This window comes from Bubalus kerabau, chromosome 18, assembly GCF_029407905.1.
Source record: "Bubalus kerabau isolate K-KA32 ecotype Philippines breed swamp buffalo chromosome 18, PCC_UOA_SB_1v2, whole genome shotgun sequence".
In the NCBI taxonomy this organism is placed as follows: Eukaryota; Metazoa; Chordata; class Mammalia; order Artiodactyla; family Bovidae; genus Bubalus; species Bubalus kerabau.
In genome coordinates this window covers 33,298,646-33,442,824 of record NC_073641.1, presented here as the reverse complement: position 1 = coordinate 33,442,824, position 144,179 = coordinate 33,298,646, and the positions used below count along the sequence as shown (strand labels likewise).

At 42.6% G+C, this 144,179-nt stretch overlaps 2 protein-coding genes and 1 long non-coding RNA gene across 11 annotated transcripts; 2 read left to right on the top strand and 1 right to left on the bottom strand.

Moving 5' to 3' along the window:
* Positions 1 to 5,702: 5,702 nt before the first annotated feature.
* On the bottom strand, positions 5,703 to 14,114 carry LOC129633317 (uncharacterized). The gene is made up of 3 exons (XR_008705017.1): positions 13,676 to 14,114; positions 7,221 to 7,322; positions 5,703 to 6,359 (listed from the first exon to the last, which is right to left on the bottom strand). It is a non-coding gene; the product is annotated as an uncharacterized LOC129633317 (long non-coding RNA).
* Positions 12,188 to 40,082, top strand: ZNF131 (zinc finger protein 131). 9 transcript variants are annotated; one of them, XM_055555243.1, is made up of 8 exons: positions 12,717 to 12,976; positions 13,458 to 13,596; positions 14,566 to 14,667; positions 21,660 to 21,804; positions 32,329 to 32,689; positions 32,792 to 33,014; positions 37,438 to 37,568; positions 38,220 to 40,082. In XM_055555243.1, the coding sequence occupies exons 2-8, from the start codon at positions 13,473 to 13,475 to the stop codon at positions 38,904 to 38,906; spliced, it is 1,773 nt and encodes a 590-aa protein (XP_055411218.1). In that variant the 5' UTR covers positions 12,717 to 12,976; positions 13,458 to 13,472; the 3' UTR covers positions 38,907 to 40,082. The 9 variants fall into 9 exon arrangements, with proteins under 9 accessions (XP_055411217.1, XP_055411216.1, XP_055411219.1 ...); XM_055555242.1 differs by lacking the exon at positions 12,717 to 12,976 and adding an exon at positions 12,188 to 12,448 and having other exon boundaries at positions 32,329 to 33,014; XM_055555241.1 differs by lacking the exon at positions 12,717 to 12,976 and adding an exon at positions 12,188 to 12,545 and having other exon boundaries at positions 32,329 to 33,014.
* A 9,792-nt stretch (positions 40,083 to 49,874) lies between these two features.
* On the top strand, positions 49,875 to 139,603 carry NIM1K (NIM1 serine/threonine protein kinase). Its single transcript, XM_055554656.1, has 4 exons — positions 49,875 to 50,023; positions 112,697 to 113,694; positions 135,407 to 135,675; positions 138,744 to 139,603. Exons 2-4 carry the CDS (start codon positions 113,403 to 113,405, stop codon positions 139,491 to 139,493), a joined length of 1,311 nt encoding a protein of 436 aa, XP_055410631.1. The 5' UTR covers positions 49,875 to 50,023; positions 112,697 to 113,402; the 3' UTR covers positions 139,494 to 139,603.
* The last annotated feature ends 4,576 nt before the right edge of the window (positions 139,604 to 144,179 follow it).

The window sequence follows — 144,179 nt, the reverse complement described above, 5'->3', positions numbered from 1 at the left end:
TACCTTGAAGCATAGGGACCCTAGCTCCCCAGCCAGGGATTGAACCCATACCCCCTGCATTGTAAGGCAAACTGTTATCCACTGGACCACACGAATCCAGCGTGGTCAATCCCCTTCACTGTAGTTTTGATTTGCATGCTGCGATTCATGGGGTCTCAAAGAGTCAGACACGACTGAGCGACTGAACTGAATTGAATGATTAGTAATGTTGAGCATCTTTTCATGTGATTGTTTGCTATTTTTATGTCTTCTTTGGAGAAACATCTACTTAGATCTTGGGCCTATTTTTTTTATTGAATTTTTTTTTTTTGAGCTGTTTAAGCTGTATATTTTTGGAGATTAATCCTTTGTTGTTTGCTTCTTTTGCAAATATTTTCTCCTATTCTGAGGGTTCTCTTTTTGTTTTGTTTATGGTTTCCTTTGCTGTGCAAAATCTTTTAAGTTGGTTCTGTATTTTTTTTCATTACTCTAAAGAGGTGGATTGAAAAAGGTCTTGCTGTGATTTACGTCAAAGACAGTTTTACCTATGTTTTCCTCTAAGAGTTTCATAGTATCCAGCCTTACATTTAGGTCTGTAATCCATTTTGAGTTTATTTTTGTCTGTGGTATTCGGGAGTGTTCTAACCTTATTCATTTATGCAGCTGTCCAATTTTCCCAGCGCTACCTATTTAACAGACTATCTTTTCTCCATTGTATATTCTTGCCTCCTTTGTCATAGATTAGGTGACCATAGGTGCATGGGTTTATCTCTGGTCTCTATCCTGTTCCATTAATCTACATTTCTGTGTGTGTGTGTGTGTGTGTGTGCCAGTACCATACTGTTTTGATTACTGTAACTTTTTAGTTTAGTCTGAAGTCAGGGAGTCTGATTCCTCCAGATCCATTTTTCTTTCTCAAGATTAGTTTGCCTATTCATGGTCTTTCACATTTCCATACACATTGCTGCTGCTGCTGCTAAGTCGCTTCAGTCATGTCCGACTCTGTGCGACCTCATAGACAGCAGCCCACCAGGCTCCCCTGTCCCTGGGATTCTCCAGGCAAGAACACTGGAGTGGGTTGCCATTTCCTTCTCCAATGCATGAAAGTGAAAAGTGAAAGTGAAGTTGCTCAGTCGTGTCCGACTCTAGTGACCTCATGGACTGCAGCCTACTAGGCTCCTCTGTCCATGGGATTTTCTAGGCAAAAGTACTGGAGTAGGGTGCCATTGACTTCTCTGTCCATACACGTTAGGTTACTCAGACATAAAAAAAGAACAAAATAATGCTATTTGCAGCAACATGGATGCACCTAGCAATTGTCATACTAAGTGAAGTCAGACAGAGAAAGAGAAATATAACATGATATTGCTTATATGTGGACTCTTAAAAAAGGGTACAAATGAACTTATCTACAAAACAGAAATAGAGTTGCAGATATAGAAAACAAACTTACGGTTACCAGGGAGTGAGTGGGGAGCAACAAAGTGGGGGAGTGGGGTTGACATATACACGCTGCTATATATGAAATGGCTACCCCAGCAGCTCGATGGCAAAGAATCCACCTGCAGTTCAGGAGCCACAGGAGATGCAGGTTCGGTCTCTGTGTTGGAAAGATTCCCTGGAGGAGGGCATGGCAACCCACTCTGGAGAATCCTACAGACAGAGGATCCTGGCAGGCTAGAGTCCATAGGTTCACAAAGAGTGCTAGGCTCCTGGTATGAAGATGAATATGACCAAGGCCAATGCAAGAGTTGGAGTCAGAGGAAGCAGGAGGTCCATCTGAATTGAGACTTCATATACTTGAAAGGCCTCAGAGACAGAGCTACAGTGACAAGAATGCAAGATGGTGATTCTACAACTTTAACTTTTTGTCCCTGTTTGGCACTATCAATTATCTTCTTTCTCCTGCCATTTTGGGGGGGAAAGTGTAACTATATTACATTATACTTTAATTTACAAAAATCAGAAATTTGTTAAATCAACACTTTAAAATAGGCTACCATTTTTGGAAACCTGTTTCAGGATTTCTTGATGCTCTAATATGCCAGAAACCTCCAAAAATGAGAGAGGCTGTGTCCTGTTGATACCTGAAAGCCCACAGAGAAGACATAGTCTCAATCCTCAAAAAATTTCCAACCTAAGGGGAGACAGAGACACGTTAACAGGCTATTTCAGTATTAGGTGAACCTGAAGCTTTCTTAAGCACAGCGTGTGCATCTTTCAAAAAAAAAAAAAAAAAAACCAATGGCCACAACAACAATGGTTTGGCCAGTAACAGATACTAAATGAAATACTTTAGTTCTCAGGGGAAAAATGCTAAAATTTTTCCCTCCATTTACTGTTCAGTTTTCAATTAATTCCCATGTCCCATTCTGCTACTCCTATCATTTTATTTCAATAAAAGTTCAAAATGTATTGAAAAAGTTACTTTACCACTTTTCTTCTAGTTGATGTCATCTTATGAAGTGCAATTATCAGTCATGAGTGTTTTGGGGAAAGACAAATTATGTGGGTGGAAGTACCTCCAAATTAAGAGTCTCTATGACCATCCCAGGTCTCCTCCCTACTACAGGTTATAAACAGACTGGCCACACAACACAATCCTCAATGTCTTTCTTTATACCCACTATAATGTTATATATATGTATATGTATATTTTTTGACTGACATCAACTGCTGGACTCTGTTTGCCTGATCCTCAGAGGGAAAAAACCAAAACAGGTGTTTAAAAGATTCAGAAGAAATCAGTGAATATATAAGAAAGTGCTGTCTTTATCAATAAAATAAAGCTCTGGGCTCTAAAGCTTACAAAAGGAAGTACCACATGGTGGCAACTGAGGGAGTCTCACAGTAAACCCATGTGCCCTTACTCTAACTCAGAGGTTTTTCACTTAGACCTAAAAAAAACCTCTCATTTATCACAATCACCATCAGGGTAGCCTGGACATAGGCATTACTTCCCCTTTAACTCTGTCTGGCTCAAGGAAGTACAAAATATTACCAGCATAGAGTGTTATGGAATATTTAAAGAAGTCTTTGGTGATAACTTCCTGATGTTCAAGCTGGTTTTAGAAAAGGCAGAGGAACCAGAGATCAAATTGCCAACATCTGCTGGACCACGGAAAAGCAAGAGAGTTCCAGAAAGGCATCTGTTTCTGCTTTATTGACTATGCCAAAGCCTTTGACTGTGTGGATCACAATAAACTGTGGAAAATTCTGAAAGAGATGGGAATACCAGACCACTTGACCTGCCTCTTGAGAAATCTGTATGCAGGTCAGGAAGCAACAGTTAGAACTGGACATGGAACAACAGACTGGTTCCAAATAGGAAAAGGAGTACGTCAAGGCTGTATATTGTCCCCCTGCTTATTTAACTTCTATGCAGAGTACATCCTGAGAAACGCTGGACTGGAAGAAAGACAAGCTGGAATCAAGATTGCCGGGAGAAATATCAATAACCTCAGATATGCAGATGACACCACCCTTATGGCAGAAAGTGAAGAGGAACTCAAAAGCCTCTTGATGAAAGTGAAAGTGGAGAGTGAAAAAGTTGGCTTAAAGCTCAACATTCAGAAAACGAAGATCATGGCATCCGGTCCCATCACTTCATGGCAAATAGATGGGGAAACAGTGGAAACAGTGTCAGACTTTATTTTTCTGGGCTCCAAAATCACTGTAGATGGTGACTGCAGCCATGAAATTAAAAGACGCTTACTCCTTGGAAGGAAAGTTACGACCAACCTAGATAGCATATTCAAAAGCAGAGACAGTACTTTGCCAACAAAGGTCCATCTAGTCAAGGCTATGGTTTTTCCTGTGGTCATGTATGGATGTGAGAGTTGGACTGTGAAGAAGGCTGAGTGCCAAAGAATTGATGCTTTTGAACTGTGGTGTTGGAGAAGACTCTTGAGAGTCCCTTGGACTGCAAGGAGATCCAACCAGTCCATTCTGAAGGAGATCAGCCCTGGGATTTCTTTGGAAGGAATGATGCTAAAGCTGAAACTCCAGTACTTTGGCCACCTCATGCTAAGAGTTGACTCATTGGAAAAGACTCTGATGCTGGGAGGGATTGGGGGCAAGAGGAGAAGGGGACGACAGAGGATGAGATGGCTGGATGGCATCACTGACTTGATGGACGTGAGTCTCAGTGAACTCCGGGAGTTGGTGATGGACAGGGAGGCCTGGCGTGCTGCGATTCATGGGGTTACAAAGAGTCGGACACGACTGAGTGACTGATCTGATCTGATCTGATACGTGGTTTGTGAAACATTCCAGAAATGAGCAATGAGAACAAATCCGCATACTAACAAAGAAGAGGATTTGATGTGAGTTAAGAACCTATGTTCTTAACTCATGGAATCTCATGGACGGAAGAGCCTGGTGGGCTACAGTCCATGGGGTCGCCAAGAGTCAGACAGGACTGAGCGACTTCACTTCACTTCTTCAAGAACCTATGTTGTGCGTAGTCACTCAGTCGTTTCTGACTCTTTGTGACCCCATGGACTGTAGCCCGTCTGGCTCCTCTGTCCATGGGATTCTCTAGGCAAGGATACCAGTGGGTTGTTTTGCCCTCCTCCAGGGAATCTTCCCAACTCAGGGATCAAACCCAGGTCTCCTGCATTACAGGCGGATTCTTTACAGTCTGAACCACCACAGAAGCCCCAAAGTTTACCAAAGATACATAATCAGACTGTAGCCCACCAGGCTTCTCTGTCCATGGAATTCTCCAGGCAAGAATACTGCAGTGGGCAGCCAGTCCCTTTTCCAGGAGATCTTACTGCCCCGGGATTGAACCCGGGTCTCCCACATTACAACCAGATTCCTTACCATCTGAGCCACCAGAAGAACCTATACCCTAGAAAAAAGAGAACAGGGAGTAGATTATTTCTCAAAGGGCAAGAAGTCAAAGTTTGAATCATCTCTAACACTGGAAACGCTTATCCCAGTTACCAATGTCCCTAGCTGCCTGCCAAATGCACAAGTAAATCACTTCATGGAGGAAGATAAAGTCATTGTATGCCTCAAATTATGTATAAAAATTTTCACACATAATATCAGCATTCAAGAAAAAATAATTAAGAAATAAGGAAATAAAACAACATGATAAAAAAAATCAAAAGAAGCAACAAAGAAATAGAGTTTCCAGACAATGAGATATAGACTGTAAAGTAACCACTCTTAATGTGTACAAGAAAATTAAAGACAAGAGTAAGAAACTTAGAGAATTTGAAATCGTAACAAAAAGGTAAAAATAACTAAAAATAAATAACAACCAAATTAAGAACTCAATAAATTAAAAGATTAGACACACCTGAGCAATCAGTGCGCTGCAAGATGAGAAGAAAATGTCCATGTGAAAGCAAGGAGAAAAGGCAAGAGATGGAAAATACAGAAGAGGTTAAAAAAAGAAAAAAGAAAAAAACATCGAGAATGCAAATAGAAAGTCTAATATACATGTATTTGGCAACTTGAAAGGAGCCAGCAAATAGAACAGAAGGAATATGAAAAATATTATGCCTCATCCCTCTAACATTCTGATGCCTGATGAGAAATCTATGGTCATCTGAATTGTTTTTCTCTTATAAGTTTTTACTTATTTTCTGGATGCTTTTAAGAATTTGTCTTTAGGCTTCATAAGTTTAATTATGATGTATCTTGATTTTGATTTCTTTGGACTTACCTGATTGGAGTTTGCTCATCATTTTGAATCCGTATGTTTATACCTCTTATCCAGTTTGAGAAGTTTTCAGCCATTAGTTCTTCAAGTATTGATACTTTTTTAGTCTCACTCTTCTTTCCTTTTGGGTCTCTGCTGACATGAATGTTAAATCTTTTGCTGTAGTCACCATAGATTGCTGAAGCTCTGTTCTCTCTTTCTTTCTTCTTTTTAACTTTTCTTCTCTCTGTTCTTCAAATTGGGTTATTTTTTGATTCTTCCATCTTCCAATTCACTGATTCTTTCCTCTATACTCTTAGTTCTGCTGAACCCATCCATAGAGCTTTCTATTTCAGTTACTGAATTTTTAGTTCTCAAATTTCCATTTGGTTTTTCTTTATATCTTCTATTACTTTGCTGAGGCTTTGTAATTTTCTTCATTTATTTCACCCATGTTCATAATTGCTTCTTGAAACATTTTCATCATGGATAAAATGGTCTACTCATTATTAAATCTCTGTCATCTTTTTGTTGGCACCTATTGATTGAAAACAGTTTGAAATCTATTGGTTCTTGCTTAGTAGAATAAGTGATTTTTTTCCCCCTTAGGATGAATAACTTTCTAAATTGAAACTTGGATATTTTACAAGTTATAAGACTCTGCATTTTATTTAAAACTTCTGTTTTGACTGTTTGTTTGTTTGTTTTTTTAATGACACAGCTCCTGCAAAGGAAAAGGGCACCTTATTACTGCTCAATGGAGGTAGAAGTCCAGGTTCCTCACTTGGCCTCCACAACACCCAAGGAGGAGGTTGATCCTTGTCATTGCTGGGCAGGAACAGATATTCTGGCTCTCTCCATGGTCTTTACTGACAAGGCCATGAGGGTGGCCTCTTACTGCTGAATAATGGTGAGAGTCCTGATGCCCCACAAGGCCTCCTGTAACATCAGCCCAGGGAAAGAGCTAGGGGGACTTTGTTACTGCTGGGTGTGAATAAAAATCTGGGCTCCTGTTTGGCCTTCTCTGACACCACCACATCAGAGAAGAGGAATAGGGGTTCCTCATTATGGCCCTGAGATGGCAAACGTTTAGGCTCCTCACTCAGCTTTGCTGCTGTGGGTACGGATGGGACCATATTCTTTCCTGTGATGTTTTGGCTTCAATAGAGCAGTTTTGGTTTTTTTTTTCCTAAAAGTTTTATGTCTTGTGAAGCTGCCCCTTTCTTGGTGCTTCAACTAGAGACAGCAGGGTTTTGTTGAGCAGGCTTTTTTTCCTTTAGGCTCACTGGCACCTCTGATTTGCTGGGTTCTTTGCCTACAAATCTGGGATATAGAGGCCAAAAGAAAATTCCAGAAACTTACCAGTGTGTTGTTTCTCATATTCTGAGATCCCGACTCAGCCTTCTTTTTTCTGTTTTTCTTTCAGAGTCTTGGTATGTTTGTTTTTTACATAAGGTATAGGGTTTGTTTTGTTGTTGTTGTTGTGCTTAATAAGAGAAATAGTGAAAGGCACATCTACTCTATGGCAGTGGAAGTCTCTCATTCATTATGCTTTCTAAAAACAATGTGTAAGAAAATTATTTACCTTGATTTCTGAGTTTTGATCCCCTCTTAAATTTGGAAATTTAGGCAATCACCTCCCTCACCTCACCCTACTTCCAGTCCTGTTTGGAAGTCATCATAGAGGCTGGAATAAATGAGAAAAACATTAATCCAAAATAATGTAAGAAATGAGACAGAAGTAACACAGAAGAGTAAGACAAATAGAAAACAAATGTTACCATAATAGATTTAATTCCAAATATATTGAAAGGACTAAGTAATACACAGGGGTTCTCCAACATTAAGAAGTTAAGGAAAAGAGGAAGATCCACAGTGAGACCAGGGAGGGTTCAGTCAGTTCCTTGTTTGCAAGAAAAATTTAAAAATGAGAGCAGCAACACTTGGATCCTAAAGGACCCTTTGACAATATAAACATTTGGGAGTTTCTCCAACTTCCAGGAGAATAGTAACCACTTCCACATCTGCATGCTAATACATTTCATATTGTTGTTATTCCAAGACAGGACCAGAGTTAAACTTGAACACTCAAGATTTAGTAGCCACTTGGGACAATAATGCTGAAAAGAAATTTCTAGACCTGGTGTGTGATCCCCTGCTTAGCCCGCTATCTTCTGGGATTTTTGCCACCTGAGGCTGTTCTGTCTTCCTTCTCAGCTCCACAGGAATGACTGAGTACGCTCCTAGTTTAAAGTTTCCAAGCCAACATTAGAGTTTACTGCAAGAATCAAGGCCATCATCTACAAGCTGAGAAGCAACTAAGTAACTGTTCTCAAGTACATATTATCATCCTGGTTCCAACACATTGCCTGAAGGAAGAAAAGGAGGAAATAACTCTAGTTATCTGTAGTATATGTAAAGTATTAAAGGCCCCTCTGAAAAATCTGGACTTGTCAGGATCCCTTTTTCAGCTTGCTGTATCTGTGGGCTCATTGGGGATATCCCAGAGTTTTAGTTCATTTCAGTAACCATAAAACAATTTCTCTTTTTTTGGCTGCACCATGCAACTTGTGGGATCTTAGTTCCCAGATCAGATATTGAATCCCAGGGCCAAGCAATGAAAGTGCCAAGACCTAATCACAGGATCACCTGGGAATTTCCAAAGATTTCATTTTTTGACCCATAAGTAATTTAAAAAAAATTTTAGCAGCTAGCAAATAGAATATAAACTTTATACTAGGGCATAATAATGAAGATCATGTAATTAAAGGTTGCTGTGTACAGGTACTAAAGTTAATATAAGTGCTTCCCATGTATTTTCTCATTTGCTTTTCACAACAACACTATTCTAAAGGTGAGGAAATGGAATATTGATGAAGTTAAACAATTTGCCCAAAGTCACCCTGGTTTGATCCCTGGTTGGGAAGATCCCCTGGAGAAGGGAAAGGCTACCCACTCCAGTATTCTGGCTTGGAGAATTCCATTGACTGTATAATCTGTGGGGTCGCAGAGTCGGACATGACTGAGCTACTTTCACCCCACTATTAAGTTGAACTAAGACTTCAGCCCAGGCTATCTTCAAACCAAAGTCTTAAACACAAGACTATCTCCTTCCCAATGTTGGCTTAAAACAGACACAGGGATATGGTAGCCAGAACTACCTTGATTTTGCCAACTCTCCTTAAGTTTGAACAATCCATTTTCACTCCAGAGAACACCTGATAATTATTAACTGACACAAAGCCGGCACCACAGAGAACTGTGTTTTAACACTAACTTCATTCTTAGGTCTTCAATCTTATTATCCTTGTAGGTGCCTGATTACTAAACACTTCTGGAAGAAATCTCAATGTCTGAGAAACTGCCATCATATAAATTCAAGGTCACAAACTTCTACCAGATCCCATGGATGCTACTGTGATATTATGTTCTAGATCCATTTCGAATCTTTCCATTCTGTTCTGTAGTAGGCAGCTTCTAAGATTGCTACCAATGATCACGCCTCCCAGGACAGGCATACCTCATTTTATTGCATTTCAGATAATTAAAAAATAATAATAATAAGCTTAAGATTTGTGATAAACCTGAGATGTCAGATGATGATTGGTATTTTTAAAGCAACAAAGTTATTTTTAATTAAGGTGCCTGTGTGCTAAGTCACTTCAGTCATGTCCACCTCTTTGAAACTCCATGGACTGTAGCCCACCAGGCTCCTCTGTCCATGGGATTTTCCAGGCAAGAATACTGGAGTGGATTGCCATGCCCTCCTCCAGGGGAATCTTCCCGACCTAGGGATCGAACCTGCGTTTCCTGGGGCTCCTGCATCTCAGGAGGGTTTTTCATATATTTTGTCATCTTCCTCTCGGCTGGATTCTTCTCTATCAGCATTTACGTTAAGATTCTCTCATCCCAAAACACAAAAACTAAAACTGGCTTGACATATCACCCTCTGCAAGTAGTCCTTTCTTTCCTCTCTCATTTTTTAATGACAGTTTGATCATTGCCAAATCAATTTATTTTCCTAACTATTCCTTAACCTGCTTATTTATTCCTATACTCCCCTACCCACCATGGAACGTTCCTAATCTTTACTTAGCTTAAGCACTTTGCAGCATTTGGCACTGCTGATCATACCATCTCTTTGAAACATTGACCTCCTTGATGTTATACTCCTCTGCTTTTCCTTTCTCCAGCTGCCATACTGTCTTTTCAGGTTTTTTCTTTACTGCTAAGCCTATAAACATTGATACTTCTTAGGTATAAAGTCCTTCACCCATGTCCATTCTGACCCTGTAGGCCAAAAGTCCAAATTCAAATGCTTTAAGAAAAAGGCAGGTAAAAAGGAATGACATTCACTGGGTCTAAGACTCTAAAAAGTGGTGGGGGCTGTGGTGAACTGGATAGTCCAAATTCCATGGAGAGATGGTAATCTCTGTTTGGCTTAATCTAGTTGTTGTTTTATAGGAAAGCAGCCATATAGATTGGAATTTCTAAAATGCCTATTTCTAGGTGCAATTTCTTCATCTTAAAAACTCTGTAAATAACAATGATGATAATAATATTAAAACACCAGGAGTTCAAGTTAATCTACAAACCGATCACTAGTCCATCATCCCCACAGATTGTCCTAAAACAATCTCATCATTTCCCATGGCTTCAATAGCCATTTTATGCTAAAATTTTCCAGATCTCTAAGGTTAGCTCTCTCCTCCAAGCTCTATACAGATCCAAATGTAAAATGCCTTCCTTGTTTTTTTTTTTTTTTTGCCTCACCAAGTGGCTCAATTCCCCCACCAGGGATCAGACCCACAGCCCCTTCAGTGAAGAGTGGAGTCCTAACCAATGGATTGAGCGAGTGGAAGTCACTCAGTTGCAATCAACTCTGCGACCCCATGGACTGTAGCCCCATCAGGCTCCTCTGTCCACGGAATCCTCCAGGCAAGAATACTGGAGTGGGTTGCCATTTCCCCTTCCAAGGTATCTTCCCGACCCAGGGATCAAACCCAGATCTCTTATGTCTCCAGCACTGGCAGTCAGGTTATCACTAACGCAAGCCCCTAACCACTGCACCACCAGGCAATTCCCTCTGTCAATTTTCTAATCTCATTTGCCACCATGGTTTCATCTAGATTACTAACAATCCCCCAACTAATCTCTACTTCTATTTCATCCCATTTATTCTCCATAGAATTCTCTTTACAAAGTAAAATTTACCATGTCACTATCTCGCTCAATCTTCAAGACTTCCCTTTGCCATTATGAGAAACTCTATGCCTTTAACACTGTTTACAAGGCCTTTGTGGGTCTGCCCAGCAACATTCCTTCAGTTCCGGAGAGCTTTAGTCTCTCCCATACCTCAGCATGTTACTGACTAAGAACACTCAGATTTCATATATGTCACTAGTTTTCCCTGACCTCCAGATTATCTTGTTCTGTCTCATAACACTCAGCATTCAGCACCAGGAAGTTCACTGTTCAGTAATGTCTATTTACTCTATCACACTAAGATCAGGAAGGCAGAAACCACATTTGCCTTGTTCACCATTGGAATTCCTAGTCCCTTTAATAGTGCCTAGGCTTCCCTGGTGGCTCTAAACCCCGGTTCATTCCCTGGGTCGGGAAGATCCCCTGGAAAAGGAAATGGCAACCCACTCCAGTATTCTTGCCTGGAGAGAAATCCATGGAGCAGAGGAACCTGGTGGGCTACAGCCCGTGGGGTCACAAAGAGTTGGACATGACTGAGTGACCAACACTAAAGAGTGCCTAAGACAACGTCGGCTCTTAATAAATATCTGCTGAAATAATCATTACATTTACCCTTGAAAGTGTTAGTCGCTCAGCCGTGTCTTACTCTTTGTGACCCCATGGACTGTAGCCCATCAGGCTCCTCTGTCAATGGGATTCTCCAGGCAAGAATACTGGAGTGGGTTGTCATTTCCTTCTCCAGGGGATCTTCCCAACCCTGGAATCTAATTTGTGTTTCCTGCATTGGCAGGAGGGTCCTTTACCGTCTGAGCCATCAGGGAAGCCCAGATCCCTGGTAGGTCAGCTGGTAAAGAATCCCTCTGCAGTATAGCAGACCCTGGTTAGAATCCTGAATCAGGAATGATCCCCTGGAGAAGGGATAGGCTACCCACTCCAGTATTCTTGGGCTTCCCTGGTGGCTCAGCTGGTAAAGAATCCGCCTGCAATGTGTGTGACCTGGGTTGGATGCCTGGTTGGGAAGATCCCCTGGAGAAGGGAACGGCTACCCACTCTTCTGGCCTGGAGAATTCCATGGACTACAGTCCATGGAGTTTCGAAGAGTGGGACACGACTGAACGACATTTACTCCTGCAGACAGCTATTTAAACCCTTCCCTAATCCTTAATCCTAATCTCTCTTTTGAGAGAAAACAATGAGTAAATTTTGACTGTCTCATTCTCAAAATGTCATTCCCCTCCCACCCCCCCCACCCCGCCCCGCCCCGCCACAAGCAATGAATGAATGAATGATCCAGTCACGTGGGGGTCACTGGCCTCTTTAAGCGCGGGACCTGGGGAATGGAGAGCTGCAGTTAACAGCACCACGTGTAATAACCCGAGCAGCCACAGGACCTAAGTCTAGCAAACACGCGCTGCCCGCCGAACACAGAGAGGGCGGGCACCCGGGAGGAAGATCCTAGGCGGCCGGAACGTGCTCGCGCCCGTGGCCGCCGCTGCCCGCGCCGTGGCCGACCGGGTGTCGGAGGGAGCGCACGTGCGCCGGCCGGACCCAAGCAGAGAGAGCGCCCGGACACTGGCGAGGAAATGGCTGGAGAGGCGCTGTTCAGGGGTAGGGAGAAGTGCGGGGCGAGTTTCGCCCCGAGAGGGGAGAGCAGAGAAGGAAAGGCTTTTAGGACTGAGAGCAGAGAGGGAGGATCGTGAGCTAGGTAAGGTGGCCAGACTTAGGCCTCGGGAGGAAGGGGACGGGGCGGGGCGTGGAGGGGGGGGCGGGCAGCGGTATAAAACACACCCGGAACCGGTTGCGAGTTTATTCTGAGGTCCGGCTCGGAAGTGTTCACACCTGGAGTGTGGCGCGGGTGGGTAGAAGGTGGAGCCCCACCCCCGACAAAGCCAGGCTGTAAACCGGCGTAACCCCGCCTCAGCTGCACTCCCTCCTCCCTGCCCAAGCGGCCTAAGCTTCGCGAGCGCCAAATCCTCTCGGTTAGCTCCGCCCTGCCATTGGGGGTGGGGGGGCGGGGGCGTGGCCCTCCCGCTCTCTAGTCAGCGCTCAGGCGTCCGCGTCAGCCGGAGTCCGACGCCGTGACGCAGCACGTCGACGTAAGTGACGCGCAGGCCCGGGCCGCTCCTCCTTCCCTGAGTGAGTGCCGGCCCGGTCGGGGCGGGGGAGAAGAGGGAGGGCGGGGGAGGGAGAGGCGACCCGGGAGTCGTTGTGGGCCGCGGGCCGGACCGGGTCCCGGGAAGGCGGGAGCCAGGGACGGGCCGAGGGGCTTGGCAGGCCATTAGCGGGCCGCGGCGGCTGTAGGGTCTCCTCCCCTGCCGGATTTGCGCGCCCCGGCGCTCGGAGCCTCCGGCGCTGTGCCCACCCCGCTCCAGCTCGCGTCTCCCGACTCCAATTAGGTCAGGCTCGGAGTCCCGCGGCCGCGGCTCCGGCCCCCAACGCGCGGCGGCCGTCCGGCTCGCCTTTCTTTCTTCCCTCGCCTTCCTCTCCTCTTGCCTCACCCTCCCCCCTTCTTTCACGTTGCTGGGGTTTTGTTTTTTTTGTTGTTATTTTATGCTTTAGGGGTTTTGTTCCTCAGCCCGAGCTCATGGGTGTACATTATCATGCTCCTCTTTTGTAGAGCAACCGGACGGCCATGGAGGCCGAAGAGACGATGGAATGCCTTCAGGAGTTCCCTGAACATCATAAAATGATCCTGGACCGATTGAATGAACAGCGAGAGCAGGACCGGTTTACTGACATCACCCTGATTGTCGACGGTGAGCAGGGTGGTGGGCTGAGGAGCTAAGTTTGTGCCTTCAGATCTCTTCCCTTCCCCCACCCGCCTTTTTTACTCACCTTCTGTAGACTACCTGTCGAAAGTCTGTGGAGGGTGCGCTCTCGGACCCGAGGACACTTATCAATATCCCTTAACGGAGACCATGCTGCAGAAGGCTGGTCACGCTTTCGACGTAATCATGGCATTTTAACTTCTTGCAGCCTTTTCAAGTGTTCTCATTGCACACTTTAGTGCAGGATGAGGGCGTGGGTTAGGGAGGATGTCTCTGAATGTTTGGTTAGGAGATTTCTGCTGCTAAGCTGCTTTGAGCAGTCACTCACAGGAATCATTTGTGAAGTGTTGATTCTTTATAGTTTCCCAAATGGTCTTGGAGGTAGAATGTGAGAGACTCCTTTGCAGCACTGGTACCCGCTTTGATAACCCCCAAAATAGAATGGGGTATTTACCAGTCTTGAGAGTTGTCATTACAGTGGAGACAGACACAGCTTAGGTGTCTTTTCTATTTAATGAAAACAGACTTAAGGCAAGCTAATCTTTGTTATAGGTCTGCTATAAGTTGAGTTTCCTAATATTAGGCATCCTAAAGTGTTTTTCATAGCAAACACACCCAGCTTGGTGCTTACTCTGTGCCTTTTTCTTCTCTTTTACAATGATATATAACCTTTTGAGTTATGTTTCTATTTAGCAGTTTCAACTGAATAGGATATGCTTTTGACTTAAAGTGGTACCTCCTGAAATGTTGGACGATGTCCTTTATAAAACTAACTTAATAAGTAAGGCTTCTGAAGTAAAGATCTGGCTTCATGTCTAATTGAGATTCAAATTTGTCAAGATAGCTGCCCAGAATATAGTTTTTAAAATTATATTAAGAAAGATTGTAGTTTAATTTTTTAACTTGTTTTATAATACTTGATTTTTGTGAATATGATGATTTCGTTTTTTTCTCTAGGACACCATTTTAAGGCCCACAAGGCTGTTTTGGCTGCTTGCAGCAAGTTCTTCTATAAATTCTTTCAGGAGTTTACTCAGGAACCTTTGGTGGAGATAGAAGGTAAATGCTTGTTTTAAATACATTATTTAGCAAACATTATAATTTGATGAAGTTTTTTAGACAGTAATTTAGTAAAATACCATGGGAAACAGGTACGAATGGTTCCTGTTAGGTGACTGGATAAATTGTTCTTTTGACACCTGAGAATTCTTACTTTTAGTAACGTGCTTGGTAAAAGGATCTTCCAGGAAAAACTTAGGTTAAATGGTATTTGTTGGTCTCTTAAATGAGTCTTTTTCATTGTTAAACCAGTGGTCACTATCTTTTGAAAATGTATTAAAAGTGAATTTCCATCTTATTTAGTGGCCTTATGTTTTAGACTAATCAAGATGTTGCAGGCCTCTGTATTAGCGTGATATGCACAGTGTGAAATGGGCTGCTATAATATGGAAAAGGCTAGGAAAGATGAAGTGACATTTAAAAGAAGTTCAAGTGGATGTAGAAGGTCTAGAATGGAAGGGGTCATCCACTACATAATGTCCTAAAATAGAAATTGTTATACTGGTTTTTTTTTTTAATGATAGATCACCAAGTGCTAGGTATTATGCTGTGTTGTTTATGTGCATTTTCTGAGTTTCACAGCTATCCTTTGAAGTAAGTTGTTTTATTTCCAATTTACATATAAGGGAACAGGCTCTAAAAGGTTACTTACCTAAGGTTTCCTACTTAGCAAGGGATTCAGTTTATGCTGTTCCCATGCTTTTGTTTTCTGCTATTATAATACCTAGCTCTCTACCCCCAATCCAAAATTGTAGGAAATAAATCAGCTTTCTTACATAAATATGGGGTTCTTGAGTTTTGGTTTTATATCTCTTTCACTATGTATATATTCTGTTATGAACGGGTTGCCTAGAAACAGTATTCCCTTGGAAAAATTTGGTGCCTAGGGAAGTAAAGAAGAGTTAAAAGATCCTCTTGCTTTGATAATGCCAGCTTATCTAGCATTCTAACTGGTATCCATAGATAGATTATCCTTTGATATCTGTGAGGGAGAGAGCATAGGCATAACAGAAATCCTCAAAACATACTAAAGTGAGGATCCTATATGGTATTTGTTTCTATTACAAAGCAAAGTTGCATCCAGTTATTCACCTGAGGTACGAGACCCCAGGCAGGTTACTTTACCTCAGTTGCATATTTGCTGCTTCATCTGAGAAGTGTGATTGTTAGTAGGCTTGTACTAATGATTAATTGAATTAACATGTGCAGAGTGCCTGGCGTAGTGTTTGGTGCATTGCCAAAGTTTACTAAATTGGGGCTGTTTATCAAATTTAATACCTGTTAATACTGTGCCAGATCCAGGAAATGAGAAATTGATTAATAAGACAGCCCTTAAGAGAATTTCCAAATTTAATCATGGGTAGGCAACAGGTATAAGAGTGCAAAAAAAAAAAAAAAATGTTGCAGGGAATTTTATTGCAGAATGGTGTAAGAAGGGAAGAAGAAAGATGAGTGATTTAGTAGCTTAGAGAGAGGAAGAATTTCACAGAGGAGGCAACTTCTGGGCAGAATCCTAAGTCAAAAAGTAAGTGGTTAGGGCTAGAATAGGTATTGCTGATGCAGTGTGGAATACTGACCTACCTGAAGAAGTAGGGTCTTTTCTTCTCAAGAGTAATCACTTTGGAATGATTTCTTATATTTCTGGTGTGCTATGTCCATTATAGGTACTTCTCTGATGCTTCAGACGGTAAAGAGTCTGCCTGCAGTGCGGGAGACCTGGGTTTGATCTTTGGGTCAGGATCCATTATAGTATAGGGCACACAATCTTCAGTATTTAAACTATAGAAAGTAAGAAGGAAACATATAAAAACATTCTTTGTTTTTATTTGTCAGATCCAGGTTTGAAGAATCAATTTGGCTCAGTGTCTTCTTAAGCCTTTAACTTTGAAATTGCTTTACTACTATCTGGCTAGGTCACCTGGCTGTAGAGAAAGCCCTGGGCATGCACTTAGAAAACCTGGGTTGTAGTCTTAGTTTTACTGTTTGTTAGTTGTGTAACACTGAACATCTTCCTTTTTTTCTCTTTTAATTTGCAAAATATGTCAAGTAAATTTGGATGGTGTCATGGGCATTTTGAATATTACATTTTAACACTCGGCGATGGCTTAGAATCTCTGGAAAATGCTTTGGTTTTTGTTAGTGTTACTGATTTGATTGTGGTTTATTTTGTTTTGGCAGTCAACCTGATTAGGTTCAAACTGCCTTGTGTGGGCTGTGGATCCAATTCCAATTTAGTTCTTAACACCTTTGTTCTGTTCAGGCCCCAGGTGTGCCGACCTGGGTGGTAGTCCACACACAGTCTAATTCTCAGAGCCTTTGCTGTGCTACCTCCCATTATTGTAGCTAGGCAGTATGCTCAAGACTGCATACACAGGCTTAAAGGACCTTTCACCAGCTCCCCCTCCTGATTTTCTCTGTACTTTAGCTCCCCAGAGCTCTCTTTCCTGGTCCTCTGGCTGGAAAACTGGGAATTTAGCCTCTCTGTGGTCTCCTACATTTTCTGTGATAGGATCCATTTCCTGGGTAAAATGGTGAGAGAGGAAAATAACAAGAATTCTCTCCGTCTCTTCAGATGATTGTCTCTTTCCTAGTTCTCAGCCAGAGGAACTTTGTCATAGAGTTTAGGTGCCTGCTTGGTGGCAGCTAGCCACAGTTATGCAGCATTCTAACTGGGGAAGAGCTGAGAGAGGAATAAAAACCAGTTATTTTCCCCACCCCTACACACACTCCATCTCCTTTCCTGGTTCTGTAGTCTGTCTGCACCTACTACCCAGTTATGGGAGTTTTACTGTCCTCACTCTGTGCTATAGAGGAGGAAAAATATAAAACAGGAAACTCACTGCTCTTCTTTGAGTTCTTTTTCTCTCCCCAGGCTCTGTGCTTCTATTTTTCCTTCAAAGTCCTTTTATATTTGCGTTAGATGTTCTGTCCAGGGTCTTTAGTTGTATCAATGGACAAGATAGGATGGAGTATACTTTCTTCATCGTAGCTAAAACTGGAACTCCTATCTGTAAAATAGTGATAGTTCTCATATTTAGCAGCACATTAGAAACACCAGAGGAGCTTTTGCAAGTACTAATAGCCAGGGTTTTTCTCCAGATCAGTTCACTCTTTGAGGGGTGAAGTCCAAGCATCTGTCTTTCAAAGTTCTCTAGGTCCTTGTCATTCAGGGTGTGGTCTGAGGATGCATGGCATCGCCTGGGAGCTTATGAGAGCTGTAAACTCTCAGGCTCTACCCTAGTCCTACTGAATCAGAACAGAATCCTCAGATGACTCCTTTGAACAGCAAAGTTAGGGCAGTGTTGCCCTAGGGTAAGTCCAGTATGCAGCCAGTGTCGAGAACCACTGCCTTTGGGTTTTGTAAAAGCAAGCATATATAAAGGGGATTTAAATTGTAATATGTTCTATGAGTATGAACTGTCATAGATGCAAGCTGGGCCAGCTCTCTCTCTCTGCTTTTTCTGTCTTTGGTGAAGTGAGTTATCTTTGATTAGCACTACAGGTTCACCTTTGACTTAAAATTGTTTTTTCAACTGAGAAGCATCCCAGCTAAGCTTTGTGACTTAGATTCATACCATATTACATCTTCAACAGACATTGATTTCCTTGTTTGGAACACAACAGCCGTCTCCTAAACCGAGCTTCCAATTTTCCAAATCCATTCTTTACTTCCCCTGAAACCACAGATCCATAAGCACCTAGTTTCTCTCAAACAGCAACTCTGTCCAAAATTTTAGCTCCTAATATCAAGAATGAAACGCCCAAGGACATGTTCATTCATCCTATTTGAGTGGGAGTTTTCCACTAGTTGGGGAATGCCCTCCACCCCTCAATCCTTTGCCTCTTTGTGAATGGGAAAAATGACCCAGGTTAAGGAAGCTGAAACTCCAGTACTTTGGCCACCTCATGCGAAGAGTTGACTCATTGGAAAAGACTCTGATCCTGGGAGGGATTGGGGGCAGGAGGAGAAGGGGACGACAGAGGATGAGATAGCTGGATGCTATCACTGACTCGATGGACGTGAGTCTGAGTGAACTCCGGGAGTTTGTGATGGACAGGGAGGCCTGGCATGCTGCGATTCATGGGGTTGAAAAGAGTTGGACACGACTGATCGACTGAACTTATCTGAACTGAAGGTGTTTGTATTAACATTTTTCTTAGATACCGTGCTTAAAAAATTGTCTTGTCCTGCACTTATATTATGAAAAGAGTAAGGAATTGAAAAAAGTGGGCTGAAATTTGAAAGTTAGCCTACTAGTCCTGATAGAGTATAAAATATTTTTGCAGGGCTGTGCATTACCTACCAACCTTTCACTTACCTGGGCAGGTGTTACAAAAGTGTTGCAAGTTTGGTTCCTGTTAAGTAATTAGTCAGGTCTGTGGTTTATTCCTAGGACCAGTGTTGGACTGGCCACGTAAGAAGCACCTTGGTGCTTATAAAAAACAGTTCACTACCCCAATTGTGATTCTGGAGATGAGGAACCCATGCTTAAGTCACAGGTGACTCTGATTAACCAAGATTGGGAGCTAAAGCCACAAATCCTTGAAGGTCAAATGTTTCTTGAAATTACTAACTTAGAATTTCCTAAGGTAATCCACTATGTGTATTCCGCAATACTCCCAGTGGGGCCTGGGGCAATATCCTGTAACCAAATAATAATAATCCAGTGTATTATTAATAAGCAACATAGCTTATTAAAATTTACTGTAAGTTGGATAAAGATTATAAATGGCCTCATGTTCAGATCAAATTTTGCTGCCACATTTATTGGAAACTTTTGGTTTTAAGAGATGTGGGGGACTTTGTAAGTATGAGTAAGAGATTGCAGTCCCATAGTGAGTGAGACCATGGATATTCAGACTCTTCCAAGCAGGAATATTCCTTAGCATCATCCTGTTCAAAAATCTTTATCATGGACTTCGGAGCCAGACCATCTGGGTTTGATTCTAGTTTTATCACTTAATAGCTATGTGACTTTGGCAAGTTACTTAGCTTTTCTGTGCCTCAATTTCTTTAAAATGGGGATTATAATAGTACTTCATAGGGTTGTTATGCAGATTAAGTTGATAATTTGTAAAGTATTTAGAGGCCTGCCTGATATGTATATATAGTATATATATATGTATATAGTGTGTGTGTTTAATTAAAAACCAAAATTCCATTCCACTTCAGGAAAAATAATACACATTGTTTTTAGGAAAAATTTTTGATTCACTTTTAAATATTTGATCAAAACATCTTAAAAAAAAAAAAGGAAGCAAAATCTAGTTGTCTGTTCCTCAGGCTGCTGTTGAAGAACATGGTCAAAAGACAACCAGGAGAGAGGGACTTCCTGGGTGGTCTAGTCCCTAACATTCTGTGCTCCCAGTGCAGGAAGCCCAGGTTCAACCTCTGGTTTGGGAACTAGATCCCACATACTGCAATTAAGAGCTTGCGTTCATAATGAAGATTGAAGATCCTGTGTGCCACAATTAAATATTTAAAAAGAAAAAAAGACTAGGAGACCCAAATAAAATTAACCTTCAGTGAATCCAGTTTATTTTTAGTTGCTTATTTGGTAGCATGTAACTTGGTGAAGTTACATTGTATTCTGTAGTGCTTTTCAGTACTCCTATTGTTGTGGGCAATTTGAAGATGAGTTTTCTGAGACTCAGAAGTTCTGACCTCCCACATTGCACAAGTCATGAAGAGCCTAGACTAAAACTTGAAAGTTCTGACTTCCTGAGTGGTATTTTTCCTTACACAGATAGAGGATGGTGGATATTCTACCAGCTTTCTTACTGTTGTCTGGAAGGCTACATTCAGGTGTATAAACTGCATTGAAAGAACATAAAAATATTTTTATATTTTTTTGGCTGTGCCAAGTGGCTTTTGGGATCGTAGTTCCTAGACCAGGGATCTAACAACACATGCCCTTGACGGTGAAATCTGGGGAGTCTTAACCATTGGACTGCCGGAGGACATTCTTGTTTTGTAATTGTGCATATTGTGTGTAGTTTGGTCTTAGGCATTTCTTAGCATAAAAAAAGCCTGTAAAAAGTTTTCTCTTTGTTCCTGTCAGTAGCTTTTCATATCTCGCATTAGCAGACTGAAACAATACTACATAGCATTGAAGAGCTCGGGGAAGTATAGTATCATTTTGGGCCAAAATCTAAACATAGAACTTGTAAAGAAAGCTTGGAATTATGGAAGCTTAATTCTAAAAATGGCTTTGGCCTTTATTTATACCAAATTTGTGTGCTTTCATTTTAGGAATCTTTGTGTTAGATACTGTGAGGTGAGTTTAGACAGAAATTCTCCTCAAGTAACTTGTAGTCAAGAGTTGTCTATGAATTTTAACTATCAGACTAGGTTCGGAGTTGAGCCTGAGGGAAGTATTAAAGAAGGTTCATTAAAGACATGGCATTAAAATTGGGCCCTCAAGGGTCATAGAATTTGTCCAGAAATAAAGTGGTTAAGCATTCAGGAAAGGAGGGTGTTAAAGGCAAAGAAGTGCTTAGAAAGTGAAGGGTTTGTTTGAGAATCAATATATAATGTCGGTTTGATACATTTTAAAATTTGGAAGGGAAAAATAGTGGTCAGTAGAAAAGTAATGTAAAGGACCTTGAAATAAAGGCAGAATGGTACTGAACTTTATTTGCTAAGCTGTGGAAAGCTATTGATGATTTTGGAGCTGAATTGACACAGAGCTCGCTGGCAAGAGGGGAACTTCTGATGTAATAGTTAGCCCATTTGTGTATTTAAGTGATAGATTTTACTGTTCTGTAAGAGCCTTTGGAAATCTTTGGGAAAGATCTTAAAGTAGTTTGCTAGTTAGTGTTGAATTTGGCTATAATATTATGCTGTAAATGAGAATTCTACCCAGAAGTTGTCTTCTAAAATGACAAATGCTAATCAGTTTTCAAACACTGAGCTTCTTTTTATTCCCATTACTAAATGCTATAAGATTTGAATCAATGTGAATACATGTTAATGCACATCCTTTTTACAGGTGTTAGTAAAATGGCCTTTCGTCATTTGATTGAGTTCACATATACAGCAAAGTTAATGATACAAGGAGAAGAAGAAGCCAATGATGTATGGAAAGCAGCAGAATTTCTACAGATGCTAGAAGCTATCAAAGCCCTTGAAGTCAGGTAATTATTTTCTTAATGAGGCGCAAATAGTTACTTTCAGTCATGTTCACCCTGACTCTTAGTCAAGAATTTATTGTGTGTGTCATGTCATAAAGAACTGACAGTTTGAAATCAGGAATATATTTAAGGATCTGTAAAGTTCTTGGAGAAGGAAATGCAACCCACTCCAGTATTCTTGCCTGAGGAATACTATGAACAGAGAAGCCTGGCAGGCTACAGTCCATAGGGTTGCAAAGAGTCTTATATAACTAAAGCGATTTAGCACACTTAAAGTTTTACTGGTTACTGATTGTTCTTTCCCTCACACTTGATTGCTTGTCCTCACAGTAAAAACTGTCCTAATATTAACAAAGGCAGCATCTTTTATTTCTAATTAAATAAGGCATGCTCACGCTCAGTCGTGTTTGACTCTTGTGACCCCATGGACTATAGCCCACCAGGCTTCTTTGTCCATGGAATTTTTCAGGCAAGAATATGGAGTAGGTTGCCATTTCCTCCACCAAGGGATCTTCCTGACCCAGGAATTGAACTCATGTCTCTTGCATCTCCTGCATTGGCAGGCAGATTCTTTACCATTGCACCACCTGGGAAGCCCCAATAAAATAGGGAGGGCTAGGCAATTTTTAAGGAGTTCTCTGGGTTCCTGTACACTGTTCTGTGGAGTCAAGTTGTTAATTATTTGTACCAAGACTTATTCTAAAAAATGCTTGGCTTACAAAGATTAACATGGTATTGTTTAAAAATAAGTGAGAAAGTTGGTGAAGATACAAGAAATAGGCCAGGTGACGTGTTAATCAGTGAAGTTAGAAATATGGTGGCAAAAATACATGCCATTTGAGTCTGTACTTGCCAGATAGGCTAAATGTAGCTCTGAGTTCTGAAGCACCTCGTATGAAAGAGGCCTTCCTTGGTGGCCCAGCTGGTAAAGAATCTGCCTGCAATGTGGGAGACCTGGGTTCAATCCCTGAGTTGGGAAGATTCCCTTGGAGAAGGGAATGGCTACTCACTTCCAGTATTCTGGCCTGAAGAATTCCATGGACTTGATAGTCCATGGGGTCACAAAGAGTTGGACATGACTGAATCTCGTTACATTATTTATGGTTATAGGATGAGAACAAATCAATTGCTTAGGAGCCATTCTTGGTATTAAAACACACAATTTCTCATAGGAAATTATTAGGAAGACATTAAGTGGTATTATGAATAAATACTTCAACATCTTACATAATGAATAGTGGCACTGTAATGAGTAAGAACAAGAGCTCTGGAGACAGGCTGCCTCGAAAATGTGCCAGCTCTGCCAGATTGTGTCCTTAATGAGATTACTCCACCTCCTGTCAGCTGCGCAGTTTCCTCATCTGTCAAATGGGGATAATAATAAAGGACCTTTCTACATAGGATTATTTGTGAGGGCTGAATGAATGAATGTAAAGTGCTTAGCCTGGAGTCTGGCATGTAGTACTCTAAATGTGAATTACTATTGGTGGTAGCTCCTGGCTCTGTTTCGTAGGACCCTCGATATAGGTCATTGGTAAAATATGAAGGTGAAATTTGGTAAAAATCAGTTTCACATGGTACAGAATGATTTAGTCTGACTCCCTGATGTGGTTCAGTTAGATGTAATTTAGAATTTAGAAATAATTGAACTGTAATTATCCAAAAATACTTTTTTTCCTAATAAGCTTTTAATTAGTTTGGTGACAGAGTTCAAGATTAGACTTTTCTGATAGGAGCTTGGTGTGTATATATTCTCTGGTGACTAGCATCTGGCACAGTAAACATTTATGAATGATTAAAACCAGGCCAGCATTCTTCTGCAGAGAGAGCTGAGATCTGGATGGCAAAAATAAAGGTGTGTTGTGGATATGTACCTGATTAGATCATACTGTGTTAAAGTGGAGGTAGATTTGGCAGCATCAGATTTCTGGTTAAATCCTGTTTGAGAACTCTCTGAAAACATGTTCTGTGTGTTGTTTGAGAACTCTCTGAAAACATGTTCTGTGTGGTCCCTTTGCTGCTTGGGGTAGTGAGTAGCATCTCACTATAGGGGAAGTCCTGAGTAGCAGAACATTGGAACATATTCTCTGACAATGGACAAGGTTGGATTTGGGAGGCATTTAACTTAGTTTATGTGTCTAGTCAAAGGATAAGAATAGCTGGGTACAGCCATTTAGAAACTTTTAGAAGATTTATTATAAGACTGAGGTCCTTACAGTAATTACAGCCATCAGCGCTTGCCAAGATAAATATGTTGGCATGTTGAATTGTTGATGAACCAGTTACACATGCAGTATAGTCTGAAGAGTTCTTCAGGAAGATAGCAGTATTACATATTGGCTGTTTTTTGTTATGTGTATGTCAATGTTATACAATTTAGGAATAAAAATTGCATAATTTAGTTGTGTTTAAGTCAACTGGTGAAGGCAACTCTGTTGAGAAGCTTATTGTATAACTATTGCTTATTGTATATCTTATTGCAGATAGAGAAGGTGAATAAATGCTCTTCTAGCATTTGCAGTATGCATGTATTTTTGAAATACAGTGGTAAACTTTTTGAATGGCACTGGAAAAGAATCTCAGACCTTATTTTGCTGAAATTGCATCATTATTTTTATTTAAAATTGTATGAGAAGGTTCCTGTTACTTGTTAGGAAACAGCAGTTGCCTTATAGATGTTTTCTTTCTCAGCCATTTGAAATATAATTCACATAATACGGTTCACTCATTTTAATGTAAAGTTTGAAATTTGTTAATTGTACACCACCACAAACATTCCCATCTCCCTATGTTTTCTTATGACTTTGCAGTCAGCCCTGATCCCCAGCCCCAGGCAACCAATGATCTTGATTTTTATCACTGTGGCTTTATCTTATTTAGAATGTCATATAAATGGCTTCCTATATTGTGTAGTCGTTCATGCTTGACTTTTTTCACTTAGCCTCATGCTTTAGAGATTTGTCCATGTTGTTGTGGGTTCCTTTTTATTGCTGACTGTTCCTCCATTGTATGAATATACCATCTGGGCTTTCCTGATAGCTCACATGGTAAAGAATCTTCCTGCAGTGCAGGAGACCTGGGTTTGATCCCTAGGTTGGGAAGATTCCCCCGGAGAAGGGAATGGCAACCTCCAATCAGTATTCTTGCCTGGAGAATTCCATGGACATAGGAGCCTGGCCAGCTACAGTCCATGGGGTTGCAAAGAGTCAGACATGACTAAGCGACTAACATACACCATCTGTTGATAGACATTTAGGTTTTATTTTCATTTTTTGGCTGTTACAAATGAAATGGCTATGAATATTTGTAGGTCTTTGTATATATGGTTTCATTTCTCTTAAGTAAATACCTAGAAGTGGAATAGCTGGGTTGTATGGTGGATGTGTTGAGTTTTTTTTTTTTTTAAGAAACTACCAAACAGTTTTCCAAAGTGATGAGCCATTTTACATTCCAGCTTGTAGTGTATAAGAGTTCCAACTGCTCCACAGCCTTCCTAATACTTGATATGATCAGACTTTTATTTTAGCCAAGTTGGTAAGTATATAGTGGTTTTAATTTGCATTTCCCTAATGACTAATGATGTTGAGCATTTTTTCATGTGCTCTTTTGCCATCTGTTTATCTTCTTTGGGATATCTTTTGCCCATTTTTAAAGTTGGGATATTGTCAAGAACTGTAACAGGTGTGAGATTTTACCCTATTTGCAAGCTAATAAGTTGGCATGCCACAGTTTTATGGATGCTGGCAGAAGACATGAAACTCATGAGTCAGAAAGGACTTTATTTCTTTCACAGCATACAGAACAGCCTGAAGTTCATGTTCATATCAATTTTTCTTGCCTCCATACCCCGAGTCCCATGCGGAATAATGCAGTTACCTTGGTGTGTACTGTGCTCTCGGTGGTTTACATCACACTTGAGAAACTCTGGGCTTTAGGAAACCAGATCTTTTATAACGAGTTGCAAGCAAACCTGCCCAGGTTTTTCCCCAGAGGGGCCATTATCTTTATTATTCTGGACAATAAATAATTGTCCTCTATTCTGGAGGTAGAAAGGTTCTATTTTGTAAGGTAATTTGCTATATAGACAACTCGGAAGACAGAACAAGACTGGCCGTATGTTTGTGTATAAGATATGCAGAAATCTGAGGGATCCATGGAGAATTTTCTTCCACAGTATGGTTTTTCTGCACTCAGCTTCTGGTGAATTTTCTCATGAGTACGCTACTCCATAACCACTTGGATTAATCTGACCAATAGGGGACTTGGACCAAATCCATTCAGTTTTTCTCACATTGGATTTAATTAAGACAGCTGTTTCAGCAGAACTCCAAGTAGCAGGATATGGCCACCCTGCAGTGCTAAGCTTAACTGTGCACCCACTCCTCTAAGGTCCTGCACTAAGCCAACTGAGTAAATCCCTAGAAAGCCAGGTAGCTTTCTCCTTTAGTTTCTGTATTGGCTTTTCCACTTAGCTGTAAGCATTAATCAGAGTATAACAAGATGTTTTAGCAATTGCACAGTCTCATTATTGGTCCACAGGGAGGACATTTAGGGCAAGTGTAGCCTCCGTAATAACCTTGGCTAGTGATTTGAGGCCAAAATGAATACCTTCCAGAGCCCAAGTGGTATCATTGATCACATTGTGTTGAGTCAGGCACAAATTTTGTACCACCTTTTTATTTGAGTAGCCTCATTTTGGAGAGATACATGGTCATCTGAGAACTAAATTGAAACGCCAGTGGTGTTTCCCTAAACATTGGATGGTATCTTCTTCCCACTGAGAGTTGCAAGGCATTTATAGGGAGGGAAGGAAGTTAGTACCTGACTTCATACAAGAAATACAGTCCTTGGAACACATAGGTGCTTTTGGAATAAAGTGTTGTTTATAATTTGTTTGTGCCCCCAAAGTGGGATGACCTTCTTCAGTTGGCTCACAGGTTGATGTTGTCACCAGCATGGCCTCTCCTTTTCCCAGCTCAGCTTCAATGATGGTGTCTAGGCTTTGTTTTTGGAGAGAATGTCTAAGGGCAGCCAGTTTAATCCGTTCTGTTTATCATGAGCACCTGGATGCCTCATGAACTGAGCCTCAGCTTTGGTAATGGTAGTGGGCAAACATCTGGGGTTTTTGCATGAGACATACAAATCTTGGCCATCCCCTGCTCTTTGCAAAATCCTTCCTGGTAAAGTTGAGGTGGTGATTGAGTTGTCAGAGTCCTTGGCGTGAGACGACAGATTGAGGAGTTGCAAGTTGCAGCACTTGAGGAGACCTGAACGAGAGCCTTTTCCTACCTGAGGAAGACTCAGAGCAGTCCTGAAGGACAGAGATCTCTAATGTCCCTTCCTCCCCTGTACCTCCTGGAGTCTACGAGGTTTTCTCTCCAGGTTCCAGGGTGGTGTGGTTTTCCTTCTACCCCCACAAAACCAGTGTGTGCCATTCTAGTAGCTGTAACTTAACCCCATTTCCAGTTCTCTCCTTCTCTTACCCAGACCTGTCATCCGGAATGGTCAGGGGCAAGGACATTTTATAAAACTTAAGATACCTATTATGTCTTCCACTTTGGGTCATGAGGACCAATCTAAGAACACTTGACAAGCAGTATATTCAACCAAGTAGTCATTATGCTTAGGATCTAAGATGATGTCCATTCCATAAGAGAATCCAGATAGCTGAACTGGAACTAAGTTTAAATCTGCTAGGCCCACTTTTGACCAGGCTGACCCCAGGTTGCCATTAGGCAGAAGGAAGAATATCATGTCTAAGAATGGTAACAGCAGACCCTGAATTTCCACTGAGGTTTATATAACTTCCCACTCCATTTGCCTTGATCATTTACCCAGGAGGCAGCCAAAAACAGATGGTTCTGGGGATAGTGGGATTTGATGACTAAACTGCCTTACTGGATTTTTGGACGAGGCAGAAGTGAGGGAAGTAGAGTCAGAAAGTTTTTTGAGTCATTGTTTGAGAAAGTTGCTGCAGTTCTCTACAACACCAGTATCTGGATGGTAGAAAGCTTGAAGGGTTTAACAATACCTTGACTAACAGCCGATTGAGTAGCATTTGGTGCATCAGTATCAGACTGCACATGGTGCAGCAAGCTAAACACATGACACAACTTAGTTTCAAATGCCCTATGGTGTGGCCAGAACCAGCTGCTCAGACCTGAACAGCAACAGCATACCTTGAAAAAGTGTCAATAGTTGAGAGGCATATAGCCCTGAGATGGGTCAAAAGGTCTAGTGTAGTCAGTCTGCCAGGAACAGTTGGAGACAATGCCCTGTATGATTTAGCCTCATTCACCGTAAGACAGGCCAACTTTTGGCCAGTGTCACAAGCCTGACGTGCTGTAGTGACGTCTCCATCAGAAGCATGGGTCCTTGACTTTCCGCTCAGTCTCTGATGGTGGATGTGTCACCATGTGCATAATAATGTGGGACCTAGGCGACGGTGATGGGAGTCGGGGCAGTGTAGGTAGATAAGCAACTTGATTCCAGTTGGTGTCATTAGAGAACAGGCCTTTACCATGAGTATCTAAACTACTTACTCAGATGCTTGGATCAACAGCTGTTTGTCTCCATAGTTTTGACCCTTAAGATGGGTGTCTTTAATCTGCCAAGATTTCCAGGTCTCCCAGGCAGCTTGGCCATTTGCAATAATCCAGGAGTCAGTAAAAATATCTCAAGGTTCATTGTGGAGAGTGTCGTCCAGAGTGACGAATACAGCCTTGAGTTCTGCCTTCTGAGCAGAGCAACCGTGTCCACTTTTGGTTTTGCAGAGTTGGTGCTGAGACTGAGCATCTGGCAGCCCACTGAATACCATCAGCCTTCAGCTTAGCTAGGCCACCAGTGAATGAGAAACCCCATTGATCTAGTGGCTTTCTTTGGGCAGCAGGGGTGCTACCACTTTTTCATGTAAAGCCAAGAGTTCAACTGCTTTCTTGAATGTAACTATTTCTTTGTGACCAGTGAGACTTGTTGGGCAACTTTTACCTTGATAGTCATTAAGTTTTAGTTAACACTCCCAAATGGCAATATCAGGTTGGAGAGCCTCAAAGCTTCCATGGATCAGGCATCACTTTTAACAAGAATCAAATAGCACCTAACCCTTTCTTGTCAGAGTGAATACACCTCATAGCCATGTCAAGGAATTGGCAAGTCCAAAATCCAATGACTGTCTTTAGGGAGACAGCCTGCCATTAGCTGAAGCTGTAATCTGCAAAAAGTGTCAGTCTCAGAGCTCAGAGAGGTCATTAGACTAGGGGGTCCCTGAAGGTAGGGAATGTGCCACAGTTAGATGGAAACTTCCAGTGCAGCCTATTGGTTGGAGGCCCACTTAAAAGGTGCTGCTTTGCAGATTGACTGATGTACAGAAAAAAGTACTGATAGAGTGCCCAGGTGAGGCACATGGTTTCCTTAGTACCTAAAAATCCAGTGAGATACTGGGCCTCATGTTTGGGGGGAAGAGGGAGGAGGTGGAGAAGCTGTTGTTGTTGTTGTTGTTGTTTTTAACTGCTGGAGGGAATTGAATGTTGTGATCTGCCTATCTAGTCCCAAGAAATTTTACTTGGTGAGCAGTCCTCTGAATTTTCTTGGGCTTTATCAGCAGTCTCTGGACTTCCCTGGTGGCTCAGATGGTAAAGAGTCTGCCTGCAATGCAGGAGACCCAGGTTTAATCCCTGGGTCGGGAAGATCCTCTGGAGAAGGAAGTGGCAACCCACTCCAGTATTCTTGAATGGAGAATCCTATGGACAGAGGAGCCTGGTGGTCTGCAGTCCTTGGGGTCACAAAGAGTTGGACACAACTGAGCGAGTTTCACTTAATCACTTATTAGCAGTCTCTGCTGGTAGAAGTGTCATGACACTATAGTCAGGGCTTTTCAGACTGAGACTTCGGGCTTGCCAGTCAATAGGATATCAGCAATATATACATCAAGAGATAGAGACACTCATGCTAAATCCTGACCCAGCTGCTGGTGGCTAATGTTAGGGGAGTTTCTTCCATTATCTCTTCTCTACATGTGGCTCTTCTCGATTGAGATGGTCCATCTCTGGTACTTATGGGAAAGTAGTAAATGCCCATGCCATACCAATCCCTGCTGTGCATTCAGATGTCAAAGCAATGACAGTATATATTGTGTTGGCCACAATGTTTATTCGAGCTTTTCTGTAACATCAGCCCCACCCAAAGGACAGCCTCCCTTTCCTTCTGTGACCTTGCCCAAACCCCAACATTTGAATGCAAGCACCTCCTCTCTCTGAGGATGAGAGATGGGATGGTGAGTTGGACATCTGTGGAATATAACAGAGCTGTGGCAATTTGTGTCTTTACCATCCTTGAGTTTTCCTCAGCATGCTTGGATGTGTATAGTGTCTTCACTGTTTGCCCTTGAGAGCAAGGAAACTTTGGCTTCAACCGTAATTCTCTTTCTCCAAGCAGGTTAAGTCAAGTTAGGGGCAAAGGGAAAAGGTAGAAGGGGAAGTGCTGTGGAGAGAGAAAGTGACTGTGCCAGTGAGCAAGGTACAGTTTAGTTTCCAGCAGCACCTGAGCTGTGAGTGGCTCAGCCAGACAAACCTCCAGTGTTTTCACACCCCTCAAAGCCCTGTGTCAGGCAGAAAGGTCTTTGCAGACACCATCAGTGTCTGTTTGGGGGTTCTCTTGATTCAACAGCCCCATCCACATTGCTTTCCACTTGGGGCCAGGTGGTTTATGCCTCTGAACTGACTCAGACTTGACTTCTGCAGTGACGGCTTTTTCAAGAGTATACCTTTCCTTATTCATAGGTGTTTTCATTTCCTGGGGCTGCCATAACAAAGTACCACACACTGCGTGTCTTAACACAGTTCTGGAGGCTAGAAGTCCTAAGTCAAGCTGTTGGTAGGGCCACATTCCCTCGGAAGCTTCTAGAGGAGAATCCTTCCTTCCGTGACTTGACTTTCTCCTTTCTCGTAGGCTGGTAGCCCCAGGTTTTCCTTGGTTTGTGACAGCATAACTCCAGTTTCTGCCTCCATCTTCACATTGCCATCTTCCCTCAGTGTTTTCATATGACCTTCTCTTCTTTGGTTCCAATGTCCTTCTTTTTAGGAGGACATAGTGTAGGGCCTGCTCTGATGACCTCAACTTGATTACATCTGCGAAGACATTCTAAATAAGGTCACGTTCATAGTTATTGGGTCAGGACTTCATCATATCTTTTGAGGGTGCACAGTTCAACTCAGAGCAGTAGACAAGTAAGTAGAGAACCATTTATTGCCCAGTTGACCATACAATTTGGTAAACATGTTTGATACCAGCTCCAGTAGACTTCCTCAGATTCCATTTGCTCTGTGAGGTCTCATCCTTCCTGTTCCAGAAAGTCTTGTCTTTTTCAGCATCCTGTTCTTGGTTGCCAATATCTGGCAAGATCTGGGAGGGATCAGAGATGTTACCCTACTTGCAAGCCAGCAAATTATCCTGCCACGATTTCACGGATGCTGATAGAAGATAACAGGACTCGTAGGTCAGAAAAAAGGACTTTATTACTCTATTTGTGCCACTTTTCCCTTCCTCAAGTCCCAGAGGTGACATAAAGTGGCCTGCATGTCGTTGGTTTTCATCACAGGTGAAAAAGCCCCAGCTTGGGAAACCAAAGTCTTTTAGAATGGGCTGCAGATAAACCTGCCTGACCTTTGTCCCATAGCAGGGACATTATTATATGGACAGTAAGTAAAGCTGTCTTCTCCAGAGGAGCCACTCTGTATTCCCAGGCTGTTGGCCTTTCTGCAAACACCTTTGAAAAATAGTCCAGAACCAAAGCTGTCTTCACAAGATATGCAGAAACACGAGGGACTCATGGGGAATTATCTCCCAACAGTTGTCTGAAGAGATTGAGTTTATTGAATTATAAGAATTCTTTTTATATTCTCGATATAAAACCTTTGAAAAATATGTTTACAAATATTTTTCTTCCGGTTTGTGGCTTGCCTTCCTGTTAACTATGTATTTCAAAGGACAAAGTTTTTAATTTTAATGAAAACCGTCTTTCCAATTTTTACTCAGAGTTTTTGCTTTCTGCATTTTATTTAAGAAATCTTTCAATGTTGCAAAGATTTTTATCCAGTTTTCTTCTAGAAGTGTATAGTTCTTACATTTACGTCTATGATCCATTTTTAATTTTTTTGTGTATGTTAAGTGAGTAAGGGACAAGGTTTATTCTTCCTATATAGACAGCAGTTGTTCCAACACTACTGTCGTATGTTTTCTCCATTAAATTATCTTGGAACCTTTTCTCAAAAATCAATTGACTATACATGTGTAGTCTATTTCTGGACTTTATTTTGCTCCATTAATCTCCATGTCTGTCCTTTTGCCAGTCAGATTGTCTAAGTTTTGTAGCTTTATAATAAGTCTTGATATCAGCTAGTATAAGTCTTGCAATCTTGTTTTCTGCCTTTCCATACAAGTTTTATTATCAGCTTATCAATTTCTTCCAAAAAGCCCAGTTGGATTGATTGGTCTTAGAGAATTTTTAAACCGCTGTGTTATGTATTTCAGAAACAAAGAAAACTCAGCTCCACTAGAGGAAAATACCACAGGGAAAAGTGAAGCAAAAAAAAGAAAGATTGCAGAAACTTCAAATGTTATCACTGAGTCGTTGCCATCTGCAGAATCTGAACCTGTTGAAATTGAGGTGGAAATTGCTGAAGGCACAATCGAAGTGGAAGATGAAGGCATCGAAACTTTGGAGGAAGTGGCTTCTGCCAAGCAGTCCATAAAGTACATTCAGGGCACAGGTTCCTCTGATGATTCCGCTCTGGCATTGTTGGCAGATATTACCAGCAAGTACCGCCAAGGCGATAGAAAAGGACAGATTAAAGATGAAGACGGCTGTGCATCTGACCCCACAAGCAAACAGGTAGAAGGTATTGAAATTGTGGAACTTCAGCTGTCACATGTGAAGGACTTGTTCCATTGTGAGAAATGTAACCGTTCATTTAAATTGTTTTACCATTTTAAGGAACACATGAAATCACACTCCACTGAGAGTTTCAAGTGTGAAATATGCAATAAAAGGTATCTTCGGGAGAGCGCGTGGAAACAGCACCTCAGTTGTTACCACCTTGAAGAAGGTGGAGTCAGTAAGAAGCAGAGAACTGGGAAAAAAATACACATATGTCAGTACTGTGAGAAGCAGTTTGACCACTTTGGACATTTTAAAGAGCATCTTCGAAAACATACAGGTAAGGAACAAATATTTTATATTAGAAGTTTATTTTTTTCCACACTCATTTCAAGCTGAGTGTCTAAATTCTTTTTTATTAGCGTTATAGAAACCATTTCGTGTGTTTCCTAATGTGTAGGCTGAGCACAGTGTTTTTATAATACTAGTTTATTGATATTGATGCTATCAAAGCAAAATCAGTATTAACTTTGAAGTTAACTGTCATTCTTACACCTTGCCAATTTTTGTATTTTTAAAAGATATACATAAACACTGTGATTATTATATTATTAATTATGAAATTTTAATTGTATGAAACTTCACTGTTAACTGTTTTTACTTTATCTGCCTTATGTTAACACATTACATAGATGAATACATTTACAAACAATCCCAAATACGTTTATACCTTTGCAAACATTTGCTTATCTGTTTTGACCTGGCGGATAGGTAGGCAGTATTTGCCCATCTCCCTCATCTCTCCAAGGCAAACATGTCAGGACTGGTGGACAGCCAAGGAGATGAAAAGAGTAAGGTTTCTGTACTTTAGGTCATGGAGAATTAGAGTACCTGCCTTCAAGGAGTTCAAAGTTTTGTGAAGAAAGGCAGGCAGGCACAGTCAGCTAAGTGCTGATAGAGGTAAGCACAGAGTTTTATAGGAATGCCTGCTTATGCTGTTATGGTGGAAGACAAGGATGGCTTCCTAGAGGGTTTATCCTGTGATGATTCTCAAAGGAAAAGGAGTTAGCCAGGAGACGAGCCCTCCAGGCAAAAGAAGCTAAGTGTACAGACATGAGGAGAGAAAAGTCACTCATATGGAGTACTTGTTAGCAGGTTATTATGGCTGGAGAATTGGGTCCAATTAGAGGAATGCCAGGAGATGCAGCTGAAGAGTTTGGGGGCTGACTGTATGATATGCACTTTGGCATCATGGATCATCTGCCAGTGGTTCAAGGACAGGAGAGAGAGAGTGATGGGAGATGAGGCTAAGATCATGTAGTTACCTTAGATAAATGCTCTAAATGAGTTAGATTTTATCTTGGAAGACTGGGTCACTTTTAAGAAATTTAACCCAGGGAGATTTCTGATTAAATTTATGCTTTAGAGACAGAACTGGCAGGATTGGAGTGGGTGGAGCCTACGGGGTCTAGTTAGGAAGTTGTTTGAGTAATCTAAACAAGGATGAGGGGTTGAATAAAGGCAGTAATATGGTAAAGGCTTGAAGGCGTAACATGAAGTAGGCAGAGTCAACAGGGTTTAGTGATTGGTGAAATGTGGAGGTAAAAGAGGGGCTTCCTTGGTGGCTCAGACAGTAAAGAATCTGCCTGCCAATGCAGGAGACTGGGTTCAATCCCTGGGTCGGGAAGATCCCCTGGAGAAGGGAATGGCAATCCGCTCCAGTATTCTTGCCTGGAGAATCCCTTGGACAGATTGGAACCTGGTGGGCTGCAGTTCATGGGATCACAAAGAGTTGGACATGACTGAGCAAGTAAGGGATAAAAGAGAAGGTGACTCCCAGCTTTCTGATTTGGGTGGCTTAGTGATCAAAAGTTTATTAAGTTAGAAAAATAAAGAAGGGTAAAATTTGGGGATGAGGGGAGAGAGCAAGATATACTGACAGCTGTACCTGTGGGACACCCAGTGTGAAAGACAACCTAAAGATGACCTGTAACCATGTTTTCAGATGATTGTTGCCTAGCTTTCCAAGGAGGTAGTATGGAATTGTAGGAAAAAATGTGGGTTTGGAAACCAGAGTCAGATTCAGGCTCCAGGTTTTTTTTTGTTTGTTTTGGCCTGACTGTGCAGCTTGTGGGATCTTAGTTCCCTGACCAGGGATTGAATCTCAGGTCCCACAATGAGAGCGTGGAGTCCTAAGCACTGGACTGCCAGGGAATTCCCAGGCTCCATTTCTGACATTTGTCAGCCTGATGAACTTGACTGGTCTCTTTATCGTTGGATCTCTCTCCTTATCTGTGTAAATAAGAATAATGACACCTACTTTACAGGGTTGTGACAAATAAGAGGAATTGATAAAAGCACTTTGAAGATTGTACTTTTTACACATCTAAAGTATAATTAATCTGTTACTGTTTCTAGACTAAGAAAAAGACAAACAGGAGCACACAGTACGGTGTTACACCATTTAATTTATTTTCAAATTTTTTTAATATGTGAAACATTCGTGAAGGTACTTTTTTTTTTCACTGTGACTGCATGGGATTTCAGTTACAGGCATGCCCTAATTTACTTCATCACTCATGATGATACAATTTTAGGTTGTTGCTAGTCTTTTGCCATTTATTACAAACGGTGCTGCAGTAAATATACCTGTACGTAATTTTTGTGTACATGTTTAAGTAAGTTAATTTTTGACAGAGTTGCCAAGTCAGAGGATATGTGCATTTTAAATCTTGGCAAATATTATCAAATTGCCCTTTAAAGAAGTTAACAACAATTTTTATTTGTAGGCTTCATTTTATAGTGAAAAATTATACACTATTAAAACCATTCTAGTTAGCAATATTCCACCATTTGTGGAGTTGTAAAAGAGTTTCTGTACCAACAGTAATTCTAGGTGATTAGGTCTTTTCTCTCATTAATTTTTTTCATCTTATGAAAATTATATAAAAAATAAGCTATAGTTGTTTTTTCAGGGAAAAAACACAGCTCAGAGTTATTCCTTGACTGTGTCGGGTCCACGTGAGTATGAGGGTCACGTCTGGGACCTGATCACTGAGGCTCCACCTCTGAAATCTTGGTCCTTGTTCTCTCCAGGCATCATCCTTTCTCGACTTCTCTCCTGCTTTCCTTCCTTTGGCTGTGGGCTCTACCTCATTTAACCTCATTTAGCCTCTTGTCCTTCTGTAGCCCTTAAACCTCATTTATCGCCCCATTTCTGACTTCATCTTATCCTCCTTGTATACTTCCTGAGTCACTTTTTCTTGTACTCTAAGCACATTTCTTGGCTTTTGAACCCTACATCCTGGAATTATTGTAGTCATTTACTTCTGCTCCCTGCCGAGCACTTCTTGCAAAAATTCTCATCAGACCTTAAGTTAAGCCTTTTGGTATCTGCTTTATATCTTTCCTTTCCTAATTGCCATTCTAGACCTTCAGTGCAGTACTTGAGCCCCTGTCCACACCCCAATTTAGCTGTGGAGAAACCTGTGTGGTTCCTTCATTGTCTCCTTCTCTTATGACAGAGAAAGATATTTTCCTGTTTTTGAAGGCTAATTCTGAAGCCCACATCTCAGTGTCTCCTCCAAAGCCACGTTTCACCTGTCATTCCTACTACTCTCTCCTGCTCCACTGGTTCCTTCTCCCTTAGCAAATAAGTAATGATTCTTTTCTGGCTGAAAGAACCTCTTACTGACCTGTCCCCATTGAGCCACTTCTCCTCTTTACTTCCAAGCCTTCTTGAAAGAGTTTCTGTACTGACTGTTTTCATTGACTTGCCTCACTCACTCTCCCTTACCCCCACTGTAGTGTGGCTCCAGATTGCCCCATACCACTCAGTGTTCCTGCTAGCGTACCCCAATCCCCTGTTGTCACCCTACCTGTTATTTCTATTCGCTTCAGCACGCTTTACTACCTCATCTTCCTGAAATTTCTTCCTTAATTTTCCTTAGTGTTCTTCTGTCTACCAGGTGTTGCCACTTTGCTCTGAGTACCTCAAACTTACCAGACTCAAAACTGAATTTATAATCTTCCCCAGCATACCCTACTCCACACCTCCTTAAACATCTCTGTTCTTTATTCTGGTTGGTGTTCTAAACCAGCGATCTGGGAGTCAGTATGATACCTCGCGTCTTACTCCTCACCCGCCATACTGTTTTATACCTCTGTGCCGCCTCCTGGAATAAACTTTCTTTCCTGAACTTCTCTTTGTCCATTTTAGGCAGAATTCATCACTCCTCTGTGCTGCTACAGTCCATTGCTCATTGCCCTCTTCTCTGTACCAGGCTTTCTATGATAATATTGCATTTGTTTATGTCCATGTATTTCCACCTTCCTGAGATACCCTGGCCTATGATATGAAACTTTTAAAAATAAAGACAATTTATCTTCATTACCTAGCACATGGCTTGGCAATACAATAAGTGCTCAAAATTGCTGTGGAATGGAGAGGGCTGCATGTCCCTGAAAAGGAATTTGACTTTGATTTTTATCTAAGGGAAAATAGACAGTTTAAGAAATGCAAAGGCATGGAACAACATTCAGATCCAAATTTTTATTTCTTTGCCAGAGCACAGTTATAAGAATCATTAAAAACTTGTATTTCCACCTCTTAGAATAGTCTTTTAGATGTGGTGGAAACATCCAAGTTGTAAGTTCTGCTCCTCCATTCAAGACAAGTTCTGTCAGAATTACCAAAAAAGAAAAAGACGTTTTGCATTTTCTGTTTTTCTTGATTTGTCAATATTTTTTTTGTATTCTAACAGGTGAAAAACCTTTTGAATGTCCAAATTGTCATGAACGATTTGCTAGAAATAGTACCCTCAAATGTCACTTGACTGCATGCCAGACTGGAGTGGGAGCAAAAAAGGGGAGAAAGAAGCTTTATGAATGTCAGGTACGTGTGGATGTGGTGTACTCCATTCTGAGCAAAGAAGTCTGTGTTTGAAATTGTTAGAAGTGACAAGTAACAAGCCTAGACCAAAAGTATGGCGCTGACAGTTCAGAAAGAGATTAAAGAACATAATTGTCTTGCTTTTATAAGGGAAACTGTTGTTTTTACCCAATCCTAGATGATACCAATGTTATTAACATTACGTCCTAAGTAACAAGTAGTGTCAAACTATGGTTATTCTTAACCATAGGGCAGTCATTGGGATTCTGGAGTGGGGTGAAAGAGGCAGACCAGCTGTAATGGGCTGTTCTTCCTTGGTTAGTGTTTTTATTCCAAATGGTGAGATTGTTCTTAATGTTGATATTATATAAGAAAGTATAATAGTGTTACTTTTATATTCCTAGAATTTATGACATTTAAACAATGAAGGAAATATTAAAATGTGTCCCAAAAAGGATTTAAGTTTTTAGCTACAACAGCTAAAAGGTCAAATAAACAAAAGATTTATGAAATCCCTTAGATTATATTACAGATGTTATATTTATAACATATTCAGAAAAATCTGCAACTTTTTTCCTTACACAGATTAAATGCATCCTGTATTTCTTTCAGTTTGAATGTAAGTGTTAACACTTAACTATTTGGTTGTTTCAGGTCTGTAATAGTGTGTTTAACAGCTGGGACCAGTTCAAAGATCACCTGGTGATACACACTGGAGATAAACCCAACCATTGTACTCTCTGTGACTTGTGGTTTATGCAAGGAAATGAATTAAGGAGGCATCTCAGTGATACTCATAATATTTCAGAGCGCCTAGTAACTGAAGAAGTTCTTTCAGTAGAAACACGTGTGCAAACTGAACCTGTGACGTCAATGACTATTATAGAACAAGTTGGGAAGGTACATGTGTTACCACTGCTCCAGGTTCAGGTGGATTCAGCACAAGTGACTGTGGAACAGGTCCATCCAGATCTGCTCCAAGACAGCCAAGTGCACGAGTCACACATGAGTGAGCTTCCAGAGCAGGTCCAGGTAAGTTATCTAGAAGTGGGGCGAATTCAGACTGAAGAAGGTACTGAAGTCCATGTAGAGGAGCTGCATGTTGAACGGGTAAATCAGATGCCAGTGGAAGTACAAACTGAGCTCCTAGAAGCAGACTTGGATCAAGTGACCCCTGAAATCATGAATCAAGAGGAGAGCGAGCCTACCCAAGCAGATGCTGCCGAGGCTGCTATAGAAGAACACGAAGATGCTGAGGATTTAGAGACCAAATCAACAGTGGATTCCCAAGCTGAAAAGGCAGGAAATGAGAACAGAACACCTATGCCAGTTTTAGAATGAAATAACAAATGCATATATTTTTAAATTTATGTGTTGGGTTTTTGAACTGATGATGGGCAGTGTGACTGTCCTTATGCTAACAGACATGTGGACCAAAGTTAAACTCTTTTCCTGTTGTGCTGAACTGTTTCTATGGAAACAGACTGATTTCCCCCCACTTTGCCACAGAGGAGGGATCTTTCCCATAAGTGAATGGGAAGCTTTGAGAAGTATATTTCTGGAAAACTTAAATGGATTATATTCTTATTATATAGTTGGGTACGAATGTATATTTTCATTGTGGTAAGAGTTCTTACTCTCTTTCCCTGGTCATGTCCTTCCTCAAGTTTTTTTTTCCCCCGCCATGTTGTAAAATCAAACGTAAAATCATTAGAATACAAGTTGATGTATTCTGATGCATGTTAGAAAATTTGAATATATAGGAAACAAGACTGCATGAAGAAAAGTGCATTGTTACTGTGCAGTTAAATTTTGGCTTCTGGCTTCCTTTAGTTCGAACAACATTCTTGTCTGCCCTGATTGATGGTCATAGACATCAGCTCTGCAACAGAAACAGAGTGGTGGTGGCAACTTGCTAGAATGTTTAAAAACACACACACCCATGTGCCTTTTCAAAACCAACTGAACTTCTATAAAGCATCTCTCGTTCTTTTAAAATTTGTGTTGTAGGCAGTGTAGGTGATGCTGTAGTACTTTATATATTTTTTCTTATAATGACAGCTACCAATTCTTTTTCACTTAAGTTGAGAAATTTCATTTAATGGCAGCTGAAGGGCCATTTTCAATTGGGAAAATTCATTTATATCTGTGGTAAACTTTATTTTGATGAAAAGTTGCACTAGTATTTTACCACCAGATGAAAACAAGATGAGCATCATTTAAAAATTAATGTATTTAAAGTACAGAGAAAAACATGTATATAATATATCAGGCTTTGTTTTGAATGAATCTTTTCCCCCAGTCCTTAATGTAAAGATCTTGTGCTATAACTTTTAAAGCCATACAAATAAGAGTGCTAAACTGTGGACTTTAAAGTAGGTGTGTAAATATTTTTAATCAGTATTAATTGGAAAATAAAATATAACAACAACAGAAAATAAACCAATATGCTATTTTCTTTACCTGTTAAATATTGGGAGATATTTACATTTTTAAAGTAAACTTTAAAATTATGTGTTTATGACTCTCTTTTTTTCAATTTAACCAGTGTTTAATTTGGTTTGCGATCAGAGGTGTCTTCTCATCTGTTCTAATATGACTGATACATGAATTGAGATATAACATTCGCAGTATATTATCTCCAGTCCTCAAAAGTCAATTCAAAAGAAAGTAAGAAGAGGTTGATATTTGCTATTTTACATGGTGGGACACAGTAACCAGTGGAATTTTAGTAGAGCCTATTTTAAAAAGCCTTTCTCCACTTACTAGTATGTTAAATTTAAAAGGTCAGTTCCACGTAACATTTTGGTAACCCTGATGTTAAATGGTTATCACATTTATGAAGTATATTGAAGAGAATGGCTTTCCATGACTGGAGAAGTCATGGATTTAGAGATAAGAGGAATTCGGAGACTGTCTTTATTTTAAATTGAAGTGTATGAACATTTCTAAATCTGTTCTCTTTGATAGTTGGGTATATGCTACAAAGCATATACTTATATCTCTTTGCGACCCCCATGGACTGTAGCCTACCAGGCTCCTCGGTCCATGGGATTTTGCAGGCAATAGTCCTGGAGTGGATTGCCATTTCCTTCTCCAGGGGATCTTCCCAACCCAGGGATCGAACCTGGGTCTCCTGCATTGTAGACAGACGCTTTACTGTCTGAGCCACCAGGGAAGTCTTTATATAGACGTAATTTCTTTCTTTGAAGTTGGAAAATACTGATGATAGAATTAACTGAAATTTTTAGTTTGCCTTAAGATGTCCGTGTTCCTGAGTTAGAGTTTTAAAAATGTTTAAATTCCTGACAGTGGTCTCAAGTATATAAATTACTAGTTAGTATCTAGTGAATTTTGAATGCTGAAAATAACTCATGCTGTGCCCTTAAGCCAAGGTATGAAACAAGGTTTATTTTTAAACATAATTTTTCAAGCGCCCTGACTGCAATGTAGAGATCAGGGACAAAGGCACAGCAAAGCATTAAAATTATCATTTGAATTTTCAGATTTGGCAAGGCCTTTCAAAGCAGGTTTGAGGGACAGATATAGTTCATTTACTTTTCCCAAAAGGTTTGAAGGCTATGTGTGCTCCAAATGCCAGTAAATTAGATTATCAGAAAAGACAAGGAAAGGTACCCGCTAGTAGTAAACCTTGCGGTTCCTAAAGCATTTTTCATGTTATTGTTTAGTCACTAACTCATGTTCTTTTTGCATGACTCTTGCAACCTCATGGACTTCTTTGTCCACCAGTCTTCTTTGTCCGTGGGATTTCCCAGGCAAGAATACTGGAGTGGGTTGGCATTTCCTTCTCTAGGGGAATCTTCCTGACCAGGGATTGAACCCAAGTCTCCTGCATTGGCAGATGGATTCTCTACCATTGAGCCACCAGGAAACAAAAATGTATATTAAAGTACTGAACTGGATATTTTGTTCTTGCTTTACTCCTACTGGAGTTTTTAGCTAGGTCTACAGCATGACAGCTGGGTAGTACTGCCAGACGTTGGTCACCCACAGGAATCCCAAAAGCACTGGAAAATGATAGGAGAGCCTCTCCTGTCTACCCCACACTGTTCAACAGCAGTTCTTTGATTCCTAAACAGCAACTGGCTGTCCTTCAATTCTGACAGTACCTGGAATTAACATAGATTCCAGAAAGTGAGAAGGGAGATCAAACTAGTCAATCCTAAAGGAAATCAACCCTGAATATTTATTGGAATGACTGTTGCTGAAGCTGAAGCTCCAATACTTTGGCCACCTGATGAGAAAAGCTGACTCATTGGGAAAGACCTTGATGCTGGGAAAGATTGAAGGCTGAAGGAGAAGGGGATAGCAGAGAATGAGATGGCTAGATAGCATTACCAGCTCAATGAACATGAATTTGAGACTTCAGGAGATAGTGGAGGACAGAGGGGCCTGGCATGCTGCAGTCCATGGGGTCACAGAGTCAGACACAACTTAGCAACTGAACATCCACGATACTGCCCCCACTTCAGACACCAGCCAAAAATAGAGTCCCCAGGGTACCCACACTTCTGCCTGGTTAACTACAAATTAGGTGTTCCCACTCCCTCCCAGGTTAAATAATTCAGTGGAATGATCCGGAACTCAGGAAAGCACTATGGAGTGTAGTTTATTATAAAGGATACAAACCAGGAAGAGACAGATCCATAGGGCAAAGGGGTGAGGTGGGGGGCAGGGGTGCACAGCACATCCCTGTCCTAGCCTGGTGCTCCACCCTCCCAGCATATGGGTGTGTTTACCCAGATGCTCCCTTAACCTTGTTTACTTACTTCCCTTGGGGGTGGGCTGATAGTTCTAGCCCTCTAATCAATATGGTTGAGGACTAGTGACTGGAGCTAAGAGTCACCACATTATATAAACTCAGGTAGAGGCTTGTCAGGAATAACAAAAGATACCACTCAGGAAATTGCAAGGGTTTTAAGAGCTCATTGCCAGGAACCAGATACTTATTTTTTTATTATACCACATGTATCATCTGGGATTCAAAGGGAAACTAACTGCACCCCAATGTCAATAAATTTAAAACCTAGAAATCTTTTGAACTGGTACAAAAACAAGGATCTTAACAGTCCTACCATTAAAAATAGGCTGCAATCCTCTTCCTAATATTGAAAGTAGAAATACTTTGATGGAAAGGTAAGTGCTTCTGATCCTACTACATTAAATTTTGAAGTAATATTTCAATATTTAAAAAGTCTATGAGAATCTTCTAGGCTAATTACCCATTTTGTACTTTGAATAAGCGAACAGCATTGACTGTGGCCTGAATGTGATAAATGTCCACTGGTAAATCAAGTGGATTTTAATGCACATCTTCAACATTTGTTACTGTTTTAAACGATCAGATGGTCATGACAGTATTCACCGGGAAACAGTTTTATAACCATCATGTAAAATTACAAGTAAATGACCTTCAAAGTTTAGCCTGATTTTGTTGGAGATAGCAGCTTTGAATTTAACACTGGACTTTGTTACATCAGGAGAGGGAAACCTAAGCTGAATGTTAACTACTCCATGTTCTATAAACATTACTTCCTTAATTCTGTAGACATGATATGTAGGAAGGTAGCATGTGAATTCATAATTGTTTTCTTAACTTTCCCACCTAATATGACACTAAATATGATGTAATTATACAACTGAAGTGATGCCCACCTTGATACTTGTACCAAAGTACAGCCTAGGAGAGGAACCTTGTAACATGATAGCATCATTTATGAATCACTTATGCCAAGCACTTTAATCATCTGAATGACCTCCTGAAGTAATTACATTATTAGCTGTCATTTTGCAAATAGAGGAAACTAAGGCAAGGAGATGAGAAATAGCTGGTGGAAAGTGAAGCCAGTATTTGAAACCAGAGAGCTTGACTTCACAGACTACAGTCACCTCTGTATGAGATCTTTGTGGCTGACAGTGTTGGCTTACACAGAGCATAAGCAAAACAGCCATTTTCCTTCTGGAATTTACATCAGCCCTTGATGAGTTTGGTGTGGGGGGGAACAGGAGATCAGAAAAGATGGCAAGAGATTAACAGCAAATTGCCTTCTGATAGCTCCTTGCTGTCTCCTTGCCTAGAGACGGCACTGCCTAGGCAATGGTTCAACAACAGCATGCAACAGCATTTTGTTAATAATTCAATTGGTCTGGGTTAGTATTGCTGCTGCTGCTGCGTCCCTTCAGTCATGTCCAACTCTGTGCTATCCCATAGACGGCAGCCCACCAGGCTCTGCTGTCCCTGGGATTCTCCAGGCAAGAACACTGGAGTGGGTTGCCATTTCCTTCTCCAATGCATGAAAGTGAAAAGAGAATGTGAAGTTGCTCAGTCGTGTCCAACTCTTCACGACCCCATGGTCGTGATTTTCCAGGGAAGAGTATGGGATTTTCCAGGCAAGAGTACTGGAGTGGGGTGCCATTGCTTTCTCCCTGGGTTAGTATTAGGACCTGAGCATTTGCATTCCGAACATTCCCAGATAATATATTGATACACCTGGAGAATGGCTGACATAGAGTACTTAAGGGAAGCACAGATGGCTAGCCAGTGGTGTGAACATTTTGAGGGTCTCTCTCTCTTTTTTTTTTTAATAGGTAGTAGGTGCTACTTTCAAAATATCTTGTTATTTATTGTCCATGTTGACTATTCATGTAATGCACTGGACAAAGACAATGGTCTTATTTTTTCATATTAATCAAGAGCATTCTACTTATTCTCAGTAATAAATTGCTTTTATGTTTCTGAAATGAAAATGCCACAAAGACATGATCTGTTAGAGAATAATAAAAACTGGGAATTCCGAATAATTGAATACTTGTGTTTCCACTGGGTAACTCAAATACACTTTAGAGACAAAACGATGGCTAATATCTGCTGAGGAGCAAATGTCAGTGTATGAACTCACCGAAGGGAAGAGCTGATCATTAACTCTGTTGCCTGGTAGACCACTTTATTAGAGGTGTATTAGAGCAGTAACTGTGTCCTGTGAAATAATAGTTATCTGTTAGATACAGCTATGAAACATTATGGAGGGAATAACAGATTCAGAACCCTAGTCCAGTTGAAATGGTGCTTATTAAAAACTAAAGATAAAAATCAAACAAAAGTAACTTATTTGATTCTTAAAACTTTTCATGAGATAATTTTGGCAAAGGATCAATGGGCCCAGAGCCTTCATCTGTTCGCTGTTCAACTGTAGATCATACCCAAGTGCTGATTATTAAGAAAATACCACACTTATTGCTATACTTGGGCTTCCCCGGTGGCTCAGACAGTAAAGAATCCCCCTGCAATGCAGGAGACCTGAGTTTGATTCCTAGGTTGGGAAGATCCCCTGGAGAAGGTCATGGCAACCGACTCCAATATTCTTGCCTGGAGAATGTCAATGGACAGAGGAGCCTGGAAGGCTGCAGTCCATGGGGTTCCAAAGAGTCGGACATGACTGAGTGACTAAGCACAGCACAGCACATTGCTATACTTAGCTACATATTCAAGAAAAGTTTGGAGTACAGTTGCTATTAATATTATAGTGGGAATCTCAGGTAATAACTCAAATTTAATAATGAAAATTACTTTTGTAATGAAAATGTCTCGAGATTACAATTTGGGTTTTTTTCTCTTTTTACCCCCTCTATTCATTGTACTTTACCTTTAGGAAGAAAGCTAAGTATTGAACACTAATGACTAAATGATGAGGCAGGAATGTCTAAAGTGAATTAAAGTACCCAGAATATCAACAGAATTTAAGCTGACTTGGTAGGGGAAGTAGTGGCACTTCACCAAGTCACTGAAATGTACAACCTTTTTTTCTATTTTGTTGTTTTTGTTGTTAAATTATACTTGCTCAACAAAAAGATTCGTGTATTTTAGAAAAATAAGAAAGTTAAAAGCCACTCCAAGACTCATTTGTTGTTCACTCACTCAGTTGTGTCCAACTCTTTTTGACCCCATGGACTGCAGCATTGCCAGGCTTCCCTGTCCTTCACCATATCCTGGAGCTTAATCAAACTCATGTCCATTGAGTCAGTGATGCCATCCAACCATCTCATCCTCTGTCATTCCCTTCTCCTCCTGCTTTCAATCTTCCCCAGCATCAGGGTCTTTTCTAATGAGTCAGCTCTTCGCATCAGGTGGCCAAAGTACTGCAGCTTCAGCTTCAGCATTAGTCCTTCCAATGAATATTCAGGATTTGTTTCCTTTAGGGTTGACTGGTTTGATCTTGTAGTCCAAGGGACTCTCAAGAGTCTTCTCCAACACCACAGTTCAAAGCTCATTAATCAGAAATAATTACGGCTAATATTACATAAATATCTCTCCATACACATACTTATGAGAGAAAACTTTTAAAAACAATTACCATACTAGTCTTAGTTCTTTTGGTTTAACATTGCTTGAAATTAATAGAAATAAGAGGAACAGAATACATGGGTAAATCTCAAATAAATGTTTCTTTCCTACTTGTTCTTTAAAAGTGCCTATAAAATTAAGGAAAAAGATTTTAATAAATCCTAATTGTTGTGATTCAATTTGGAGTTCTAATTATACTTGCATTGTCAAGGCTTGTGAAGTTAGTGTGCCGATTAAACGGCTGATTAATTAGAGTACAAGAGAGAATCTGTGAAAAAGATAGATCTGAAGAAACTAACCAGAATGTGAAAAAACGTAAACAGAAGATAAAAATCTGGAAAATACAAGAAAGACATGAGATAAAATGAGAAGGTCTGACACATAATGTTCAACTGGAATTTCTTAAAGATAAACATGGGACAGGGATCATAGTCAAAGAGATATTGTCTGAGAATGTTTCTGAATTGTCTCGAAGACATGAAGTCTCAGATTGAGGTAGCATTTAGAATCTAAACAGCATAAATAAATTTTCCTGGAACAGGATATGCCTCTTGAGTTATAGATTTAGTTCAGTTCAGTTTAGTTGCTCAGTCGTGTCCGACTCTTCGCGACCCCATGAATCGCAGCACTCCAGGCCTCCCTGTCCATCACCAACTCCCGGAGTTCACTCAGACTCACGTCCATCGAGTCAGTGATGCCATCCAGCCATCTCATCCTCTGTCGTCCCCTTCTCCTCCTGTCCCCAATCCCTCCCAGCATCAGAGTCTTTTCCAATGAGTCAACTCTTAGCATGAGGTGGCCAAAGTACTGGAGTTTCAGCTTTAGCATCATTCCTACCAAAGAAATCCCAGGGCTGACCTCCTTCAGAATGGGCTGGTTGGATCTCCTTGCAGTCCAAGGGACTCTCAAGAGTCTTCTCCAACACCCCAACTCTGCAGCAATACAGTCTTAAAAACTTTTGCTCTGTGTCCTCTCCCTGACATTTGTCAAATATCCCTCCCATATCCCTCCAAATATCCCTCCCAAATATCCCTCCCTTCCACTAGCCAAAAGTCTGAGGAAGAAAAGCAGAGGTAGGAAAACATCATGAATAGCCCAGGTTCACATTCAATAGGGATGTTCTGTATCAGGTAACTTAAAATTAGAGTAGGATGTGCCTATATTCCCTAGAACAGCACTAAAGGTGGGAAGATATGTCAGAACTTGAAATAATAATGCTACCATTTATTAAGCATTTATTCAGGGGGTTCTGACATTTGGGCCCCAACTACTTAGAGACTGTGATGAAAGGAGTAGACAAATACACTGTTGGTGAGGGAGCTTCCTGCCAATCATCCAAGCCCCTGGGACTCCAGGTTAAGAAAACCTAGTTCATTGTCTACCAGAAACTTTGTCTCATTAATTTTCACAACTCCCTGATTACAGATGAGAGAACAGATGAAGGTACATGAAACCAGAGTGTCATGTAATTAGTAAGGAACAGAGCTAAGAGGCAGGGTGTAGCTTTATGAGTCAAAACTCTAAACTTTTAGCCACTGCTGGTACTTCTTAAAGTATAGAACAATGACCTCCTGTTTTAGAGTCAGTTCTAATAATAATAATTAGTTGTTTTTAAGAATGTACTTGGCTACTGCTAACCCAAGGGAGCAGGGTTTAATACACTAAATTTTAATGAGCTCTCCAATAACCTGAAACTATACTGTCTTTATAGTTTTTACAGTTTCATCAATTCTTTTGGAAAATAATATTTTTCTGACATTAAAAATTTTTTCTGACATATACTCCCATTGTAGAAAATGCAAACAACACTGGAAAGTATTAACATTGTTTAGATCACCTGAGGTTCCACAAGAATGTCTGGTATATTTCCTTCCAGTTACACATATCACAAATTTGTATCATTCTGTTTTGTAACTTTTGCTTTCACTTAACATGTTGAAAGTATTTCCCCATATTGTTCAAAACAAAAATGTTAACTTTTCTATATACTGTTACATTGTAATTAGCCTATTGTTGAATGACCCTGTCTAGGAGAAAAACATTTTTTTCAAGTGAAGGAAATTCAGTGTGAGGTCAGTCCTGTATGGCTGAGTATCCCAGGACTCCCAAGGGAAAGGAAGGCATGAAGGAAGAGTTTATATTTTGAAACGGAGCAGGCCCCAGCAGTCTGTCTGCAAGAGGAATGCGGGTGACTCCTGGAAAAAAGTCTGGCTACTGGACTTTAGAAGTGGTTTCTGAAGCTGAGTTTTAAGTTTTCCTTTTCTACGGTAGCCTAAAGTTTTCGGTAACCTCTTAATTCTCTAGAATCCAGGATTGGCTTTGCCAAGCATTGCTCTACAGGGGCACCATGGGATGACCTATGTCAGAGTATGTGTCACCTGGGAAGTTGAGGCTCTTGGTTTCTGGGCTGTTTCTTTATGAATTTTTGTTCTGTGGATTTTCATGTTGTAGAATTCAAGGAGTCTTTTGTATTTAAAATATGCAATGACTTATCCTGTATTTCATTGTTTTAGAAAGACTGATGGCACGTACTATTTTAAGATTACTCCTTTAAAAAAAAAAGTCCTTTTGTCTTTGAGAAGAAGGCCTCCCTTTAAAGACACACTTTTCTCACAGAGAACCTTTATAACTACTCTTATAAAACAAGAAAGCACTTTTCCCAGGTTCTCTTGGTTTTCCTGCCAGTTCCAGTGGTCAGTGGGTGGAGCTGTCCAAGGTTTTATTTCTTGCCCGTCCTGTTCTGGCCCCTTTAATCATCATACAAAGAGGCAGCGCAGGCTACTGAGGACGAGCACCAGACCTGAGTCAGACCCTTGGGTCTGAGTCCGAGCATCAGTACTGGACAGCTGTGTGACCTTGAGCAAATCAAGTAAATTTCTGGGCCTCAGTTCCCTCATCTGTCAAAACAGGGGTGGTAATCAGAGCACCTAACTCTGATTAGCCTCAAGGCTATTGTGAGGATTTAATCAGTCATTCTGTGAAAGTATTTATAACAGTTACTGGCAAGTAGCAAAATAAGGAATCTTTGGATTCCCTAATTTCTACCATAAAAGGGCTTTAAACTCAGTTTATTTTTCCCCTTAGCTCTTTCGCTTTTGTAAATACACCCTAGCAATTATGGAGGATCCAGCCACATGAGGAGGTGGAAAGATTGTTCACAGAGCTGTGACTTAGGGCCCCCAGTCACGGCTTTGCCATTAACCAGCCCTGTGGCCCTTGTTAACTGACTTCTCCGACTTCAATTTCTTCCTCTGTAAAATGATGGACGTGAACTTCAATAAATCATCTTTATTTTTTAGTATTCGGTGAATCGCATTCTCTCCTTGCTTGTAAACTGGAAAAACATTTGGCACCCACCATGAGCCGGAGAGTCATAGCTGGGGAGTACACAGGACATTGGGGATCCACTGCCCAAGGGGCACCCAAGGAACCAGGCCTAATCCGGGCTGAGCGTGGCGTTAGCACTTCTTTCTGCAAACCCTAAACGCTCCCAGACTCACCTGAAGGAGCTGTCACGGTGGTTTGCTAGAAAACCCCGTTCTGTTAGGAAGATTACCGGGTCTCCCAAGGACACGGAAACCCTTTTTATCAAGAGGCTGGAGCGACTCAGCACGCAGCGGGAGTTGATGGGAGCCGTGTCGCCTCTTGCCATCCATGATCCAGGAGCGCTCCTCTTTGCGGCAGGGCCAACCCCCTCTGCTCCAGTGTGTACGTTGGGTGTCCCCGCGCCGCGCGCCCCCCGCCCCCCCGCCCACCTCCTTTCAGCCCCTCCTTCCCGGCTGCCATAGAAACCGGCCTACGAGGTCCAGGCCCTTGTCCGGGTGCCCCTCCGGCCTCCCCTTCCCCGCCTCCCCCGGGCCAGCCCCCCGCTCCGGATTGGTCCTTCGGGAAACGCTGCGGGGCGCCTGAGTCCTTTCTGCGGAGCCCGGGCCGGGCCGGTGGGCGGGGTCTGCCACTGCCGCCCCTGACAGCTCCCGAGCCTTTGGCTCGGCCACTGCGCTCTGACACCCACGCACCGCCCGCGCCCGAGCCCACCACCCAAAGAGCCCGGCCGGGCGCCGCGCAGCCGAGCCCGCGAGCGGAGCTCGCCACCAAGGTAAGCGAGGGCCGCGGGGCTCGCAGCCGGCACCCCACCCGGCCGCCCCTTCCTCCGCCAGGCTGCCGACTTGGGTGCTGAATAGGGACGCCTCTCCTCCCCGGAACCCCAGGGCAAAGAGAGACCCCAGTCCCGGCGACGGTGGGCGAATTGGGGTCAGGAGAGGATTAGCGCTCTTTAGGGGCGCCCCCTCCGAGGCCCATCGCGCCTGGGATGCGAGAGCGTTGGAGGCGGAGGCCGGGGTGCGCCGGCGCGAGCAGCCTGCCGGTGCCCGAGGGCGTGAGCCCGGGGTGTGCTCGCCTGTGTCCCCGGGTCCCAGCTGGGTGCGGACATCAAGGTCTGTGCGCGCACCCCCAGCCTCACCCCGCGCACCCCAGCTGCGCGCCACCGGTGCCCCCGGGCGCGAGCCCGGAGCCGCAGAGTTTGAATCCAGTGCCGGGGACCTGCGTGACCCCGGCGGGCAGTGGGCAGTGAAGGGCACTGACAGGGAACTGCGGTGGTCCAGAGGAGTGGACCCTCCATCCCACCCCACGCCACGACGCTCCCTAAAGAAAGACGCTCCTTTGGAAAGACTGTACAAGTAAAGAAGAGCCTGTCTCTTCTTCCCTGAGGTCCCTTCAGGAATATTAAGAGCCCGAAGATTCGGCGACACGACTTGGAAAGGATCGCAACAGGGCTTTTAAAATGCCGTTTCCGATCAGCTCTGTGTGCCTGACCCAGTATCTGAGCAAATGGAGAGGTCAAGGCACCCGATAAAGGTGCTCTTAGCCCCAGTAAGGGCAGCGGAGATGTAGCCATCTGCACTTTTTTCTTCCCGGCTCTCCCCCTCCTCCTCCGTCCCTTCCCGGCTCTTCTCCCCACCCCCTCCCGATTTTCGTCCTCCCGACTTTATTAGACAAGAGGGCTCTCTGTTAGACCCACCCTCCCCCACCCCCTTCCTCACCCCTTTTCAAACCCAGAGCGAAGGAACCACATTTTAAGCTCTCACCCGTGCAATTCAGACAAGTTTGGAAGTTAAACAAATCGCCTTTGCACTCGAGGCCGCGGGAATCCAGAAGGGAAACAAACAAAACCAGACCGAAGGATCGATTCCAAGGTTAAGTCAAAAGATTGCAAAGGGGACTCTAAAACAAGTATTTGTTTATGGCAATATGATTTTTTTTAATGTTTGTAAATATGTATCACTCAAGCTTGCATCATCAGTATTCAATGTGATTCACAGAAGAGCTTCAAAAGATGGTTTCTGTTAGTGTTGCAAAAGCACTTCTAATTTTGGTTGCCATGGTAACTGGAGAAGTCGCCCGGCACTGTTGAGAGGCTGCCTGGATGGAATCGGGAACCCTTCTTGAGGAGACCTCCCCAAGCCCCCTCATGTTACCATGGTAATAATAATTGAGCCTAGAAGATACTTGTTTCTTTAGGGTACTGAAGGCCCGAGGCATGTTGTTGTTGTTTAATTTTACCTTTGCAGAGTTTGCAGTTTGTGAAACAGATCTTCCCTCGCAGACAACTGAGAGTAAACAGTGCCCTCAGCCAATTGGTCCTGCGGGCCCAGCTTTCTTCCCACAGTTCAGTGCCCTAAGGAAGGGAGACCGAGAACAGTGTTTGATGCGAAGGGAATCCTGGCCTGTGACCAGATCTCTCTCCCCATTTAGCATGAAATTTGGACTCCTAATTAGCTTTCTAATTAGGAGGTGGAGGAATGCGAGAGGAAAGGCCAGAAAGAGGCTAATAGGGAAAAAGTCCAACTCTCCACGGACTAGTGCTTTGTATGCTGTTGAATTTGCCTAATAAAGCCCTCATAGGTTTATTTTTGGCTTGACCACTGTTAAGTGGTAAGCCTGGAAAAACCTTCAGAGAGGTCTCCTTCTGTGCTAGGGGAAAACGTGGATTGATATTTAGTTTGAGGTGTGTGCTCTTTTCTAATAACAACTGCATTTAGAATAAAGGCAGTTTTGTATAAAACCTAAATTTTCCAGTAATAACTACAGATAGGCCATAGAGCCCTTTATGCTGTTGGTTTGGCCTTAGATTTTCAGTTTAAAAGGTTTAATTTGGACAGAGTAATGGTCCCATTCAAATACTTTTATTAGTACATGTTGATGTCTTTAAAGGACCCTAATTCTTTACACATTCACAAGTCCTAAGCATTGAAACCTATAAATTAAATTTACATATTTATAGCATATGATTGAAAATTTTGAAAGCCAGTCCTTAGACTTACAGTTTTTTTAAAAAAAAGAACATGGAGCTTCCCTGGTGGTCCAGTGGCTAAGACTCTGTAAAGTAGGGATCTGGGGTTTGATCCCTGGTCAGGGAACTAGATCCCACATGTCCCAACTAAGAGCCCATGCAGCCAAATAAATATTAAATTTTTTTTTTAATTAAAAAAAAAACTTGTTTTAATAGGTTAATGTTTTCAGCCAAATATCTAGTTCCATTTTGAGAAACTTAAAAATTAAAATATAATGTGAAAATCCAACTGCATTCTTTGAATCTCATTATAGTATTACTCTAAGGACTAAAGACTCTTAATTCATTTGCTAATTTTCTTTCAGTTGTTGAAATGACAACTAAAATTAGTTTATAAAATGAGTCTCATTCTATGTTTTCACTTTCCATGGTCATTGTATAAAAAGTTCTCTAGAATTGAAGTTATAAATTTCAAGAAAAGAGGAAAATAGTCAAAGTTATTAGGATGACAGTGTCTACAACTTGAATTAAGCAGATCACAGTTCTTAAATTACTTTTTCTCAAGAACTTCAAAGATAGCTCAACCATTGTCATATAGCATCCTGAGGAATATTAACCAGTTTTATGGATAGGCAGGTTGTGTTCAAAAGACTCAAGTCATTTCAGGTAACTACTTGGAAAATTAAGAAATGAAACCTAAAACAACCTGGCATGTCTAGGAATATGAGTATCAGGTAGGACTCAGAGAAAATCTAGATGAGAAGAGAGACAAGGTACAGAGGCAGGAAGAATTTGGGATTAAGAGAAAAATAAAACAGTAGGCGAAAAAGAGTCTTAAATGAGAAGAAAACTCACAGATTAAAGGGAAGGGAGTAAAAAGAAAAAAAAAAACATAGTGTAATGGGAGCTATACAGAAAAACAAAAAAACACAAGTTGGGGAACAGGAAGCTAAAACAAACTCTATTCTTTGCCTTTTACGGAGAACAGAGAAACTGATGCTTTTCAAGAAAGCTCTGGCTGTCCTATTGAGCCAAATTCTCCAATTTAGAGGCTGTCTGGTAGGACTGAAAGGGGACCAAAATTCACTTCCAGTGGTATGGACTTTCCATCTTCTGGCTAGACCTGCTTCTTCTCAACCCTTCAGCCACTAAGAAAGCTTTCTACTCTGCGTTGGTTGGATCATTTAGTTGAGTCATTCTTAACTTTAAGTTGCACGCTTCACTTTTAAAAACTGCTCCAGTTGTTATCAGCCGAGTGCATTCATCTATAATTTTAGGGATTAGAGCATGTTAAAAGATTCTAACAAAAAACAGTCCCTCTCTTGGGTTACGATTGCTCTGCTCTTTCTTAGCTGTTTGATCACATCCTTCCCTAATTGGAAATAATTCTCTTATGTGGCTGGTCCTTGAGTTATCAATTTTAGACAGAATCTGTACACTTTCTTTTATTACAGGGCAGGATATAGCTCTCTTACTCCTCCCCTCCAACTTCCCCTTCCTCCATTTTTGCAACACAGTTGGTGGGAAAAAATCAGCCAGAGCACCCTTAGTATAATCCTTTATTTGCAAATGCCAGGCAGGGGAATGCTCCAGAGACGGAAGGAGGACTGGATATTTCCTAGGACTCCAGCCAGAGCAGCCAAAGTTCAGTTAATTTCAGAAATAGTTAGGGAGTTTGGGATCGACATGTACACACTGCTATATTTGAAGTGGGTAACCAACAAGGACCTACTGTATAGCACAGGGAACTCTGCTCAGTGTTATGTGGCAGCCTGGATGGGAGGTGAGTTTAGGGGAGAATGAATAGATGTATGTGTATGGCTGAGTCCCTTTGCTCTTCACCTGAAACTATCACTGTTAACTGGCTGTACTCCAATATAAAATAAAAAAGTTAAAAAAAAAAAAAAAAGAAAAGGAAATAGTTGGTCAAGGATAGAAAATGGAGGAATTGCTCTTTCAAATTGGTAGCCATTATTTGAGTAAAATGGATTTTCTGCAGTGGAGTGGGAAGGAAGAGTCGGGGCCTAATATCTTGTGCTGGGATGGTGAGAAGGGAGGGTGCAGGAGGAGAAACCTTGCACACATCTCCGTGCAAAGTTCTGCCTTATTAGTGCTTCTCACAAGAGACATCACAATGTTAATTATATCAACATTGCATCTGCATGATAATGACTGTGTAATTATTTTTCCCTGGAGCCGAGTTGTGGACTGTGGATGTATTTCTTTTTCTGTACAACTCTTGGGGAAAATAGTTTTTCATTTGTTTGCTTTTTAGAGTCTATCACCATTTATTCTAGTGGCTCTTTAAAATGCCTCTCCTTGATTTTTTTTCACACAATGAAATGCTCTGCCAATCCTCTTCCTTCTGGGCCCCACCCCAGCCCTCTGAACGGACCCCCCAGTTCTCCAGTCTGAACAGTTTTCTGATGCCCGGGACATATAGGGGCCTTCTGAGACTTCTCTTCACCCCACTTCTATGTTGAGTCCCTGTTCTCTTGTCTTCTCCTTTCTTGGTTTATGCTTTTCATTTTATAAAGCATCTGTTTTGCTATAAATAGCTTCTTAAAGGGGAGTATAGGAAGTAAATTTGGGGGACTTTGCATGTCTAGAAAAGTCCGTTTCACTCTCACACTTAATTGATGGTTTGCCTGTGTATAGGATTCTCGGCTGGAAATTCATTCCTGCAAATTTCCGAAGGCATTGATTTATTCTTTTCCAGCTTCTAGTGTTTCTTTTTTTTTTATTTTTTATTTTTAAACTTTACATAATTGTATTAGTTTTGCCAAATATCAAAATGAATCCACCACAGGTATACATGTGTTCCCCATCCTGAACCCTCCTCCCTCCTCCCTCCCCATTCCATCCCTCTGGGTTGTCCCAGTGCACCAGCCCCAAGCATCCAGTATCATGCATCGAACCTGGACTGGCAACTCGTTTCATACATGATATTTTACATGTTTCAATGCCATTCTCCCAAATCTTCCCACCCTCTCCCTCTTTCACAGAGTCCATAAGACTGTTCTATACATCAGTGTCTCTTTTGCTGTCTCGTACACAGGGTTATTGTTACCATCTTTCTAAATTCCATATGTATGTGTTAGTATACTGTATTGGTGTTTTTCTTTTTTTTTTTTTTTAATTTAATTTTATTTTATTTTTAAACTTTACATAATTGTATTAGTTTTGCCAAATATCAAAGTGAATCCACCACAGGTATACATGTGTTCCCCATCCTGAACCCTCCTCCCTCCTCCCTCCCCATTCCATCCCTCTGGGTCGTCCCAGTGCACCAGCCCCAAGCATCCAGCATCGTGCATCGAACCTGGACTGGCAACTCGTTTCATACATGATATTTTACATGTTTGAATGCCATTCTCCCAAATCTTCCCACCCTCTCCCTCTCTCACAGAGTCCATAAGACTGTTCTATACATCAGTGTCTCTTTTGCTGTCTCGTACACAGGGTTATTGTTACCATCTTTCTAAATTCCATATATATGTGTTAGTATACTGTATTGGTGTTTTTCTTTCTGGCTTACTTCACTCTGTATAATAGGCTCCAGTTTCATCCACCTCATTAGAACTGATTCACATGTATTCTTTTTAATGGCTGAGTAATACTCCATTGTGTATATGTACCACAGCTTTCTTATCCATTCATCTGCTGATGGACATCTAGGTTGCTTCCATGTCCTGGCTATTATAAACAGTGCTGTGATGAACATTGGGGTACATGTGTCTCTTTCCCTTCTGGTTTCCTCAGTGTGTATGCCCAGCAGTGGGATTGCTGGGTCATAAGGCAGTTCTATTTCCAGTTTTTTAAGGAATCTCCACACTGTTCTCCATAGTGGCTGTACTAGTTTGCATTCCCACCAACAGTGTAAGAGGGTTCCCTTTTCTCCACACCCTCTCCAGCATTTATTACTTGTAGACTTTTGGATCGCAGCCATTCTGACTGGTGTGAAATGGTACCTCATAGTGGTTTTGATTTGCATTTCTCTGATAATGAGTGATGTTGAGCATCTTTTCATGTGTTTGTGAGCCATCTGTATGTCTTCTTTGGAGAAATGTCTATTTAGTTCTTTGGCCCATTTTTTGATTGGGTCATTTATTTTTCTGGAGTTGAGCTGTAGGAGTTGCTTGTATATTCTCGAGATTAGTTGTTTGTCAGTTGCTTCATTTGCTATTATCTTCTCCCATTCTGAAGGCTGTCTTTTCACCTTGCTAATAGTTTCCTTTGATGTGCAGAAGCTTTTAAGGTTAATTAGGTCCCATTTGTTTATTTTTGCTTTTATTTCCAATATTCTGGGAGGTGGGTCATAGAGGATCCTGCTGTGATGTATGTCAGAGAGTGTTTTGCCTATGTTCTCCTCTAGGAGTTTTATAGTTTCTGGTCTTATGTTGAGATCTTTAATCCATTTTGAGTTTATTTTTGTGTATGGTGTTAGAAAGTGTTCTAGTTTCATTCTTTTACAAGTGGTTGACCAGATTTCCCAGCACCACTTGTTAAAGAGATTGTCTTTAATCCATTGTATATTCTTGCCTCCTTTGTCAAAGATAAGGTGTCCATATGTGTGTGGATTTATCTCTGGGCTTTCTATTTTGTTCCATTGATCTATATTTCTGTCTTTGTGCCAGTACCATACTGTCTTGATAACTGTGGCTTTGTAGTAGAGCCTGAAGTCAGGTAGGTTGATTCCTCCAGTTCCCTTCTTCTTTCTCAAGATCGCTTTGGCTATTCGAGGTGTTTTGTATTTCCATACAAATTGTGAAATTATTTGTTCTAGCTCTGTGAAGAATGCTGTTGGTAGCTTGATAGGGATTGCATTGAATCTATAGATTGCTTTGGGTAGTATGCTCATTTTCACTATATTGATTCTTCCAATCCATGAACATGGTATATTTCTCCATCTGTTAGTGTCCTCTTTGATTTCTTTCACCAGTGTTTTATAGTTTTCTATATATAGGTCTTTAGTTTCTTTAGGTAGATATATTCCTAAGTATTTTATTCTTTCCGTTGCAATGGTGAATGGAATTGTTTCCTTAATTTCTCTTTCTGTTTTCTCATTATTAGTGTATAGGAATGCAAGTGATTTCTGTGTGTTGATTTTATATCCTGCAACTTTACTATAGTCATTGATTAGTCCTAGTAATTTTCTGGTGGAGTCTTTAGGGTTTTCTATGTAGAGGATCATGTCATCTGCAAACAGTGAGAGCTTTACTTCTTCTTTTCCAATTTGGATTCCTTTTATTTCTTTTTCTGCTCTGATTGCTGTGGCCAAAACTTCCAAAACTATGTTGAATAGTAATGGTGAAAGTGGGCACCCTTGTCTTGTTCCTGACTTTAGAGGAAATGCTTTCAATTTTTCACCATTGAGGATAATGTTTGCTGTGGGTTTGTCATATATAGCTTTGATTATGTTGAGGTATATTCCTTCTATTCCTGCTTTCTGGAGCGTTTTGATCATAAATGGATGTTGAATTTTGTCAAAGGCTTTCTCTGCATCTATTGAGATAATCATATGGTTTTTATTTTTCAATTTGTTAATGTGGTGTATTACATTGATTGATTTGTGGATATTGAAGAATCCTTGCATCCCTGGGATAAAGCCCACTTGGTCATGGTGTATGATCTTTTTAATGTGTTGTTGGATTCTGATTGCTAGAATTTTGTTAAGGAGTTTTGCATCTATGTTCATCAGTGATATTGGCCTGTAGTTTTCTTTTTTTGTGGGATCTTTGTCAGGTTTTGGTATTAGGGTGATGGTGGCCTCATAGAATGAGTTTGTAAGTTTACCATCCTCTGCAATTTTCTGGAAGAGTTTGGGCAGGATAGGTGTTAGCTCCTCTCTAAATTTTTGGTAGAATTCAGCTGTGAAGCCGTCTGGACCTGGGCTTTTGTTTGCTGGAAGATTTTTGATTACAGTTTCAATTTCCGTGCTTGTGATGGGTCTGTTAAGATTTTCTATTTCTTCCTGATCGAGTTTTGGAAAGTTGTACTTTTCTAAGAATTTGTCCATTTCTTCCACATTGTCCATTTTATTGGCATATAATTGTTGATAGTACTCTCTTATGACCCTTTGTATTTCTGTGTTGTCTGTTGTGATCTCTCCATTTTCATTTCTAATTTTATTGATTTGATTTTTCTCCCTTTGTTTCTTGATGAGTCTGGCTAATGGTTTGTCAATTTTATTTATCCTTTCAAAAAACCAGCTTTTGGTTTTGTTGATTTTTGCTATGATCTCTTTTGTTTCTTTTGCATTTATTTCTGCTCTAAGTTTTAAGATTTCTTTCCTTCTACTAACCCTGGGGTTCTTCATTTCTTCCTTTTCTAGTTGCTTTAGGTGTAGGGTTAGGTTATTTATTTGACTTTTTTCTTGTTTCTTGAGGTGTGCCTGTATTGCTATGAACTTTCCCCTTAGGACTGCTTTTACCGTGTCCCACAGGTTTTGGGTTGTTGTGTTTTCATTTTCATTCGTTTCTATGGAAATTTTGATTTCTTTTTTGATTTCTTCTGTGATTTGTTGGTTATTCAGCAGCGTGTTGTTCAGCCTCCATATATTGGAATTTTTAATAGTTTTTCTCTTGTAATTGAGATCTAATCTTACTGCATTGTGGTCAGAAAAGATGCTTGGAATGATTTCTATTTTTTTGAATTTACCAAGGCTAGCTTTATGGCCCAGGATGTGATCTATCCTGGAGAAGGTTCCATGTGCGCTTGAGAAAAAGGTGAAATTCATTGTTTTGGGGTGAAATGTCCTATAGATATCAATTAGGTCTAACTGGTCTATTGTATCATTTAAAGTTTGTGTTTCCTTGTTAATTTTCTGTTTAGTTGATCTATCCATAGGTGTGAGTGGGGTATTAAAGTCTCCCACTATTATTGTGTTATTGTTAATTTCTCTTTTCATACTTGTTAGCATTTGTCTTACATACTGCGGTGCTCCCGTGTTGGGTGCATATATATTTATAATTGTTATATCTTCTTCTTGGATTGATCCTTTGATCATTATGTAGTGACCATCTTTGTCTCTTTTCACAGTCTTTGTTTTAAAGTCTATTTTATCTGATATGAGTATTGCTACTCCTGCTTTCTTTTGGTCCCTATTTGCATGGAAAATCTTTTTCCAGCCCTTCACTTTCAGTCTGTATGTGTCCCCTGTTTTGAGGCGGGTCTCTTGTAGACAACATATGTAGGGGTCTTGTTTTTGTATCCATTCAGCCAGTCTTTGTCTTTTGGTTGGGGCATTCAACCCATTTATGTTTAAGGTAATTACTGATAAGTATGATCCCGTTGCCATTTACTTTATTGTTTTGGGTTCGAATTTATACACCGTTTTTGTGTTTCCTGTCTAGAGAATATCCTTTAGTATTTGTTGGAGAGCTGGTTTGGTGGTGCAGAATTCTCTCAGCTTTTGCTTGTCTGAAAAGCTTTTGATTTCTCCTTCATACTTGAATGAGATCCTTGCTGGGTACAATAATCTGGGCTGTAGGTTATTTTCTTTCATCATTTTAAGTATGTCTTGCCATTCCCTCCTGGCTTGAAGAGTTTCTATTGAAAGATCAGCTGTTATCCTTATGGGTATTCCCTTGTGTGTTATTTGTTGTTTTTCCCTTGCTGCTTTTAATATTTGTTCTTTGTGTTTGATCTTTGTTAATTTGATTAATATGTGTCTTGGGGTGTTTCGCCTTGGGTTTATCCTGTTTGGGACTCTCTGGGTTTCTTGGACTTGGGTGATTATTTCCTTCCCCATTTTAGGGAAGTTTTCAACTATTATCTCCTCAAGTATTTTCTCATGGTCTTTCTTTTTCTGGGACCCCTATGATTCGAATGTTGTAGCGTTTAATATTGTCCTGGAGGTCTCTGAGATTGTCCTCATTTCTTTTAATTCATTTTTCTTTTATCCTCTCTGATTCATTTATTTCTACCATTCTATCTTCTAATTCACTAATCCTATCTTCTGCCTCTGTTATTCTACTATTTGTTGCCTCCAGAGTGTTTTTAATTTCACTTATTGCATTATTCATTATATATTGACTCTTTTTTATTTCTTCTAAGTCCTTGTTAAACCTTTCTTGCATCTTCTCAATCCTTGCCTCCAGGCTATTTATCTGTGATTCCATTTTAATTTCAAGATTTTGGATCAATTTCACTATCATTATTCGGAATTCTTTATCAGGTAGATTCCCTATCTCTTCCTCTTTTGTTTGGTTTGGTGGGCATTTATCCTGTTCCTTTATCTGCTGGCTATTCCTCTGTCTCTTCATCTTGTTTAAATTGCTGAGTTTGGGGTGTCCTTTCTGTATTCTGGCAGTTTGTGGAGTTCTCTTTATTGTGGCGTTTCCTCACTGTGTGTGGGTTTGTACATGTGGCTTGTCACGGTTTCCTGGTTAGGGAAGCTTGTGTCGATGTTCTGGTGGATGGAGCTGTATTTCTTCTCTCTGGAGTGTAATAAAATGTCCAGTAATGAGTTATGAGATGTCTATGGTTTTGGGGTGACTTTGGGCAGCCTGTATCTTGAAGCATAGGGCTGTGTTCCTTTGTTGCTGGAGAATTTGCTTGGTATGTCTTGCCCTGGAACTTGTTGGCCCTTGCATGGTGCTTGGTTTCAGTGTCGGTATGGAGGCGTTTGATGAGCTCCTGTCAATTAATGTTCCTTGGAGTCAGGAGTTCCCTGGAGTCAGGGTTTGGACTTAAGCCTCCTACTTCCAGTTATCGGTCTTATTTTTACAGTAGTTTCAAAACTTCTCCTTCTATACAGCACCATTGATAAAACATCTACATTAAAGATGAAAAGTTTCTCTACTGTGAGGGTCACTCAGAGAGGTTCACAGCATTACATGGAGAAGAGAAGAGGGAGGAGGGAGTTAGAGGTGACCCAAATGAGATGAGGTGGAATCAATAGTGGAGAGAGTGGGCTAGCCAGTAGTCACTTCCTTATGTGCACTCCACAACTGGACCGCTCAGAGATGTTCACGGAGTTATACAGAGAAGAGAAGGAGGCAGGAGACAGAGGTGGCCAGAAGGATAAAAGGGGGAAATGAAAAGGAGGGAGACAGATCCAGCCAGTAATCAGTTCCCTAAGTGTTCTCCACCGTCTGGAACACACAGAAATTCATAGAGTTGGGTAGAGTAGAGAGGGGTTAGGGAGGAGATACAGGCGACCTGGTGGAGAAAACGGAGAGTCCAAAGGGAGAGAGAGCAGTCAAGCCAGTAATCTCGTTCCCTAGTGAAAAATGGGTCCTGAAGATTGGGTTCTTAAAGGTACAAAATTGGTAACAAATACATAAAAGCAAAAATTAAAAATCTAGAGTAGTGTTTGGAATTTCAAAAATGCAATGTTAATGAAAAGAAGAAGGAAAAGAAAGAGAGAAAAAACGAACAAAGAAAAACAAACAAGGTCGCGAAAATTATAAAGAAACTACAGGTACAAAATTGATAACTAATACCAAAAAGCAAAAGTTAAAAATCTAGAGTAGAGTTTGGAATTTCAAAAATACAATGTTAAAAAAAAGAAGAAGAAAAATAAAGAGAGAAAACAAACAAACCAACAAAAACAATGTTGCAAAAATTATAAAGAAAATACAGGTACAAATTTGATATCAAATACCAAAAAGCATAAATTAAAAATCTTGAGTAGAGTTTGGAATTGCAGATATATGATGTTATACAAAAGAAGAAGAGAAAGAAACAGAGGGAAAAAAAAAGAAAGTCACAGAAATTATGAAAAAAACTATAGGTACAAAATTGATAACATATACCAAAAGGCTAAAATTAAAAATCTAGAGTAGAGTTTGGAATTTCAAAAATACGATGTTAAAGACAAGAAGAAGGAAAAGAAAGAGAGAAAAAATGAACAAAGAAAAACAAACAAGGTCGCGAAAATTATAAAGAAACTACAGGTACAAAATTGATAACTAATACCAAAAAGCAAAAGTTAAAAATCTAGAATAGAGTTTGGAATTTCAAAAATACAATGTTAAAAAAAAGAAGAAGAAAAATAAAGAGAGAAAACAAACAAACCAACAAAAACAATGTTGCAAAAATTATAAAGAAAATACAGGTACAAATTTGATATCAAATACCAAAAAGCATAAATTAAAAATCTTGAGTAGAGTTTGGAATTGCAGATATATGATGTTATACAAAAGAAGAAGAGAAAGAAACAGAGGAAAAGAAAAGAAAGTCACAGAAATTATGAAAAAAACTATAGGTACAAAATTGATAACATATACCAAAAGGCTAAAATTAAAAATCTAGAGTAGAGTTTGGAATTTCAAAAATACAATGTTAAAGAAAAGAAGAAAAAGAAAAAGAAAAAAAAAACACGGTCAAAAAATTATAAAATATATATGTGAAGTTTGCTGAAGAAGAAAAAAAATAAGGTCTTTTTTTTTTTCGCAAAGTAATAGTTATAAAAGTGAGAATTAAAGGACAATAGAGGACTTAAAATTTAAAAAAAATAAAAATAAAAAAAGAAAGAAAGATTGATCGTAAAAATAGTAAAAATATATCTAGGTCTTTCTCTGGTTTTGTTGTGAGTATTGTGGGTTCAGTTAATTTTTGGCTAGTTCCTTGGTCCGACTTATATTTCTCAAGATCTATAGGCCCCTTCCTATGTAGTCCGTAGTAACCACAGGGTTTTAATCTATGGCCTGTAGCTTCCAAGGCATTTCCCTCTGTTATAGCTTCTTCTGTTTGCTGGTCTCTTCAGTGTCTGGTTCCCGCCCTGACACAAAGGGGATGGTTGAGGACACTATTTTTTTTTTTTTTTTTTTAATTTAGGCTCACTTGTTCAGCCGCGCTGTGGGGAGCGAGGGAGGGATGCTGCAAACAGATAACACTGGCGTGCGCTCGCAGTGCCTCAGCCACACTGGGTCTGCCCCCGCTCACGGCGCGTGTAGCCTCCCTGCCCACACTGCTCAGGCTCTAGGTTGTTCCGCTGGGAACAATCAGAGGCCGGCCCTGGGCTGAGCTCCCAGGTCCAAGCCGCTCAGGTTCAGGCACTCGGGTAGTCCTCAGAGGCGCAGACTCGGTTGGGCCTGCGTTTTGTGCTCTTCCCAGATCCGAGCAGCTCAGGTGATGAGGTGTTTGGCGAGCGCCAATGCTGCGACTTATCGCCTCCCCGCCACTCGGTTATCTGGGTGTAAAACCGGCGCACCTTCTCAGGCAGATGTTGACCGTCCAGACCCCCAAGAAGTTTTAGTTAGCAAAGAAGCCTGCTTACAGTTTTATAGATAGTGTCTCTCTGGGGCTGCGATTGTCCCCTTCCGGCTCTGGCTGCCTGTCACCGGAGGGGGAAGGTCTGCAGCCGGCTATCTCTGTTCAGTCCTTTGTTCCGTGTGCGGGCCTGGCGGTGTCTTAGGTTAGGGCTGGCTTTTCACGTGGTAGATATCGCACAGTCTGGTTTGCTAGCCCAAATTTATTATTTCGCTCAGATAGCGCTCAGGACATTCGGGCCCGATTCTTACTCTAAGGGACACAGCCCGCGCAGCGCTTCCCTGCCCAGCCCCTGCTTGCTAATGCCGTGTGCAGGCGTCTGCGCTGCTTCTCCGCTGGGGGAGTTACCGTAGGGCTCACAATCTGCGATTTTTAATTGTTTATTTATTTTTTTTCTCCCTTTTATGTTGCCCTCTGTGCTTCCAAAGCTCGGCACAGATTCAGCAGTGAGAAGGTTTCCTGGTGTTTGGAAACTTCTCTCTTTTTAAGACTCCCTTCCCGGGACGGAACTCCGTCCCTCCCTCTTTTGTCTCTTTTTTTTGTCTTTTATATTTTTTCCTACCTCCTTTCAAAGAGTTGGGTTGCTTTTCTGGGTGCCTGATGTCCTCTGCTGGCATTCAGAAGTTGTTTTGTGGAATTTACTCGACGTTTAGATGCTCTTTTGATGAATTTGTGGGGGAGAAAGTGTTCTCCCCGTCCTACTCCTCCGCCATCTTGGCTCCTCCCCTGTACTCCAGCTTCTAGTGTTTCTTAAAGTTCAGTGCCATCATGGTGCTACATTCTTGGCACGAGATCTATTTTTTCTGTCTGGAACCTTGAGGGATTCTCTCATCTTTTAAATGAAATTTCATTGAGCACAGATTCACTTTCTCTGGGTTATGTTCATCTACCTGGTGGAGCCAGGAAACACATCCTGCAATTTCAGGGAAGTAATGATGTAGACATACTTGGAAATTACTCCATTTTATTGGTTTCTTTTCCTCATCATGTGTTGACTATTGTTAATTGTATCAACTCAGGATTTTTAGCTTTATATACATTGGTTGCTGTCCTTTGGAATCATGCATGCTGCCAGACCAGCTTCTCTGTTCTCACCATTTTTTGTCTTTCAGAAACTGATCTCTAGTGTCAATCTCATAGAATCATATCCTTAACTTTACTAATAATTTTGATGCTTTTTGGGCATTTGCTTTATGTACATATTGGTTTAAAGATGTTAATCTAAGCACAAAGACAGCAAATTTGTTATAGGATGTGAAGGCCAAGTCTAAAATGCTGGTACAGCTTTCAAACGTTTCGTCAATAACGTCAATTATTGGTAATTTGCAGAGTAGGTATCTCTCTCGAATGTAGACTTGCACGCCTTCACATTGTACAGTGGAGGAAACCAATCCAGAGATGTTTAGCGTGGAGTCATTTCTCCTGACTCATTACTTATTCTTTCACCCTGTCTCCTTGGTTACTTTGTCTTATATTTCTTTTTGTTTTCATTTCTTAATCTTTTAAAAAAATAATAATTAATTGATTTTTGGCTGTGCTGGGTCTTTGTTGCTGCGTGGGCTTTTCTCTAGTTGTGGCAAGTGGGGGCTCACTTCCCTAGTTCTCTAGTTGCAGCTGTCTAGTTGCTGTGTGGGGCTTCTCATTGTGGTGGTTTGTCTTGTTGAGCATGGGCTCCAGGTGTGTGGGCTTTAGTAGTTGCGGCACATGGGCTCAACAGTTGCAGCTCCCCAGCTCTAGAGCACAGGCTCGATAGTTGTGGCAGTCAGGCTTGGTTACTCCATAGCGTGTGGGGTCGTCCCAGACCAGGGATTGAACCCGTATCTCCTGCATTGGCAGGTGGATCCTTTACTGCTGAGCCACCAGGGAGGTCCTCCATTTCTTAATATTATTTTCTTTAGCTTTAAAGAAACATAATTCCTTACTATAAGGCATTATAAAATACGCATTCAAAAGCAGCACATATTACAGAAGCAGCAAGTAATAGTGGTTAAGTCTAATTCTGGAACCAGCCTACTGGGTTTGAATCCTGTTTCTGTACTTGCTGTGTGACCTTGGGTACATTATTTGACTACTTTGTGCCTCAGTTTGGGGGCCTATAGTAATGCACCGACCTTCTCACGTAGTTGTGAGAATTAAATGAGTTGATTCATGTGAAGTTCTTACAATGGTGCCTGGCATACAATAAATATCCATGTCATTAGTATTATTGTCAAGAGTACAGAAATAAATGTTAAAAGAAATAATCTATTATTCTGTCTCTACTACCATCAATAATTCCAACTAGAGAGATGACTGTGGTTAACATTTCAGAGGGTTGGTTGCTTTTTGGTAGTTAAAGCAAAAAAAAAAATAAAAAAGGAATGTTGTATGTACAATTTTATTGTTTATTTTTCCACTCTATAGTTTGAGCTTTTTTCCCATATCATTGATTATTCGGTATTCTTCTGGGTGGTATTGATATATTGGCTTCCTGTATTCATCCTAACACAGAGCCTTACAAATTATGTTCTTCATAAGAACCACCTGACTGGGAAGCCAATTCTTCCTTCTGGACCCCTTCGGGTTTAGAACAGGTGTAGAGAGGGGTCCTCCCATCATGAATTTGAGAAGACCCTGTTATAATGAAGACAGGCCTTCTCTTTCTCTACACAATGAAAGTATTCTGGAGATGGCACCTGAAGAGTGTGCATAAGAACAGAGTGATGGTGGGATTCGTATGAAAAGATTATGGGGGAGGAGGGGGAGGGCTGGGGGAGAACCAGATGGCAGTGGTGGGTGACACTCAGTGGGGCCATCACCTGTGGACGTGTGGGTCTCCCCACCCACACAGCAGAGACCACATGGAATGTGGATCTGATATTTTGAATTTTCCTTGGAACCTCAGCAATTCCATGAGGCTGGGAAGCCAATGAAAAGGCTTCTGTGTGCAGACACATCCTGAAAGCTGGAGCTGCTTTGATCTCCTGGGAGAGCCGACGTGACTTGGCCTCTCCCCAGGACATGATAGTCACCAGCCCGCTGCAGCCACACAGGACCTGTATGGCCAGAAACAGCCAATCTAGCAATGTCTCCAGAATTTTGGAATTGAGCCTTGAGCATCCCAGTGAAGATCCATGCCTCTTGAGAGCACTCCATTAAACCCTGAGACAAATGGATGTTAGTGGGTTTATGTTCTGTCATGTCACAGGTACTAGAGAGTTACTATCTTCCCAGGAGGAGGCAGAGAGGTTCTTCAGAGGATTGTGGGCTGGGTATCCGGCTTTGGGTGGAGAGAGATAGAAGGTGATACAGAAGGTGAGGAGGGAAGCTTCTGTCTTGCCTAAACTCAAGCTTCCTTAAGAGTCACCCTCTCTGTTTAGCACATCATATCCATGTGAGAACCAGCCTGTGTGCTTTGGTGACTACTCTTTGCCAAGAAAAGTAAAAAAGATTTACCAAAACCACAAAATGAGTGACATGGTTAATATCTGTAGGAAACGGGATGCAACGAGTTTTAAAGGTTAGTATATTGCGGTGCAAAGTCAGTAGACTCTTGGTGTAAAGCTGTTTGTCTCGTTGCTGAAATGTTCAGTGAGAGTGGAAAATGGGTGACTTTTGGTTCAATGCTAGATTGTTTGGTTGAAAGTTGTCCATCAGAACAGAGACTAAAATTCAAATACAGACTATTACTCCCATTCTTGGGTAGTAAGATATGCTTTGATCGTATTTAATTATGGAAAAAATTTAAAAACCTTTTAAAGTTCTCTGAACTTCTAGTTCAGACAAACATGTCTTGGACACAAGCAAACACCAGTTCTTGTAGCAGACCATGAGGTACAGATTTTCCCATCCTTCACATTGCCTCAAGTCCATTTACAAACAACAAAACATATTCACTTTCTACTTCCCTGACCTACATTTCCTTATTTTAGCACTTGCTGAATCACAGGGGCAGGTTCTTTCAGGCCAAATCTCCTTCAGGTTTTCCCTGAACATGGCCCATACCGCCTGTGCTCTCTGGATCCCATCCTTCCTGTACAAATGTCTAGCCCAGTGCTTTGAACGTTGTATTTAGTTATCTATTTATGTATTCACCTTGCCCCCTAGCTGATGATTTAATCACATGACTCTTGGGGAGGGACCTCGTACCACTGGTTTAAAGTAGGCAGGCCCTTAAAAACAGTCTGCTGAACTGGACACTTCAGTTCAATAACAGGATTGTTATTGGGGGAATATTCCCCAGTGGAGGAAGAGTGTAGCAACCTCACATTGCTTAGGTGAGAGCAAGAAAAGGGTTTCCCAGGTGGTGCTAGTGGTGAAGAACCCGCCTGCCAATGCAGGAAACATGGGTTGGATCCCTGGGTTGGGAAGGAAACGGAAACCCACTCCAGTATTCTTGCCTGGGAAATGTCCACGGACAGAGGAGCCTGGTGGGCTGCAGTCCATGGGATCGAAAAGAGTCAGACAGGACTGAGCACGAGTGAGAGTGTAAGGAAGTGGGGGAGAATGATCTCTTCTTCAACCTCATCCTTTCCTGCAGCATCTGTTCTGTGAGGGCACCCTGTGACGCACACAGCTCCTGCTCACAAGACCGGGGAAGCCGGAGCACCTGTGGTTTGCACAGCTGAAGCACGGGCTCTGAGGTCAGAAAAGCCTGAACTCGGATGCTTATTGCCGGTATGACTTTAGAAAAGTTACCAAGTTCTTTTGAAGTTCCTGAAAAATGAGGAAAACTGCAGGCACCTTTCAGGGCTGCTGTAAGGATGGAAGAAAGTATATACAGACTGCTTCTGACTTAGGATTTTTCGACTTTACGATGGTGTGAAAGTGACACACATTCAGTAGAAACCAGACCTCCAGTTTTGAATTTTAATCTTTTTACAGGCCAGTGAAAAGATACACATACTCTCCCATGATGCCAGGCAGGGGCAGCAAGCTGCAGCTCCCAGTCAGGCACACAATCACAAGGGCAAACCATTGAAATCCTTATAGCCATTCTCTGCACAGTCCACCTTCTGTTTTTCACTTTTGGTACAGTGATCAATCAGTTACATAGGATATTCAACACTTTATTATAAAATAGTCTTCGTATTAAGTGATCTTGCTGACTGTAGGTCCCCAGTGGTGCTAGTAGTAAGGAACCTGCCTGCCAGTGCAGGAGATGTAAGAGACAACAGTTCGATCCCTGGGTCAGGAAGATCCCCTGGAGGAGGGTATGGCAACCCACTCCAATATTCTTGCCTGGAGAATCCCATGGATAATGGAGCCTGGCAGGCGACAATCCATAGAGTTGCAGAGTTGGACACGACTAAAGCAACTGAGCAGGTATGCACACAGGTTAATGTAAGTGATTAAAACATGTTTAAGGTAGGTGAGGCTAAGCTATTATTTCAGGTAAAATAAGTTTATTTTTCTCGCAGAAGGGCAGTTCTAGATGGACATATGTGTCTATTCAGGCTGTCATAACAAAATGCCATAGATGTGGGGACTTAAGTGCCAGAAATGAATTTTCTCACGGTTCTGGAGCCTGGAAGTCTGAGATCAAGGTGGCAGGCTGGTTGAGTTCTGCTGAAAGTGCCCTTCTTGGCTTCTTGCTGTGCCATCACATGGGAGGGAGGGAGAGAAAAAGGCAACACTCTCTGATCTCTTTCTATTAGGACACTATACCCATCATGAGGGCCCCACCCTTATGACCTCATCTAAACCTAATTGTGGGCTTCCCAGGTGGCTCAGTGGTAAAGAATCTGCCTGCAGTGCAGGAGATGTGGGTTTGATCCCTGGGTGGGGAAGATCCCTGGAGAAGAGAATGGCAGCCCACTCCAGTATTCTTGCCTGGAGAATCCCATAGATGGAGAACCCCGGTGGGCTATGGTCCATGGGGCTACAGAAGAGTTGGACACAACTTAGAGACTAAACAACAACAGATGGTTGGATGGTATCACTGACTCAAGGGACACGAGTTTGAGCAAGCTCCCAGAGATGGCAAAGGACAGGGAACCTGACGTGCTGCAGTACATGGGGGCACAGAGTCAGACACAACTTAGCAACTGAAAAACAACAACTCCAGGGGATTTTCCCAGCCCAGGGATCGAACCCGCATCTCTTGCATCTCCCGCATTGGCAGGTGGACTCTTTACCGCTGAGCCAGCGGGGGAGCCCTTGTCTCTGACTGACAGGACAACCGTATGTCCCAGTTGGTCACGGGAAGCCCTGATTTGCACCTCTTGTCCCAGAGTGGTTATTACTATCACCCCCTGCAACTCTCAAAAGTGTCTTGATTTGAATGACAAATTCTATGTCTCCCTACTTATTGAGCACTTGTTATTTATTATAGATTCTCATTAAACAGTAGTTATTAATAAGGGGGATAGACTACAACTATAGATATATAACACGCCAAGATTTCACATAATGTTCTAACTGCAATTCACTGGTCTTATTGCTTTGACAGTCTGTGGCTGGCTGTTCTTCAACTCCACCCCTCCACTCCCATGTTTGTATGACTTCCTTTCTAAAAGGCATCCCTTATGTTTTGCAACTATACTTGACTATCACTTTGAATTTTGAAAGGCAAGACATAGAATCGAGATAATTTGCATGTTCAAACATCCCAACTAGTTTTTGATTAAGTTTTCCCTTGGGAAATATTATGTTACCAAGTAGATGAATATATTAGTATCCCAATATCACACTGCTACTTTAAGGAGTAACCATGTCATCAGATCAGATCAGTCGCTCAGTCGTGTCCGACTCTTTGCGACCCCATGAACCGCAGCACTCCAGGCCTCCCTGTCCATCACCAACTCCCGGAGTTCACTCAGACTCACGTCCATCGAGTCAGTGATGCCATCCAGCCATCTCATCCTCTGTCGTCCCCTTCTCCTCTTGCCCCCAATCCCTCCCAGCATCAGAGTCTTTTCCAATGAGTCAACTCTTCGCATGAGGTGGCCAAAGTACTGGAGTTTCAGCTTTAGCATCATTCCTTCCAAAGAAATCCCAGGGTTGATCTCCTTCAGAATGGGCTGGTTGGATCTCCTTGCAGTCCAAGGGACTCTCATGAGTCTTCTCCAACACCACAGTTCAAAAGCATCAATTCTTTGGCACTCAGTCTTCTTTACAGTCCAACTTTCACATCCATACATGACCACAAGAAAAACCATAGCCTTGACTAGACGGACCTTTGTTGGCAAAGTAATGTCTCTGCTTTTGAATATGCTATCATAACTTTCCTTCCAAGAAGTAAGCATCTTTTAATTTCATGGCTGCAGTCACCATCTGCAGTGATTTTGGAGCCCAGAAAAATAAAGTCTGACACTGTTTCCACTGTTTCCCCATCTATTTGCCATGAAGTGATGGGACCGGATGCCATGATCTTCGTTTTCTGAATGTTGAGCTTTAAGCCAACTTTTTCACTCTCCACTTTCACTTTCATCAAGAGGCTTTTGAGTTCCTCTTCACTTTCTGCCATAAGGGTGGTGTCATCTGCATATCTGAGGTTATTGATATTTCTCCCAGCAATCTTGATTCCAGCTTGTGCTTCTTCCAGTCCAGCATTTCTCATGATGTACTCTGCATAGAAGTTAAATAAGCAGGGTGACAATATACAGCCTTGACGAACTCCTTTTCCTATTTGGAACCAGTCTGTTGTTCCATGTCCAGTTCTAACTGTTGCTTCCTGACCTGCGTACAGATTTCTCAAGAGGCAGATCAGGTGGTCTGGTATTCACATCTCTTTCAGAATTTTCCACAGTTTATTGTGATCCACACAGTCAAAGGCTTTGGCATAGTCAATAAAGCAGCAATAGACGCCTTTCTGTAACTCTCTTGCTTTTTCCATGATCCAGCAGATGTTGGCCATTTGATCTCTGGTTCCTCTGCCTTTTCTAAAACCAGCTTGAGCATCAGGAAGTTCATGGTTCACATATTGCTGAAGCCTGGCTTGGAGAATTTTGAGCATTACTTTACTAGCGTGTGAGATGAGTGCAATTGTGCAGTAGTTTGAGCATTCTTTGGCATTGCCTTTCTTTGGGATTGGAATGAAAACTGACTTTTTCCAGTCCTGTGGCCACTGCTGAGTTTTCCAAATTTGCTGGCATATTGAGTGTAGCACTTTCACAGCATCATCTTTCAGGATTTGGAATAGCTCCACTGGAATTCCATCACCTCCACTAGCTTTGTTCGTAGTGATGCTTTCTAAGGCCCACTTAACTTCACATTCCAGGATATCTGGCTCTAGGTCAGTTAAGTTACTTATTGAAATGGTAATGCTGGACTGATGTCTTCAAGGTACCAAGGACTCCTATTCCTGACCCATTCCATGCTCCCATCCCTGACCACCCTTAATGTGGTTTGGAATTATTTTTAGGAATTTTTCTTCCCTGGAGAAGATAACTCCCTAGAGAGTTATCATCTCTACCTTCTCTGCTAACTTCGCTTCCCCATTCATGAAAACTCATTTATTTTTATGAAATCTTCCTCAGGTAAGATTTTTGTTTCCTCAGCTTTTTACTTATCAGAAGATAGTATCATCTGCTGAGTACTTCCTAATTGAGCAAACTGATGGAAATACTGAGAAAGATTCCTCCCCATTTCATGCCCAACACAACTCATTGCCTTTTTGGAAAGTTGCATAAACTCTGCACTTCTGTGGCTGTTCTGAATGACTCATATGTAACCGTTTTACAGATACCTCTTTTAGAAGGTACAAAAGATGTTTGCTCACCTGAAATTTGGAAATGAGAGCAAATGTACCAATTTACAGCATGAAAATGAAACAAGTGTGTTTGTATGTATGTGTTACCGAATACGATTCAATATACCATTTTAAGCATACTCATACAGAAAACCAAAAAATTGAACTTTGCTAAGGAAATTTATGACCAACCTAGATAGCATATTCAAAAGCAGAGACATTACTTTGCCAACAAAGGTCTGTCTAGTCAAGGCTCTGTGGTCATGTATGGATGTGAGAGTTGGACTATAAAGAAAGCTGAGCGCCGAAGAATTGATGCTTTTGTACTGTGGTGTTGGAGAAGACTCTTGAGAGTCCCTTGGACTGCAAGGAGATCCAACCAGTCCATTCTAAAGGAGATCAGTCTTGGGTGTTCTTTGGAAGGAATGATGCTAAAGCTGAAACTCCAATACTTTGGCCACCTCATGCGAAGAGTTGACTCATTGGAAAAGATCCTGATGATGGGAGGGATTGGGGGCAGGAGAAGAGGGGGATGACAGAGGATGAGATGGCTGGATGGCATCACCAACTCGATAGACATGAGTTTGGGTGAACTCCGGGAGTTGGTGATGGACAGGGAGGCCTAGTATGCTGCAATTCATGGGGTTGCAAAGAGTCGGACACGACTGAGCGACTGAACTGAATTGAAATTTATAGAGTCATTTGGGGATGAGTTTACATGTTTTTGATAGTGAGTATTCTCTTATTCATGTGGTATTTTTTTCTCATTTGTTAGGTATTTTTAATATTCTCCAATAAATTTCCATAATTTTCTTAATTTATGTCTCTCTAACCTCCTTTGTTAGATTGATTCTTAGGTATCTCACAAATTTTACTGCTACTCATATGAATGGAACATGTTTTATTATACTTCCTTGTTATTACAAGATCATTATTGGTGAATTCAAATGTTATTGAATTTGCAGCAATATTGTCTCCTGCAATGCTGTTAAACTTACTTATTAGTTTTAATAGTTTATGAATAGAGTCTCTAGGATTTTCAGTGTTTAAAATCTTTGTATAGAGAACAGGCTTGTGGACACAGTGGGGGAAGGAGAGGGTGGGACAAGTTGAGAGAGTAGCATGGAAAAAATTACATTACCGTATGTAAAGTAGATAGCCAGTGGAAATTTGCTGTAATATGCGGGGAACTCAAACTAACACTGTGACAACCTAGAAGGGTGGGATGGGGTGAGAAGTGGGAGGAGGGAGATTCAAGAGGGAGGAGACATGTATGCCTATGGCTGATTCAAGTTGATGTATGTCAGAAACCAACACGATATTGTAAAGCAATTATCCTCCAATTAAAAATAAATAAAAATTTTTAAAAAGAACAGCAAGAGAGAAGGTCTAAAAAGAAAAACCTTTGCAAATCAGAAGTTTTTTTTATTTTCAGTATTTAGTTCTTGTCTTCTTTCATTGGCTAGATGCTTCAATAAATATTGAATAGAAGCAGTTCAGAGAAGGCAATGGCACCCCACTCCAGTACTCTTGCCTGGAAAATCCCATGGACGGAGGAGCCTGGTAGGCTGCAGTCCATGGGGTCGTAAAGAGTCGGACACGATTGAGCGACTTCACTTTCACTTTTCACTTTCCTGCATTGGAGAAGGAAATGGCAACCCACTCCAGTGTTCTTGCCTGGGGAATCCCAGGGACGGGGGAGCCTGGTGGCTGCCGTCTATGGGGTCACACAGAGTCGGACACGACTGAAGTGACTTAGCAGCAGCAGCAGCAGCAGAAGCAGTGTTAGGTGGTTCAGATGGTAAAGTGTCTGTCTGCAATGCAGGAGACCTGGGTTCAATCCCTGAGTTGGGAAGATTCCCTGGAGAAGGAAATGGCAACCCACTCCAGTACTCTTGCCCAGAAAATCCCATGGACAGAGGAGCCTGGTGCAAGCTACTGCCCATGGGGTCGCAAAGAGTTGGACAGGACTGAGCGACTTCACTTTCACTTTCAGTGTTAGCAGGCAATTTTGTCTTCTTTATGATTTTGTAGGGAATGCTTCTAATATTTCTTCATTTAAAAAGATGTTTGCTATAGGGTTTTGGTAGATAGCCTTAACTTGGTTGAGCAAGTTCCCCTCCGTACCTAGTTTGCTAACAATTTTATTGATAATGAGTGTACATTTTTATAGAATGCTTTTTCTGCACCTGCTGAGATTTTTTTTTCTCCTTTAATTGATTCATGTGTTAAATATACACATCTATAATTAAGCCATGCTCACATTCTTGGGGGAAGTTTTAGTCAATCACATTTTTATAAATACACTGCCAGATTTGATTTAGTACTGTGTGTTTTACAGTTTTGATATTTACGTTAGGGAGTGAAACTGGCTTGTAATTTTGCTTTTTTGTTCAGTCTGCTAAGCTTACAACAGATATTCTATTCCAAGATGGCCTGAGCTATGATCTAACTTAAAGTATAGCTTGTTTCTTCTCTGGTGTATACATATACAGCAAATATTGCTGTGCATTCTTATTTATTTATAGCTTTCTTTGAGGCACTTCACTTGGACTTGTTCAGCAATAATAATAATCATTATGAATTATTGTTTACTTTTTTTCTGGGTAGGTTGTCATCCAATAGCATAGGGCTATCTAGAGTTTCATCAGGTCAGTTTAGATCTTTATGTCGTTGGGAACAAAGGATACTTTCATTTGTGTTTGTACTGTCACTGATATTCATCAGGGTCAATGGTTTATTAAAAAGGAAAGCACTTTGAAGACTCTTCCTTAGGGAGGGAAGCTCAAGAGGGAGGAGATACGTGTATATAATTATGACTGATTTGTTTTGATATAGGGCAGAGACCACCACAACATTGTAAAGCAATCACCCTCCAATAAAAAGAAAGACTCTTCCTTTCTGATTCTCCTGCCTGCTTTTGCTGCTGTCTCTGGCCCAGACCCAAGCTTGGACCTCAGGGCAGTGGCCTGTTCCTCTGCATGGAGGAATGGAATCAGGAGGGCCTGGGGCCCAGGCTGACCCTGACACTCACTTGCTCTCTGAGTTTGGACAAATTGCACAACCTGTGTGCGTGTGTGCTCAGTCTCTCAGTCATGTCCAACTCTTTTCGACCCCTTGGACTATACTGCAGACTGCCAGGCTCCTCTGTCAGTAGAATTTTCCAGGCAAGAATACTGTAGTGGATTGCTATTTCCTCTTCCAGGGGATCTTCCTGACCCAGTGATCGAACCTGCTTCTATGTCTCCTGCATTAGCAGGTGGATTCTTTACCACTGAGCCACCTGGTAAGTTCCACCCAACCTCTGTAAACCTTAATTATTTCATCAGTGCAATGAGAATTTTAGTATCTGTCTTATGGTGTTAGTCATAATGACTAATCAATAATATAAGCAACACAGTGTTGGTATATAATAAATGCTTAATAAAAGTAGCGTTTAGTATACCTTCTCTGTTGTAGCAAACAAAATGCTAGTAAGACTGTGCTAACACCAACTAAAAGTATGACCGCTTCCAAACAACCTTCCAAAAGTACCATTAGTTTATGGTTTATGCTGCTGCGCTGCTAAGTCGCTTCAGTCGTGTCCAACTCTGTGCGACCCCATAGAGGGCAGTCCACCAGGCTCCCCCGTCCCTGGGATTCTCCAGGCAAGAATTTTGGAGTGGATTGCCATTTCCTTCTCCAATGCATGAAAGTGAAAGGTGAAAGTGAAGTTGCTCAGTCATATCCGATTCTTCCCGACCCCATGGACTGCAGTCTACCAGGCTCCTCTGTCCATGGGATTTCCCAGGCAAGAGTACTGGAGTGGGTTGCCATTGGTTTATAGGTTTATATTAAATACATCACCTTTTATATATATTATGTTTTAAGTCTTTATTTTTAAAGCAAATATTTATTTGGTGCCTACCACATCCTAGGACTGGATGCTGGGGAATATTGAGGATACAAGGTAAACAAGCAGCAGAGGTCAGTCTAGAAAGGCCAAACATAATTAGAATATGAGCTGATAAGGGATCAGATATGAGATATCAAGATAGACTATCAGGATGAGATCTGAAAGTATCAAGAAATGAATTTCAGGGACTTCCCTGGTGGTCCAGTGGTTAAGAATCCACCTTCCAATGCAGGGGACCCAGGTTCAATCGCTGGTTGGGGAACTAAGATCCCATGTGCCAATTGACAACTAAGCCCACATGACACAGCTACCGAGCCAGCGCTTGCTCTTGAGTAACTAGGAACCAACACACAGGGACACAGGTGCACCCATGGCGGCTTCATGTCGATGTACGGCAGAAACCACCACGATATTGTAAAGTAGTTAGCCTCCAATTAAAATAAATTAATTAATTTTAAGGAAAGAACCAACACAGCCAAATAAGTAAATATTAGCATAATTATTTGGGCCTCCCTGGTGGTTCAGTTGGTAAAGAATCTGTCTGCAATGCAGGAGGCCACCCGCAATATAGTAGACCTGGGTTTGATCCCTGGGTGGGAAAGATCCTTTTGAGAAGGAAAATTTGTAATAATATTAAATGAATTTTTTTTTTTAAATAAATGAATTTCAGAGGGCAGAACACCTAGTTCTGTCTGGTCTAATACTGAGAAGGTGGTATTTCAGCAGGGTCCTGAAGACTGAGTGAGACAAGGAGCAAGTGTGCTCCAGTCAGGGCAGCTGGGTTCGTCAGGCTTCCTGGGCATGAAAGGATGTTTTCCCATAGGAAAGGTAAAGATGTAGGAATAAAGTGCATGATCGATTCAGATCTCAGAACTCCCTTCCGGGCTGCATAGTTAACTGTGAGTCTTCGGGCTTAGGGCGAGGGAGGAGGACTGCCTTGGAATGCTGGGAAAACACTGACCCTCTCGTGTCCCAGCGGTGGGATTTAATTCACTGCTAATTAGTGTTGGTGTTGGCTTCCCCAGGGAAGAGTAAACACAGAGAAGGCAAGGAGCAGGGAGAAGGGCAGAAGCAAGTGCATGGGTGTGTGTGTTTGCAGGACCATTTTGGAGGAACTGAGGAATGCAGAGAAGGTCTTGAAAATAGAGCGGGGATTAGTCCTCATGCTTTAAAAGACAACAAAATCTGCTGGAGGCTACTAACGAGTCACACTCTTAAAATAAAAATGAAGGGAGGTGGAGCCTTCTTGTTCTGTGATACTTTTTAACCTCGGTAGCCTTCCAAAGGGAAGCCATAATCAGGCTGTTTTTATTGTCTGTGGGCAAGAGCAAGCCTTGGTCTGTAAACATTGGATTCTTCCAACTCAAATAGCCTTCTATGGAATGTCTACCCACATTCGAGGTGTACTTCACTGGGAACCTTAGAATGCTCTGCAGAAGCAATGAGGCATCTCGTCAAACCCACAAGGTTTCAGAAATTTTCCAGCCAGAGGTGCTCGGGTTAGGGGCACTTGTAACAAACCTGCTCTTGTTTTAGGAGACAGCCTTGAGAGAGTTTTGGGTTTTTGGTTTGGTTGTCTTTTTGAATTTTTACCATATTTTTCTTCATGATACAACAGTTGTTTGTGGTGAGGTTTTTGTTTTTTAGCCAGAGAAGGATGTCTATGAGATAAATATCTATTTTTGTATCTTCCAGGGTCCACACTACCTTTTAAAGTATCTGTATGATTCAAGTCAATTCAGCTAGCATTTATGGACTCCTCCTGGGTACTGGGTGCCCAGAACCTTGAAATTAATAAGAATGAGGACCTACTCCATAGAAACCCAGATTCTGGTTGGGAGGACAAATGTGTACCCAAGTAACTCAAACATCAGACAGGATTTGAAGATGTTGAGAATGTTGGAGTTCATGGGGAAAACCAGAGAAGGAGCTAAGCTCTTGCTTGGAGTATGAGAAGGAGAAGAGAAGGAAAAGAATGGGAAGACAATGGAATTTAATCTAGATTTGAATGTGTAGAATTTCAACTATTAGGTGACTGAAATAAGACAAGCAGTGAAATTAATCTCTTGTAAAATGAGAATTTAAAATAATTTTCTGCTTATCAAGAGAAGAAACCTGTTTTAATTCATTTACTCATGTTTACTCCACAAACATGCATTGAGTACCTATGATGTGCCAGGCATTCTTTAGAGATAGAGATGAGATAGACCATCTCTGCTCTCAGCTCCTTCATAGTCTAAAGGTGGACAGAGATGTGTGCACAGTGACATCACAGATGTACACAGAGGAATGCATGAAATACTCTGAGAGCTCTGTGGACATAAGGGATTCGAGGATGGGCTTTCCTGTGGGTACAGTGGTTAAAACTCCATGCTCCCAATACAGCGGGCCTGGGTTCAATCCCTGGTCAGGGAACTAGGTCCCACATGTTGTAACTAAGAGTTCACATGCTGCAACTAAGACCCATGCAGCCAAAATAAGTAAATTATTTTTAAAAAGAAACTCAAGGAAGACTTCAAGGAAGGATAGTATTTTGCAGGTTTGATGGTGAGTGGGTCATGGAAACAGTTCATGTGAAGGGCATGTCATATGCAAAGGCAGAGGAGCATGAAGCAGCCTGGGATGTTTATGGGATCTTGGGTATTTTGGTATGTCTCAGGCTTCGGGCTTCCCTGGGGGCACAGGTGGTAAAGAATCTGCCTGCAATGCAGGAGACCCAGGTTCAATCTCTGAGCTGGGAAGATCCCCTGGAGGAGGAAATGGCAACCCATTCTAGTATTCTTGTCTGGAAAATCCCATGGATGGAGAAGCCTGGCAGGCTACGGTCCATGGGGTCATAAAGAGTCAGATATGACTGAGCGACTAACACACACAGAGGAGGAAGAGTTTAGCTGGATCTGGAAATTAAATGATAAAAACAGATTAACAGGAAAAAAGATACACATTTATTTACTATATACTTTATGTGACATGGGAGCCTTGATAAGGAAATGAAGACCCAAAGAAACAGATCTAAATGTTTTATGCTGGATTTGATGACATGGACAGTCATGGAGGAATGTGATAGGCTGAGGAGTAGAGTTGAGTGTAGTCAACTTAGCAAGACCTGTTTGTTAGGATTCTTCTTTAAATCCCTTTGTCTTCAGAGATAAGGCTGCTCCTTTCCTCCAGATATAGGGAGGGCTGTCTCACCTGAGGGTTGTCTCACATGTTTCAGGGAAGAAAGCTAGAGTGACCCTCCTGCTGAAAATACTAGGGTGCCATATTTTGGGGTAGCTTGTCCTGAACCCCATCAGGGTATATGGAGGGGGACAAATGAGAGGGAGCCTGGGAGATGAGAAATGAGGCTGGAAATAAAATCAAGACCCAGACCTTGCCGAGTTTTCTGTACCGTGCAATGGAGATTGAATTTTGTCCTATAGTCATTTTAATAAAGGACTTTAAATGGGAAAGTAATATTTGCATTTTAGAAAGATCCTGCCGGTGGTTTGCTGCAGAATAAAGTTGAACTGGGCAAGATGGGAAGTAGAAAAGCCTGCTAGGAGACTGTTTCAACCAAGTAGCTACTAGGGGGATTAAGACCTGTAAAGGCCATCACCCTCGTTATCTCCTACATGCAATTCAAAATTTAAGCAGAGACTCAGCAGTAAAGAGTCTGTCTGCAGTGCAGGAGACCCAAGTTCAATCCCTGAATCAGGAAGATCCCCTGGAGAAGGGCATGGCAACCCATTCCAATATTCTAGCCTGGAGAATCCCATGGAAAGAGGAACCTGGCGGTCTACAGTCCATGGGGTCACAAAGAGTTGGACATGACTGAGTGACTAACACTCTCACTTTCAACCGTAAAATAAGAAAACCCAAGTTCTGATTTTTCTTATGATGATTGTTTAGATGCATTGAAAAAAATATATCAAATATAAAAATATGTTAAGACTTCTATTGCATCTTCAGTGCCCTGGTCTGCTGATGCCCTAAAGCATGTGCATCTCTATGAACTGTGAGATCCAGCCCTGCCCTGAAGAAATGGTGGTCAGGATGATAGGTTGATGAAAGGATTGGGGTGGTTTAAAGTGGGAGGATGAACAGGATTGTGTGACTGGGTTCAGGGAAGAAAGAAGCCAGGGATGGCTCTGAGATTTCTTTTATACACACACACACACACACACTCACATATGTAATTTTATTTATTAGTTGATATTTTTGGTTGTGCTGGGTCTTTGTTGCTGCACAGGCTTTTCTCTAATTTCTCTACACAGGCTGCTTATTGCAGTGACTTCTCTTGTTGTGGAGCATGGGCTCTAGGCGCGTGGTCTTCAGTATTTGCAGCACCGGGCTCAGTAGTTGCCGCTCCTCGTATCCAGAGCACAGGTTCAGCAGTTGTGGCACACGGGTTTAGTTGGTCCATGGCAAGTGGGATCTTCCCGAATTAGGGATGGAACCTGTGTCTCCTGCACTGGCAGGTGGATTCTGGATTCTTTACCACTGAGCCACCAGGGAAGCCTGGCGCTGAGATGTCTGACTTGGTTGGCGGAGTGGTGACCATGGATATCTACCATTCATCACTCCTGACATTTGGCAGAGGACCCTCCCAGCAGGCACGCCTCCAGCATCTGTTCCCTCTGCAGAGTTCCTCCATCCTTTGCGCTTAGTCCAGACTCCCATGGGTATTTTAAAATGCCCTCTTCTGAGGGCCCCCAATAAATTCTTCACAAACTTTAAAATCCTCAGGGTCAGATTTAGCCTCTGACATAACTTCTGTCTCAGCACAGCTGTCATGAGGCTCCTGACTCAACCTTGGCTCAGACAGGAGGGCGCAGCAGGGACCCCCATTTCTTTCTCCCATCTCTTGTCCTCTCCTTGTAGGTGGCTCCTCTGAGCACAGGTAACCCTGTTTCCTTGGTCACTCTGGGACTGTGGCCCAGTGACAAAAGAAGATGTAGCCTGATGGAGATATAGTCACGCATAACGAATCCACCACCAGCCCCCAATTTGTCTGGGACCAAGGTCCCAGACAGCAGCTTAATATATCTCTGGGATTGTTCTTGAATATTCTGAAATATCAAGAACTCAGTTGAGAAGAGGATTCCCCCCATGATCCTGGGCCTTACTGTTCATTGCTCTGTTTTCTTAGGGATTCCCTAAGCCATAACTTCTAGCGAAACAAACAAAAACAAGCGCACACCAGCACATATTCTCCATGAGAGCTTCAACTCCCTCTCCAGGCCCCATGTCCAGATGCTGGCCCCATAGAGCCATGTATTGTTTTCCATCGCCAATATTGGAGCACCCTGTTCTGCCTGGGGGGTGTATTCTACAGTCAGTTGGTAATTATGTCACCGTTTCACCATGCCAGGTGGGTGGGCCAATTTACTGTATCAGAGATGAGTTACTTTTATATACACAGTCACCAGAGAGAGGCCACAGTCCCAGGACATCAATGGAGATGAATGTATATTTTTAGTTCTTAAGAAAATCACTATCACAATCAATCATAAATAGTCCAAATAGCAACAACCACAGAAGTAAGCAGGATAAAATGTGGAAGAGCTTCTTTATTTTCCATATCTACCCCTATTTCATTGCCCTCCTCCCTGGCAACAGTTGGGTACTGCACATCCAGAGCTTTTCCTGGACTTTGTAGATATCTTTCCTTATATGTGCAATCTATGCACACATAGATTGCATAGATTGTACATATAAGGAAATGAATAGTGACTCTTATCATGAAGCTCCCAAAGATGTGCCCATTTCCTGGGCCTCACGGCTGTTCCCCAGTACACCCCTTATCTTTACAATGATAAATAATTCATAAAACTCCAACTAGAAGGTCGTACAGGGCAGGGAGGAGGGGGAGTGTGAGCTGAGAATCACAGCAGAAAACTTCCTGATGCATAATGCAGAATCTTTCCCTGTTCAATCTGTGATCTTTTCACAGTTTTATACATTTGAATAATACCTGGGTCTCTAGAGTTGACGCTCTACTCATGGGCTGCCCTGTGAGATGAGAGATCTTTGTTATATACTTTCAGTCACCTCCTTGGGGAACTTTTTTTTCCAGCCAGAAATACCAGGTCAATTAGCTGAAGCACCGTGGAACGATATGTAATTCTCAGAACTGGCTCTGAAAGCCTCCTGCTCCCTGGTGGGCACCACTTAAACTGCCTCCCAACACTGAGTAATCACTCCTTCTTCAATCAGCCCCAGATGGGTCCTGCTCTGGGAAAGGCAGCATCTCTAATTACATTTGTCTTTCTCCTCCTCAGTCACCGTGGTCCTCTGTGCAGACACCGGCGCCCAGCAGTTCCTAGAGCAGCAAAGGCACAGCCGGATACGATAAGGCCCTTCCTCTCCTTTTAGAGAGCAGTGAATTTTGCTTTTCTAAGCCAAGTAGCCTACATGGTCTTTGACTTCTTGACTCATGTTCTTTAATGGGTTTGCCTTATTATTTACTACATTACTCCCTTCATCTGGAAGGCCAGTTTGGTTTTAATGTATTTTCTCTTCATATAAAGTCCAGAATGACTGCTTGTACCTACATGATTGATGAATTTCTTGCCTTTCTAGAGAGCCTGCAAGACCAGAGGCTGGGGTTTGATCCCTGGGTCGGGAAGATCCCCTGGAGAAGGGCATGGCAACCCACTCCAGTATTCTTGCCTAAAGAATCCCCATGGACAGAGGAGCCTGGTGGGCTACAGTCCATGGGGTCACAAAGAGTAGGGCACAACTGAGTGACTAACACTTTAGAAGATTTTCTGTTTCTCATCAAGATAAATATTTATTTGATTTTAAAAAAGCAACTTAATCTTTGATCCTGGTATACCTATGGGTATCAACCTATAAGGACATGTAAATACCCTTTGTTACCATGTTCTTTCCCAAGGCATTTAATAATGTGGAGATCCTGTATTTTATATGGACTAAATTGCTCTTTACTAAAGACCTCAGGAATGGTTTTCTGTGAAGTGAGTTGAGGGAACTTCCTTTATGGAAACCAGGTAAGGAGTTTGTCCCTGAATTTGCTCCTGGCTGGTCCAAGGCCAGCTTCCTGTGAAATTTGAATTGTTCATGACAACTGAAGAAGGAAAAGCTACAGCAGCAGAGACGTCAGATATAGTGGCCATGGAGATAAAAGGGCTGCTTTTTTCTCTCTGGGCTGCAAACTTTGACTTTAAATGTGAATGATGTCTTAAGATCAATGCGTTTAATACTGTTCAGTAGTGCAATAAAGAATGGTGTCACAGATTGGGTAGAAAGATAAGGAAGTGTTCACTTAATGAATGAAGGCTTTTTGGAAGAGGTGAGCCAAAGAAAAAGTATTGAGTTAGCCAACAAGTTTGTTTGGGGTTTTCTGCAAGGTTTAATGGAAAAACCTCTATGAACTTGTTGGCCAACTCAATATTTTGGGAACCAGGGATACGTCATGTAACCTCTCTGGGCCCTTGTCTCCTAAGCCCTAAAGTGAAGGGTTGGGAGGGAAGGAGCACTGAGGGGGTCTTATGTTTCTAAAGAAATGGAATATAAATATATTCCAGGATCGAGTAATTCTTTGTTCCAGCCATTTTGGACAGTGTGGGTAAAGGACCGTAGGCAGGACCTAAATAAAAGTGTGAAAGGGGAGATAGCTATTAAGACTGTGAGCTGGAATGGAAGATGTGGGCAAGATGTGACTGGCAAAAAGAGATCATGAATGGTTTGGAATCAGAAGATTGTATTTAATACAAATATATGGTCAAGGTAGGGAAAAGATTTGAAGGCAGCTGGCTGGGTAGTTTGCATTAAATTAAAACTTTGTAGTATAAGATTTTAATTCCCTTAATTGTTTCAAATGTGGTTTAATAGTTTTGTCAAGATGTAATTCAAATAGTATACAATTCACTCATTTGAAGTATACGATTCAATGACTTTTAATATATTCACAGAGAAATCTATATTTACATCATCACCATCACCACAATCAACCATAGAGTATTTTCATTACTCTAAAAAGAAATGCTGCTCTGCTTAGCCACATTCCCCACAAGCCCTAACCAATCATTAATCTACTTTCTGTTTCTATAGATTTGCCTATTCTCTCATCATTTCATGTAAATGGAATCATACAATATTTAGTCCTTTGTTTCTTTCACCTAGAAGAATGATTTCAAGATTTATCCTTGTCACAGCTTATATCAGTACCTCATTTCTTTTTATTGATGACTAATATTCAGTTGTATGGATATACCACATTTGATTTATTTATTCATCAGGTGATGGATGTTTAGGTTGTTTCTACTTTTTTAGCTTTTATGAATTATTGTATGTGAAATTTGTGTCTAAGGTTTGGTGTGAACATGTTTTCATTTCTCTGAGGTATATATACCTAGGAGTGGAAGTGCTGGGTTATGAAGTAACTATATTCAACTGTTTTAAAAACTGACAGTTTGTCTTTTTAAGGTGCTGCACCATTTTACATTCCCACCAGCAGTGCATGAAGCTTCCAGTTCCTCCACATCCTCTCTAATACTTGTTATCACCTACTTTTTTTTATTCTATCATTCTCATGGGTGTGAAGTGGTGTATCATTCTAGTTTTGCATTCCCTGATGGTGCAGGATGTTGAGCATCTTTATATGTGCTTCCTGGCTTCCTGTACATCTTCTTTGGAGAAATGTCTATTTAGATCCATTTTTAATTGGGTTATATTACTTTTTATTCAGTTATTTTTGAGTTACCTTTTATTTTTGAGTTATTTTGTATTTGTTTTATTTCTAGATACAAATCCCTTATCAAAAACGTGACTTGCAAAAAAGTCTTTCTTATCCTGAAGGTTGTCTTTTCAATTTCTCAATGGTGTCCTTTGAAGCATAAAAGTTTTTACTTGATGATATCCAGTCTATCTACCTTTTCTTTGTTTCTCATTTTTTTGGTGTCACATCTAAGAAATTGTTGCCTACTCCAAGATTGTGAAGATGCATGCCTATATTTTCTTTTAAGAGCTTTATAGTTTTAGCTCTTACATTTGGATCTTTGACGTATGTTGAGTTAACTTTGGTTTATGGTGTGAGGTAGGGGCCTAACATCATTCTTCTGCATGTGGATAGCCCTTTAATTATTTTTTGACTATATATTTCTACTTATTTTCCAAGTCATTGCTGTAGGGCTTAAAATACACATTTTAATTGATCAGAGCCTAGTTTATTTATTTATTTATGACTGCACAGTGAGGCTTGTAGGACCTCAGTTCCTACCAGGGATTGAACCCAGGCCATGGCAGTGAAAGCACTGGATCCTAACCAATAGACCACTGGGGAACTCCCAGAACCTACTTTAAATTTATATGAACTCAATTTTAGTGAAACCAAAAAACTTTATTCCTTTATAGCTCCATTCCCACCTCCCCTTTGCTGTACTATTATTGTTATAATTATGGTATCTCTGTTAAATATAAAACAACATATTGTTATAATTATTAGTTTATATAATTTAATGTCTTTTAGAGAAGCTGAGAAAAGAAAGGAAAACAAGTGTAAATAGAGTTGGGGGTTATTAAAAATCCCTCCAATGAAGAAATGCTCTCTACTTTGCTTCTCTATCATATCCCCTGCACCTGGAACAGTGTTTGTCACATAGTAGATGCTCATGAAATATATAAATGAATGAATAATGATCTCCATGCAGATAAAAAATGAACTCCCAGAGAAAGAGAGTCCCAATAAGATGTAGCGATGAATAACAAAGACATTAAAGGGAGCAAGGTTGTGTGAGTTATGCTTATTGGGGAGAGGTAATAATCATCCTGAGAAGAAAGAAGAGAATGTCTTTCTCATTCAGTTTCATATGTAACTGAGGCTTAGCAGTGTTGGCACTTAGCAGATGCTCAATAAATGTTGAATGAATGAGTGAAGCATCCTATGGCTGGTGCACATCTTGGAGAATGAGGCAAGAGAACATCAGTCTTGTAAATCCTTGTGTTCCCCAAATTGATGCAATCTCTGTCTCAGTGCCTGTGGGTCTAAACTGGTGCTTCTTCTGAGCTGGTCTCGCCTTGTGTCCCATGTCCCCACTGGACCACCTGCTCCCTTAGTGTGTCCTAAGCAGGATGTCCAATTATTGAAGGATGAGGCACACAAGCCTGTTGGTTAGGTCTGAGCAGAGGGAAGACAAAATAAATTTATCATTAACCAAGTTGGTAGAGTGAGGGGTGGGCAGTGAGAAGGGGAAGAAGAAAGCTATTGGTGATAGATGGAAGCAGCCAAGAGAAAACCTGTGATCTACATCTGGTACTCACTCATTCACTCACAACATTTTGTTGAAAGCTTGCTTTGTACCAGGTTAAAGATGCATAGAACAAAGTGTCAGCTTTCCCTACGCCAAATATTAAATCCTAGACATAAAAAACTACTGTATTATAAGAACATTTTGGAAATAACTATATAGTCCACTATAGTGGTTAAAATGAGTCCTGAGACTGGAGCTTCCCTGCCTAGGCTTGAATCCTGGATGGATAGAGTCGCCTGACCTCCCTTTTCTGTAAAATTGAGATGCATGGAAGGATTAAAATGGTTAATACATATAAAGCTCCTAGAATAGTGCCTACCACATAGTATGTAATATGTAAGAGCTAGCTATTATTACTGATGTAATAACAGATATTAAACAAAGACTGAAATAGTTGAGATTATCAGTAAATTTCAACACAATTTTAGACTTCTCGTTTTCATACTACCTAGCTACCTAGGCAGCTTCTTGTGTGTGTGTGTTGGTTGCTCAGTTGTGTCCAATTCTTTGTGACCCCATGGACTGTAGCCCACCAGGCTCCTCTGTCCATGGGATTCTTCAGGCAAGAATACTGCAGTGGGTGACCATGCCCTTCTCCAGGGGATCTTCTCAACTCAGGGATCGAACCCAGGTCTCCCACATTGCAGGCAGATTATTTATTGTCTAGCCACCAGTAAAGCCAGGCATCTTCTTAGTGGCAGTCAATCATGTAAATATGGATTTATCATGTTACAGCTTGAGCTGTTATGAAGCAACTCTCTTCTTAACATTCGCTTATTTCGTGTTGTTAAGCAATCACTATGACAAGAGCTGTTTTCTCCCTTTGAAAAACCAGCTCTACTCTTAAGATTACCAGAACAGAGAGGAGCCCCCTGGATAGATGATTCAGAGGGCTAGAAAGCAGTTGTTTTTCTTTCAAATTAGGTTGCTTTTAATGAATTCCTGCCAGAGATTTCAAAGCTGTGTCAGATCAATGAACTCAGGAATCAAAGGCTCCACAGGTGATGTTCTTAATGTAAATGTATGAGCCATTCGCAACACTAATTAATGACTGTTCCTAGCTGGTTTTATCTTGGAAGACAGCAGCACCATGAAAGTTTCTTTTTTTAAGGCTTAAAAAAATTCTTTAGAAAGATACAGTAGAAAGGTTGGATATTTATTTCCATTACTGAATACAAGAACCCTCCCCTCCCCCTTCTCCAACACTCCCCATCAGTGTTCTATAATCCACTTGTATTGCTTGGACCTTTAAAGTACCATTCACTTGTACAATCAAGATTTGTCTTACTGTAGAACTGCAGGGTCCCTTCCACTCAATTTTCTCTGTAGAAACACAGAACATACTTCAAACTCCAAACATTGGTACCCAGTGTGATGGGTACCCATCTGTGATGGGTACCCACTGTACTGCAGATTGCCTATTTTAAGCCATGCATGCTCAGTGAGTATCCAGGTCATTGGATCCTTAGTAAACGCATCATGTGGAAAGGGGATTTTTGACACATAACAGGTGTTTAATAAATGTTTGTTAAATGAATGAATGATGGTGGTGATGGTGAGCTGACAATAAATTTATTATAAATGGGACTCTCATGTAGATTTTTACCCTGAATGATCCCAGACAAGTCATTTAACCAGATCATTCTCTGCCTCAGTTTACATGTCTTTAAAAGAAAGTATTGATTAGAATATAATTAGTGGTTTTAGGAGTAGAATAGAACTATGTTCATTCAAAATTGATTACACTGAAGACTTCTACGGCTCAATTTCACCTGATAACCTTATCTTTGACAAAGGAGGCAAGAATATACAATGGATTAAAGACAATCTCTTTAACAAGTGGTGCTGGGAAATCTGGTCAACCACTAGTAAAAGAATGAAACTAGAGCACTTTCTAACACCATACACAAAAATAAACTCAAAATGGATTAAAGATCTAAACATAAGACCAGAAACTATAAAACTCCTAGAGGAGAACATAGGCAAAACACTCTCTGACATACATCACAGCAGGATCCTCTATGACCCACCTCCCAGAATATTGGAAATAAAGGCAAAAATAAACAAATGGGACCTTATTAAACTTAAAAGCTTCTGCACAACAAAGGAAACTATAAGCAAGGTGAAAAGACAGCCTTCAGAATGGGAGAAGATAATAGCAAATGAAGCAACTGACAAACAACTAATCTCAAAAATATACAAGCAACTCCTACAGCTCAACTCCAGAAAAATAAATGACCCAATCAAAAAATGGGCCAAAGAACTAAACAGACATTTCTCCGAAGAAGACATACAGATGGCTAACAAACACATGAAAAGATGCTCAACATCACTCCTTATCAGAGAAATGCAAATCAAAACCACTATGAGGTACCATTTCACGCCAGTCAGAATGGCTGCGATCCAAAAGTCTACAAGCAATAAATGCTGGAGAGGGTGTGGAGAAAAGGGAACCCTCTTACACTGTTGGTGGAAATGCAAACTAGTACAGCCACAATGGAGAACAGTGTGGAGATTCCTTAAAAAACTGGAAATAGAACGGCCTTATGACCCAGCAATCCCTCTGTTGGGCATACACACTGAGGAAACCAGTGTTTCCTCAGTTTTGAGGAGATTGAATTTGAGGAATTGAAAGAGACATATGTACCCCAATGTTCATCGCAGCACTGTTTATAATAGCCAGGACATGGAAGTAACCTAGATGTCCATCAGCAGATGAATGGATAAGAAAGCTGTGGTACATATATACAATGGAGTATTACTCAGCCATTAAAAAGAATACATTTGAACCAGTTCTAATGAGGTGGATGAAACTGGAGCCTATTATACAGAGTGAAGTAAGCCAGAAGGAAAAACACCAATACAGTATACTAACACATATATATGGAATTTAGAAAGATGGTAACAATATCCCTGTGTACGAGACAGCAAAAGAGACACTGATGTATAGAACAGTCTTTTGGACTCTGTGGGAGAGGGAGAGGGTGGGATGATTTGGGAGAATGGCATTCAAATACGTATAATATCATATATGGAACGAGTCGCCAGTCCAGGTTCAATGCACCATACTGGATGCTTGGGGCTGGTGCACTGGGACGACCCAGAGGGATGGAATGGGGAGGGAGGAGGGAGGAGGGTTCAGGATGGGGAACACATGTATACCTGTGGCGGATTCATTTCGATATTTGGCAAAACCAATACAATATTGTAAAGTTTAAAAATAAAATAAAATTAAAAAATAAAAGAAAGTATTGATTAGAATATAATTAGTGGTTTTAGGAGTAGAATACAACTATGTTCATTCAAAATTGATTACACTGAAGACTTCTATGGCTCAATTCACCTGATTACAGCAAGGAGCAGGGAAGCAATCTAAACACCAGGTTATACACTTGTCAGGAGTCTTACACTGGTCATTAGGACAGTGAGCACTCGCTCTTATTTGGCCTGGAAGGGACCTCTCCTTCCAGGAATGGATGCTAATAGGTAGGAGTAGTGCAGTGAATACTCAACTACATCAGAAGCCTCCAATATTTTGGTAGCAGGGACTGTGGAAGACAATTTTTCCATGGGTTGGGTGCGGGGTGAGGGATGGTTCAAGCGAATGGGAGCCACAGATGAAGCTTCACTCGCTCACCTGCCACGCCCCTCCTGATGTGTGGCCTGATTCCTAACAGGCCATGGACCAGTACCAGTCTGTGGCTCAGGTACTGGGGATGCCTGAGCTACATGATTATCTATCCTCACTGAGTATTCAAACTAAGAGAAATAACACATATAAGTAAAATAATCACAATATATATCATCCAAACAAGGACACTTTAGCAAATAAAGAGCTGATAATTAATCGCATTGGGAAACACTTGGACATCTTAAGCAAACCAGAATGTACAGTCAGCCTGGGTCTATGCCATCCACAGAAGCAGTCTCAAGTGTACAGGATCAGTTTTGCCCTTTTTCACCTAACTGGAGATTTTCCCTTCCTGACTCCACCCTTTGCCTGTGATAGAACTCTCAAGATCTCAGATCTAATACTCTTAACATCTGAGGTAGATCTCGTGTGCGTGTGTGCTCAGTCGCTTAGTCATGTCCAACTCTTTGAGACTCTGTGGACTATAGCCTGCCACGTCCCTCTGTACATGGGATTTACCAGGCAAGAATACTGGAGTGGGTTGCCATTTCTTCTTCCAGGGGATCTTTCTGACCCAGGGATTGAACCCACGCCTCCTACATCTTCCTGCATTGGCAAGTGGATTCTTTATCACCAAGCCACCTGGGAAACTCCAGATCTCTTGTAGCTTGACCTTTATTGGCTAGTTGCGGCACCTGTGTTTCTCATTATAAAATCATTAGCATTACTGAGGCAACTATAAGTGAGGCGTGTGCCTTCTGCTCCACTTGGTGAAATTCTTCCTGTGTTTTTAGCTAATTTCCTGAAGTGAGCGTTCTACTGTTACTCAAGCCTCATTTTGTCTGGTTTTCTACAGGTCTTGGTGACCTGCTCACATTTTCCTGAATTTATTCACAACCCATTGCATTTCTACTAGTGAATCATGCTCACTTTCCTTCCTCCAGTATGGTAGATTATCCCCTCTAGCACTGCCCACTCAATAGTCATAGGATATTGACACTTTAGCTGTCTGTGAAAATGAAAGTGTTAGTCTCTAAGTCATGTCCGACTCTTTGGGACCACATGGACTATAGCCTACCAGGCTCCTCTGTCAATGGGATTCTCCAGGCAAGAATGCTGGAGTGGGTTGCCATTCTCTTCTCCAGAGACTCTTCCCAACCCAAGGATTGAAACTGGGTCTCCTGCACTGTAGGCAGATTCTTTACCGCCTGAGCCACCAGGGAAGCCCTGTACTGCTAGAATATCCATGTATTTTGGAGGAAAAGAGTCAGGTGTTTTGTACATTAGCTCAACAAATATTTAATTGAGCTCTTACTGTGAGCCAGATACTGTTTAAAGTCTTGGATATATAATCTAGCCTCTGATTTGTCTGTTGGTTTTCTTTCTCTCTTTTTTAATGCTTTTTAAAAGTGTGTTTTCTTCTAAAGACCTAAGCAGTTTTTAACTATTTATTTATTTATGGCTAAGCAGGTCTTTGTTTCTGCTCGAGGGTTTTCTCTAGTTGCCACCAGTGGAGGCTACTCTCTAGTTGCCATGTGCGGGCTTCTCATTTCAGTGGCTTCTCCTGTTGCGGAGCACGGGCTCTAGGGTACATGGGCCTCAGTACTTGGGGCACATGGATTAGTTGTGGGACACAGGCTTAGTTGCCCCATGGCATGTGGGATCTTCTCGGATCAGGGGTCAAACCTGTACCCTCTATTGCTGGCAGGTGGATTCTCAACCACTGCACCTCGAGGGAAACCCCTATTGGTTTTCTTCATGGTATCTTTTGATATCCAGAAATGTTAAATGCCAGTGAAGTTAAACTTAATTTTTTTCCCTTTTAAGGTTTATGCTTTTTGTATCCCATCCAAAAATCTTGTCCTACTTCAGTTCAGTTCAGTTCAGTCACTCAGTCATATCTGACTCTTTGCGACCCCATGGACTGCAGCATGCCACACTTTCCTGTCCATCACCAACTCCCGGAGTCTGCTCAAACTCATGTCCATTGAGTCAGTGATGCCATCCAACCATCCCATCCTCTGTCGTCCCTTCTCCTCCTGCCTTCACTCTTTCCTAGCATCAAGGTCTTTTCCAATGAGTCAGTTCTTCTCATCAGGTGGCCAAAGTATTGGAGCTTCAGTTTTAGCACCCATCTCTCCCATGGATATTCAGGATTGATTTCCTTTAGGATTGACTGGTCTAATCTCCTTGTAGTTCAAGGGACTCTCAAGAGTCTTCTCCAACACCACAGTTCAAAAGCATCAGTTCTTTGGCACTCAACTTTCTCTATGGTCTGACTCTCAAATACATACATGACTACTGGAAAAACCCTAGCTTTGACTAGATGGACCTTTGTTGGCAAAGTAATGTCTCTGCTTTTTAATATGCTGTCTAAGTGGGACATAGCTTTTCTTCCAAGGAGCAAGTGTCTTTTAATTTCATGGCTGCAGTCACCATCTGCAGTGATTTTGGATCACAAGAAAATAAAGTCTGTCACTGTTTTCATTGTTTCCCCATCTATTTGTCATGAAGTGATGATGGATGCCATGTTTTAGTTTTTTGAATGTTGAGTTTTTAAAGTTGAGTGAAAAGGCCAATTTTTTCACTCTCTTCTTTCACCTTCATCAAGAGACTCTTTAGTTCTTCACTTTCTGCTATAAGGGTGGTGTCATCTGCATATCTGAGGTTATTGATATTTCTCCTGGCAATCTGGATTCCAGATTGTGCTTCATCCAGTCCAGCATTTCTCATGATGTACTCTGCATAGAAGTTAAATAGGCAGGGTGACAATATACAGCCTTGATGTACTCCTTTCTCAGTTTGGAATCAGTCCATTGTTCCATGTCTGGTTCTAACTGTTGTTTCTTGACCTGCATACAGATTTCTCAAGAGGCAGATAAGGTGGTCTGGCATTCCCATCTCTTTAAGAATTTTCCAGGTCCTGGAGATATTCTCCTATGTATACTTCTAGAAGCTTTATGGTGCTAGGTTTTATGTTTAAGTCAATGATCTATCTCAGATTAATTTTTATGTATGGTGTAGTATAAGGTTAAGGTTCAACTTTTATTTACACAGACATCCAGTATATCCAGCACCATTTGTTAAAAAAAGACTTTTCTTTCCCCACCGAATTGGCTTGGTGCCCTGGTGGAAAATCAATAATGGACCATATGTGTGGGTCAGTTCCTAGACTCTTTTTGATCTTTTGGTCTATCCTTCTACACTGTCCCAATTACTGTAGCTTTTATAGAAATAGTCCAAATAAAAGAGTATGATCACCACCCTGAAGGAGCTTACAATCTGATTTATGAGAGAGACAGACAACATAGAAGTCATAATTGTACAAAGAGATGGAGAAATTCACCATGCTAGCTACAGATGTTGGAAGTACAAAAGAGAACCCTGCCTGGTTTAAGTGGGTGGGTGCGCAGGCATCCTGAATGAGGTAACACCTAAAGCAATCCTGAAGGAGGCTGTGGGGGCCTGGGCCTGGTACCCTCAAGGGAGAGAGGAAGCCAGTGTGGCTGGGGTGGCGCGAGTGAAGTGGAGATCGGAAGAGATGACATCAAAGGGGAACCGGACTGTACTGGGAAGAGCCTTGAAGGTAATTTTAAGGGCCTCGGCTTTTGCTCCAAATGAGAACAGACGGCATCCAAGGGTTCTGAATAGAGAAGTGACATGATCTGATATCTTTCAGAAGGATCCTCCTGGATGCTCTGTTTGAAAGAGACCATGTCTGAGCTGGTTTCAGAGCTTCTGATTTACCTGGCCGGTGGGTGCCAAATAAAACAGAAGCTCTGAGACCACCTAAAGAGACTAACTATAATCCAAAAAAAATCTGATGGTGGGACTTCCCTGGTGATCCACTGGTTAATAATCCACCTGCCAATGTGGGGGACACGGGTTCAAACCATGGTCTGGGAAGATTCCACATGGCAACAAAGCCCACTCGGTCACAACTGTTCAGCCAGCACTCTAGAACCTGTGAGCTGCAACTGCTGAGCCCATGTGCCGCAACTACCAAAGCCTACTCACCTAGAGCCTGCGAACGACAACTAGAGTAGCCCTTGCTGTCCTCAACTAGAGAAAGCCTGTGCGCAACTATGAAGACCCAGTGCAGCCAAAAATAAATAAATGTTAATTAAATAATTAAAAAAATCTGACGGTGTCTTGGACTCTGATAATAATTAGATGATTTGGGTGTGAATAATATTGGGGTGAGGGCTTCCTAGGTGGCGCTAGTGGTAAAGAACCTGCCTGCCAATGCAGGAGACCTAAGAGACATGGGTTCGATCCCCAGAATGGAAAGATCCCCTGGAGGAGGGCATGGCAACCCACTCCAGTATTTTTGCTTGGAGAATCCCATGGATAGAGGACCCTGGCTGGCTACAGTCCATAGTGTTGCAAAGAGTTAGACATGACTGAGCACAGCACATAGTTGCTGCTGCTGCTAAGTTGCTTCTGTTGTGTCCGACTCCATGCAACCCCATGGACTGCAGCCCACCAGGCTCCCCCGTCCCTGGGATTCTCCAGGCAAGAACACTGGAGTGGGTTGCCATTTCCTTCTCCAATGCATGAAAATAAAAAATTAAAGTGAAGTCGCTCAGTTGTGTCTGACTCTTAGCGACCCCATGCACTGCAGCCTACCAGGCTCCTCTGTCCATTGGATTTTCCAGGAAAGAGGACCGGAGTGGGTTGCCATTGCCTTCTCCAATAACACATAGTAGACACCTGAGAAACGATAGCCGGTAGTAGGTGTTCTATGGGGGGAATAATGACAAAATCGTGAGTCAGACTCTCTTGATTCCACCCCACTCCCATGTCAACACTTACTCCTTCGGTGGCCTTTGCCCTTTCTTCTTTCCTGGGTTGTCTTCTAATACTTCTATAAGAAACCTTCAAATCTGGCTTTCTAAATTGTTTATGAGTGGAAAAGGGACTCTCCTATTTCAGCATGTCCATGCAGGCTTCTGGATTTTTTTATCATCTCACTCATGTGAATACTACAAAGGTCCAGAAGGGGGCGATGTGACACTTGGACTTCAGGAGGGCCTTTTTTTCCCATAAATACTTTGGAATTCATCCTCCATTGTTAAAATCATCAATATCAGGTCAGGGCTGGAATGATCTATCGCTGTCATGGGGTCCAATATTCTCACTTGCCAGTAAAGATGCTAAAGCTCAGAGACGGGAAGGGACTTGCTTAAGGCCCCACAGACGTTAGTGGGAGTTGAGACTTGAACCTCATTCTGACCCGAGTCCGTGCTAATTCCACAACCCCATCTGGTCCTTTGATTTGGGAGAATCACTGACAAAAGCCAAGTTTCTCAAACTTGTGTCATGTAAAAATTACTTTTAAAGGAATACAATTCTCACAACTCCTTGGACTTAAATTATTTAGATAACTATAAGTAAAAATTCTACTTTAAAGACACCAAAAAAGTATGAATACGAAACTCCATTTATATTCTCTTTCCTTGTAGCTTATAAACAGCTATAAAGCAAAACAAAGTTTACTAAATTAAATTTAAACAGAAATTCAATGAAATTTAGATTAACAATGTTACCTGAAAATTATGGATGAAATTCTTTTGACAAAGTTGGTTTGTTCCTCGTAAATTAAGTAAATATGGTACTTTTTTTTTAAAAACAATGACATACTTTTTCATATCACCTTATTTTCTTTCATATGACCAGTCCTCAATAAGTATTTGTGACTTTGTATACATGATTTGAAATCTTTTGAGATGCAAGAAAACCAAAATCTGAAGTCTCTGCAGTTGCTATTTCTATCAATGACCCACATACTTTCTATCTATCTAGATAGATAGAAACTTCTAATTTTGGAAATAATTATATGTTTTATAAATGATTCAAACAATACAGAAATACATGAAGAAATGAAACAAGTTCATTCTGTAAATATCATAAAAGTTGTATAACATTAGGTCAGACTGATAGTTAAATAGTAATGTGTCCAGATTAAAAAAAAAAATTTTTTTTTTTGGCCATGAGATGCAGCATAAATAATAAAATAGAAATATTTAGTCCCCTCATCAGGGATGGAGCCCATGCCCCCTGCACTGGCAGCACAGAATCCTAACCACTGGACTACCAGGGAAGTCCCCAGATAAAACTTTAATGTGGTAGAATAGTAGTTTTCAAATCTGGCTACACAACACAATCACTTGGGAAACTGAAAAACAGATAAAAAAGCATGCCTTCCTTCAAGACCAATTAAACCAGAACCTTTGGGACAGGGCCTGGGCTTCTGCATTTTTACAAAGCTCTGAGGTAATTTTGATGCAGTCAAGGCTGAAAGCCACTGTAAGGGAAGAAAGAAAGAACAGGCCGCAGGGGCGTAACTAGCCTCCTCCGCCACACTCCTTGTCACTACCCCACTTCTGTACCACCCACTTCCCTGCCCCTTCCCAGTTGTCATCCACGAGTTCAAGATTTTTCTTCCAGACCTTTTTTCTATGAATACCCAGATGTACATATGCATGTGGTTTGTCCCAGCACCGAATAGTGACTTCTGAATTTGTGTGTAGTTGGGTTTTGGGTTAGTAATATTACTGGAAGAGGTGTGTTTGCATGGCCCTTTACATTCATTTAAGAAAATATGAATAATCTATATCAAAGAATGGGGGAATTTGATGGAGAATTTAGGTGGTAGGAGAGCTAAAGTCTACACAAGTTGCCTCTCGGTTCTGTCCCTATGAGCATCATAAACTGAATCATCTTTTGCCAATGGTTTGAAATGTCATCTCTAGTACACATTAAGTTTCCATATCTATGAAGATTTTTAAAAATTCTCTATTCTACTAGTGCAAATCACTACTGCATGCTGAGATTTGTTCAGTTTTTTATATTTAGTAACCTCTCTCTTGTCCCTTGCTACCAACACCCTTTGCTCGCTTACCTCCACTGCTGGGTAAATATTTAAGAATGCTCAGATGTGTTGCTTATACTGTGTAAAGGGATCATTTATGAGAAATGTGAGGATCTTAATAAAGACTTCAAATCCACCTGAAATTTTTATGATGATGAAAGTGAAAGCTTTGTTCTCCTGTATGACTGTAGCCTTCCAGCCCCTCCTGCCATGTTAGACTTTCTGGAGTTCTGCTCCAATAGAAAAAAAACGTTTTCTCTAACATCCCCTATGGCCATCCCTCAAAGTTTATTCCTGCTTCTTTGTGAACACATTACATTAGAGCTGAAGAAAGTTATAAGGCAGGAAAAGAGCAGTTTCTGCTTTGACTTGCAAATATTTTTAATCCCCTAAAAATAAGCCATGAGCTACAAATAGGCATGAATGTTCCTGTACTGCATTTCCTAAATTAGTTATTTCTGAGGAGATGTAGAATTCATTTTGTTTTTCTGCTCAGGGCCACCTGCTTGTGATTCAACCGATGATTTCATTCTGTATCTTAATGCCTTTCCTTATTTGTTTGGAGGCAGGCATGCTCTCTCAGAGAAGCTGGGAAGACCTGTGTTTTGGAAATGAATTATAACTGAGGTTTATATCTTTATGGGGAAGAGCTTGAGTCGCTCTGGACATGTCGCTACTGGAACATGTCCCCATTCTCTTGCTCATGTGTTTAAAATTCCTGGTTTCACGTGTTGTAAGGGTAACTTAAATATGCAGTCTTCACTCTCTTTGAGTAAACTGTCAAGACATCAAGGACAACTTTCTTAATTTCAGATAGCCTTGGTTTTGTTTATTGTTTTAATCGGTGCAAAGGAAGCGACAGTACCTCACCTCACAGGGTTGTCAGGTCATTCATCTATTCATTCACTCAGTCATCTGCTGCACTGTTGCCTGTTGTAAAATACCATAAATATTATATTTTTTGATCTAGTAGATTTTAGCAATTTTTAAAACTGCATTATATAAAAATTTAATATAGATAGAAAAATGATGTATTTTTTGTATAGATACAAATGCGTTTGTACAAAATGGATTTGTATCTATACAAAATGTACAAATACAAAATATGTTTAAATACAGATACAAAAATTTTTTTTGTACAGATACAAAAGTGGTATATTTCCAAGGTTAAAAGATACTTAATCACTAAGAAGGCAGGCATGGCACCCTACTCCAGTACTCTTGCCTGGAAAATCCCATGGATGGAGGAGCCTGGTAGGCTGCAGTCCACGGGGTCACTAAGAGTCGGACACGACTGAGCGACTTCACTTTCACTTTTCACTTTCATGCATTGGAGAAGGAAATGGCAACTCACTCCAGTGTTCTTGCCTGGAGAATCCTAGGGACGGGGGAGCCTGGTGGGCTGCCGTCTATGGGGTTGCAGAGTCGGATACGACTGAAGTGATTTAGCAGCAGCAGCAGCAATCACTAAGAAACTATGTCATCCTACGCCTCACAGAGGTGGGCCGCTTCCACCCAGTTAGCTACATTTGTGGATTAAACTAGGCTAATCTATTTTCTGTTTCATTTTATAGTGAATTGTTTTCATAATCTTCCTTTTGGGACCCAAATTCTTACAGCTGTCTTACTGACAGTTAATTGAGGATTTTATAACTTTGTCTAACTCTGAAATCAGAGTTGTAAGAAAATGCCAATGAGATAAAGGTATTCTGTAAGAATGAATTCCACAGTCAAATAAACCTGGAGAACACTGAATTAAACAAACAAACAAAAAACAGATTTTATTTGTGTATGTGTTTTAAATACCGCAAGATAGTGAGGTACTAACACAGAAATCTAAGAAGGGTGAACATGCACCATTCCCAGGTGTATTTGACTATGGACCTATTGACTGCCTTTGCCTTTTTCTCTGATGATGTTTCTATAAAACCTAGAGCAGAATTGGTAAATTAGCAACCTGACAGTCAAATCTGGCTGGAGGGGTCTGTTTCACATGGCCACATAGTGTTCTTAAAATATTTGAACCACCATTTAAAGATTGAGAGAGTTGACTAAAAAATGTATTGATTTCCAGTTGCCTTTAAAGGATTAAAAGGCTTAGGAAAAGCAAGCTTGCCTTCCAGCGTGGCCGCCCATGTTGTTGCTGGGCCTGGCTGCCTTATCATGCTGGGGTTGGGGGCTACACTATGCCCCGCTGAACACCTGCAGAGCCCTCCTGGGCACTGGAATCTGTGACCATGATGGTCAAGAGCGCCTCAACAGTGGCAGAGCTTAGTGTGGAAAAAGTCAATTGATGTAAGCCCATCAGCCCAGGTGGACGGCCATGGTCACGAGTGTAAGGGTAATGCAGAGACCCAGCCTGGAGGCTGGGAAAGTAGCCTGTGAATGCGTCAAGGAGCCACGTTGCTGTTCATCTCTAGGGCAGAGTCAATACGTTCATTTTCCATTCACTTTAGTTTCCCAACTGCCGACATCCCTGCTCGCCACCTCCCATGGGGATCTTGACGGGTGTGTTGGGGAATACAAAGCTGGGGCCAAAAGCTAATAAGGTGCAAATAATTTTTAAATGTTAAAATCGATTTTCAAATGGAGCGTGTTTACTAATGATCTCCCCCGAGGGTCCACTGCATCTGAGGAGGATTACAGGAGCTTTGGCTGTCCTCCCATCCTGTCGCCACACGGAGAGAAAACCCAGCTTTTTTTTCTAAGCAAACCCGTGCCTGGCCTTGCCAACCAAGGAGGAAGTTGTCTGTGAGCCTTGCCTAGAAGTTTTATAATTTAAACTCAGACAAAGAGAACAAAGATGAAATGGTTTTCTTTGATATTATTTTCACAGTGGGTTGCAAGTCAAGAAAATAAATGATCGAGTAAGCTCCGTTTTCTTTAATCTTATTTAATACATTGCTATGCAGCCACAGCAAGCTAATAATTAAGAACCATTCTGCCTCCTCCAGAGGCTTTGATCTACAGTGACGCGACTCTTGTATTTTTGGCTGGTTGGGTTTCTAAGCTCTCGTTAATGTCCATAAAAACTGGTCAAAATCAAAAGGGCAGAGAGTAAAACAACAACAAACCATGCTAGCATCTAAGAAAAGGGAGGATTTTGTCTGCAATTATGTATGTCATAATTTCCATTATTTGCTTATTTTCAGCATGATATAGCTTGATATTTTAGGACACGACTAGAAAACAGTCCAAATATAAGCTATTTATAGTAATCTCACAACCTCTAATCAGTATTTCTGCTTCCAGATATCTAAGAGAAGTCTTCAGGAAGAAAAAAAAATCCTGCAAAATAAAAATGAATATTCATCACCAAATAGGATGTATCTTTCTAGTTAGATATTTTCTTCTATTTTTATACTCTGTTGGAATTTGTGAGAATCTGGAGTTTTTCCCCATTCATCACTAATTTTGAAATTTCTGAGATTTGTAGGCAGTTCAAGTACAATAGAAACCGTGTGTCTTTATTGGGAGCACAATAGTGTGAGTCTGGGAATTCTGATAATTAGATGTTGGACTTCGTGAATGGACGGTCCTCCGTTTTTCGGTCTCTTTAAACAGCTCTTCAATTGAATTCCTAAATTTCAGTTTCCCAGAGCTCTCTTTCTTGTTCTTTGAGGGTTTTTGTTTTGGTTTGGTTTTAGCACTTTGTTCTGGTTTTATGGATGCAGTATTTTATCTTTTGTCCCATGTTGCTTTCTGTTTTCTTCAAGTTCCTTTCAGTCACTCCTATTTGGGTTGGGTTTGCTTTCTTTCTTTCATTTGGGAGCCTTTCCTCAGGTGTCTGGTGCCTCTTGACTGGACATTCATTCTAAGCAGAAGGCACTCAGATCTGATTGGAAGTTCCTTTCCTGCAAGTGAAACTGGCACCTGGAGGACTGCACAGTTGGTGGTCAGGCGGGTTGGAGAACTTCCAAGTATGGGTTTCAGGAGGTCTTTTCTCTTTAACCAAAAGAGAAATCCCCTGCCTGGCAGCTTTTGTACCTGTTTCCCTTTATTCTGGAAACTCAGAGCATAGGACTGCAGAGAGAAGAGGGGAACAGGAGGTTCCATATCCGAGTCTGAGCTAAGGGACCGTCCTGTGCCTTGTGTGCCTGAGCTGCTCTGTGTGAGCAGAGAGAGCAGCACCGCTCTGAGAAGAGAGAGGGTTGGGCTCCTACTGCTCTGTGTTCAGACAACCCCCATGGTTTTGGTCTTTTTCAGTCCTCCAGACCCTGAGGTAGTTGGTCTCTTACAGTTTGAATTCTCTCGAGTGTTCAGAAAGGTGCATCTCATTGGCGTGTCCTGATGTGGAATTCCAACCAGTTCATTGTAAGGAAATCTGCTGCTGCTGCTAAGTCGCTTTAGTCATGTCCGACTCTGTGCAACCCCATAGACGGCAGCCCACCAGGCTCCCCCGTCCCTGGGAATCTCCAGGCAAGAACACTGGAGTGGGTTGCCATTTCCTTCTCCAATGCGTGAAAGTGAACTCGCTTAGTTGTGTCTGACTCTTAGAGACCCCATGGACTGCAGCCTACCAGGCTCCTCTGTCCATGGGATTTTCCAGGCAAGAGTACTGGAGTGGGGTGCCATTGCCTTCTCTGAAAGAAATCTAGTCCTGAATGTTCATTGGAAGGACTGATGCTGAAGCTGAAACTCCAATTTTTTTGCCACCTGATGTGAAGAACTGACTCGTTGGAAAAAGGCAGGAGAAGAGGGGGACGACAGGATGAGATGGTTGGATGGCATCACCGACTCAATGGACATGAGTTTGAGTAAGCTCCGGGTGTTAGTGATGGACAGGGAGGCCTGCCATGCTGCAGTCCATGGGGTCGCAAAGAGTTGGACACGACTGAGTGACTGAACTGAACTGATATAGAATTTTAGGTTGCAGTTTTCTCTACCTTCTTTGCAGTTATGAACCACTCTTCAATTTGCTTTCCATCTCCCCAAAACATGTGGACACCTTGCATCTGCTATTACTTCTCTTACACTGTTTATCCTTATGGGTTTATGCCTTTCCCCCTTCCGATTCCTGTTGCGGAGTTTTGGAAGGAACTAGAGATAAATGAAGGACTTCCCTGGTAGCTCAGATGGTAAAAAAGTCTGCCTACAATACAGGAAGCCCAGGTTTGATCCCTGGGTCCGGAAGATCCCCTGGAGAATAGAATGCAACCCACTTCAGTATTCTTGCCTGGAGAATTCCATGGAGAGAGGAGCCTAGTGGGTTACAGTTCATGAGATCACAAAGAGTCAGACACGACTGAGCAACTAACACACACACAAAGATAAATGAAAGTCTAAAATTCTGTATTTAACTGGATAAGTTCAAGTTCAGTCACTCAGTCATGTCTGATTCTTTGCAACCCTATGGACTGCAGCATGCCACATTTTTCTTGTCCATCATCAGCTCCCGGAGCTTGCTCATCTCATGTCCATTGAGTCAGTGTTGCCATCCAACCATCTCATTCTCTGTTGTCCCCCTCTCCTCCTGCCTTCAATCTTTCCCAGAATCAGGGTCTTTTCCAATGGATCAGTTCTTCGAATCAGGTGGCCAAAATATTGGAGCTTCAGCATCAGTCCTTCCAATAAATATTCAGGACTGATTTCCTTTAGGATTGATAGGTTTGATCTCCTTGCAGTCCAAGGGACTCTCAAGAGTCTTCTCCAACACCACAGTTCAAAAGCATCAATTCTTCAGTGCTCAACTTTCTTTACAGTAAAACTCACATCCATACATGACTACTGGAAAAACCCTAGCTTTGACTAGATGGACCTTTGTTGGCAAAGTAATGTCTCTGTTTTTTAATATGCTGTCTAGGTTGGACATAGCTTTTCTTCCAAGGAGCAAGAGTCTTTTAATTTCATGGCTGCAATCACCGTCTGCAGTGATTTTAGAGCCTAAGAAAATAAAGTCTGTCACTCTTTCCATTGTTTCCCCATCTATTTGCCATGAAGTGATGGGACCGGATGCCATGATCTTTGTTTTTTGAATGTTGAGTTTCAAGCCAGCTTTTTCACTCTCCTCTTTCACTTTCATCAAGAGGCTCTTTAGTTCTTCTTCGCTTTCTGCCATAAGGGTAGTGTCATCTGCATATCTGAGGTTATTGATATTTATCCCAGCAATCTTGATTCCAGCTTGTGCTTCATCCAGCCCAGCATTTTGCATAATGTACTCTACATATGAGTTAAATAAGCAGGGTGATAATATACAGCCTTGATGTAGTCCTTTCTCGATTTGGAACCAGTCTGTTGTTCCATGTCCAGTTCTAACTGTTGCTTCATGACCTGCATACAGATTTCTCAGGAGGCAGGTCAGGTTGTCTGGTATTTTCATCTCTTTAAGAATTGTCCACAGTTTATTCTGACCCACACAGTCAAAGGCTTTAGTGTAGTCAATGAAGCAGAAGTAGATATTTTATTGGAATTCTCTTGCTTTTTCTATGATCTAGCAGATGTTGACAATTTGATCTCTGGTTCCTCTGCCTTTTCTAAATCCAGCTTGAACATCTGGGAGTTCTCAGTTCATGTACTGTTGAAGCCTCACTTGGAGAATTTTGAGCATTACTTTGCTAGCCTGTGAAATGAGTCCAATTGTGTGGTAGTTTGAACATTCTTTGGCATTGCCTTTCTTTGGGATTGGAATAAAAACTGATCTTTTCCAGTCCTGTGGCCACTGCTGAGTTTTTCAAATTTGTTGGCATATTGAGTGCAGCACTTTCACAGTATCATCTTTTAGGATTTAAAGTAGCTCAACTGGAATTCCATCACCTCCACTAGCTTTGTTTGTAGTGATGCTTCCTAAGGCCCACTTGACTTCCCATATTCCAGGATGTCTGGCTCTAGGTGAGTGATCACACCATCATGGTTATCTGGGTCGTGAAGATCTTTTTTGTATAGTTCTGTATATTCTTGCCACCTCTTAATATCTTCTGCTTCTGTTAGGTCCATACCGTTTCTGTCGTTTATTGTGCCCATCTTGCATGAAATGTTCCCTTGGTATCTCTAATTTTCCTGAAGAGATCTCTAGTCTTTCCCATTTGATTATTTTCCTGTATTTCTTTGCATTGATCACTGAGGAAGGCTTTCTTCTCTTTCCTTACATTCTTTGGAACTCTGCTTTCAGATGGGTATATCTTTCCTTTTCTCCTTTGCCTTTAGCTTCTCTTCTTTTCTCAGCTATTTGTAAGGCCTCCTCAGACAACCATTTTGCCTTTTTGCATTTCTTTTTCTTGGGGATGGTCTTGATTACTGCCTCCTGTACAATGTCACAAACCTCCGTCCATAGTTCTTCAGGCACTCTGTCTATCAGATTGAATCCCTTTAATCTATTTGTCACTTCCACTGTATAATCAAAAGGGATTTGATTTAGGTCATACCTGAATGGTCTAGTGGTTTTCCCTACTTTCTTCAATTTAAGTCTGAATTTGGCAATAAGGAGTTTGTGATCTGAGCCACAGTCAGCTCCTGGTCTTGTTTCTGCTGACTGTGTAGAGTTTCTCCATCTTTGGCTGCAAGGCATAGAATCAGTCTGATTTTGGCACTGGCCATCTGGTGTGTCCACGGGTAGAGTTGTCGCCTCTTGTATTGTTGTAAGAAGGTGTTTGCTGTGACCAGTGCATTCTCTTGGCAAAACCCTGCTAGCCTTTGTCTTACTTCATTTTGTACTCCAAGGCCAAACTTGCCTGTTATTCCAGGTATCTCTTGACTTTCTACTTTTGCATTCCAGTCCCCTATTATGAAAAGGACATCTTTTTTTCGGTGTTAGTTCTAGAAGGTCTTGAAGGTCATCATAGAACTGTTCAGCTTCTCTGGCATTAGTGGTTGGGGCACAGACTTGGATTACTGTGATATTGAATGGTTTGCCTTGGAAATGAACAGAGATCATTCTGTCATTCTGAAATTGCACCCAAATACTGTAATTCAGACTCTTTTGTTGACTATGAGAGCTACTCCTCATTTAACAGGAAGCTCCTTATTTTCTTTTGATTTTAAAAACAATCCATTAGTATTAGAGAATCAAGTGTGCCAGTGCAGGAGACATAAGAGAGGCAGGTTTGATCCCTCTGTAAGGAAGATCCCCTGGAGGATGGCATGGCAGCCCACTCCAGTATTCTTGCCTGGAGAATCCCATGGACAGAGGAGCCTGGTGGGCTACAGCCCACAGGGTCACAAAGAGTCAGACACAACTGAAGTGACTTAGCATGCATGCACGGTTGGCAGTTTCCCTATATAACCAAAAGTAAAGCAAAATTTTTGTACACCAATTGTTTAAGATGGCAACACATTACGTATTTTTCTTTTTTTAAATTATTTATCTTTGGCTGCACTGGGTCTTTGCTTCGAGGAGGATTTTTCTAGTTGCAGCACATGGGCTTCTCATTGCTATGGCTTCTCTTGTTGCCAAGCGTAGGCTCTAGGGCCCACAGAATTCAGTAGCTGTGCTTCCCAGCCTCTAGAGCACAGGTTAGCAGTTGTGGCACAAGAGCTTACTTGCCCGTGGCATGTGGAATCTTCCTGGACCAGGAATTGGACCAGGAATTACACCCGTGTCCCCTGTGTTGGCAGGCGGATTCTTAACTACTGGACCACGAGGGAAGTCCTAATTTTCTTTTGTAAAGGTAAATACATGCACATGAAAAAAAATTAAGTAAACCATATAAAAGAGTAGTGACAAACACACACCTTTTCCTCATTTCAATTCCCAGTCCAGCAACTTCCCTCCCAGGTGCAATAGCTATTGCTAGTTTCTCAGGTATACCCTCCTGTTTCTCATTTTTTTAAAAAATATTTTTATTTATTTATTTGCTGCTCTGGGTCTTTGATGCTGCAGGTGGGATCTTTAATTGTAGCATGGAGGGTCTAGTTCCCTGACCAGTGATCAAACCTGGGCCCCCTGCCTTGGGAGCAAGGAGTCTTATCCACCACTCAACTACCAGGGAAGTCCCCTTATACTTCTGATATCACATTATGTATACTCTGCTGACCTCTTAACAGTATTTCTTGGATATCATAGCTCATTCTTTTTTTTACAAAAGCACAGTAATCCATTATTTTTGTATATGTATGTATTTTATCTTATTCAACTTATCCCTTCTGATGGGCATTTACGCAGTGTCCTTACTATTTACTATACTATATACAATTACTATAAAACAATGCAGCAGTGAATATGTATCTTTATATTCGAAATATGTATGTCTTTGTGAATGTGTGTATAGGATAAATTCTAGAAGTAAAATGCTGAGGCAAAGATTACATACCCTTGTACTTTAATAGCTATAGCCAAGTTGTCCTCCAAGGAATTGTACCAATTTATATCCTCAGTAGCAATGAATGCAAGCTCCTGTTTCACTCTCTAACCAGTGCATTATAACTTTTTTTAGTAGTTTCTAAATATAATTTGTACAAAATCTAATTTCAGAGACTTCCTTGGTGATCCAGTGGTCAAGACCCTGCCCTTCCACTGCAGGGGACATGGGTTTGATCTCTGTCTGGGAACTAAGATCCTGCATACCATGCAGCATGGCAAAAAACCCCACATAATTTCAGCATAGTTTTATGTCTATTTCTTTGGTTGTGAGATCGGGCATCTCTTTGTATGTTATAAACCCATTTGTATTTTCTGTGAAATGTCTGCTCAGGCTCTCTGTCACTTTCTTTTGGAATATTGTTTTCTTTCTTATTAATTTGTAAAAAATAGCTCCTTATTTAGAAATTAGCTCTTTGTCTTTCATATGCATTGGAAAATTTTCCCTACCATTTATCATTCAATTTGTTTTGTTTGTTTATGATACACTTTTAGCAAATGGAAAGTTATAGTTTTTAAAAATTATTTTATTGAAGTATAGTTGATTTACAATGTTGTGTTAACAGAAAGTTATAATTTTATTTAGTCAGACATTATTTTATTTTATGGTCTTCTCTGAGATTTTTAAAAAGTTTCTGATTTTTTTTCTAGTATTTTATGGTTTCATTTATTTTGCATTTATTTGGTGATCTATTTTGGAATTTATTTGAGAGTAGGTGCAAGATAGGGGTTCAGTTTTTTCTAGTTGGTTTGCTAGCTCTCCCAACAAGTTGAGATTCATACTCAATACAATCCCACAGCACCATTTGCAAAACTGTAACAACTTTATTATCTGATCTAAACAGATAATTAAATCTCTGGACTTGAAGGCAAGACAATTGATTCAAGCCCACTGTGTGGATATAGGGGATGTGATCCAAAATAGAGCCTGACTACACTTGGCATTTGTGTCAGATCCCTCCTCCCTCTACGCGGAATTAGGAGGGCAGAAGGGAGAAATTCCTGGGGGCACCTGAAGTCAATCAGGGTAGCAAGTCTAAAACTCCATTGTAAATCCCAGGCCAAAATGAAGCTCGAGATATAGATCTCAAATTGAGAGTGTTGGGGAACCAGGAAAGCAGAGAAGCGCTGGCCAAGCAGTGCCCCAGGGAGTCCGAGAGCAATCCCAGGAGGCATGAGGCCTGGGTGCTTGGGGAGACTTGATCCTCTGAACGGGGCAAGGAGAAGGAAGATTTTGAATTTCTTTTTTTTTTTTCTCTCTTTTTAAAAAAATTTTTTTATTTTAATTGGAGGCTAATTACTTTACAATATTGTGGGTTTTGCCATACGTTCACATGAATCAGCCATGGGTGTACATGTGTTCCCTGTCCTGACCCTCCCTCCCACCTCCCTCCCCATCCCATCTCTCAGGGTCATCCCGGTGCACCAGCCCTGAGCACCCTGTCTCATGCATCGAACCTGGACTGGTGATCTATTTCACATATGATAACATACATGTTTCAATGCTATTCTCTCAAATCATCCCACCCTCGCCTTCTCCCACAGAGTCCAAAAGTCTGTTCTTTATATCTGTGTCTCTTTTGCTGTCTTGCATATAGGATCATTGTTACCATCTTTCTAAATTCTATATATATGCATTAATATACTGTATTGGTGTTTTTCTTTCTGACTTACTTCGCTCTGTATAATAGACTCCAGTTTCATCCACCTCATTAGAACTGATTCAAATGCATTCTTTTTAATATGTACCTCAGCTTTCTTGCCCATTTGTCTGCTGATGGACATCTAGGTTGCTTCCATGTCCTGGCTATTATAAACAGTGCTGCGATGAACATTGGGGTACACATGTCTCTTTAAATTCTGGTTTCATTGGTGTGTATGCCCAGCAGTGGGATTGCTGGGTCATATGGCAGTTCTATTTCCAGCTTTTTAAGGAATCTCCACACTGTTCTCCATAGTGGCTGTACTAGTTTGCATTCCCACCAACAGTGTAAGAGGGTTCCCTTTTCTCTGCACTCTCTCCAGCATTTATTGTTTGTAGACTTCTTGACAGCAGCCATTCTGACCGGCATGAGGTGGTAACTCATTGTGGTTTTGACTTGCATTTCTCTGATAATGAGCGATGTTGAGCATCTTTTCATGTGTTTGTTAGCCATCTGTATGTCTTCTTTGGAGGAATGTCTGTTTAGTTCTTTGGCCCATTTTTTGATTGGGTCGCTTATTTTTCTGGAATTGAGCTGCAGGAGTTGCTTATATATTTTTGAGATTAGTTGTTTGTCAGTTGCTTCGTTTGCTATTATTTTCTCCCATTCCGAAGGCTGTATTTTCACCTTGCTTATAGTTTCCTTCATTGTGCAAAAGCTTTTAAGTTTAATTAGGTCTCATTTCTTTATTTTTGCTTTTATTTCCATTACTCTGGGAGGTGGGTCATAGAGGATCCTGCTCTGATTTGCGTCAGAGAGTGTTTTGCCTCTGTTTTCCTCTAGGAGTTTTATAGTTTCTGGTCTTACATTTAGACCTTTAATCCATTTTGAGTTTATTTTTGTGTATGGTGTAATAAAGTGTTCTAGTTTCAGTCTTTTACAAGTGGTTGACCAAAGATTTTGAATTTCTGAACAGTCCTGCAGCAATTATCAGTCGTATGGGGGAATTCAAAGTAAGCTTTTCCCTACAAAAGAAGGCGGGAGCAGAAATCCTATTACGCACTAGTAGGTAGCTCGGGTCTTGAAAATGTGGAGTGAAAGAAGCTTTCTGGATAACTCAAGCATCTATTGCAATAGTGGTGTGTGTGTGCTAAGTCGCTTCACTTGTGTCCGACTCTTTGCAACCCTCTGGTCTGTAACTGGCCAGGCTCCTCTGTCCATGGGATTCTCCAGGCAAGAATACTGGAGTGGGTTGCCATGCTCTCCTCCAGGGGATCTTCCTGATGTAGGAATCGAACCTGTGTCTCTTGCATCTCCTACACTGGCAGGTGGGTTATTTACCTCTAGCACCACCTGGGAAGCCCCATTATCTGTCTATAAATAAAAATATTTACCTGTACTAGATAGGTCATACTTGAATATAATGATCGATGACTGGGTAAGTTAATTCATTCCTTCTTCACCAAATGTGTGTCAAACAAATGCCAAGCACTGGACTGAGCCCTGGGAGCTGGAAGAATAAGGTGCAGGTTCCTGCCTCCAGGTGCTTATCCAGTTGGGGTACAAGTAGGTCGGCAGCAGTGACCCCACCGAGTTGAAGTGCTCGCAGAGAGGCAGGCCTGGAGTCCTGCAGAAGGCCCAGGGAGGGATAGCGCCAACCTGCAGGGACACCAGGTGAGCAAGCACGGCATCTTGTAGGAAGGCCGTACTCTCTTTGTGAAGGCGAAATTAAAGTTTCTTCCAGAATTACTGGGTTGACCAAAAAGTTCGTTTGGGTTGACCAAATGTTCATTCCATAACATCTTATGGAAAAGCCAGAATGAACCTTTTGGCTAACCCAATACAATTGTTACCCCACTTCTCGTCTGTGTGGTCTCGCTCTGCCAGGAATCTGAGGAGATCGTCATAGAACTTCTTAATCTGAAGTACAGGGATGTTCTCAGAGGGTCTGTGAACCCTTACAGCTGGATGCAGACTTTGTGTGGGTGGTTCTTCCTGGAGGTAGGGTCACAGACTTTGTTAGAATCTCCAAGGAGTGTGCAACTTCAGAAGCCTTAAGAACAAGTGACTTAGATTTTCCTCAAGCTGATCAAGGCTCTTTTTATCTTAAAAAATATCTTTAAAAAAAAACCCTAATCAGACTCTTGGACCTTCCCAGGTGGTGATAGTGGTAAAGAACCCTCCTGCCGATGCAGAACACATAAGAGATTCGGGTTCAATCCCTGAGTGGAAAGATCCCCTGGAGGAAGGCATGGCACCCCACTCCAGTATCCTTGCCTGGAGAATCCCATGGACAGATGAGCTGGGCGGGCTACAGTCCACTGGGGTCACAAAGAGTCAGACATGACTGAAGTGACTTAGCATACAAGCAACCAGACTCTAGCCTAGAGATGTGTGTGGTTATTGATACCTGGCCCCTTTATCCTTTGGCCAGCTTCTCCTGCCCCATGTAGGAACAGGACAGTGCTGGCAGCAACCTCCTCTTTCCTGTCCTTGTTTCTCTTTATTCAGCAACCCCATACTTAAACACAATAGCAATGCAAACCATTCTGTACCTAATTGTAATAACTAGATATCATCAAACAGAATTGGGAATTCCCATTTCCAAAGCAGTTTCTCATGTTTTTGCTCAGGTTTTGGATCAGAATGCTTAAGTCCAAAAATCAAGTTCAACACACATTTAGTGAACACTTTCTTTATATAGGACATCATGCTCCATGCTGAGAGAGACAGAAGAGGAGCAGGATACACAGGGGAAGTAAACCCCATTCCCACCTTCGGGGAAAGGAGACCTGTTGGAAACTGTAAAGTCCTGTGGGGATCCAGAGAGGAAGCGATTGTTTCTTGCTGGAGGCTACATAGAAGAAAGCATGAAGACACCCGAGCTGGGCAATATTGCTCATCATGGAGGATGCCATAGACAATTGCCCTCCAGCGACATTACCCTGTTTCTGAGCCTTTAAAATAAGCTCCTGGGCCTGGAGACTCACAGCTGATAGAAATACCTAGAAAATAAGCCTCAGAGAAAAATTGACCTGCGTTATGGAATACATTCAGAAAACTAAGATCATGGCATCTGGTCCCATCACTTCATGGGAAATAGTGGAAATTGTCCAACGTTATTTTTTGGGGCTCCAAAATCACTGCAGATGGTGATTGCAGCCATGAAATTAAAAGACGCTTACTCCTTAGATGGAGAAGGCAATGGCACCCCACTCCAGTACTCTTGTCTGGAAAATCCCATGGACGGAGGAACCTGGTGGGCTGCAGTCCATGGGGTCGCTGGGAGTTGGACACGACTGAGCGACTTCACTTTCACTTTTCACTTTCATGCATTGGAGAAGGAAATGGCAGCCCACTCCAGTATTCTTGCCTGGAGAATCCCAGGGACGGGAGAGCCTGGTGGGCTGCCGTCTATGGGGTCGCACAGAGTCGCACACGACTGAAGCGACTTAGCATAGCATAGCATAGCATACTCTTTAGAAGGAAAGTTATGACCAAGTTATGACCAACCTAGATAGCATATTCAAAAGCAGAGACATTACTTTGCCAACAAAGATCCATCTAGTCAAGGCTATGGTTTTTCCAGCAGTCATGTATGGATGTGAAAGTTGGACTGTGAAGAAAGCTGAGTGTCAAAGAATTGATGCTTTTGAACTGTGGTGTTGGAGAAGACTCTTGAGAGTCCCTTGGACTGCAAGGAGATCCAACCAGTCCATCCTAAAGGAGATCAGTCCTGGGTGTTCTTTGGAGGGACTGATGCTAAAGCTGAAATTCCAATACTTTGGCCACCTCATGCAAAGAGTTGACTCATTGGAAAAGACTCTGATGCTGGGAGGGATTGGGGGCAAGAGGAGAAGGGGACAACAGAGGATGAGATGGCTGGATGGCATCACCCACTCGATGGACGTGAGTCTGAGTGAACTCCGGGAGTTGGTGATGGACAGGGAGGCCTGGCGTGCTGCAGTTCATGGGGTCGCAAAGAGTTGAACACAACTGAGCGACTGAACTGAACCGAACTGAACTGACAGAATACCTGTCTTCCAGGATGGTCCAGTGGTAAAGAACCTGCCTGCCAAGGCAGGAGGCACAAGAGACTCAAGCCCCATCCCTGGGCCAGGAACATCCCCTGGAGCAGGAAACAGCAACATACTCCAGTATTCTTGCCTAGAGAATCCCGTGGACAGAGGAGCCTGGTGGGCCACAGTCCATGGGATTGCAAAGAGTCAGACACAACTGAGCGACTAAGCATGCACATGCATGCACAAAGAATACTACAGAAAGACGAGCAGGAGCAGCCCCTATAGGAAAAGTCCTATGAGGACATACAGGATAAAGGAAATATTTGTTGTTATTCAGTTGCTAAGTCATGTCCGACTCTTTGCGACCCCATGGACTGCAGCACGCCAGGCTTCCCTGTCCTTCACTGTCTCCCGGAGTTTCCTCAAACTCATGTCCATTGAGTTGATGATGCTATCCAACTAGCGCATCCTCTGTTGCCTGCCTCTCCTCCTGCCCTCAAACTTTCCCAGCATCAGGGTCTTTTCCAGTGAGTTGGCTCTTCGCATCAGGAAATACACTGTTATTTGAATCAATGTAAGAACTTTTGAAAACTAATATTAATAGGAAACCTTTATCATCATGACTATCGTATAATTTTAAAAGTCTCGCTTTAAAGCAAGCCAAGGCAACCTGCTTATTTCCCTAAACATCAATAAAAAGAAAAATTGTTTCACTAGAAACAAAAATAGAGATGTCATTTTGCTAGAAATATTACAGCCCGTGAGGGATTTTCTGAAGTGTTGACAGGTGTGTTTGTGTGCATGTACATTTTCTTCTGACTAAATCATGTGTGATCAAGCGTTTACTATGATATGAGTCAGAACCAAATGTGTAGATGCTTTTCGATTGTTGCTTCCCCAGCAGTTCTGCATTCATTATCAATGCTGTCCAGTGTGTTAACATGGGCTAATGTATTTTCTTATTCTCTATTCTTAGGATGAATCAGCACCCACCAAATTTTTGAGACTGCTCACGGCTTAGAGGCAAGCTCGTCTAAATTAAGGCCGGCTAAGGTGGCATTGCAGGGATTTAATCCTCCTCTAGCTGCCCGTGTGACCGGAAGGCTGATTTGCAAGTTTCTTCTTTCCTGGGGTCTGGATTGTCAGGTCTCCAGGGACCTGCGACTTGACAGCAAAATGAAGATCAGAGATAAGCACCAGCAGCGGGGACCTGGGGGCCTCCTGGGGGCTTTTACACACCAGGGCAGAAGATTTTCTGACCATCAAAGGAAATAGCAAACTGGAGCCTTTGTTTCGGGACAGAGCCACCTACCACAGAGCATCAGCACAGCCAGCCAGAAAGTTCTTGGAGCCTGATCAAGGCTAGGGTACCTGGATGCATGCCTGATGGTCCAGTAAGAGAGGGAAAGTTCACTGTGAAGGAGGGTGTGAAATATCTCAAGTGAGGCGGGCAGCTTTGGGCTTGGCTGGGTAGGCAGTGCTGGGGTTAGTCTCTGCCTTCGGCTGACTGAAGCCCAGAAAGGGGTTTGTGCATCCAGGAGTCTTTGCACAGCTCGCAAGGACGCAGGGCCCTTACAGCCTTTAAGTCCCATCTCCCATCCCCCTTGGGCCCCTTCCGCTCCTCCCCATCCTGCCTTGCTCGGTGCCTCTGCTGAGATGGAGAGGTGAGCCTGCCGTGGACGATGACTGCTGTGTATGTGAATGGAGGCGGCCTGGTGAACCCCCACTGTGCCAGGTGGGGTCGGCGGGAGAGCGAGGAGAGTGGCTGTCAGACGGAGTGTGCCAAGGAGGATGAGGAGGGAGAGCCTCGCCAGCTGACACCCTTTGAGAAGCTGACCCAGGACATGTCCCAGGATGAGAAGGTGGTGAGGGAGATCACTCTGGGCAAGCGGATCGGCTTCTATCGCATCCGAGGGGAGATCGGAAGTGGGAACTTCTCCCAAGTCAAGCTGGGGATTCACTCCCTAACCAAAGGTAGGAACTGACCTCTGAGGGTGATGTCCAGGATGTGGGGACCTGATTTGAGGGGCGGGTTAGGAGTCTGGGGCCAGGGAAGCCGGTGAGGCAACTTCACTGAGTCCCTGCTAAGGGCAGGCATTAGGGCAGCTGCTGTCCGTTGTTATCGCAGTTCATTTTCACAGCGATGGTGTGAGCTCAGTGTTTTTATTTTCACTTTATAGATAAGGAAACTAAGATCCAAAGAAGTCCAGTGTGGCTTTAGCTGTTTCATCTTAGGTGATTTTGACTCCAAAAACTCTTCTGCTATACCGTGCAGGTGAACTCAAACACTGAGGGTGTTCTCTCCAGTTATGCCTTGGAGAAGCCGAGTGGAGTGTGGCTTGATCCCAAGGCCACTCACGTTCCAAGTCCTTCTTTGTAACTTCTGTCTATATTTGTGTGTCAATACCAATGGCACAGGGACCCTCCCGGATGGTCAGTGGATAGCGGGGTCCAGCCTCTCCTCCTTACCTGAGGCTGCTGCATCTGTGAGGTTTGGGGAAAAGGGACTTGATCTCAGGATCTTCTCTGCTTCGTCTGCCCTGCACCAATTCTCACTGTTGTTAGCTCCTTGCTTCTAACACAGACCCGTGCTTGCTTGACTGCTGGCCCCTCTGGACTCTAGACCGCAGTGCCCACTTCCCTGGCCTCAGGAGCTGTGAGGAGAACCCACGTGGGCACTTCTCCAAGTTACCTGGAATTTAGCTAAGCTTGGAGATCGACATAATGGAGTTACAAGACAGAAAAAGAACACCTGCAATTCAGTATCGTCTATTGACTTTTTTTAAATTAAATTTATTTTATTTTATTTTTTAACTTTACAATATTGTATTGGTTTTGCCATATATCAAAATGAATCCACCACAGGTATACATGTGTTCCCCATCCTGAACCCTCCTCCCTCCTCCCTCCCCGTACCATCCCTCTGGGTCGTCCCAGTGTGCCAGCCCCAAGCATCCAGTATCGTGCATCGAACCTGGACTGGCGATTCGTTTCATATATGATATTATACATGTTTAAATGCCATTCTCCCAAATCATCCCACCCTCTCCCTCTCCTACAGAGTCCAAAAGACTGTTCTATACATCAGTGTCTCTTTTGCTGTCTCATATACAGGGTTATTGTTACCATCTTTCTAAATTCCATACATATGCGTTAGTATACTGTATTGGTGTTTTTCTTTCTATTGACTTTCTAAAGCCCATGGGCTCTGCTCTCTCCCTGCGAGTCCCATACTGACATTTATTCTCCTTGGATCTAGGCTGCCACCACGTCTTCAAGGGTGTTCTTTCTTATGTCAGAATTTTCTTTTCTCTTCTTCTCTAACCTCCAATCCCATTCCACTCTCATCCTTGTTGGATCCCTATAGAGAAAGCAGCACACACACACCCTCCCCCCAACAATCCACCCCCACACGCAAGTCACTGCAGCGTCCCCTTCTGTCTTGCTCCAGCCCGAGTGTCTGGGTCCATGCCTTCACATCTCGGCTACTCATCTCACCTACCTGGGTGCATGACAGCACTGCTGTGAGCCTTGGGTTCTTCGCTGACAGATGCAGCCAGGGCCACTGATTACGTAAAACTAAATCTAGTGTGTGTGTGTGCGTGTGCGTGTTAGTTGCTCAGTCATGTCTGACTCTTTGCAACCCCATGGACTGTAGCCGTCCAGGTTCCTCTGTCCACGGAATTCTCCAGATCTAGTGTGTGTGTGTGTGTGTGCATGTTTGTTGCTTAGTCGTGTCCGACTCTTTGCAACCCCATGGATTGTAGCTGTCCAGGCTTCTCTGTCCATGGAATTCTCTAGGCAAGAATACTGGAGGGGGTTGCCATTTCCTTCTCCAGGGCATCTGATCTTCCCGACCCAGGGATCAAACTTAGGTCTCCCACATTCAGGCAGATTCTTTACCGTCTGAACCACCAGGGAAGCCTATAGGATTTAAATCTAAATTAGGACAAATGTTGCTTTTCAATGGTCTAGGGGAGAAGTGAAGGGCAAAAGAATTTTTCAGTGGTCTAGAGCAAGAGTGAGGGGCAAAAGATAAAACACATAGGGAGAGCTGAGGGGCTGGAGATTGAGACAGCAGTTGGAAGACTTGACAAACCAGGAGAGGAGTTCAGAAAGGAAAGAGTACCCAAAGTGGCAGAGAGGACACAGGGGCTGATGTCTGAGCAAAGCTTACTGGATGTGGCCAACTTGGAACTCTTTCCTGAATGTGGGTTCAGATATTTGATTCTAAGGGAGAGGAAGCAAGAGAGAGTGGAAAGAATGTGGACTTCAGAAACAGACAAATCTGAAAACATGCGCTTCAGAGCATGGGTTTCAAATCCTTGTTCATTCACTTGCTAGGTATCTGACTTTGTGCACATTATACTCTTTATTTTGGTCCTCAGTTGCCTTAACTGCAAAACAGAGATAATTATTCTTAGAATTGTAGGGGGGAAAAAAAAGAATTGTAGGGGAAATTAGGAATAACATAAACTCCATGGCACACAGTAGCCACTCAATAAATGGTAGCTATCACTGTGCACGTCTATTTTTTACTTAAACTTATTTCAGATGGAAATTTGGTATTAATGTCTTGAAAACCTGTGAATAGAAGATAGTGGTAAAAGTAATACAAGGCAAACAAATTTAAAAGTTGTATTTATTTTTCCAGCTTTATTGAGATGTAACTGATGTACAACATTAAGGCTACCATGTTCTGATTTTATATATGTATGTCCTGCAAACTGATACCTGGATAAGGTTATTTAACTCATTCATCCCCTCACATACTTACAATTGTGTGTGTGTATAGTGAGAACTTTAAAAATCTATTTTCTTAACAACTTTCAAAAAATTTTAATGGGGGGATTCTCTGGCATTCCAGTCGTTAAGACTCCACACTTCCACTGCAGGGGGCATGAGTTCTATCCCTGCTGAGGGAACTGAGATCCCACAAGTCACCCAGGGCAGCCAAATTTTTAAAAAAATTTTAACAACATTTTATTTAATGTCCTGCTGCTGCTGCTGCTAAGTCGCTTCAGTCGTGTCCGACTCTGTGTGACCCCATAGACGGCAGCCCACCAGGCTCCCCGTCCCTGGGATTCTCCAGGCAAGAACACTGGAGTGGGTTGCCATTTCCTTCTCCAATGCATGAAAGTGAAAAGTGAAAGTGAAGTCGCTCAGTCATGTCGGACTCTTAGTGACCCCATGGACTGCAGCCCACCAGGCTCCTCCGTCCATGGGATTTTCCAGGCAAGAGTACTGGAGTGGGGTGCCATTGCCTTCTCCATATTTAATGTCCATACTATGTCAAATTATTGTCCAAACTTTGTCATTTCAACGTATATCCAATATAAGAAATTACTAATGCAATATCTTACATTAAAAAAAATTTTTTAAAAGAAACTTAACAAGTGACTGAAAGTAATTTAAAACATGCCAAAAACCCATCTGAGTTTCTCTTTACCTTCCCTAGGAGAGTTAAGGAAGAACTGTTAACTGATACTCTTAACTCCTAAATGATATGAAAATAACATTTTTATGCTGTGGTTCGGTGCTATTTAAGGCTGTTTCCTTGCACTAAAATCAATGCATGCCCCACGAGTGTTCCAGGTTCCGCTTTGGGAAACACTGACCTCATCTCATCCTCCTGTGTTTTACAAGTGGGAGTAACAGAGGTTCCGGAGTGGCTGTCCTGAGGTCACAGGCAGAGGCAGGGTTAGAACTCAGCTTCCTTTTTGCTGCACCCAAGCTGCCTCGGGATTTCGGTGCAGGGGAACTTTGTGGCCCCACATGGGGGTGGTGGAACCAGGTTTCAGGGATGGAGGTTACCCTCTCCACCTCCCCTTTCTCTGGGGCCACATGATTTCTCATTCTACTTCATACTTCTTTCTGCAGAGTGGTCTTCTGTGCTTAATTATCCAAAAGCACATCACCAACAATGACTGTTGCCCATATCTATGTAATCTCGCAGCTTTATTGCCTGTCTCCATCTGACCAGTTTCATCCTATTGCAGCTCAGATTTTAAAAAGAGAGAATATAAGTGCTCACTGGCCAGCCGGTGATGGGCCGCCGCTGAGTCAAGGGCCTGCCTGCGTCAAGTCAGTGGCAGCCCCTTGGGTCACACGGCCCACCTCACTGTCAGAAAAGCCCGAGGTCCAAAGAAGCATCTCTGAGAAGGGAGAGTGGAGAGCACAGTGAAATGATGACATATCATCACAGAGACTGTAACCAGCTAAGCAGGGAACTGCCACTAGCCAACGGCAGCAGAGCATCTGGTTCTGTAGACACCGTTATGTGAGGAGGACAGAAGAAAGAGGATCAACAATTGGCATTTACATAGTGACTGTCATCTCAAATGCCGAAGGCTACTTGCCTGTTGTGTTACAGAATTAACTTAACTCTAGCCCCTTGGGTTCAGACAGCGTGGCTTTTCCTGCTTGTGCAGATGGTGCCTCCGTGGCCTCACTGTCATGCTCTCCTCACTCATAACCCTCCACAGAGGAGCCTTGTTATCAAAGGTCCACTGTCACCCTCTGCTTATGGAATGGTATGGGGGCAAAGGAGGGAAAGATGGCTAAAAGCACAGGACGAGGAAAAATCAGTTCAACAATTATACATATAAACAAAAGCCAGAAATTGTAATGGCAGGTCCTTGCACATGCTGTACTGATGCAACAGGAAAATGAATCCTGGACTTCACCTCCTAATTATGGACTTTTCCCCTGATGGCCTCATCCTGGTCCCATGCTCATCTCTCCTCTGGTTCTCCTGGAAGTGAGCCCAGGAAAGAATAGGAAGGTGAGAACAAAAGGGACTGAGAGCATGAAGAAGGGGGACCCAGATGCAAATTGATGTGAGGATGAAGAAAGAGCCAGGCAGTTCATGTATTGCTGCCGCTACTGCAGCTAAGTCGCTTCAGTCGTGTCCGACTCTGTGCAACCCCATAGACGGCAGCCCACCAGGCTCCCCCATCCCTGGGATTCTCCAGGCAAGAACACTGGAGTGGGTTGCCATTTCCTTCTCCAATGCATGAAAGTGAAAAGTGAAAGTGAAGTCGCTCAGTCATGTCCGACTCGTAGCGACCACATGGACTGCAGCCCACCAGGCCCTTCCATCCATGGGATTCTTGAGGCAAGAGTACTGGAGTGGGGTGCCATTGCTTTCTCGGAGTTCATGTATTAGGAAGCAAGAACTCAGGGAAGATGCAGAGTGAAGACCAGAATACTGTGGGACTTCCCTGGTGGTCCAGTGGCTAAAACACCCCACTCTCCTGGTCAGGAAACTTAAGTTCTAAATGCTGAAACTAAGAGTTCATATGGAGCAGCTAAAGATTCTGCAAGATTGAGGGCAGGAGAAGAAGGGGGTGACAGAGGATGAGATGGTTGAATGGCATCATCAACTCAATGGACATGAGTTTGAGCAAACTCCAGGAGATAATGAAGGACAGAGAAGCCTGGATTTCTGCAGTCCATAAGGTGGCAACAAGTAGGACATGACTGAGTGACTGAACAACAATGCTGCAGTTAAGACCTGGTGCAGAGACAAATATATATATATATATATATATATATATATATTTTTTTTTTTTTTTAAAGGACTGTGACTTGTGACAAGAAGGAGGACATTAGCCTACCTGGAGGGGACTGGGATAGAAAGACAGAGGGACATACCTCTGAAATCTTCACCTCTGCAATGGGGGAAGATTTATCAGGGAGTGGTTTAACCTTGCTGAGAATTCCAAATACCCTATCCTGTTACCAAGCCGTGTCAGATGACATCGTCTGAAGAGCGACTTGTTTAAATATGGTTCCCATACAAAGCCAGCTGGCCCAGAATTGTCATCAGGTTTTCTAGGAAACATGGACAATCTGGATAAGATCACGGAGGAGATTCCCAGGGAAATGGAAGGTTTCAGTGCCAGGGGTAGCTCCTAAGACAGTAGTTTATAAAAAGGTGCCCGCTGCTCATGATCCCTCGGGAGAAGGCTCCATACAGGCCCCCCGCTGGCTGGAGTTTATTTTTATAGCTAACGGCTCAGATTCCCTTGGGCCTTGCAAGCAAATAGAGCAGGCTGAAACCACCATGAATCCCATTTTAGCTGATGAGAAATTTCTCAAAAGAGATGACACACTCAGCTTCTGAATATTTTATGTCCCATCTGTTGCCTCAATCAAAAGTAAAAGCGGCCACAGCGCCTGGCCCTTTCTCTGATGCTGCCCTTCCTGACCCCTTCTTCCCTGTCTTCTTCTCTTTCACTCGAGTCTCGTGTTTCTAGAACCCTTTCTCCTTCTCTCTTGATTTATTTATTCATCGGTTCATTCATTCTTTTTTTTTAAAAGTATAATTAACTCTCCTGTGCCTTGCAGAGGTGAATAAGATACGGTTCTTGCTTGACAGGAACTCTCAGTAAGTAATGGAGACAGACAGGACACATTTGATAAGTGCTGTCACAGGGTGAGGGACCAAGGCTGTGCTCGACTGAACCTGAGATTAGGAAAAGGTCAGTTGATCAGGAAAGGCTTGTGTTATGTCTTGAGGTTTGCGGAGAAATGCTACAAGGGAAAGGGGGATGGCAGGCAGAGAGAGATGTTAAGTAAATGGAGGTATGAGCCAGGGTGAGGAGTGTTTGGAGATTTAAAAGTAATTCAGTGAGGGGGACTTCCTTGGGGGTCCCATGGCTAAGATTCTGCACTCTCAGTGCAGGGGCCCAGGTTCAATCCTTGGTCAGGGAACTAGATCCCACCCCCTGCAACTAAAGATCCTGCTTACTCACAAAAATCAAAGATCGAGGGCGCCACAACTGAGACCCAACACAGCCAAATAAAGGAATGAAAAGTGAAAGTGTTAGTTGCTCAGTCATGTCTGACTGTTTGCAACCTCATGGACTGTAGCCCACCAGGCTGCTCTGTCCATGGAATTCCCCAGGCAAGAATACTGGAATGGGTTGCCATTCCCTTCTCCAGGGGCTCTTCCTGACCTAGGGATCGAACCCGCATCACTTGTATCTTCTGCATTGGCAGGTGGATTCTCTTACCACTGTGCCCCCTGGGAAGCCTCAAAAGTGATTAATTATTATTTTAGTGAGGAAAATGAACTGAAGTTGGGGCCTGCCAAGAGTCAGGGATGTCAGAATCAAATACTAGTCTAATGGTCCAGACAAATGACGATGTCCATCTCAACTAAGGAAGTGACAGTGGGGATGGAGAGAAGAGGATGCAATTGAAGACTATTCCAGAATATTGGAAAACCTGTGGTTGACTGCATGGGGGAGAGCAGGAGGGGACAGGGAGGGGAAGAATTAAAAATATCTCCCAGGTTTCTGGCCTCAATGATTTATACTAAATAGTGACTACTGTAGAAGAAATGGATTTGAGAGTGCATATTTTGAAGCCCTGGCTTGGAGATACACAGAGGTCATGAAGTAGAGGAGCTAAATGACCATCTTGGAGCCCAAGAGAAAGTATGAATGAATAATAAAAGTTTGGAGCCTAACAAATCCAGATAGAGTGAAAGTCTTGTGTGTCCTGGTCACAGGCTCCTTGGTGTCAGACACTGTGTCTTACAGATCCTCAGACTTCCCCCACATTCAGTATAAGTAATAAGCATTCAAACAATACTTGGTGAATTAAGTCAGTATAATAACGTCCTCTGAAAATCCAGTGGTAGTGAGAAGAGATGTGGGAGGGAGCCATGCATGGCAGTACTCTCTGGTGGGTTCCTCATGTTGTGATCTCCCAGGAGAACAGAGCTGGAACACTCACACAGGCTCCAGTAAAGCTTAATCAATAAGGCCTACTGGTGTTTATTTTTTTTTATTGTATTTTAAAATATTTATTTTTATTTATCCGGCTGCATTGAGTCTTAGTTGCTGCACTCGGAATCTTTAGTTGCAGCACGTGGGATCTAGTTCCCCAACCAGGGCTTGAACCCGGGCCCCCTGCAGTGGTGGTACAGAATCTTAGCCACTGGACCACCAAGGAAGTCCCCCCACTTGTTTTTACAAGCAATCTCTCCTCTTGGGTACATTCATTAAAACAGCGATTTAAAATGATGTTTGCTGGATGCAACTAGAGATTATTGTACTAACTGAAGTAAGTCAGAAAAAAGGAAGACAAATAATGTATGATATCACTTTTATGTGGAATCTAAAATATGGTGCAAACGAACCTATCTACGAAGCAGAAACAGACTCATAGACGTAGAGAATCTACTTGTGGTTACCAAAGGGGTGGGGGAGGGGAGGGATGGACTGGGAGTTTGGGATTACACATAGAGTGGATAAACAAGGTCCTACTGTAGAGCACAGGGGACTACATTTAGTATCCTAGGATAAACCATAATGGAAAAGAATGTTAAAAATAATGAAAATATGTGTATAAGTCATTCTGCTGTACAACAAAAATTAACACGATATTGTAAATCAAGTGTGCTTCAATTAAAAAATAAATTAAACGGACTTCTCTGGTGGTCCAGTGGTTAAGACTCTGCCTGCCAATGCAGGCGATATGCCTTGTAGCAACTAAACCCCAGCGCCACAGCTACTGAGCCGGTGCACTCGAGAACTCTCGAGCTGCAACACGAGAAGCCACTGCCATGAGAAGCTCACGCACCAAATCGAAGACCAGCACCCACTCCCCGCAACTAGAGAAAGCCGGAGCGCAGCAACGAAGATCCAGTGCAGCCAAAAAAATAAAGTAAAAAAAGATTAAATTATGTTTTCTTGCTTTAAGAATAGTTAGTGGCTTTGGTGAATCCATCCTAAAAAAAGTCCAGAATTACTATAATAAAAGAATGTTCTATATTTATAATGCAAAAGACTAAAAATAATTTATATGATCCAATGATACAGGCATGCTCAAGGACATTAAAGCATATATACTGGATGGAAGTCACACAACTATTAAAAAATCTTGATTTTGGGGAGTCTGTAGTAACATAGAGGATGGTTGGGACACGATAGTAAATAAAAAGCAAAACTGAGTTTATACTTCAATGGGGATACTTATCCTGGGCTCTTGTGAGCATTGCTGCTAAGTCACTTCAGTCGTGTCCAACTCTGTGCGAGCCCATAGACGGCAGTCCACCAGGCTCCCCCGTCCCTAGGATTCTCCAGGCAAGAACACTGGAGTGGGTTGCCATTCCCTTCTCCAATGCATGAAAGTGAAAAGTGAAAGTGAAGTCGCTCAGTCGTGTCCAACTCTTAGCGACCCCATGGACTGCAGCCTACCAGGCTCCTCCATCCATGGGATTTTCCAGGCAAGAGTACTGGAGTGGGGTGCCATTGAATGAGATCATTTATTCAACAAATATTTGTTGATCACCTCCCACATAGCAGGCACTTTTCTAGGGGCTAGAAATATAGCAGTGAACAAAATAGACGACAGTCTGTCCTGTGGAACTTATGCTCCAGTGGAGAGAGACAGACAAACGTAAGCCAGGAAAATATTCATTATGTTATGTAGTGATAAGAGACAAGAAGGAAAATAGAGCAGAGGGAAGGAGGTGGAGCCTTGGGGACTGCAGTTTTAGACAAGATGCCCAGGGACAGCCTTCCTGAGGAGGTGATCACTGGACTGAAGAGAATGAGGAAACTGGCCACGGGGTCCATGGGGGAACGTGGTCAGGCAGAGGGGACAGTCCTCAGAAGAGCATCAAGGTGGGAGAGTGCCTGTAAATGGCCAAGGCGCGTCACGGCGGAGAGCAGCAGGGACCAGATTATGGAGGGCTAATACGCAATACCGCACTGTCAGGATTTTGGCTTTTTCCTACAAGGGAAACCAGAGCCCTTGAAGGGAGCAGAGAAATGATGCGACCTGGCTTATGCTTAATAGGATCACCCTGGCTGCTCTGTTGAAAATAGGCTACAAGGGGTCAGAAGCAGAGATCAGCTGGCAGCCTATTATAATCCAGGCAAGAGAGAATGGTGGCTTGGGCCAGGAAGGGGGCAGTGAGAGGCTGAGAAGGGGCTGGCTTTTGGCTATATTTAGAAGTAGAGATAATAGGATTTGCTGACAGATTGAAAGTGGAGTGTAAAAGAGAAGAGTCAAGTACTCCAGGTTTTTGACTGCAAGAATAGTTTCCATTTACCAAAACTGGGAAGACTGTAGGAGGAACGGGTTTGGGGTGGAAGAGATCAGCATTGAATGTACACGTTGGACGTGCCTGTTACAGAAGCACAGCAGAGGCTGTTGGTGCCTCACTGGTGCCTCTTTGGGTCTTACCATCTCAGGGCATGCAAGCCGGGCCTTCGTCTCTCATCTCTTTGCCTCTGGGCTTTCTCTAGCTGCTGGAGCTGCTTCTCCTGCATGCATGGGAGGCCAAAAATACAGGGGAATTAACATCTGTCAAGAGCATCCAACAACCAGTTACTGGCAGTAACTGATGTACCCCCGCTCTCTCACACTTCTCATCAGTCAGTCAGTTCAGTTCAGTCCCTCAATCGTGTCCGACTCTTTGAGACCCCATGAATCGCAGCACTCCAGGCCTCCCTGTCCATCACCAACTCCCGGAGTTCACTCAGACTCACGTCCATCGAGTCAGTGATGCCATCCAGCCATCTCATCCTCTGTCATCCCCTTCTCCTCCTGCCCCCAATCCCTCCCAGCATCAGAGTCTTTTCCAATGAGTCAACTCTTCGCATGAGGTGGCCAGAGTACTGGAGTTTCAGCTTTAGCATCATTCCTTCCAAAGAACACCCAGGACTGATCTCCTTTAGAATGGACTGGTTGGATCTCCTTGCAGTCCAAGGGACTCTCAAGAGTCTTCTCCAACACCACAGTTCAAAAGCATCAATTCTTTGGCTGCTGCTGCTGCTAAGTCACTTCAGTCGTATCCGACTCTGGGCGACCCCATAGACGGCAGCCCACCAGGCTCCCCTGTCCCTGGGATTCTCCAGGCAAGAACACTGGGGTGGGTTGCCATTTCCTTCTCCAATGAATGAAAGTGAAAAGTGAGAGTGAAGTTGCTCAGTTGTGTCCGACCCTCAGCGACCCCATGGACTGCAGCCTTCCAGGCTTCTCCATCCATGGGATTTTCCAGGCAAGAGTACTGGAGTGGGGTGCCATTGCCGTCTCCGAATTCTTTGGCTAGTAAAACTCAAATGATAACTCACAGCAGGATTTTTGGAGGATGGAGGGAACAACAACAAAAAAATCCTCACTGAAAAATGAAGCAGTCAGCGCCATAAACCTCATGGATTAGTTTATTAAAGGGTAACTTATTCACAAGGTGGGATCAGGATTGGACAGACAATGATCTGGAAGCATTTGTAGGATGTACTCTGCACTGCCAACTGGCCACTGGGACAATTTTAGAGCTAACCTAGGATATGGGGGTATGTATGTGCTTAAAACAGGAAGTGTATTCCTGAATCAAGATGATTGAAAGGGTAACGAGTCTTGTCGGTACCAGGAATATGTCAGCAAAAGTCTTCATCATTATTTGGGAACTAACAGAGCATAGAGGTCACCTGGACTTAACAATCCTTAAATAATATCTATGCGGTAAAAAATCCACCTGCCAATGCAGGATACCTGGGTTTGATCCCTGGGTTGGGAAGATCCCCTAGAGAAGGCAATGGCAACCCACTCTAGTATTCTTGCCTGGAAAATCCCATAGACAGAGTAGCCTGGTAGGCTACATACAGTCCATGGGACACAAAGAGCCAGACACAACTTAGCGACTAAACAACAATATTAACTACAAAGCTCTTGACAACAGAAAAGTGATTTACTGCATGGTGCAGTCCTGGATAGGGTCCGTGGAAGGACAGGAGGAATTGTATGGGCCCAGGATGGTGTCAGTTATGCTAGGAGTCATACAGAATTAACTGGTAACTTGCTTAATAACACATCCTTAATTGGCTGTGTTTCCTTTCCTCTCTCACTTTCTCATTCTTCTACCACTGTTTGCTGGGTACAGCTGTACCATTCCTCATCAACTGTTTGCAGTTGACTCATTACCTCATGATCTTCTTCGGAACCCAAACTGAGACAACCACATGGAGAGGTCTTGTAGGCAGGTGTATATATGAACCTGGGATCACCAAGGAAATGATTGTAGAGATGGCTAAGGACTAAGCCTTCAGGGGTCCAACATTTAGAGGCTGGGCAGATGAAAAGAACACAGCAAAGGAAGCTTAGAAGAAGTGGCAAGAGGTAGGAGGAAAACCAAGAGTGTGTTTCGTCAGAAACTCAGTGCAAAGATGTTTCTAGGAGGAAGGACGAAGCCTGAGAACTGGCCATTGTTTTTAGCAACTTGGAGATCATCGGTGACCCTGAGAAGAGCATTTTTAGTAGCATTATATCTTAGGCTCAAGGTATAATGAGGGTGGGACTTCCCTGGTGGTCCAGGGGTTAAGAATCTGCCTTGTAATACAGTGACAGAGTTTGATCCCTGGTTGGGGAACTACGACCCCACGTGCTGAGGGGCACCTAAGGCAGCAGCCACAACTACGGGAGCACGTGCACCGCAAAGGAGAGCCCGAGTGCCGCAACTAAGATTTATTTGGCAACTCGGCCAAATAAATAGATAAATTAAAAAATATATATAGTGGGAGAACCGGGACAGTGACATAGAACCAACTCTTTAAGGGAGCTTTTCTATACAGAGAATGAGAAAAAGAGGCCTGATGCTGAAGGGGGAAGTGAGGTTTTTCTGTGACTTCTCAAAAACTTTTAAAAGATGTTCAGTGTACATAAATACACAAACTAAGTTTTTAAATCCGAAATATTCAGTTAAATGAATTTTCCAAACTAAAAAAGACCTATATAACCACCACCAAGCTCAAGAGAAAACATCCCCAGTACTTCAGAGGCTCCCCATCCCCGCTTCTGTTTACTACATCCCCACATATAACTGGGCTTTCCTGGTGGCTCAGGGGTAAGGAATCCACCTGCCAATGCAGGAGACCTGGGTTCAATCCCTGGGTCGGGAAGATCCCCTGGGGAAGGAAATGGCAACCCACTCCAGTATGCTTGCCTGGGAAATCCTATGGACAGAAGAACCTGGTGGTCTATAGTCCATGGAGTCTCAAAAGAGTAGGACATGACGTGCGACTAAACAAGTGTAACCACTATCCTGACTTTTAACATCACAGATTACCTGTAAAACTTTATGTAAATGACCTCATACAGCGTGTCTTCTTTTTTGTCTTAGTTCATGTGCTCAATATTAAATTTGTGAAAACCAGGGACTTCCCTGCTGGTCCAGTGGTTAGGACCCAGCACCCTCACTGCCAGGGCCCCTAGTTCAATCCATGGTGCAAATCACACAGCACAGCCAAAAAACAAAAAAATGTGTTTTTGGAAAACCATTCGTATTATTTTGTGTAGTTTAGATGCTTCATTCTTATGCTATACAGCAGCTCATTGTATGAATATATTATAATTTATGCAGTCTATTGTTGATGAACATGAGGATAGTTTCCAATTTGGGGCTACTATGAATAATGTTACTATGAATATTTTAGTACAGTCTTTTGCTAGCATGTATGTATTTTTGTTGGGAAGATTTTTCATTTTTCTTAGATGGGTAAATAGCATGAATGTATGCAGATGGAAAAGATTAAGTAGAAAGGTTAAAATTGATGATGCAGGAGAGAAGAAAGAAATTTTGGCTGCCCATTCTTGAGTAGATGAGAGTAGATGGAAATCTATTCAACAGGTAGAGGCGTCTTAGCCAGGCCTTAGGAGCAGGGACCATTTATCCAGAAGAACAAAAAGGAAGACAGAGTTTATGAGCACAGATTCAGGTAGGTTGGAAGACTTGAGGAAATTCTCTTCTATTGCTTTCTTTACTCAGTACAATAGAAAGCAAAGTCATTCAGCTATGAGCAAGGAGAGAAAGTATTAAAGAACTGATGGGAGAAAAAAAGCCATGAAAGTATCATCTAAAAGTGTAGGAGTGTTATTGGACCAGACAAATAAGGTGTTTGCCAGGAGCATTAAAGACGCACCCAAGGTTATAAATCATGAATTCAAAGTGAGACAAGCCATCATGTCACTGCCTGGGTACAGGCAGAGGGTAGGTGAGAGGCTGGGTGTAACCAGGTATGTTTTAGCTGAGTGAACAGGATGAGAGAGAGAGCAGAGATGCTGAGGGAGCACACAAACCCATGCCAACAACAATAAAGATGCTTCTCCAACACATGCCATCATCCTCCCAGTTCCTCAACCCATAAACCTTGACCTCTTCTTCAACCCTAAACCTTAGCTGAACCCCGAGTCCTACTGACTCCGCCTTCTAAATATCTCACCCTTTCCTAGGTGATTAAGCTGTTGTAATCTGTCTCCCTCATCCATGTTTATCCACATGGCAGCCAGAAGTGATCTTTTAGAAAATGCAAGCCTGGTCATGTAAGCTAGCTCTTTGCTTGAAACTTTCTAGTGGTTTCTTTTGGTTACCAGAGAGGAAGGGTAGGGGGCAGAGGGGATAGTTAGGGAGTCTGGGGTTGACACTGCTATATTTAAACTGGGTAAGTAACAAGGCCTTACTGTGTAGCACAGGGAACTCTGCTCAATATTATGTAACAACCTAAATGGGAAAATAATTTGAAAAAGAATGGATATATGTATAACTGAAATCACTTTGCTGTTCAGCTGAAACTAACACAACATTGTTGTTGTTTATCAACTATGTGCTGTGCTGTGCTTAGTTGCTCAGTTGTGTCTGAATCTTTGCAATCCCATGGACTGTAGCCCACCAGGCTCCTCTGTCCATGGGGATTCTCCAGGCAAGAATACTGGAGTGGGTTCCCATGCTCTTCCCCAGGGGATCTTCCCAACCCAGGGATCGAACCCAGGTCTCCCCAGATTCTTTATCATCTGATCAACTATACCCCAATATAAAATAAAAGAAAGAAAAAAAAAGAAAAGGAACTTTCCCATGGTTTCTCTATGTCCTTAATCTGAGGTCCAGAATATGACTCAGGGACTTTGGTCCTGACTGACTCTCTGGCTTCATCTTGGTTTAGCTTTTCCTTCGTTCCCCATGTGCCAGCTCCACGATCTTCTTTCAGTTCCTCAAAGGCAGTGGTCTCCAAAGTAGGGTTCATGTACCCCTGGAGGTGCCTAAGTGGGGGTGCCAACTGGGATGAGGGAGGAAAATATTAAAGCCTTTTTTTATATTTGTAATTGCATGGTTTTTAATATCAATGATTACATATATTAACAGTGTGTAGATTCATAGTTACAGTTCAGTTACAGTTTAGTCACAGTCATGTCCAGTTCTTTGCAACCCCATGGACTGCAGCACGCCAGGCCTCCCTGTCCATCACCAACTCCCGGAGTTTACTCAAACTCATGTCCATTGAGTCAGTGATGCCATCCAACCATCTCATCCTCTGTCATCCCCTTCTCCTCTGACAACACGTGGTCCGCTGGAGAAGGGAATGGGAAACCACTTCAGTATTCTTGTCTTGAGAACCCCATGAACAGTATGAAAAGGCAAAAAGATATTAATAGTGCATGCATCTAATTTGTAAATATACATATATTAGAGCAGTGCTTAAAAATGTTTTATTAGTAAGGGAAGCTAATCAAAAAAGTGAATAGACTAGTCCCCTAAGGTGTCAGGGGCTTTCCTGTCTCAAGGTCTTTTCTCCTATACATCCCTATACACCCCTATGTATATATCCACCTCCATATATATATATATATATATATATATATATATATATATCTCCTTATTGCTTCTCCCCTACTTTCCTCTAATTAACACTTAGACTCCAGGGAAGGTGTTAAAAAATCTTCCCTGACTCCATGACTCGGGGTACATCCCCTTGTTTTTCACTCTACTGCATCCTGCTCTCTCACCCTCCAAGCCTGCTGTGCTGGACATCTCCCATCTGCTTCCCCAGGCCCATTTTCCACCCTTCATTTTCTGCTCTGTCCCAGACTATAGTCCTCTAGGTTCCAGCTGGGTTTGGTTTGTAGGGAGATCTTGCAGGGGATCAAAGGAAGGAGAGCAAGAGTCTGAGCTCTGTCCCCCCAGCCTGACTGTGAGGTTGATTCGGGCCAGCTGTACTCTAGAAGAATGGTCGTGGCTCCTCTCAAGGCAGCTGCCTCTACATAGCACTCTCTAGGTTCTAGTATCTTTTCCTTCCCCTTATCTCCTTGGTCCTAAAGACAGATTTTTGGTTGATCCTCTCTAGGTGTGAAAAATTTGAATTAGTTGTTGACACTTAATGATTAGAATGATTGCATTACAATTCCGATGTCTCTTGAAACACATTAGATTTGACAACACTGAGTCTACATTCCCAATAGTAACAATTGTCTGAAGTCGAGTAGCAGCTGCCCCTTTGCTCTGAGGCATGTATTCCTCAGGACACCACAGTCCCCACTGCTCCCTGTTGCCTTACAGTAAGCCTGCCACCTTATTTCCCTAACCTCTAGAGACATTTGAGTTTGCAAGTCCTGGTTTAAAGAATGTGTCAGTCTTTTCACTAAATTTGGAGAAAGGGGAGGTTTACCTTTCAAATTTCTCTGCTTTCTTTCTCGTCTCTGCCACTACCCAGAGAAGCCTCTCTCTGCCATTGCTACCATCACCTCCCAAAACACTGCCCTTAGGCATCCTCTGCTCCTATCCATTCCCCACACTGCAGCCTGAGTACCCATTCTAAAATGGGAATCAGGGACTTCCCTGATGGTCTAATGATTAAGCATCCACCTTGCAATTCAGGGGACATGGGTTCGATTTCTGGTCAGGGAACCAAGATCCCACACGCCTCGGAGCAGCTAAGCCCTCACACCACAAACGAGAGAGCCTGCACATTCTAGAGCTTGTGCTCCACAACAAGAGAAGCCTTCAACCTGCAACTAGAGAAATCCCACTCACTGTAAGGAAGACCCAGTGCAGCCAAAAAAATTTTTTTTAAAAAGAATAAAATGGAAATCAGATTATAACAATCCCTTAAAACCTTAAAATGTCTTCCCACATTTTAAGAATAAATGTTAATTTATGTTTTATTCTTCTCTAAAAATAAAGGCAATTTAAAAAAAATTTGAAGTACAATATTATAATGGCCTTACAATATTATAATGGGCTTCCCTGATAAAAAGAAATTATATTACTTTCAGGTATACAACATAGTGATCCAATATTTTTATGCAATACAAAATGATCACCATAAGTCATCTGTCACCATATAGAGTTATTATATTATTGACTATATTCCCTAAACTATATATTACATCCCTGTGACTTTTCTTTTATAACTGGAAGTTTGTACCTCGTAATCTATCCTTGTCAATTGAAAATGAAAAGCACAGCCTAAAAGTTGAGAATAATCTTTTATTCAGCAGACAAAACTGAGGACTGAAGTGGGGGACACAGTCTCTCAGATATCTCTGAGAGATTGCTCTGAAGAGGTAGAGGAGGAGCCAGAATATATAGGAGTTCTTGCAACAAAGACCAGGTAGTCAGAAGTCCAAAAGATTACTGTTAAAGAAAACCAGATATCCCAAGTTCAGTGCTTTTCTATGTCTGGGAAGATGCAAGAGTCTGGACTCATTGAAACCATTCCTCGGGTATGCACCTCAGCTAATGGAGCCATTATCCTGTGCTTTCTCCTCCTGAGTCTCCTCGGGTGCAGGGGGCTGGGGTTGTGGATAGGGGTGACTGCCGGGGTGACTGCTTGATGGCTGGCATTCCATTTCCATCCCCAGTTCCCTCAGGGCTCACCTTCAGCGGCTGTAATGTGAAGGCTTGATGGCTGCAACATTCTTTGTTTACTGATAGGTCAGGCAACATTTTTTTTTTCACACATAACCTATTTCTTCATTTCCTTCCTCCAAAGCTATATTTCTTTCTTTTTAAAAAATATTTCTTTATTTGGCTGCATCAGGTTTTAGTTGCAGCATGTGGGATCTTTTGCTGAAGTGCACAGGCTTCTCTCTAGTAGTCGTGGCAGGGCGGGCTGGCTTAGTTGCCCTGAGGCACGTGGGGGTCTTAGTTCCCCAACCAGGACTCGAATTTCCCCTGCATTGGAAGGCAGATTCTTAACCAGGGGACCACCAGGGAAGACCCAAGGCTACATTTCTTGAAATAACTTCGAAGGCTCTGGGTCATGTGACACCTGCCTACTGCTCCGGGCTGGTTAGTGACGCCTTCCCCTCCACCGCCCACCCCCCTCCCCCTTCAATTCCCAGTGTCCAACATAGTGGGATCTTCAAACACAAACACGACATCTTGCCCAGACCTGGCACACTGTCCCCTTCCCATGGCCAGGTATTGGGCCTCCTTCCTCACCTCCTGGTCACAGGGTGTGTCACTTCTTAATGGGGAGCTGTCTGTTCTCCCATCTGCACCCCTTCCTAACACATGCCACAGTGTAATAAGGTTTTTCTCAAACCCTCTGTCTCACATGTCTGTCTTCTTCACCATCTGGAACACAGTAGGTACTGCCTGAACATTTGTTGAAGTGGTGGACTTAGAGACCTAGTTCTTCATGGAACTGCGATTTCTACCACTTAGTGGCAATCCAGAACACCAGGGATTTTTAAATGTTTTCTATGATTATACATTAGTGTTAGAGGAGGCATGGTGGAGGAAGCAGGTTGGGACTAGAGTGAGCAGGCATACTGCTGCTGCTGCTAAGTCGCTTCAGTCGTGTCCGACTCTGTGCGACCCCACAGACGGCAGCCCACCAGGCTCCGCCATCCCTGGGATTCTCCAGGCAAGAACACTGGAGTGGGTTGCCATTTCATAGGGTGTAGAATTTCAGGAAGGGCTTCCCCTCACAGCTCCTCTCTAGCCTGACTCGGACCCCGGCCCTGGGAGGGCAGCCTCTGCTCACAACCACTCAGGTATACAACTGAAAAACCCAAACTAGGATGGTGTTAAAGGGCGGTTTGAGACAGCGCCTGACCTGCACGCAGTGCGAGGAGCGAGCATGCCGCTCCCGGGCGGGAGGGGGCGGCCGAGGAGGACCCGCACCTGAACTGAAGCCGGGCGGGCGCTGGGAGGACCGGGCGGAGAGGCGGCCTCTCCTACCCGCAAGCTGCCAGACTGAAGGACGGAATTCACTGTTCTCGCCCTTAAAAACAACAGCTCGCGCCCTACCTCCAGGTGATCTGCCCGACCCAGGGATTAAACCCAGGTCTCCTGCATTGTGGGGATGGCTTTACAATTCCAAGTGTACTAAAAAACCATGGAACTGCACACTATGGGTGGATTGTGTGCTGTGCGAATTATAAAAAATAAATAAATAAAATAACAGCTCGCCTAACGAGCTACGCAAAACCAAAGTTTCTGTTTCAGGTGAACAGCTGCCCGGATTCTTAATCCCAAAGACTGAAGAGTAGGAAAGCCACGACGAGAGGGGGACCCCTACCCCACCTTATCCCACCCCCTCTACCCCGAGGGGATAGCCGGGGCTGTCCGTCCCTCTGCCTTGGAGCATGGCCTGCGGAGGGAGGGCGCGGAAGCCCCCAGGGTTCAGCTCGATAGAGCCTCCCCCACGATTTTGCGATATTGCGGACACCCTGAGCCAGCGTGGGCACATCAGGCCACCGGGAAATCCTGCCGCTGTCTTCTGGGAGACCTATGACCTACTTTAACAAAACCACTGACGCTCTTACTTTAAACTAGCTGCTTCTATTTTCATGCCTGTAAGATAGAAGCTCAGCTGGTAGCTCAGCTGGTAAAGAATCCTCCTGCAAAGCAGGAGACCCCGATTTGATTCCTGGGTTGGGAAGATCCCCCGGAGAAGGGATAAGTTACCCACACCAGTATTCTTGGGCTTCCCTAGTGGCTCAGAGTCCACCTGCAATGCAGGAGACCTGGGTTCGATCTCTGGGTTGGGAAGATCCACTGGAGAAGGAAATAGCAACCCACACCAGTATTTTTGCCTGGAGAATTCCATGGACAGAGGAGCCTGGCAGGCTACAGTCCATGGGGGTCACAAAGAGCTGGACACGACTAAGGGACTGAGGACACGCACTGTGCCAAAGTTCTTTAAAGCAGTTGTTTTTCAAGTAGGTCAAATAGGAGCCTTGCCATCCTGTGTTCTCAGAAGTTTTCTTGCCTGGAAAATTATCCAAGTCTGGTCCAGTTTGAGCGAAAACATGAAGTGTCAGTTTTTAGTAGAGATTCATTCATTTTCAAACATTAACCATTTTTAATATGTAATTCATTGATGTTAATTGTATAATTAATTGTAGGAAAATTAAAAAAGGAAAACCATCCGTGATCCCCCTATTAATAATATAACTATTCTAAGCATTTGGTGTATTATCTTGCCAGATTTTTTTCCTATGCAAATGCATATTTGTGTTTTTCCTCATGTTCTTTGTTTTTAATGTTTATTTATTTATTGGTTGCGCGGAGTCTTTGTTGCTTCATGCAGGCTTTCTGTAGCTGCACTGCACGGGCGTCTCATTGCAGCGGCTTCTCCTGCTGCAGAGCACAGGCTCTAGAGTGTGGGGTTCAGTAGTTTGGCTCATAGGTCTAGTTGTCCTGCAGCATGTGGGATCTTCCAGGACCAGGGATCGTACCCATGTACCCTGCATTGGCAGGCGGATTTTTAACCACTGAACCACCAAGGAAGTCCCCTCACATGTTCTATATTGAATATCTTTCCGTGTCTATCAATAAAGATCAACATCATTATTTTAATCACTGCACATACCATTTTGATAGCTCTGTGCCATTGTGGAGATAGGTGAACCACATTTTATTTTAACTATATCTCTCGCTAGACTCCTAAGCTGTTCTCTGTATCACCAAAGTCTTCTTACACAAGCAATCTTGTATATGCATCAGATTATTTAAGATTAACTGCCAAAATGGAAAAAGTCTGGGTAAAGTGTTCGACCATTTTTAAGGCTCTCAAGATGTAAAACCAAACTACAATCCAGAACCATCTTACCAACTAGTCCTCCCACCAGTGGTACCTTGCAGTGCCCATCTCCTCATGGCTCTCTAACACTTCACCCACACTGAGCACTGATGCTTTCCATGCTGGTACATGGTGTGCCAGGCACTGACAAAGTCAAATCAGAACGCAGCCCAGGCAGGAAGAGGGTAGGAGGAAGAAACGAGTAAGGAGTCGTCATTTTCAGGGCAGGGTGCTGAGATTATTGTACAGAGAATACACAGAAATTGGATGTCATCTTCCGGGGACAGGTGTCATAGAAGGCTTCCTGGAAGAGGTTGTTTCTGAGGGTGGCCGTGAAGAATCATCTGTCATTAACCAAGTAAAGATAGGGAAGGAGTGATGAGCCAGATAGAGAAATAGTCCTGGTAGACGCAGGTAGAGAACAGATCTCAGGTGTGAATGTAAAAGACCTTTTCAGTGAACTGCAAAGCATCCTGTAACGAACTGAAGGGTACATGGGGAGGTGGGGACCATGGACAGGAATGATGGACAATGAGGCTGAAGGGGTGGCTTGGACCTGATCAAGAGTGTCTCTGTTGGCTACGTAGAAGTGCTTTATCCAGAAAACTGGATAAACCTCACCAAACTGAAACCTCTTGGGGAGGCAGAAGTTGGCATTAAAACCTATACATGGTAGAGTCATACTGATCCCAGGGACCAGCACTGATGTTGAACTCAAAAATTGCTAGGAGCTTTCTGAGCTAGAAACAGCCACTTAACCTCTTGGTCTATTAAAATAAAAATAAAGGGACTAGGTTCCTTCCAGTTCTAAGCAGCTATGAACTCAGGCACATCCTTTGACTTTTTTTCTTTTTTTCCAGAAAAAGTGGCTATTAAGATCCTGGATAAGACCAAGTTAGACCAGAAAACCCAAAGGCTGCTATCCCGTGAAATCTCCAGCATGGAAAAACTGCACCATCCCAACATCATCCGCCTTTATGAGGTCGTGGAGACTCTATCCAAGCTCCACCTGGTGATGGAGTATGCAGGGGGAGGGGAGCTCTTTGGGAAGATCAGCACAGAAGGGAAGTTCTCAGAACCAGAAAGCAAGCTCATCTTCTCCCAGATTGTGTCTGCCGTGAAGCACATGGTGAGCAGGGTGAGGAGGGAGGATCTAGCTCCCATTCCCCCCACGATGGAGCTTTAGTTTACCGTTGTCTAAGCCAGCAGTCTTCAAACTTTTGGGCACTGGGGACTAGTTTTGTGCAAGACAAGTTTTCCATGGACCAGGGCAGGGGGTGGTTTCAGGATGATTCTCATAAGGAGCTTGCAACCTAGATCGCTCCCATGCACGGATCACAGTAGGTTTCGAACTCTTTTGAGTATCTAATACCCTTGGCAGAGCTCAGGCAGTAACGCGAGTGACAGGGAGCAGCTGTAAACACAGGTGAAGCTTCACTTTCTTACCCGCCACTCACTTCCTGCTGTGCAGCCTGGTTCCTAACAGGTCATGGGCCAATACTGGGAGTCGGGGCCCCCTGATCTAAGCATCCCTGAGGGCTTCAGTCCTTTGTAAGGGCAGATAGCAGTCCCTTCCGTGAGAGTCAGACGTCTGGCTGGGATTGTGCTCCTGACCTCCAAAGCCACGCCCAGGGGTCTCAGTTACATTGTAGCCTCCTGGCTTCTGCGGAAGTTGGAGGAGTCACTCTGAGCAGCCAGATGACCGACACCCATTCCCTGGCCACACCCATTCCTCCAACCCCGTCTTCTGGTACTCAGAGAGCTGGCTTCTCGCTGCTTCTTGGCCTTGCCTTCCTTCTGTGTCTAGGATGCCCTCTCCCCTCTTATCACGCTTCACATTCCCGATCTCATCCACACTTCGTGACCCAGCTCAGCTTGTCTCTGTGACGCTTTCTTCAGTCTGGGCTCAGCCCGCACTGATCTTCATGCCTTTGGTGAACTCTTCTAGTTCTTCTGCCTCTGTGCTCAGCACACTAACACTTGCTTGTGTCTTTCTGATTTTAGTTCTCTGATTATTTCTTTAAATAAATCTGGACTCCATAAGCACACTCCCCCTGATTCTCCTGTGTCCTCTCTATCAACAGCCATATTACTGGGCACACAGGAGGAATCAGACTTGCGGTCCTGACCACCACTTGTACCGCTCTGTTAGTGCAGAAGTTTTGGCCACCCTCTTTGCCCAGCCCTCAAGGTAACTGGCAGGAAGAGACACTTTTCTGGGATCTGTATTAGCTGAGAAGCTGTATCTTTTGCTCCTCTTCTTGGATGTCATGAGATAAGAACTGGAATCAGTGCGCTCCTGGCCAAATTATTAGCAGGGTATTAGTGCCCTAGGGACCCCAAGATCACATTTGGGAGGGAGAGGGGGAAGAAAAAGAAGGGAGCAAGGGAGAACCTAAGCCTGATGGTGGCTGTGGTGCCACCGACTGTCACCTAAGTGACTCTGTGCTGGGGTGGACTTTCCCCAGGCCGAGAGCTAAGCCAGACCTATACCACGCACAGTGCTGAAGCTCCAATACTTTGGCCACCTGATGCGAATAGCCAACTCTTTGGAAAACACCTTGATGCTGGGAAAGTTTGAGGGCAGGAGAACGGGACAACAGAGGACGAAATGGTTGGATGACATCACCAACTCAGCGGACATGAGTTTGAACAAACTCTGGGAGATAGTGAAGGACGGGGAAACCTGGACTGCTGCAGTCCATGGAGTCACGAAGAGTCGAATATAACTGAGCGACTGAACAACAAATACCAAGCAGTGGAGCAGATGGTCAGAGTCTTCCACATTCTACTCAGAAAAGAGATCTGGCAGGAGAGCAGAGAGGATCCAGCAGTCGAGAATGCAGACTGAGTCCTCTGAGGCTCTATACCATGACTTTCTCCAGCTCTCGGGTCTCCAAAAAGAGAGGATAACAGGCATAGATCTGGATTTTATGGGGTTTGCTTGCTGTATGCCGGGACCATGCTGAACACTGCAGACACAGCATCACGTTCAGTTCTCACAAGAGCTTTGTGGGTGTGTTAGTTGCTCAGTCTTGTACGACTCTTTGCCACCCCATAGGGTGTAACCCACCAGGCTCCTCAGTCCATGCGATTTTCCAGACAAGAATACTGGAGTGGGTTACCATTTTCTTCTCCAGGGGATCTTCCTGACTCAGGGATCGAACCGGGGTCTCTTGCATTGCTGGCAGACTCTACCATTTGAGCTACCAGGGAAGCCCAAACAAGAGCCTTAGGAGGTGGTTCTCAGTGTTCTGTTTTACAAAGAAGGAAGCTGACATTCACATACACGACTGGCATAGTTGAACCTAGAACTAATAAAAATGTCAGGCTCTGAAGCTTGGATTCTTACCCGGGAAGGTCCATCTGGAAAAGTAGCATTAAACCATTTCCCAAGTGCCCTTGGCATTAAACTGGTCAAGAGTCTTCAAGGTTGTCTGGATCCAGAATGCAAGTGTGGGATGGGATCTGCTGCCAGAAACTTGTCCACTATAAATTGCTCCCTTCTACTGAATTGTATAAAGTTAGAGGAGCCCATCCAAAGGAGCAGGGGTAGGGGGCCGGAGGAGGGCTCTTTTTCTTCTTGAGGTTGGCCCTAGTCGAGAGATTGCTCAGCCAGGAAAACCCGCATATGGTCTCAGAGGTGAAGGATTAATTGTCTCATTGTGTTTCACAAGATCTAGGTCTTTCTCGTTCTCTCTCTCTTTAGTCACTAAATCTTGTCCAACTCTTGTGACCCCATGGACTGTAGCCTGCTAGACTCCTCTGTCCATGGGACTCTTCAGGCAAGAGTACTAAAGTGGGTTGCCTTTTCCTTCTCCGGGGGATCTTCCTGACCCAGGAATTGAACCCAGATCTCCTGCATTGCGGGCAGATTCTTTACCAACTGAGTTAGGAGGGAAGCCCATCTAGGCCTTACTTTTGGCACTAATTCCTAAGTCCACGTGGGGGACAGACTCCAGCCTTGACTCCACAGAACAGAACCTTTGGTCTGCTTGGAGGGTACAGGTGTTACATTTGGCTAAAGGTTATGCCAGGGCAGCTTGCAAGGTCTGAGATCTGATATGACTTAAGTTGATTTCCATTGAATTTCTGTTGTTACGCCAACATTACCTCACTGTTTCAGAGCAAGTGCTGCATCTTTAATGTTGGTTTTTACTTTGAGAATGACTTTCCCTCCTTTGTCTTTTTCCACAGCATGAAAACCAAATTATTCACAGAGATCTGAAAGCAGAAAATGTGTTCTATACCAATAATACTTGTGTGAAGGTGGGTGACTTTGGATTCAGTACAGTCAGTAAAAAAGGTGAAATGCTGAACACTTTCTGTGGGTCTCCACCCTACGCGGCGCCTGAACTTTTTCGAGATGAGCACTACGTCGGCGTTTATGTGGACATCTGGGCCTTGGGGGTGCTTCTCTACTTCATGGTGACTGGCACCATGCCATTTCGGGCAGAGACCGTGGCCAAACTGAAGAAGAGCATACTGGAAGGCACTTACAGCGTGCCTCCGCACGTGTCGGAGCCCTGCCTCCGCCTCATCCGGGGAGTCCTCCAGCCAGTACCCGCCGAGAGGTACGGAATCGACTCCATCATGAACAATGAGTGGATGCAAGGGGTGCCATATCCCACCCCTTTGGAGCCTTTCCAGCTAGATCCCAAACATTTGTCAGAGACCAGCAGCCTCAAAGAAGAAGAAAATGAGGTCAAAAGCACTTTAGAACACTTGGGCATTACGGAAGAGCACATTCGCAATAACCAAGGGAGAGATGCCCGAAGCTCCATCACAGGGGTCTATCGAATTATTCTGCATAGAGTCCAAAAGAAAAAGGCTTTGGAAAGTGTTCCAATAATGATACTACCAGACCCTAAAGACAAGGACCTAAAGAAAGGATCCCGTGTCTATAGAGGCATAAGACACACATCCAAATTTTGTTCAATTTTATAAATTGCATTAGATTGCTGGTAATTAACTAAGATCATTGTTGCTGCTTTTAAATTTTTTTCACCGACTTGAGTGGAGACTTTTTGTAATTTTTAAATAAATTTAAATTTAAGATACGCATTTCCCCCTGCCCCTCCCAAACGTTTGTTAGCTCAGATTCTAGCTTGGTTTGCAATCTTGTCTTATTCTCAAACTCTAGCCTTCATTCAGTTAATCGAGGAATATTTACAGTGCCAACCACGTGCTATCCACGATTTAAGGTGCTGCAAAATAGGATGGCCAAGCAGTCCAGGGTACTGTGTTCAGATAGCAGTATCCCCTAGAGGCGTGGGTTTGAATCCCACTGCTGAATGAATTTCCCAGCTAGCTAAATGGTAAAGAAGCTGTCTGTCAATGCAGGAGACACAAGAGACATGGGCTCAATCCCAACGATCCCCTGGAGGAGTAAATGGGCAACCCGTTCCAGTATTCTTGCCCGGAGGATCCCCACGGACAGAGGAGCCTGGGGGGCTGCAGTCCATGGGATCGCAAAGAGTCAGACAGGACTGAGCAGACACATTGCGTTACATTACCTTATACCAAGCACTGTTTAAGATCCTGCAAAATCAAAAATAGGCCAAGTCCTTCCTCTCCTGTGTGGGATAGTCTTGTGCTGAACAAAGGTACTAACAACAGCAACAACATTTTCTAAAATATCAGATAGTAATAGATGCTATGCAGATAATTCAAATACAGTAATCTGATATTAGAGGCTTGCCACTTTGTATTTTGGGGAAGGCCGGTTTGTGTAGCCGACGATCTGAGATCTAAATGAGAGCAGGAGTGCACTGGAAAGCCAGCTGTGAGCATTCCAAGCAACAAAGGGTTTGAGACAGGGTTCTTTCCTAACAGAGCCTAGGACAGAGGCTCCATGTAGAGTGATTGTTTTGGGAAGTGATCCTAGAGAGTAGGAAGGAGGGTAGAGGCGAGAAGCAGGGATGATCATTACAGGGTGGCCTGTGCTCCAGGTGACTGTCACCCAGTCTTGTAGGATGCTCTGAGGAGCCTTATGAAACACATCTGAGGAGTCTGCCCAGGGTACTAAAAGGGAAAGTGTCTATCCAGCAGCTCCTGGGGCCCTACGATGCCACCTGCACCTCCAGATTGTAAGGAGTGAGGGCCACGGGGGTTCCCCATGCTTCTCATGCCTTAGAGCCAGGGCAACCCCAGGGCAGGAAGTAAGAGGTACACACAGTTGGCCCCGGGACAAGATGCGGTCAAGTAGGGCCCGCGTGAAGCCACCAGCTTGCCCCAATGGTTGCTGCATCAGTGGCTGGAGAAGGAAGTGTGGCTGAAAGGATCTGAAATCTGTGGTTGGACACAGCCCACCCCCACCCTCCTCATTTTCTTCTTCCATTGAAGTCTGATCCGTTGCTGTCAGTCTCCTTCATGGGGTGAGAGCTGGAAGGACTTAATGTAGTAGGATTAGTCAAATAAGTCCCAGGGGTGATTCTCAAGTTCCAGGTCACCAGAATCACCCAGAAGGAGTGTTAAAACAGACTATTAGGCCCTGCCCCCAGTTTTGGAGTCAGAAGTGAAAGTGTTAGTTGCTTAGTCAGTTCATGTCAGTCACTCAATCGTGTCCGACTCTTTGTGACCCCATGGACTGCAGAACGCCAGTCTTCCATGTCCATCACCAACTCCCAGAGGTTGCTCAAACTCATGTCCATCGAGTCGGTGATGCCATCCAACCATCTCATCCTCTGTCTTCCCCTTCTCCTCTTGCCTTCAATCTTTCCCAGCATCAGGGTCTTTTCCAATGAGTCAGTTCTTCACATCAGGTGGCCAAAGTATGGAAATACAAATTCTTCAAGAGGGTCCTTGACTGTCATGGTGAATGAGTGAGTGAAAGTCACTCAGTCATTTCCGACTCTTTGCGACCTCATGGACCATACAGTCCCTGGAATTCTCCAGGCCAGAATACTGGAGTGGGTAGCCTTTCCCTTCTTCAGGGGATCTTCCCAACCCAGGGATTGAACCCAGTTCTCCAACATTGCAGGGGGATTCTTTACCAGCTGAGTCACAAGGGAAACCCAAGAATACTGGAGTGGGTAGCCTATCCCTTCTCCAGGGGATCTTCCTGACCCAGGAATCTAACCAGGGTCTCCTGCATTGCAGGCGGATTCTTTACCAACTGAGCTATCAGAGACTGTCATGGTAAGAAAAATCAATTCTGCTTCCATCTATTGGTGCCCAGACTTGTGTATGTTAACAGCAAGGAACATATATTTATGAGCCAGTGTTAAAGCATGTATACTGAATCCTGGGGGTCAGCACCCCAACCCTGCAGGATGCTGTCCTATGGCCGGTGTCTTAATTGAGCTGCTCCATCGCTCTGTCTCTGCTGACTGCTTCTGCTGCTGAGGTACTTAATAAGAGAAGTACATCCCATGGTCATGTGCCCGTTGCCCCCACTGCTTTTACCAAAGATGTGGTATTTGAGGCAATGGTATGTAATATACATGACAATGGATCAGGTATTCTCTAGGACCTCGCATGATGGTCTTGGAGGATTCACTGAAGACAGGAAAGGTGAACCTATATCCTGTGTAGATATCAGCTCTGTGAGGATGAATCATTGCTTTGTCTGTCCGAATGTATGACTCTGTGGATCTGATAATGCTCAGCTCACGAGATCTGCTTGGTCCCTTGGTGACCCATAATCAGGTGCTCAGTCTCTCCTAGGGCCCAGAAACATGCCGAGAGCCTGAGGAGATCTCTGTTGCAGAAAGCGTGGCTCACTCCCGGATCCTGCAGGGCTGTGCTATAACTTTCTGCAGGGGTGGCCAAAGAACACACTGTGTTCTTAAGCACCACTTAGACGGTCAGAGTAGCAATGCAGTTTGCAGTGAAGCCTGAAACTACTGTAGGTCTTTTTTCTGTAGCATCCACTTGAAACCAGCAGCCCTGATAAATGGGCTGGAGGAATATACCCGGTGCAACATGTGTGTTTCCAAAACCCAGAGAGGCCTACTAAACCCCATGTCTCTATCTCAGTGATAAAGGGTACAAGGTGCAACATACAGAGATGTGCCTCAAGTCACTGGTCCTCTACATGCTTCATCAGTGTGGCCTGGCCCCTGCATTTTCATAGGACTTATCACCCATACTCTGACACACACGTCTTAGTACGGCCTCTGGAGGACTCGCTACTTTCTGATGCCACATCCACCTAGAATGCTGTCGTATGGACCAGCATAAAGTGCTGCAGAGCGTCCAGATGATGAAGGTCCTTTTAGACTATCTTGTGACGTAGAGCAGGAGATTTCACATTGCCTCAGGACAATAGAATAAGTGAGAATTTCTGTCTATCCCAGAAAAGTGTGAACTGCTTTTTGTTTTAATTTTAAATTTATTTATTTTTTAATTGAAGGTTAATTGCTTTACAGAATTGTGTTGGTTTCTGCCAAACATCAACATAAATCAGCCTTAGGAATACACATGTCCCTTCCTCCTGAACCTCCCTCCCACCCTCCTCTCCATCCCACCCCTCTAGGTTGATACAGGCTCTGGTTTGAGTTCCCTGAGTCATACAGCAAATTCCCATTGGCTGTCTATTTTATATATGGTAATGTAAGTTTCCATGTTACTGTCTCCATATGTCCTAACCTCTCCTTCTCCCCAACCCCTGCCCCCGGTGTCCATAAGTCTGTTCTGTATGCCTGTGAACTGCTTTTAATCCTCCCTTTTGATGTAAAATGAAAATGAAAAATTCCCCCCAAATAGCTGCATATCAATGCTAGTCTTTGTGTAAAATTCACACCCAATATGGTGGTGAAAACTGAGACTAACAGCGGTCCACCGTCATCCTTCATTAGCCATCTGCTTTCTTTCGGAGTCTGATGAGTAAATTAAAGTAAGTTAATGAGGTTATGATGGAACCCATTACCTTTGGGTCCTTTATTCTCCCATGGTGACACTGATGGATGCATTTCCTCATGTGGTTACTTACGAGTTATTAACATGGCTGGGGAGATGACATACTTTCAGAGGTCTCCATGTGGTGCCTCCTCTCAAAATGGTTCTTACTCCACAGGTCAGGGGTCTAAATGGGTTTATCCCAAGTAGGTACTTGGAGACGAAGGAAAGGACCCCAAGATGAGACCCCCAGTGTGGGATAGACTTTGGCCAGAGCTCCAGCCACCACCTGGTCTCCACAGGTCTCCATCCCCTCTGCCTACACGTAGGGCTGTAGTGGTACTTGGGGGTTCTCTGGTGTCCACTTCAGTTCACACCTTTTATCCAACAGGCCTTAAACATCCTGGGTGCGCGTATCATAGGCACCTGTAGCAGGGCCTTTCTTCTCGGAATCCTGGCTCCCCCTCACTGTGCCCTGGGACTGTAAATTAACTCAGATCTGGAATCATAATTGTTTCATCGTGACAGGCTACACCAGCCTGCTGCTCACAGCTTGCCTCTCTGCTTTCCTTTTTGGTTATACAAGTCAAGTAACCCTCTACAAATTGTCACTCAGAACTCTGATCTGTTAGCCATTGTCCCAAAGCCCTGCAAACCGAGCTCCCGGACTCCCCCTCTAGCCTCACTGCCCATTTTACTATGCCAACCTCGCCTCTGACATTTAAGTAATGATACATGGCCTCTGCCATTCTGGAATCCCATGCATGCCCTGTTTCATGACAGCACTTTCTA

Excerpts from the sequence above, each read along its gene's own strand:
- NIM1K (XM_055554656.1), top strand. The coding sequence starts at position 113,403 with ATGACTGCTGTGTATGTGAATGGAGGCGGCCTGGTGAACCCCCACTGT. Across the intron at positions 113,695-135,406 it reads GATTCACTCCCTAACCAAAG|AAAAAGTGGCTATTAAGATC; the intron begins GTAGGAACTGAC and ends CTTTTTTTCCAG. Across the intron at positions 135,676-138,743 it reads TGTCTGCCGTGAAGCACATG|CATGAAAACCAAATTATTCA; the intron begins GTGAGCAGGGTG and ends CTTTTTCCACAG.
- ZNF131 (XM_055555242.1), top strand. The coding sequence starts at position 13,473 with ATGGAGGCCGAAGAGACGATGGAATGCCTTCAGGAGTTCCCTGAACAT. Across the intron at positions 13,597-14,565 it reads CATCACCCTGATTGTCGACG|GACACCATTTTAAGGCCCAC; the intron begins GTGAGCAGGGTG and ends TTTTTTCTCTAG. Across the intron at positions 14,668-21,659 it reads ACCTTTGGTGGAGATAGAAG|GTGTTAGTAAAATGGCCTTT; the intron begins GTAAATGCTTGT and ends TCCTTTTTACAG.